The sequence below is a fragment of the Dromiciops gliroides genome, chromosome 6 (assembly GCF_019393635.1).
Source record: "Dromiciops gliroides isolate mDroGli1 chromosome 6, mDroGli1.pri, whole genome shotgun sequence".
NCBI classification, from domain to species: domain Eukaryota; kingdom Metazoa; phylum Chordata; class Mammalia; order Microbiotheria; family Microbiotheriidae; genus Dromiciops; species Dromiciops gliroides.
Genome location: NC_057866.1, coordinates 3,202,168 through 3,317,703, shown reverse-complemented (window position 1 = coordinate 3,317,703; position 115,536 = coordinate 3,202,168). Strand labels below are relative to the sequence as shown.

At 53.0% G+C, this 115,536-nt stretch overlaps 2 protein-coding genes across 2 annotated transcripts; one reads left to right on the top strand and one right to left on the bottom strand.

Moving 5' to 3' along the window:
• The first annotated feature begins 25,106 nt into the window (after window positions 1-25,106).
• Window positions 25,107-27,060, top strand: PHLDA2 (pleckstrin homology like domain family A member 2). The gene is made up of 2 exons (XM_043971872.1): window positions 25,107-25,750; window positions 26,649-27,060. The coding sequence occupies exon 1, from the start codon at window positions 25,284-25,286 to the stop codon at window positions 25,707-25,709; it is 426 nt and encodes a 141-aa protein (XP_043827807.1). The 5' UTR covers window positions 25,107-25,283; the 3' UTR covers window positions 25,710-25,750; window positions 26,649-27,060.
• A 3,640-nt stretch (window positions 27,061-30,700) lies between these two features.
• Window positions 30,701-105,171, bottom strand: SLC22A18 (solute carrier family 22 member 18). The gene is made up of 10 exons (XM_043969648.1): window positions 104,874-105,171; window positions 102,057-102,154; window positions 101,051-101,196; window positions 88,451-88,583; window positions 59,874-59,989; window positions 57,179-57,292; window positions 54,383-54,483; window positions 40,442-40,543; window positions 38,793-38,913; window positions 30,701-30,946 (listed from the first exon to the last, which is right to left on the bottom strand). The coding sequence occupies exons 1-10, from the start codon at window positions 105,039-105,041 to the stop codon at window positions 30,759-30,761; spliced, it is 1,287 nt and encodes a 428-aa protein (XP_043825583.1). The 5' UTR covers window positions 105,042-105,171; the 3' UTR covers window positions 30,701-30,758.
• Window positions 105,172-115,536: the final 10,365 nt, after the last annotated feature.

The window sequence follows — 115,536 nt, the reverse complement described above, 5'->3', positions numbered from 1 at the left end:
TCTGGGTCCCCTCTGCTGGCAGAGTTTGCAGGATCAGGGCGGGGGGGCTTCAAGATTCTTTTTTTTTTTTCTATATATACTTTTTTTTTTTTAGTGAGGCAGTTGGGGTTAAGTGACTTGCCTAGGGTCACACAGCTAGTGAGTGTTAAGTGTCTGAGGTCGGATTTGAACTCAGGTCCTCCTGACTCCAGGGCTGGTGCTCTATCCACTGCGCCATGTAGCTGCCCGGGCTTCAAGATTCTTGTCTCCTGGGACAGGCTTCTGGAGCAGGAGACAGAGGGGCCTTCTCTGGGCTGATGGCAAAGACAGGGCGTCCTCGTCCCCGAGAAAGGGGTGACGTAGTGGGAGCAGCCCCAGTGTTGTCAGAGGGCCTGAGGCTGTCCTGCCTCTGTTCTCCATCACCCCCACCCCCAGCCTTTACCTTCTTAGACCTTTCTCCTTAGTCTGGCCCTACCCCGAGGTTTAGCGGTCTAAATGTGGGGTGACGGTGGTGGTCCTGGCTGTCCTGGGAGAACTTGGCCAGAATCAGAGCCGGGAACCCCCTGTACACTTGAACACAGAGACGCGTGAACCCAATGGGCAGATGTTTATTTTTTTTAATAAGTTCTTGATATTTTCTGTTTCTTACATCACCACGGTATCCCAGGGACCCCTCTCCCTCCCTCCCAGAGAGCCATCCCAGGGACAAATCTGATTTTTCAGAAAGGAAAGAGGCCCGACCTGGGCCAGGGATGACCCCTGTGGCCTCCCCTCCGGCGAGGGCCGGGCTGGGGCTCCTCTGCATTCACTTGGCTCAGGAGCCTCGCCTCTCTTGGCCCTGCACCAGTCTGTTCTCACGTGTCTTACAGCACAGTCATGCCCCAATCCCATTCGTGGACCACTGTCCCCCACTCGATGGGCATCGAGTCCTTCACTATCACCAAAAAATGCTGTTGTCACCCTTTTGGGGCCTGGGGATGCCCAGGATGGAGTCTGATTCGGTGCCCTATTTCTCATTGTTGGGGGAGCTGGGGAATGGCCAGCCACACAGGAAGCAATGTGTTGGTGTGTTCGTCTTCCCACAACCCCACCAACACTGGCTGTTGGCATTTTTGCCATAACCTCAGGGTTGTGTCGATTTGCATTTCTTATCAGTGATTTGGGGCATGGGTCCCTGTGGTTGTTGATGCTTGGGAAAGTGTTCCTAGCCTTCAGCCCCTGGGGTCATCGGGCGGGGCCCCTGTCTCATGCACTCTGCCCCATAGCTGACGGGGATTCCCTTCTCACTTCTTTATAGTCTAAGCTTCCGTATGAAAAGCTCCGACCCAGTCACAGTGGATGACACAGACTGGGCCACGACCAAGTTCTTGCCCTTTTCCCAGAACTTTTTACCCAATAGACTTTGTCTCAGTAATTGGGTTTTCCACTTTATCAGACATTGGGCTATAGCAACAGACATCATACCCTGCTGTGTGCCGGAAGCACTGACACGTGGAAGCCAGCATTTGCATCTGTGTGTTCTGTAAGACCCAAGATCCTGAGGCAGCCAGGGAAGTGAGGAGGGCTGGGCACCTGCAGAGGGTGCAGAGATGGGAATGTGGGGGCAGGGGAGCTAGCTTTGTTGTATGATGTTGGGAGATCATTGGCGCTCACCACTGCCTCCAAGATCAGCCCGTTTATTCACATTCTGCATCGTTGTAGACAATGTTTGTTGAATGAGTGAGTGAGTGAATGAGTGAGCCTGGCTCCTTATGCCTTCCTCCAAGGAAAATCTGAAAACCCTGCCCCCTACATGCTCCTGGGCGTCTGGAGCTGGGATGGCTGGAGAGCACAGGAGATGCTTTGGATTCTCTAATTACCCTTGGGGAGGCATCGAGTGCCACGCCAACCTCAGGCAGAGTCCTTTTCACTGACCAGGAAACCACAGAGGCAGGAATGCAGAATGTCAGAATGGGAAGAAACCCACCAAGACAGACTCGTGTCCTCATTTTGTAGAGGAGAAAGATTGAGGCCTTTCCCCAGGCTGTGTGGGCTGGTCCTCCCTGGCAGGCACGCCCCCAGCTTCATGCGGGCATCTCATGGCATCTGAGACTTTGCTGAGCACCCGGCAGGCTTATATGGGGGAACCGGCAGAAGCCAAAGCCCACTTTTTATACGTGGGGAAACAGAGGCCGGGGTAGGGGCGGAGACCACTGGTGAGCCTGGTCTGTGGCCCCTCGGCATCTTCCCCATCCTCCCAGGAGGAGGAGGAGAACACCGAGGGCCGGGGTCAGCCACCCCACCCAGCCGGGAGGTGGCATGGGGTCCAGCTCGCACCAGCTCCGAGCCCTTTCTGCCCCATTGCAGGGCCTTCTCTGTAGCCGTGAGGGCTAGATTTGGCTCCGAATGGCAGGATCGGCCCTTCTTTGGTAGGACCTGCAGGGCCTTACATTTGTGTGGTGAGTGGAGTTGAGGGCCCTGCACCCCCCACCCACTCAGACCCAAGTCAGCTGGGGAGCAGCTGGACTTCTCCCAGCCAGAGCCATGGGTGATGGGGAGCATCGGGGCCTCCTCAGGGGTCAAGGCTCTGTGAGAGGCGTTCAAAGATACAAAGCAACCTTGAAGGTCGAGTCTCCCCTCTCCCTTTTATAAGGAGGTAAGCTGGGGTGAAGAGGTTCCCCAGGGAGTGAGGAGATGAGGTTCTGAGACTGGAACCCGTGCTCCAGGCCGAGCCCCACCAGATTTCTGGCACCGGGCCTTTGCCTGACTGTTCCCTGTTCTGGGCTGCCGGGCTGGCCGCTGCCTCTGCCCACTCCCCTTTTCCGATGCCTCCTTCCTCTCCGGGCCTGGCCGGCGGCACAGACCGGCCAGGACTGTTGACTGGCAACTAGCAGCCCTTTGCCGACTGCTCCTCTGGAGGCTTCGCACGGGATTCCGAGACTGACATTTTCTCATCCCTCCAGAGGACCCAGGCTCTGACTGGGCCAGGCAGGTCTGGGAAGCTTTCGGGCCTGTGTGGGGGACAGGACAAAGCAGAAGTGAGGGGGCCAGGCTTCTCCCCCCTCCCCAAACAGTTCTCAGGGCTGCTGATTGCACCTGCATCTCTTCAATCTACTCCCTTGCCTCAAGTCTCTCCCCTCTACAGTCGGCCTCCACTCAGCTGCCGTCGGCTCTGACCCTGCCGCTCTCCCAGGGGTGGAGACTAAAGGCCTCCCAGCCCCCTTGCCAGGCTTCCCTGCTGCTCCCCAAACTGCCCCTTTGCTTCTCATGCCCGGTGGGCTCTGGGCCTCTGTCTACAGGAAACCCTCCTTGACCACCCGCAGCGGTCACACTTACCAGTGCATGTCCCTTTACCTGGCCCCCTGAGAGGCGCTGAGGAAGAGGAGTGGGCGTGAAAGAGGAGAGACGTGGGTTCGGCCATCTCCCAAAAACTTTGTGGCTGTGTGACTGTGAGCAAATTGCTTCTTGTGGAGCCTCAGTTTCCTCATCTGTAAAAGCGGGCTGGGGCAGACCTTGATTGAGTCTACCTCCAAACGGGAGCCCCTCCCTCATTCCTCAGCATGGAGGGCAGGGAGAGAAACTGCTCTTGGTGTCTCTGGGGGCAGAGAGGAGGCAGATGGAGAGGGAGGCCGACCCTCCCTGGAGGACACCCGGGTACAGGGGACCCCACCGTTGGGTTCCCGGTCCAGATAACAGGGCCCAGAGAGGGTGGGAAATGGACCCCAATCACTCCCCCCCCCCAGGCATCCATCGGTCAGAGCAAGGCATGCTGGTCCCTTCCAGGTTAATGGGCCAGGGGTTGGAAAAGCCTCTGACTCAGGTGGAAACTTCCCCTCCTGTGCTGCCCCCCCCCCCCCCCCCCGTCAGGGCCCATCTCAGGTGCAGCAGGGCCCTGGGTTCCCAAGGACTCACCGGCCCGAGGCTATGGGCAGTGCCCAACCGGCCATGTCTAAACCAGCACACCTGCAGGGCGATGGATGCACAGGCTGCCCTCCGTGGGGACGGAGAGGGAGGGGACTCAACGGGCCGGGACAGCCCGGGCTCGTGGAGGCCTGGGTTAGCCGGGCCTCGGCCAAGACGGCCGAAGTCGGCAGGGTCTGGGATTTGTCTGGGCGCGCAGGTGGGCGGGTGTCTGGGAAGCAGACCCCCATCAGAGCTGCGTCCTCAGAGACGGCTCAAGCCCTTGTGGGAGCCGGTGAGAGGACAGAACCTTGGCGAGCACTGACAGTTGGTACCGTTGGGCTGTGCACAAGCCAGCGGAAGGGACTCAGATGGAAGGGGGGGGGAGGGGGCGGCAGCACCAAATGCAGCCGCTGCGGGGCGGGGAGCGTGTGACCTGAGGAACTGCAGCGGGCAGTGCCTGTGGACTGGAGAGGGCAGGACCCAGACTGCAGAAGATTGAGGTGTGAGGGAGAAGAGAGGAAGCAGAGGCAGCAAGAGCAAATGGAGAGGGGGCAGCTAGGTGGCACAGTAGATAGAGCACTGGCCCTGGATTCAGGAGGACCTGAGTTCAAATCCGGCCTCAGATACTTGACACTTACTAGCTGTGTGACCCTGAGCAAGTCACTTAACCCTCATGGCCCCACCAAAAAACCAAAAAGAGCAAATGGAGAGGATCTTAGGGTCATGGGATCAAGCCTGCCAGGGGCGGTGTGTGTGTGTGTGTGTGTGTGTAAGAGAGAGAGAGAGAGAGAGCTGACTTTGGAGAGCCGGTTGTTAAATGTTTGGTGCCAACATTTATACCTTGCAAATCAATGCTACAGATCTGGCCGTGGCTCAATGTTTTGTTGCTTGTCCAAACTTAAAGTGATGGAGAAAATAGTCATGATGTGATAAATTTAACAGCTGGGCATGCTGACATGGTCCCCACACAAAGAGCTGGTGGTTAAATATTTGCCAGCACTTCCTTGTATTGAGGAATTGCAGGGTCATAGTCAACCTAGACAGCACTCCCTGGCCTCTTTTAGAGAGGAGGGATGCCCCAAGAAACCATGCATCCCAGAAGAGGTTTGGGGATTCCCCAGAGCTTTCCTGGCCTGGTGCCTCAGAAGGCCTTGGGCTTCTAAAAGCCACTCTCCCCATGGAACACGCACAGACACAACTCACACCCACATTCACCCATGTCCTGTAGGGGAGAGAGCCTGAAGATCAGGGAGCCCAAGATCTCCCACTAACCCACTCCTTGACCTAGACACTTTTTTGGGCCTCAGTTTCCCCAAATGTAAAACCAGGGGGCTGGAACCTCTGTGATTTCTAAGCACACACCTCGGAGATCCCTTGGTGAAGGAAGGGAAGGACCTGAGGACCCAGATCCTTGAGGAAGAATCTGAGGCCAGAGAGGGGAAGAGGTTTGCCCTTGGGTGCACAGGCCAGGGCGCCCGGGCCGAGGGGGCTCTTTCCACCTCCGTATTACAGCCCAGGTAGGAGGGGCCTGGCTTCTGCCATCGGAGCCCAGACAAATCCCAGACCCTGCCAGGTGTTAATAGACGTTTCTGTCTCCATTCTTAGATGAGGAAACAGCAGTTCAGAGAGGCTCTAGGACTCACCTAAGATCACACAGCTGTTGTGGTCAGTGGCATTCTCAGTCTGACCCCTGCTGTCCACTCTCCTAAGTGCTTTGGGGGTGGAATCTGGATGCAGATTGAACCGTCCTGTTTCTACTTTTTGTTTGTTTCTTTCTCTTTTTTGAGGTTTTTCCCTTGTGCTCTGATTCTTCTTTCACAGCAGGACTAATGCAAGAAATAGGTTTAAAGTGATTGTACATATATAACCTCTATCAGATTGTTTTCTGCCTTGGGGAGGGGGGAGGGAGGGAGAAAACTCTGGAACTAAAAACCTTAGGAAAACAAATGTTAAAAACTATCGACACGTAACTGGAAAATAATAAAAAAATAATGAAAAAATAATGAAAAAAATTAAGTGCTTTGGGCGATAAGGACCTGGGAGAGTTTTCATCTTTGTGCCACTAGGGGGCACCACAGGGCTCAGAATCCTGGACCTGGAGTCACTTCATTGTTGTGTGATCCTGGACAAGTTTCTTAACCTCTGCCAGCCTCAATTTTCCCGACTGTAAAATGGGGTAATAATAGCACCTTACTCACAGGGCTTTTGTGAGTCAGTGCCTTGCACACAGTAGGTGTTTAATCCTTGTTTCCTGCCTTCTTTCTTCCTATGCTAGCCCCCGGCCACCATGGCCCCTTAATGCATGTCGGTTGAATGGATTTGATTTGAATTCGAGACCAAGGACTTGGCCCGCTCTGACCCTGGCTGCCTAGTCTTGAGAGCCCCTCTCCGGTGGCGGTGGCAGACTCTGACACCTCCTCCAAAGCCCGACTTGGGGCCAGGCCGGGCCAGAAACAGCTCCCCCAGATTCCTGAGTATCATCAAGGCGCTTTGGCAGTGGCTCATCATGACTTCCCACTGACGCAGGCTCCCCGCCCCTCCCTCCCTGCCCTTCTCAGACACAGCCTCTCTCTCCTGGAAGTCGTAGAGGACTGACTGACCCCTCTCCCATACTGCTCCCCCCCCCACGTTCGGATCTGGCCTCAGTTCTCACCTATGAAATGGACCCATGGCTTTTTTTGGGGGGGGTTATGTTCAGTTCTTGTTCTCCTGATCCTGGAAAAGGCCCAAGACCCTCCCTTCCCCCTTTTCCCCCTGAAAATCCCCTTCTACAACAGAAGGAGCCTCCTCCGCCTGGGAGTCCCCCCAGTGGCTGCTGCTCTGGGCCTGCCTGGGCAGCATCAGGCCCTTCTGGGGGTGGGGAGGCCTCCTTTCTGTGCTGGCCTTTGGCCTTTGCTCAGGAGGGAGCCCGGTATCCTCCGCATGCTGTGAATCACTGAGCACACACAGGTGGGTGGGTGGCGGGCAGGTGGGTGGATGTTAATTCTCCATGGCAACACAACAGAGCTGCTGCCTGGGTGGCTGGCTCCCCGGGGCCGGTGACTCCCAGCAGAGCCTCCCTTCCCAGGCTGGCAGGGCTTGTGTGAGCTGCTCCCCAAGACTGGCCAGCGACCACACTGCAGGCTGCTTTCTCTAGTCTGCGGTCAAGAAGGAGGCCTTTAGCGTGGAAGGCATGCTGGGAGCTCTGAAGGTAGAAGCTGGGGAGGAGGGAAAGAGGAGGAAAAAGAAAGGGGACACAGGGGGACGGGACCCCAGGATCCTAGCCTGAAACTGCCCGAGGTTGCAAGTGAGGAAGAAGAGGAGACAAGAGGAAGGAGGGAAGGGGTCATCCCCATGTCCTCCATCTCTACCCCCGCCCCCAGGCATCTAGCACGTCTCCTGTCACAAGGAGGCCCCTCCAGCAGCATCAGCTCTTCCCTTCCCAGGCCTTGGAGCCCCCAACCATTGGCTCCTGTCCGGGACGGTCATGGGGAGTGTGGGACAAAGCTGCTGCTCCTAAAAATGGCTCACCCAGAGCCCCTCTGTCCTGCCGGCCTCCACCCCCCCCAAGCCTGTGCCCGGTGCTGGGGTGGCAGACATTGCACAGGCAAAATGCTGGCCTCTGAGAGCCCCCACCCCCAAACACAGGCCTTCACACCCCAGGGGAGGGAGGAGGCCTCTCTTAGCCCCATCCCTCTCAGCCATCTTTGTAGGTGCATGTGGTGACTTGGGACACATCTTTCCCATTAGACTATAAGCTTGGTGAGAACAGGACCAAAGCTAGGCCTCCTAGAAGCCCTGGCTGATGTGTCCCCCCGCCCCAGCCTCTGAGCTTGACTCTGGGGTGCTCTCCCAAAGGTGACCTGGGGCCTCAGTTTCCCCCTTTGTAAAGTCCCTCTCAGTGCTGCTGTCCTGGGGGGTTTCTTCCAGGTTGCTGCCCAAGGTCCCTTTGCCTTAGCCCAGTGGGCCTGGGAGAGATGAGGTGCCATGTGGCTGGGTGGGCTCAGGGTTGAGGGTCGGCCATAGCTCTGGGGACCCCAGGAAGAGGGCAGGGCAGGGCGGGGCTGGGCGGGCCTGATTCCTGCCTCCCACACTTCCTCTGGCTAGGAAGTGGACTTTGGTCCTCAGCTCCACCCCTAGAGCACAGGGGGTGTGCTCCCCAGCCCCTGAGGGGGCTTCCTGGTGCCGCCTCAGACTCTGTTTCTAGCCTGGCCGCCCCTTTGCCCTGCCCTGCCCCCCCCAATCTGGGCAGTGCCAGCCGCCCTCTCTGCCCATGATGTGATCCCGGGCCTCCCCTTGGCTAAGGAAGCTCCGCTCTCTCCATGATCCTCTGACGAACCCCACTGCTTGGGGAAGCGCCCTGTGATCTCTGGGGGAACAAAACTCAACAAATGTTCACCCGGCGCTTGTTTTCCCTGCAAGCCCTGCAAGGGGACAAAGAGGCCAGAGTCATCCTTGCCTGAGGCGGGGGAAGGGCTGGGGAATCCAGTGATTGGGCCTTAGATTCGGAGCCGGAGGGTCCTAGAGGCCCCCAAGCCTGGCCTTGCTGTCTCCTGGAGGAAGGAATGGAGGCAGAGAAGGGGAAGGCCCAGCCTTCAGTCTCCCTGACTTGCACTCAGGCCTCCTCACCCCTGTCTCCTGGAGACCCCCATCAGCTACAGACACAGTGGATGGTGCGGACGAAGTGATGCAGGGGGCCTAGGGAGACCTCCTGGCCAGTCCCCGGACCCGGGAAGGCTTCATGGAGCAGGCGGCATTGAAGCCAGGCTTGGAAAGGTGGCTCGGAAGTCAGACGTCTGTGGGCAGAGATGGCGAGTCTGGGGAGAGTGAGAGCCCCCGGGGCCAGGTGGACGGCTGGTGTGACTACAGCGTCACGGGGCAGGGAGAAGGCTGGCAGACAAACTGGGTCTGGCGGCTGCTGATCAGAACGCCCAACTTCAACCACTGGAAACATTCGACAAGCTATTAGAAGGACAGCTGGTGGCCTTTTCGAAAGGGAGGCAGTGATCGCAAGGAGCCAGTGTGGCTCTGTCAAGAGAGATCACAGCAAACCCATTTCCTTCCCTCTCACCGAGCCCTGAGCCTGCTGGAACAGAAAAACACCGTGAGAGTTTGCCCAGATTTTAGGGAGCTGCTTGGCAGAGTGTCCGAGATGCAGAGATGGGCTAGGCTGTAGCCCAGCGTCCATGAGTGGTTCAAGGATGGAGTCCACAGACCTGGCATCAGTGGCTCTGTCTCCAATGGGGTCCCAGGGATTGAAGTGGTGCTACTTAAAGTTTTAAATTTCATTTTAAAAATCATGTCTTATTCATGTTTTTCTCTTTAGTGTCGCTGCCTGACGATCCCCCCATCCCTCCGATCAGGGCCTCCCCTGAATCCCTATTTCTTGCTGCACAGAAACATTCCCTCAGAGTGTGGGCATCCACTCTGTGGATGTTTTTTTTTTAATCACCACAAAGGTGGTCATCCCCTCATCCCCTCACACCTGAACCACTGCAATGGCTGCTGGGGGGCTGCCTGCCTCATCTGCCCCCCGCCCCAGTCCACCCTCCATTCAGCCCCCAAAGTGAGCTTCCTAAAGCAGAGGTCTGACCATGGCACCCCTACTTAGGGGGTGCCACATTTCACAGAGCACCAGGCCTGGAGTCAGGAAGACTCAGCCTCCCGAGGTCAAATGCAGCCTTCCTAGCTGGGTGACCTTGGGCAAGTCATGTCGCCCTCTGCCTCAGTTTCCTAATCTGTAAAATCAGATGGAGAGGCATTGGTGAACCTCTCCAGTATCTTTGCCAAGAAAACCCCAAAGGGGGTCGCAGAGCCAGACACAACTGAAATGGCTGATCGCCACCAAAAACTTCATGTTGGGCACTTTGCTAAGTGCTTTACAAATGTCATCTATTGGATCTCATAACAGCCCTGTGAACAACATACCCTCTTTTACAGTAGAGGAAACTGAGGCAGACACAGGTTAAGTGACTTGACCAGGGTCACACAGCTAGTAAGTGTCTGAGGCTAGGTTTGAACTCAGCTCTGACGCTCACTCAGTAAACTCCAGTGGTTCCCTACTTCAGGATCAAGTAGAAAATCCTGGCATTCAAGGCCTTTTCCAACCTGTCCTGCCTCTCCCCTCCAGTCTTCTGACCCTCTCTACCGTGTCCTCTTGTTCAGGGATATTGGCCTCCTTGCTCATCTTCCACTTCCCTCCTCTCATGGAATCCTCCCTCTTCTCAGCCTCCTGACTTCCCAGCTGAGCCCTGCCCTGCTCCTGGTCCCTAGAAGCTTGCCCTGTCCTCATTAATGCTCTGATGATTTTCTCTAGCTTTCCTGCCGGCTCCCTGTTGTCTCCCCCTTTGGACTCTGAGCTTCTTGAGGTCAGACACTGTCTCTGGCCTTTCTTTGTGTAGCTCCAGCCCCAAGGATATCCAGCACTAAGGATAGTGCCCCTCACACAATCAGTGCTTAATAAATGCTTACTGACTGAATGACTGACTGACTGCTATTGGAAATGTTTTTGTTAAGTCGTTGTGGTATGTGCTCAGCGGTGCCACTGCTGGATTGAAGAGTCAGGCACAGTTTGGTGACTTTTCTGGTATTGGTCTTGTTTGTAGGAAGTTAGGTGGCAGAGGAGAGAGAGACAGAGGGAGAGACACTGGGACAGAGGGAGAGGGAAGGAGGGAGGAAGAGGCAGAGACTGAGAGGCAGGGAGAGGGAGAGGGAGGAAGAGGCAGAGACTGAGAGACAGGGAGAGGGAGAGGGAGGGACAGAGACTGAGAGACAGGGAGAGGGAGAGGGAGGGACAGAGACTGAGAGGCAGGGAGAGGGAGAGGGAGAGGGAGGGACAGAGACCGAGAGAAAGAGGTGGGGAGACAGAGACTATATGACCCTGGCCAGTTATCACTTTACCTCCACCTGCCTCAGTTTCCTCAACTATAAAATGACGATTATGAGGATCAAGTGAGATACTATTTTTAAAGCAATTTATAAAGTCCCAGGAAGACTGGACGGGCTGATAGCTCCACCAACAATATATTAACTCCTTTTTGCCTCTTGTCAACTTGGCTGATTGGTCAAGCCTCCCCTCCCCTCCCGGTTGCTTTAATTTGCATTTCTCTACTAGTGATGCTGTGGAGCATCTCTAACGTGATTGTCCAAAGTTTGAATTCCTTATTTTAATGAGCGGATGTTTTGCATAAAGGCATACAGAGCTTACTTTTAAACATTTGCATCTATGGTAACATAAAGGGGGCCGGAGATGGCTCGCTCCCCAGATGGCAGGATCAGGAGCCAAAGTCCTCGACAGGTCACAGCTACCCTGCTATGGCTGTCGTGGTCAGCCCACCTGGGAGTCCCTTGTCTGGGTTGGGGTGGGAGGTGAAGGGCCAGGGGCTGGCAGGGACCACTTTTTTTTTTTTTTAGTGAGGCAATTGGGGTTAAGTGACTTGCCCAGGGTCACACAGCTAGTCAGTGTCAAGTGTCTGAGGCTGGATCCGAACTCAGGCACTCCTGAATCCAGGGCCAGTGCTCTATCCACTGCGCCACCTACATGCCCCAGGGACCACTTCTTACTCCTGCTGTGCCTGACATAGGCAGGGGATGAGGGAGGGGTCCAGGGAGGCCAGAGGAAGCTTCCAAGGGCACACAAATGAGAGAATAAATGCCCAGACAAGATCCAGACCACGTGAGGAGAGGCCACTGGCCTGTAGGGTCCCAAGAGCCTCCTCACAGGACTCCCTGCTTCCAGACTTTCCCTTCCTTCCCACAGAGAGAGCTCTTTCTCCCTTACTCATGAGTCTCCAGTGGCTCTCTAGTCCCCCCAGGGTCAGCCTGCCCTCCCCCTTATTTCATGCCCTCGGTGGGTATCTCCCATGGTTCCTCCATCTACTACAATCTCTGCGTCACCTGCCTTGATTTCCCTGGCAGCCAGTCTTTCTCCAACCACTTGCGGGGTAGTATATTGCAGAGGAATTCCTGGATAGAAACACATTGGACTAGATAGATGGTCACAGAGGCTCCAGGAAGTCCCACCTCCTCCTGCCAGCCCTCCCTGATTTCCCCTGGCAGGTCCTGAAGGCCGGCTGTCCAGGATGTCAGCTCAGGTTACAGCTTGACCTTCAAAGCCCTGCTGGCTTCAGGACCGGCTCTCAGAGCGCCCAGCTACGCCCGGGCCACACGGACTGTGGCTGCTGAGTCCTGTGCCACCCTCTCTCCCCGTCTTGGGCTCCTGGAAGGAGACAGATCTCTGACCGCTGCCCCCTGGGAAGGCCTCGGCCTGGTCGGGATGAAAGGCCCAATCTGTGGCCCCACGAGCCTTGGGGAGCCTCTAGAGGCAGGTGAGGGCTGGAGGTGATCACCAAGCAGGGGTCTCCAGGAGACAGAGATGGTCCCCACAGTCCATGCTCACTGCTGTCCTGTGGAGGAAGGGTGAGCCTAGGGGGTTGGGGGGGTGTATGTGGTGTGCACAGGTGTGCTTGGCATGTGCACATGTGTGAAGCGCACATGTGTACATGCATGTGCACTGTGGGGGTATGTACGTGGCATGTGCGCACATGTGTGCTCGGCATATGTATGTGCACACGTGCAATGTGTAGTGCATGCATGCACATGTATGTGCATGTGTGGGATGTGTGCTTGGCACATGCATGTGCACGTGTGTGAATGTGGTATGCACACACATGTGCTTGTCACGTGCACATGTGTGATGCATGCAGTACATGTGTGCATGTGCATGTGTGGGGTGTGGGTGGTGGGTGGAATTAAAAAGATGAAGGATTAGGCCTACATCTTGTGGCAGGGGCTCCCTTGAGTGGTGGTACCCCATCCCCCTGCTGGGTACTGGAGGATTCCCCAACCCCGGAGTGGGGAGCATGTGTGTTGGTCTCTGAGGTCCTGAGGATCTAGGATTTTCACTAGGGAGGGGCCAGGAGGTCCTGGGAGCCGTGGCAGGGCCTGAAGGCCTTAGTAGTGTCCACTCTTCTGGAGCCTTTTGTGGTGTACAGGCAGACAGGGGCCGGGGGCACCACAGGAGGTGACAGGAGGTTCCTCAGCCCATTTGAGACAGAAGGAACCTGAAGCCAGCTTAGTCTTGTCAAGGCCTCCAGGATGGGTCACTGTTGCCCAAACTCATCCAGTGCCCTCCTTTTATAGAAGAGGAACCCGAGAGCCAGAGAGGACCAGGGGTTTATTCTAGTCACATGGTAGCAAAGAGCAGAGGTCAGATTTGAACCCAGGTCCTGCCTCCAGATCCAGGGCTCCATCCTTAGTCTTCTCCCTGAGCCAGAGCAGCCACCAGCTTGGCTCCTGCTGTCGGCACCAGGCAGGGATGGGCTCTGGCTGCCAGCTGCCTGCTGGGCTGCTGCTGCCAGGCATGGAGGCCAGATGACAGGCAGAAGGAGGGACAGCATCCCTGAGCAAACAGCGGGCTATGCCCCCGACTAGGAATGAGCTGTTCTGGGAAAGTAAACTCCTGCCGGTGGGGCGCTCGGCCCCTCCCTCCAGTCTGAGGGGCCTCCCTCCCCTCTCTCTCCAGACTTGCCCCAGCACAGAGCAGAGACCTCCCCCCTTTCCCCTGCCCATCCCTAGGTTCCATAGCCTCTCTTCCTGCCACACCTGGGGACTGGGAAGATGGTTTAGAACAAGTCCCTGGGTGTTGAGTGGACAGAAGGACCTGTCTCTTCTGGAGTGAATATAAGGGGACAGACGGCCACACTGAGAGGGCCTTTGAGGTCATCCAGACTGACACAAGAGCACAGAGCTCTTGGATGGGAGGGTCAGGGCTCGGTATGCTTCCTGCTTTTGGTCCATTAGTCAACATTTAGTAAGCGCCTACTGTGTGCCAAGTGCTGAGGATGCAAAAAGAGGCAAAAGACAGTCCAAAAAGATTTGATGAGAAAGCTGGAGGCGATCCAGGAACACCGCATTGTTTTGTTTTTGTTTTTGAATTTAATTTTTAAAAATTTTTTGGTGGGGCAATGAGGGTTAAGTGACTTGCCCAGGATCACACAGCTAGTAAGTGTTAAGTGTCTGAGGCCAGATTTGAACTCAGGTCCTCCTGACTCCAGGGCCGGTGCTCTATCCACTGCACCACCTAGCTGCCCCTATTTAATTATTTTTTTTTATACCTTGTTTTACAGATGGGTAAACTGAGGAAGCTGAACAGCAGAGAGGAAAAGGACTTCCATGGGGTGGCATGGGTAGGCTGGCATCCCCCCATCACACTGCAGTGTGGTTTGGCTAACTCTCTCCAGCTGAACCCGGGGCCCCTCAGAGCAGCCCCATGCCCCTGGAAGCCCCATCAGGGACTGTTTGCAGACTGACTACATGATGGCATGACTAGCGATATTGGGTGTGAGGTGGAGTGCGATGGGGCAGAGGCCCCAGAGATAGAGCATAATGGGAAGATGCACTGCTCAGAGCTGGAAGGGGCCTCAGGGGCACAAGGTAGGAGCCTTCTCTCTTCATGTTCACAAAGGGTCATTCAGCCCTGTCTGAAGCAAAGGGGTGGGGGCAGCTCATTCCTCTTCCCAGTGATGGACACCAGGCCCCAGTCTTCCTCGCAGCCTGCCCTGCCCTCCTTGCTCCTGGTTCTGCACACTGGCAGGGCCTTGAATGAAGGGCCGATGCTCCCTCTGGGGGGAGGGGGAGGGGCCGAAGGTCTGCCCACACTGATCTCGTGGGACTGGGAGGTGTGCTTGGGGCCCATTTCCCTTCTGCAACTTCTCTCTCCAGCCTGGCCTTGTGGTGTCCCCCGGAAATCTGCCCCCACACATTTGGCTTTGGGGGTGCCCTTGGTACCCATCTTGGGAAAGCAGACCTCTTGCAGGGGCTGGATGGTTGGGGCCTGCCTCAAGTGGAGTGGGTTCTGTAAACCTTGGGGGACCACAGAGAAGTGAGCCGTTGGCATTGGGGGCGTCTGCTGGACGACCCGAGCTTCAGGGGAAGGCGTCAAGTCAGAGGGGGAAATGTGCCCCTCCATCCTGCCAATCTGAGGGGCTTCTAAAGGGCTTTTTTTTGGCGGGGGGAGAGGCAGGGCTGAGCTAACTGAGCCCAAACGCAGAGAACCAGGACCATGGTTCTGCCCCACCCGGATCTGTCCCCTCCTGGCACCTAGGAAGCCCCCAGCCTACCCTGTCCACTCCCGCCATGCTGGGAGGGAGTCTGTCCCATAGGGCTTGGTGGGGGGAGGACCAGCTCAGGGAAAACCGGTTCCCACCCACAGGGAATAATTACAGAGGAGATGCTTTGGTGAGAGGCAGGGAAGTTGGGGAGCACCCTGGCCCTCTGCCTTCTCCATTGAAACTGCCTCTTTTGGAGGTAATTAGGTCTCGGGGACTCTTCTCAGCTCTGGTGCTGGGCGTCTTCGGGTCCCGAGGGCCGCTGGAGGTGGCGGGTTGTGAGCCTTCTCTCCTGGGGCCTGTTTGGGAGAGGTCTCAGCTCTGGTCCAAGGGGTCCCCAGGAGAAGGCTTATACCCAGCGCTCCAGGAAAGGCCTGAGAGGAGCCATGGCCTCCCACCTCTTCCTTCCCCCAACACCTATTCCCTGCTGTGTGTGTATGAGCATGTGTGACTGTGTGTGTGTGAGCATGTGTGCGAGAGCATGTGTGTATGAGCGTGTGCGTATGTGTGTGAGCATGTGTGTGAGCATGTGTGAGCATATGTGTGTGTGAGCGTGTGTGTGTGTGTGTGTGTGAGAGAGAGGGGGTCCCTGGGGGCCTCTCCCCTGGAGCCCCTCCCCTGCCCTTGCCCCAGTGCAGTAGCTGCTGGGCCTGGCTATGTGCACTGACCCCATGGGCTGTGGCCAGGACCAGGAGAGATGAGCCCAGTGCTCGGGCAGTGTCTTCTTGGAAAGCGGAGGGGAGTGAAGCCGTGCAGCTCTGTGTTACGTGGGAGAAAGCCAGCCCAGAAGCAGGACAAGTCCTGAGCTAGAACGCACTGGGCCTGGACCTGGGACTGAAATTTAGGCTTGTAAGGAATTGTGATTTCTTTGGCTAAAATGAGAAACCAAAGCCAAAGATGGGGTTATAGAAACCCTGAATCACAATTAATTCCTTACAGGCTCCTTCCCCAGAGCACACTGCCTTTCCCATTAATGGTGGCCTTCTGATTGGATAGCCCCTAACGAGAGGCAGGGTCGTCCAGAGTTGCTCCTCTGTCACTCACTGATTGATTGTATGGCCTTGGGTGAGTCTCTTGACTCGGTGGTCCTCAGTTCCCTTTTCTGCACCGCCTCTTACACGAAGCCTTCCTTGATTTTTCCAAATGCTGGCAGTGCCCCCTTTCTCCCCATCCTCCCAGGGGAGGGGAAGCCCCATGTGCAGGGCCAGGCTGGCGCAGGGTCGGGGGGATGTCGTTAGAAGTCTCCTGTGGACAGGTGCTGTATTCTGTGTGGATGCTACATCCAAAGGGTTAAAATCGACACAATGGGGGGAAGGGGCTCCTCCCTCCTCTGAGTCCTTTCTCCCATGGGGGCTCACAGAGGCAGCACGTCCATCCCAGGAGAGCTCCCCAGGGAGCCGGGCCATGCCCCAATCCGTCCTGGTGCCCTGCCTGCCTCCGACACCCCCCGGGTCACAAGAATCCCCTCAAGGCCCTCCCTGATGGGTTTGGGGGTAGGAGACTCCCAGGGAGGAGCGCACTCCCTTTCAGGGCATCCTCGGCTGCTTTGCTCCTCCTTAGCTCTAGCCTAAATCTCTGCCCTCCCCCGAGACTCTGAGCCCCTCCAGTGGTGTTGGAGAGCCCTCAGGCTCCTCCAGCTCCTCCGGCCAGCCTTGGAAAGCACCAGGCCCTTCTCCATCCTGATCACTTTCCAGCTGATCCATGTCCTTCCCCGCTATGGCTCTTCTGGGCCCTGAGATGCCACCTGAGGTGCCCATCTGGCCTCCAACCGTCATCCACACACCCAGTGCCCGGCTCAGACGGGCTCACGTCCCAGATTGGGGTCAGGTTGGCCATAGTTTCAGGGTCTGCTCCCCCATTCAGGGGTCACCCCACCTCTCTGGGCTCTGGGTGTCTGCCCCATCCTGGGATCCATACTGGGCCAAGCCCCCAGGACTCCTCCTCTTGGGGCTTCAGAGGCTCTGATCCCACGGAAGCTGGACAGCAGAGGCCCCAGACATCCCTGCAAGACTTTAGTCAGGGCCGGGACCTGGGAGGATCAGCAGGGAATGAAGGTCGGGCCTGAAACCAGGCGTGGGGCTCCCTGAGGGCCTCTCACTTTCTTCAGAGGCTGGGGAGGAGCTGTCCCTCCCACTGCCTGCCGGGGAATGACAGGGCCTTAGTCACCAGCCCTTCTGATCCTTGGGCATCCCCATGCTGACCCACAGGAAGTTCTCCCCATTCCGTCAGACCAGGAGTAGTTGTGAGCTGAGGGGGAGCCAGAGCTGGGGCTTCCGGCCCCCTTCCCACTGCCCTCAGGAGTATGAGGTGGGCAAGCAGAAAGCTGGGAAAGCCCCAGGGACCAGGATGAGATCATGGAGAGTCCCAGAATCCTTGAGACAGAAGAGCCTCAAAGGCTGTGGGGACCCACCTGTACATGCCCAGAGATCTCTACACAGCCCCCACAAGTGACTGTCCGGGCTCCCTGTTGGGGGTGATGGGAGCCCCTTCCATCTTGGGCACCACTTCCACTGCTACCCCTCTTGTAGCCCTCTCCCCCATTTCTCTTTGTTCTGCCCTTTGGGGCCAATCCCTCTTCCAAGCCCTTTGGACACTTGAAGACATGACAATCCCCTACACGCCTCCCCCCCCCCCATTCTTCTGGAGCAATCTCTTCTTAAGGCCAGCCCAGGGTTATATTGAGACAGACAGGTTCTCAGAGAGGAGATAAGGGGGCCTGGAGTTGTCAGGAAGGCTGCTGGGGTGAGGGCTGGGGTGTGGAGAGCAGGAAGAGGGTGGGAGTAAGCCCAAGTTGGGGGGCCTGCCCTCTGAGGCAGAAGCAGCACCCCACTCCCACTCCCACCCCTGGGCCCCAGGAGATTCGTCCAGCCCGGGAGTCACTTTCCCTGCGGGGGCGGGGGGAGAATGACAGAAGATCAGCCCTGTTGGGTAAGAGGCTCTAAAGCTTGGGGTTTAAGGAAATGACTCAAAAGGATGAGTTAGAAGATGGGCATCTGCCTGACTCAGGCCAGCGCAGTTGTTCGGCCTGCTGCCTGCAAACAGCTGGAGGCTCGGCGCCCTGTAGACCAAACATCTGGAGGCTCGGCGCCCTGGGGATGGAAGGGAAGGATGACATGGCAGGGAAGGGGAGGTGGGTAGTGACTCAAAAAGGATGCTCGGGGGATAAATATTAGTAAACCCTGGCCCAAGATGGGCGGCAGCAGCACGCCATGACCGAACCCTGCAGCCCAGCCTGGCAGAATGAGGCCAGCAGGCTCCCCCCCCCCCCCCCCGCTGAAGCACAGAGACTTCTGGGCCCAAGGAAGCCCCAAGAGCTTGGAGAAGGGGCCCTGAGGTGAGCCCAGGCCCTCGGACTAGCTTGTTGTCAGGGGTCTGCTAGCTGAGGCCTCCCTCCTGTGAGAAGCACAGGTGCTAGGGGAGCCAGGCCCTGCTTGTCCTCAGGGAGCTCCCAGGCTCTTGGCCTGGGCAGTCTCTGGACTGTGTCCTGGAACTGTGGGGTCATGAGATCTGGAGCCCAGAGTGAGAGGAGGCGTCAGCGCCTGATCCCCACCTACTCCAACCCCCTCCTTTGGTAGTTGAGGAAATGGAGGCAAATGGAGGGAAGGGCTTCTCCAGGTAGGATTAGAACTCCATGCTTCAACTTCAAAGATGGAGATGGGAGGGCCCAATCCATCAGCCAATCCACAGCCTTGTAGGAAGCACCTTTCTGGGCCGGGTGCTGTCCTAGGTACTGGTGACATAGACGGTCCGCTGGTCCAGATTCCAGGCCTCTCCTGCCGCCCCAGGCCCTCCCTGGGCCCAAGGGAGGACAGAAGCCCTTCCCCCCTCTACCCCAAGAACTGAATTCCTTCCCCAGGATCTTACTGGGATGGCTTCCCTGAGCAGAGAGCTCCATCAGCTTGAACCTCTGTGGTCCTCTCTGAGAGACGCCTCGCCCCATCCTTATCAGACCTGACCCTCTGTCTCCCAGCTCTCAGCATTTCTCATTTCTTGTCTCTCATCTCCTCTGTTCCCTAAGGAGGGAGGGGGAAAGCAGGGAGGCAGCTGGGGGAAAGGCCTGGGGCTGAGGCTGGAGGACCTGGTTAAAATCAGAGACCCAGAGGCTTGAGCCGGCAGGACCCCTTGGAGAAGGCAGATGAGGCCAAGCAGTTTTCAAAGGAGTCAAGTGAGGGCCCCAGAGAGCTTAAAGGGGTGGTTAGGAAGCACTAGAGGCAGCTCTTCAGGCCAGATCTGTTCTTATCTCTGTATCAGGCTACACATGTAACCAACACACACACACCGAATATGTGTCCATAGGCGCAACACACACAAGCCCCAGACACATAGGCACACACCAGCATTGGAACATGCATTCATCTGCACACACACACACACACACACACACGTGTAACACACTCTGCTGCCACCACGTGGGGTCTTCACAGAAAGATCCATCCACGGGAAGTGGTCAAGCCTACATGGGGCACTGAGACCAGAGGAAGGCCTAGGGAGGGAAGCCCGAGGGGCAGTGCCCTCTCATCCAGCCCTTGCCCAAATCCGTAGTCAGAGTGGGAAGAAAATGGCTTCCCAGAAAGCCCAGAGCTCATTTCTGTAGAGCCCCATTGTTGGGGCATGGGCGGGGGAGCTGCTTTTTGTGGCCAGGGTCTGGCTTGCCCACCCTGGGGCAAGGGCTGGGAAGACCACCTGTGCCCCCCTCATTCTGGGAGGCACCTATGGCCTGGTCCTGAGGCACGAAGCCCTCTCTACCCATACCTGTCTGAGGGCAGGGAAGTGTCCCGCCTCCCTTCCTTCCCCCTAACCAGAGATTATCCTTCCATTTAGAAGTTATACCTCCATTCAGGGCTGACCAAGGGCTATCCTGGCTCGGGGCAGTGAGCTTTTCCACCGCAATGGAGACAGCCAGGTAGAATTCTCAGCCACAGACATCCTGGGCCCTGCCTGGTCCAGATACCAAACTCCTGTTCCCCTCTGTTGATGACCAGACACAGCCGACCTTTGGCTTGGGCATTTTGGAAGCTGTGCAGGAATAACCTTATTCTCTCCACTATGAAGCAGCCAGGAGGGGCTCGCACTGGCTCCCTGGTGCCTGTCTCTCTTTCCCCACGCACACCCAAACTGCTGAGTAATGGACAATGCACAGACTAAGTCTTCTTATCTTCCCGGATAGAGACCCCTCGAGAGCTTGCTGTGTGTGTAAGTTTGTTCTGAGACCTTGTTTGAACAGTCCTGTGAGAGCAACAGAAGATTCTAGGGAGCTCAAGGCCACACTTGCAATTCCTTTGCTTGCTTTTCTGGGTTGATTCCTTAGAGCCGGTCTGACCTATGGGCTTCCCAGCCTGGCAGGGCCTGCTTGAGCAGTCGCAGCAGCTATAGGCCAGGCAGAGTCTGGAAAGAATGTGATGAGGAGAAGCTTACTTTCGACATTGTCGCCAGAGGGCCAGGAGGAGACACTGTTGGTGACGTCCGCATCCCTGACTGAGTCCCCGTCCGGCATCCCAGGGAGGTTGAGTCCCCGTCCGCATCCCTGACTGAGTCCCCGTCCGGCATCCCAGGGAGGCTGAATCCCCGTCCGGCATCCCAGGGAGGCTGAGTCCCCGTCCGGCATCCCAGGGAGGCTGAGTCCCCGTCCGGCATCCCAGGGAGGCTGAGTCCCCGTCCGGCATCCCAGGGAGGCTGAGTCCCCGTCCGGCATCCCAGGGAGGGTCTCAGGGGTGGGAGATGAGCTATCCCCTGGCCCAGGAAATGGCTGAGCTCTCTGCTAATGGAGGGAGGCTCTAGCAGCACACACACAGACCTCCATTGTTCATTCGGCCGCCTCTCATCTGCGGAAGAGACCAGGAGGTGGGAAGGGTTTGGTTTCAGAGGCTTTGGGACTGGTGCTATCTTTGAAAATGGGCATGAGGAGGAAAATGACGACTCCATGAAGTCAAGTGAGGAGGCACCGTGAGAGCTGTGTCAGGGCAGTCAGAGGGCCACAAGTGGGGACTGAGGGAGGGGGCTTCCCAATCCAGACAGCCGAGGCCTGGGAAAGGGCCTGGGGCTCTCACCCTGCCTAGCTTCCTGGCCCTGGGCTGAGTGACGTCCCCTCCTCATCCTCGGTTCCCTTATCTGTGAAATGGCTTGTAGTCCCTGTTGTGGAGGGGCTGTATGGAGGGTCAGACTTTATCAAGAACACTGTTCCCAGGACAGGGTCTGCTCTCGCTGCTCTCCCTCAAAGCACTAGCCAAGCTAGCTCTCAGTCTCTCATCTTCCTTTGTGGGCCTCAGTTTCCTCCTCTGTAAATTTAAAAGTGGAAGAAAAATGGGGATAGACAAGATCATCTCTGTTCCAAGGCTTCTTCGGGCTCCCTCCTTCCATGGTCTAAAGGACCTTTTTTCTTTTTTTTGGTGGGTAATGGGGATTAAGTGACTTGCCCAGGGTCACACAGCTAGTAAGTGTCAAGTGTCTGAGGCCGGATTTGAACTCAGGTCCTCCTGAATCCAGGGCCAGTGCTTTATCCACTGCACCACCTAGCTGCCCTAAGGGACCTTTGAACTCTGACCTTCAGGGCCACAGCCATCAGCATTGTTTTTCTCTTGCTGGGGAAATCCTAGCATTCCCCTGTCCCCACTGCTTTGTGGACCCAAGGGCTGAGAAGGTCCCAATGCTCTCATCTCAAAGGTAGGGACACCCCAGTGGGTGACAGGGAGGGATGGAATGCTTCTGAAGGGGGCTGTGGGGCTGGGGGTAGAGGAGGGCAGCCCTGAGCCAACTCTGGCTAGCTCCTATTCACCAAATATCCCTCAGGTTATTTCCCAGTTGATTAAACGTTCTTTTATTTTTTTGTTTGTTTATTTGTTTTGGTGAGGCAATTGGGGTTAAGTGACTTGCCCAGGGTCACACAGCTAGTAAGGGTCAAGTGTCTGAGGCTGGATTTGAACTCAGGTCCTCCTGAATCCAGGGCCAGTGCTCTATCCACTGCACCACCTAGCTGCCCCTAATGTTCTTTTAAAAAAGGAAACAGGGAGGGGGATTGAATAATGGGCAACAAGGGGGCCAGCTCTGCTTTGAGTTTTCCAGCAGAGCCAGTATTTGGCTGCTCTGCCCAGGCCCTGGTCATCCCAGCAGCCTGGGAGAATTCAAGGTCAGATCAGATTTCAGATCTGCTCTAAGGTCCTCCCAGGAACCCTAGGGTCCCCTGAGGTGGGTGGCATTTTCCATCACTATCATCCTTCCTCCTTCAGCCTGATCATTCATCTATCCATCCATCCATCCATCCATCCATCTATCTGTTCATTCATTCCTTCAATGGTTCATTCATTCTTTGAGCAAGGCTTGAGCACTCACCCCGGCCAGGCCTTCTGCCCCTCCCAGTAGTATTTTCTTGGCACCTGGCTGGGAGTTAGGGAGAGATAGGGAAGAGCACCCACTGACTTTGAAGTCAAGATTCCTGAGCCCGAATAGTGGCTTGGATCTGACTAACTCTGTGATCATAGGCAATTTCTCACCCTTTCACCGAGTCCGAAATGGAAATAATAACCCTTTGAGTAAGTACTTCGAGTACTGTCTCCTGGGGCTGCTTTGGGGAAAAGCCCTTCGGAAATGGAAGGTGTCATTAGTGGTGTCCGCCTCCTCCCCCCTCTTCCTCCCTCCCTCCTACTGGACTTGGTGAGTCCCTGGAGGGCAGAGTCAGCCATGGTCTCTTTGGATTCAAAGTGTCCCGCATGGGCCCAAGTTCCAAGACTCTTATTAAATCAGCCTGTCTTTTCTCCAGGGCAAATAACTCCGGGGAGGGTGACTGAGGGGAACACCTCATGTCACCAAGACCAAGTAACCACAGCTGCAAATAATATCCTGGATAGACACGGAAAGCTGGAATGTCAGAGCCCGAGAGGCACATGGTACCTAGAACCTCAGAGACAGGAGGGAACACAAGCTAGGTCATGTCAGAACTTAGAACACAGGATGTCAGAACTAGGAAGAACCTTAGACTGTAGCACGTGGGATATCAGAGCTGGGAGGGACCTCAAACTTTAGACTATGTAATGTTAGTACCAGGAAGGGCCTTAGAACATAGAATCCAGAATTGCAGAGCTGAGAGAGACCTTAGAACATGGAATATCACAACTAGAGAGAACCTTTGAATGTCAAACATTAGAATTGGGATGGACTATGGAACCTGAAATGTTATAGCTGGGAGGGAAATTATAACCTAGGACATGGGATGGCAGAGCTGGGAGAGGAGCTGGCACCTAGAACATAGGATGGCAGAGCTGGGAGAGGAGTTGGTACCCAGAAATTGGATCTATGTGCCTCACCTGTGAAATGGGGATGATAATAGCACCTTCCAGGGTTTGGGAGAAGATCAAATGAGTGAATATTTAGAAAGTGCTCAGCTCAGTTGCCTGATAGATGTTCTTGCCTTTCTTTCTCTCCCCCCACTGGCTAATCAATGATTAGACCTCCGAGGTGAGACTCAAATCCAGGGCTTTCTGGGTCTGCTACCTCCTGCTGTCTTGCCAAACGCCCCCCAATGTCGGACTCCAAGCCTTCCTCTCGGTCCCCAACAATACTAAAAGGCGGAACCTACTGGAGCTTGACTGATGACAGGGCTTTAGGGGGCCAAAGGCCCTCCTTTAGCCTTTGTCCCTTTGGGGCACAGGATGGTGCTGGGCACACAGGCCTCAGGCCTAAACTTACTGCTTCTGGGCCAACAGAGTCCAGGCAGGTGTCTCATCCCAGCGTCCCCCATTAGCGGCCCTTGAGCCAGATCTCCTAGTGCTCCACAATCACACAGCTCCGGGGGCTCTGGCCTTCGAACAAGCCGCGGGCTCATAGACGGATGGGATCCGGAGGAGGCAAGCGAGGCTAAGGGCTGTGAGATGACGTCTAGCAGCCACAGAGGCAGAATTGGAACCCAGATCCTCTGGCTCCGATTCCGTTCTGCTCTTCCAGGCTACCCCCCCCCCCACCCCCCACCCCGAGACTCCCGAGTGCTCTTCCTTACGGCCGGGCCTGGGAGAGCAACCGGAGAGGGGCGGGGGCGGGGGCGAGCAGGCCTTAGGAAGACGGGACCTGGGCGGGCGGCGGGGCAGACTTGCCTGGGAAGGGGGAGGCAGGAAACCCCAGAAAGCGCCCCGAGTAAGCGTCTGTTGGCGGGGCCGGATTTCTGGGTACAAGCTGAGTTAGGAAACCGGAGAGGGTGGCTGGGATGATCCTCCCGCTGCCCGGGAACCCCGAGGTCAGCCCGGCACTCGGTTGGGTGGGGCGGAAGTTCTTTCTTCCCAGGGAAAGTATGGTTGGGCCTGGGGCTCGGGGTTCCGGGGCTCCGGGCTCAAGAGATGGGAAGAGGGAGATGAGTCATGCCTGGGCTGGGCTGGTGAGGCAGGAGCCGCATTCCTGGGCAGCGTCCACGCCTCTGAGATTGGCAGACAGGGAGGGAGGCCGGGGAACAATCTGGGGGAAGGGAGGTCACAGGGAGGGGGTGGAGGGGGTGGAGGTGAATGAGGTTGGGTAGAGGAAGAAGGAAGGAGAAGAAAGAGAAAGAAAAAGAAAGGAAGGCAGGAAAGAAAAGAAGGCAGGCAGGCAGGAGGGAAGGCAGGAGGGAAGGAAGGAAGGAAGGAAGGAAGGAAGGAAGGAAGGAAGGAAGGAAGGAAGGAAGGAAGGAAGGAAGGAAGGAAGGAAGGAAGGAAGGAAGGAAGGAAGGAAGGAAGGAAGGAAGGAAGGAAGGAAAGAAAGAAGGAAAGAAGGAGGGAAGGAGGGAGGGAGGGAGGGAGGGAGGGGAGGAAGGAGGGAGGGAGGAGAAGAGTGGGAGAAAGGAAAGGAGGAGGGTGAAGAGGAATAGAGGGAAGGGGATGAGGCCGCCGAGAGGTAGAGAGTGAGGACAGTAGGTGCTGAGGGCGGGGGGCTGGAGACTGGTTCGCGGAGGAGGGAGGCCGAGAGGGTGGCAGATGGGGCTGGAGAGCGGCCGGGGGCAATCTGAGGCCCCGGAAAGACCAAGGGGCCGGCCTGGGGGCGGGGCGCCGGCCGGTGTCCGGGGCGCACATGGAAATCCCTGGTCGGCCTGGGCGGGCCGGGAGGCGAAGGGCGGAGCATGGGGGCGGGCTTTGGGATGGGAGGAGGCTCTCCTGAGATAAAGCCTCGGTTGGAGGCCCGAGGCCTCAGTGCCAGCGTCGTCCCAGCCGCGTCCGCACTGCGCTCGGGAGCCGCGCAGTCCGCTAGTCCGGCCGCTCCTTCTGCGGCTCCAGACCCGGGCTGGGCGCTGCGCCCTCTCTCTCCCTCTCTGTCTGTGCCGTCGCGGGCGCCTCTCAGTCCACGCTGGGGTCCGACGGGCCGGAGTCCGCTGGGTCGGGAACCATGAAGGTCCCGGGGGCCGTGCTCCGCGAAGGCGAGCTTGAGAAACGGAGCGACAGCCTCTTTCAGCTATGGAAGAAGAAACTCGTGGTGCTTAGCACCGACCGCCTGAGCCTGTTCCCCGACGGCCCGGCAGCGGCCCGCCGAGGCGCGCGCCCCAAGGAACTGCGCTTCCACTCCATCCTCAAGGTGGACTGTGTGGAGCGCACGGCTAAGCACGTCTACTTTACCATCGTCACCAGGGACCGCAAGGAGATCGACTTCCGCTGTCCGGACGAGAGCTGCTGGAACGCTTCTATCACCATGGCGCTCATCGACTTCCAGAACCAGCGCGCCATCGAGGATTTCAGGAGTCGGCAGGAGCTGGAGCGGGAGCGGGAGCGGGAGCAGGTGGGGCCTCCCGAGCGCCGGCTGGCCCGCGCGCCCTGAGCTGCCGACCCGTCGGCCCGACCTGACCGAAAGAGGCCCAGGTGAGACAGGCGGGGGAGCGCACGGACGGACACGGAGGCATCTCTGTTTTCCGCAGCCCCCCTTCCCAGCAGCGTCGCCCCCGCGAGTCCGGAGCCTGGTGTCCAAGCTGGGCCACGGGCTCTCCAACGGCTCGGACACGGGGCCGGTGAGCTAGGGAGGGAAAGCGGGTCCAGGGCAGCTGCTTTCCGAGTCTGGCCCGACTTCCCATCTCCTGACCCCTTGCTGCTCCGACTTTGGAGTCAGAGGATCAATGGGGGGGGGGGGGAGGCCAGGCCCACGCTTCCCTTAGGGAACCAGACCTAGTGGGACCATATGGTCTTCCACTCGGGGATTCGGGATCGCTCACAAGGTCAACCTCCCTCCTCCACTGGCAAGCCCTCGGGCCGGGATCCCCAAAGCTTTATCTCCGGCTTCCAGGCCTCCCCATCTACGTGGTTCGTGGGGAGAGCGAGGATTGTTCTAGAAAATGATGGGGGGCGGGTATTCCGAGGGCTGGAGGGGACCGCTGAAGACCGCACCCCTAGTGTCCTGGAGGATAGCTCGCCTGGGAGATCTCAGGGCACTTGGAGACGTTCTAGAAGGGCCTGCCCCCTCTCCTCCACCTCCCGTAGGGTTCGTGGGCCTCCCCGAGGAGGGAGCGGTCCGGCAGCCTCCCGGGGTTTCCCCAGTGGGAGCTGGTGCACGGGAGGTTAGAACCCGGCTCTGAGCTCTCCCTGGAGCTCTGGAGCGCCGACTGAGTCCTTCAGTTCCCAGGTGAACTGTAGGCTGGGAGGAGCAGTCGGGTTATCTCCCAGAGGTGCCCCGCCGATCCCTTCTAGCTTTGGACCGGAAGGAAGCTTTCTCCCCTTTCCCTCCCCAGCCTTAGCACTGACCCATTTCTTCGCTTGTCTTCCTTAGAGCCTTCTGGCTGGACTTTGATGGGGACCCCGTCTTGCACTGAAAGGAGCCCCAGGAGGGCCCGTGAAGGAAGAGGTGCAGAAGCTGAGAGCCAGATCTCCCTGCTGGCGGGGAGAGAGCGCCCCGCCCCAAGATGCACCCGGGGGGCTTTGGACTGTGCCTGTCTCCAAGCTTGAGGGGAAGTGGAAGCGAAGACTTTCCCCCAGGATGTGGGAGCCAAGGCTTCCAGGGGCCTGCCGGGCAGGCTGGCCTCCTATTTATGACTTGTGAAGACTGGCAGTCCGTGCCCCGTGGGGTGGACAGTGCTTAAGTTATTTGTAGTATCTATATTTGTATTTATTTCACTGACTAGTTGGCTTCAAACCTTCTGTCTTAATATTTTTTTTTCACAATGAGTCCTTTCCAAATAAATTACTTGAAATGTTCCTTTTTTATTATCATGCTGTGGTGTGGTGAGTTTCCTTTTGCATCCACGTTTGAGATTTCCAGGGTAGAGGCAGCAGTTCGGGGAACTCCAGGGGTGGGAACCCCAGGGGTGGGAACCCCAGGGGTGGGGAGCAAGGCTGAGGCTTGCCCCTCTGATTGACTTTCTAGGGGATTTGGGATGGGGCAGCCAGGATACCTTGGGAGAGCACCAGGACCCTTGGTGAATTCCAGGATCTGGTGTATCCACCACGTGATCTTCCGCCTCCTCTCCCCCCACCCCCCATTTCCGTCAGAAAGATTTGCCCCCAGGCTTCTGGCTCTGCTGGCAGTAAATGTCTCCTTTCAAGATTTCCTGTTCTTGGAACTGGAAGAGTCAGCACTGATGAAATCAGAGATCAAAGGCCCTTAGAACTGGAGGGCCCTTGGTCATTAGCTTCCTGCCCTTTAAAGGGCAGAAACCTGTGGCTCCCAAGGGGATGAGACTAACCCAAGGTCACACAGCTGAGTCAATGACTGATCTGGGAGGGGAAGGGTGGGACCACAGCCTGGGTCCCTTGCTTGGGCTCCTAGTTAGCTGGTGGGAGCCGAGCCCAGGGGCTGTGCCCAGGTGAGGAGGGGGAGGCAGAGCCTCTTGGGTCCTTACTGCCCTCCAAGGCATGGGTCATGTGTTTTGGGTATGGATGGAGTGGTAGTTCCAAGGTTCCAAGGTGTGAAAGGACGGTGAAGCAGTGGCAGGGGAAGGAGGGGCCCTACACCAATGACCGGAGCTCTAAGAATGGGGTGTGGGTTGGCACTGCCCTGGAAGGGATCTCCCAGCCCTGAGGGGCAGAGGAGAGGGGGGAAGGAGCTGGAAAGGGGCTGGTTCTCACACTGCCACTGGCCGTGGACCCTGGGGCTTCCCGGGGCTGCTGCAAAGCCAGAGCTCGGCAGCACAAGCCCAGGTGTCCACAGGCTTCCCCAGCCTTTCCTCAGTCATCGATTTTTTCCTTTGGTGGCTTTGATTTCTTCCCTTGGCCAGAAAAGCCCAGGGAAGAGGCCCGGTGATCACAAGGCTTGTCTGTCTCAGTTACCTGGCAGCCACATTTCTCACAAGCTCTTCATAGTGCCTCATGGCTGGAGCTTCTGACAAACCTTCCACACCCCTGCTCCCCAAAGCCTGAGCATGGAAGGGGACCCGCTTTCCTAGCATGGACGGGGCGCCTAAGGTCCCCATACCACTTCCCCCTCTCCCTCAGCCCAAGCTCCGTCTGTTTGGGAAGCGTCAGAGCCTGCTCTGCCCAGACACACCTCCTGGGGAGAACTCAGTCATTGCGCTTGGCTCCACATTCAGCCGTGCTCAAGCAGTATTGGGAGGGGGAGGCTGGAGCCGGGCCTTCCGAGGTCCAACGGCGCTGGTTGAATGAGCTCCAAGCTTCTGACTGGAGACCAGAGGGAGAGGCAAAGTCCTGCACAGACAAGCCCCTCTGCTCCTGGCTCGTTCATCCTGTCCTAGACCCCCGGACCCGGCCTTTCCCTGACAGAGGACACTGGAAGATGCCAGCCTGGCATCTCATCTGTACCCTCATTTTCCTCACCCCTTCGGTGCTCTCCAGAGGAACCTGCTGCATTGGGTCTTCAGGGACACACAGCAGGAGCTCGCGAATGAATGAGAACTCTCTTCCTGTCTCTTGCTTCGGGGCTCAGGCCTCTCCCTGGAGAGAATCATTCCAGGTTGTTTGTCCCGGTCTTTGGATTTCCCAGATCTAGCTCCGAATCTTGAATTCAGGAGGTGCTTAATCAATGCATGTTGATGGATGGCTGGATGGGTGAGTGACCTGACCAAAGGGGCTAATGGCAGAACTTCATCCCTTTGGGTTAAGGATTGCTAAGTTGCTGGTGCCCCTGGAGGGCTCCCCCAGGATACATGCTGTGGTTGGCCATTTCCACACTGGGCTGAATGAGCAGGCCTTGGGAAATGCTGTTGCCTGATGGAAGTGAGGAGGAGGTTTGGGGGTGGGGATGGGGGCAGGGCAGCATTCTGGAGCTGAAGGAAGGGGAGGAAGAGGAGCCCTGGGTGGGCACTCAGGGCCTCCTAGGCCTGGCCGCCTGAGAACAGATGCTATAGGTGCCCTCTAGTTGTTCAGTTTCCACACCCTGGGACGCACTTTGGAAGAACCATCCCTTCCCTGGGGAAACTTTTCACTCCTGGCCCCAGGCCCAATGAGGCCTTTTGTGTAGGAACCTGTGAACAGGCCTCTCCCCAGTGGGGCCCACACAACCAGGCTCAGAGCCAAAGAGGCCGAGGGAACCAGACCTCCACAATCCCCATTGTGGGCCCATGCTCCTAGACAGAGGCAGTATTGTCTCCAACCATTCCATTTCTCGGGCCTCCAAACTACAGGGGAAGAGCACTGCCTACAGTCAGAGGTTGTGGGTTCAAATCCTGGCTCTGACATTACTTGGGTGACCTTGGCCAAGTAACTTAGTCTCCGTTTCCCTGGTCTCAGTTTCCTCTGCAGTAAAACAAGAGTCGGATAGTGCCAGAGGTCTTTGGGATGGAGGTGTCTTAGGACTCATGTACATTTCAGCCATGTGCTTCTGTCCTGCCCGGGGCAGCTTGGTATCACACTGTCTACTCTGCCAGACTCGAGCCCTTATTTCTTCACATCCATAGGGAAGTGGGAATAGGTGGAGTTAGGAGAAATATCTTGGGGAAAGGAGCACAGTCAGGAGGCCCGAGTTCTAATCTGGCTCTGTCACTAAGTAGCTGTGTGACCTCCTTGCTTGAAGAAATGCCCTTTCTCAGCACAGTGCCTGGCATATAGTGGTGCTTAATAAATGCTCAGTAACTTGACCTCCCTCCTCTCTGGGACTCATTGTTCTCATCTATAAAACAGGGGATGGGGGGATTCTGTGGTTTCTTAAATGTGATTGGGGCACCTAACGCGGGGTCTCAGCTTATACCCAGAGCAGGCAGAAGGAGCCCAGAACACAGCTGTGGGCAGAACCTTCTCTGGGTAATCCTGTTCTCTTTCATGGACTCCACTCAGCCTCCTCCCTGGCCTCCTCCCTGCCATCTTCCTAATGTCCCGACTGACTGGCCTTGTCTCCTGCCTGAAGCCTTTGATGGCTACCTTGAACATGCCTAACAATGGCCCACTCCTGGCCCACGTTCTCTGCACTCTGGTCAGATTGCGCTCCTCTCATCTCCTGCCCTTTCCCACCTTCAGGCTTTGAAATGCATTCCATGCCAGCCCCCTCTATTGGTCCTCAGGGCTCAGCTCAGATGCTGCCTCCTTCTCCATGGTTCCCTGCATGTGTGTCTGCACACCAGGTCCCTCCTATGGACCAGATGCTTCTTGAGGACAAAAACAGCGGCATTTTTTACATTTGCTACCCTGTGCAGAGAGCACAGTAGGAGCTTAACCAATGTGCGGTGACTGAGGAGAAGCCCCAGAATTCTGCTGAGTGCTCTGCTCTGCCTCCTCCCGGAAGCCCCCTAATGACGACTGGCTCCCAGACCCCTCTGGTGAACAGGCCTCTCCAGGCCCCCCAGGGCTGAGCTGGGCAGGAAGGAAGTGCTCCTAGAAGCCTGCATCAGCTGACCCGAGAGCTTAAGAGCTCACTTGGAAGGGGAGGAGGAGGAGGAGGGTCCAAGGCATTTATTGTCGGTGGGGGGGCAGCAAGCTCATCTGGGGACAAAGGTCACTGCGCTTTTTCGGCTTGCTGGGGAATCTTCTTCTTGTACAGATACAGGAACAGGAGAAAGTTGACCCCGAACTGCAGGTGACCGAAGGCAGCGACTCCATACCTCTGATACAGGAGGCTGCCTATGGTGGGGCCGATGGTCCGCGTCAGCGGCTGGACAGATGCACAGATGCCTAACATGGCTCCTGGGGACCGAGGGAGAGAGAACATCGATCAGGAACAGCAGCCAGGGCGAGATGGAGATGCCTTGATCCTCCCCCTCCCACAGGGGACCACAGACTCCCCAGCTGGACAGAACCTTAGAGAACAGCTGAGCCAAACCCTTCACCTTACAGGGGAGGAAACTGAGGCACAGAGAAGAGGAAGAGTGACCTTTCCAAGGTCCCAGAGGGAGATACAAACAGGAACCCAGGACTCCCCCCAAGGACCTCCGTGGAGAGAGGCCACCCTCCCTGGAGACTGAGCAGGCAGGTGGGCTCAGGACTCAGCCATCTGCCCAGTGAGGAGAAGGGACATGGGAGAGCTTGGCTGCATCCTCCACTTCACCCTCATGTGCAAAGCTCTGTTCAAGACCCGTCTCCTCCATGAAGTCTGCCTGGATTGCCCCCATCATTTTGTACCATCCTCCTTTGCCCTTATTGGCTCGGTGCTCTTTCCTATCAGACTGAGAGCTCTCTGAGGGCCGCCCTGGGGCCCGGGCTGAGGAAGGGATAGCTGGAGGGCAGTATGGAAACCGGGCTTCTCTTTACTCAGTTGACACCTGCTGGGGCCCGTCAACTAACCGTAGCCTGCCTCAGTTTCCCCATCTGTAAAATGGAGATGATAATATCAGCAGCTTCCCAGGGTCGTTAGCAGAATTAACCAAGTTAACACACCTATGGTGAGTGTGAAATAAATACTTCTTTACTCACTGACTCCCAAATCCAAGGTGTCAGCACTAATGATGTCAGGCAGGAGAACTCAGACAAGTTAGGTGGCACAGACAGCCTCTGGACTTGACTCAGAGTCAGAGTCAGAAAGGGCCTCAGACAGATCTGGGTGACCCTGGGTCAGTCAATTCTCCTCCTCAGACTCAGTTTCCCCCTCCTTTCTAAGACAAGAATAGTCATTGAGCTCACAGGAGATGATGTGGCAAGGTGTTTGACAAGAGGGAGTGTGCTAGGAACAAAGCCGGCTCTCCTGAGGGGCCCAGCAGCCAGGATGCCAAGCCCACAGGAACTTCCTGCTGCCCCCAGCTCCTGGGCCCCAGGGAGACAGGACAGAGCAGGGAGGCAACATGATTCGGCCCTCTGAGGAACAATGATTGATTCTAGCACTTGCTGGGCCAAGAAAGCCACACGCTGTCCCCAGCAGACACTGGGCCCCCTTCCCCGCTTGGAGAGAAATTCTTGGCAGGGGGGGGGGCGGTGTATCTCAGCCCAGGGCTACCCCAGGAGCTCCTGGCCAGGCTAGAGTTAAGTGCTGGGACCTGGAGGCTGTATGATGCTCCTGGGCATCTTCCCTCCACCTTCCCGCTGCACTCCCCCCTGCCATGTCCCACCTGTCCACACCTCGGCCTCAGCTTTTCAGGTCTGTCCTCAGCTAGGATGGTCCTCAGACAACAGACATTATAAGTAAAGCTCCTGGGCCTCTCACCCTGAACTATTGTAGCACAGAGCCTCCTGCCCAGGCTCTCCCCACCCCCTCTGTCCTGGGCAGCACCCCCCAAAGGGGTCTGACCTGTCTCAGCAATCCCCAGCTCAGTGGTTTCCTGTTCCCTGAAAGACACAGCCAAGTTCCTCCTCCTCCCCCTCCTCCCCCTCCCCCCCTACTTCCCTCCTTCCCTTCCCCTCCTCCCCCCTCCCCTCCTCCCCCTCTTCCCCCTCCTCCTCCTTCTCCTCTTCCTCCTCATTGTCATAGCTGATATTTAGTGTGAATGTGGGCTTGCAAAGCAATGCAATCAGCCAACGGACATTTATTGTTTTTTTTGTTTTGTTTTGTTTTTGTTTTTGCGGGGCAATGGGGGTTAAGTGACTTGCCCAGGGTCACACAGCTAGTAAGTGTCAAGTGTCTGAGGCTGGATTTGAACTCAGATCCTCCTGAATCCAGGGCCGGTGCTTTATCCACTGTGCCACCTAGTCGCCCCCTGGACATTTATTGTTAAACGCCTATTGGATCGGGCGCTGTTTTTATCTCTTTTTTATAGTTGGGTAAACTGAGGCTCAGAGAGTGTGTGGGGTAGGACTCAAACTCAGGTCTTCCCAACTCTAAGTCTAGAGCTCTATTCACTACCACCGGCTGCTTCTCTTGTTAGTCAGACTAGAAGCTTGCTGAAGGCAGGGGTGCTGTCCTTTCTCCTGTGGGTATCCCCAGCCCCAAGCATAGCAGCATGTACACAGGAGTGGCCTAATTTCTGCAGTCGGTCGTCAGCCCCCTCCTGGAAGTCCATCCTGCTTGGAAGGACTGGGCAGAGGCTGCATTCCCTTGTCAAAGCCTTGGAGAGCCGAGGCCAGGGAGGCTGTGGGCTGGGCTGGGCCCACTGGGGGCAGCAGGATGCAGACTCTGTCTGGGATACAGAGGGGGGCTGCCTGCTGGCCGGGAATCAGCCCCAAGCAATGGCTCTGGGTCTGTTGCCCCATCTCTGAATCCCGCTTCCATGGACAGCCGTGGGCCGTGGCCCTCAGCTCTAGCTCAAGGATTAGGTGTGGGTCTGCTCTGGGCCTCCTGGGCACAGGGCCCTGGGGCACCCGTGGGGCCTGCAGCCCTTGCCCAGTAAGAAAACAGACTGTCTAACTGTGTGACCCTGGGCAAGTCACTTAACCCCCATTGCCCCGCAAAAATTAAACAAACAAACAAAAAAAGAAAACAGACTGTGTTTAGCCAGCACCTCCCACCGAGCCTTTCTTCCCCTCCCCCAAGGGCCAGCCAGACCAGGCCAGGCTTTAGGATGCTTTGGGATAGCAGCCAGTGGTCAAACATTAGCACCTGTTTGTGTCCTCTGAGGATCAGTGTTTTTTTGGGGGGTCTCCCTTCCTCCCCCAAAGATGGAAAGCCAGTGGAGGAAGGGAGAGACTTGGAATTATAGGAACTGGGTTCGAATTCTGGATCTTCCCTTTACTGTCTGTGTGACTTTGGGTCAGTGTCTTTCCTTCTCTGCACAATAAATTCCTTACCTGCAAAATGGGAGGGTAGGACTAGGTGAGCCCTGGGGTCTCTTGTAGCCCATATCAGGGTGTGATGACCATCTCATTTCAACAAGGGCTAGGAGCCAAGCCCTCCCTCTGGGGGTGGGGGCTGGGTAAGCAGGGGGAAGGGAATGGAGGCAGCCACAGACAACTTGGATGGATGAATGGCCCAGCGAGCTCAGGAGGCGCTAGCCTGTCCTCTCTACTGGACCTTTTCTTTCTTTCTTTTTTTTTTTGGAGGAAACAATACCTCTGGGGCACTTTATTTTATTTTTCTTGTTGTTGTTGTTGTTTTTCGAGGCAATGAAGGTTAAGTGACTTGCCCAGGGTCACATAGCTTGTCAAGTGTCTGAGGCCAGATTTGAACTCAGGTCCTCCTGAATCCAGGACCAGTGCACTATCCACTGTGCCCCCTAGCTGCCACTGGACCCATTCATTTCAATGAATGATTATGGAGGCTGCCTGTCCTCAGCTCTGGGGATACAAGATGAAAAAATGGCCCAGCTCCTGGGCTTATATTGGGGGGGGAGGACACAGAGTGTGCCCGCTGCAGAGAGTGATGGGCATGAGGAGGGGGCTAGTTTTATCTCTGCATTAGTGCCCCCTAGCAGAGGACCCTGTATACAGGAGGTGCTTAATACATGCTTATGGTATTAGCTAGCAGTGGAGATCAGAGAGTATTTGAGGAAGGAGAAATCAGGGCTGACTTCCCAGAAGAGACAACTGAAGGCAGCCTCAAAGGATGCGGAGGCTTTTGTCAGGCAGAGATGATGAGGAAGGAGGCCTTCCTCCTGGCCTGGGACCAGATTTCAGAGGCCCAATGCCTGCGGTCCAGTCCGGGGACCTGAGAGAGTGCCAGGTCACCCTGTGCCCCAGAGACCATGTGGAGAAAGGGGATGTGGGGGAAAGCGTTAGTCTGGGCTGAGCTGATTGTGGAACCTGGGGGCGGGCGGGCAGCAGGAAGGCTCCTTGGCTTAGAAGGAGACCAGAGCCCACCAGTGACTTTTACCTGGGCTCACTTCTTTCTCTCTGAGCCTGTTTTCTCCCACCTGTCAAATGAGGGGGCTCCCTTCTGGCTCAAACTGGCTGTGATTCTGAGGCACCTGGCTTCACTGACTTCTGGTCAAGGCAGGGGATCCCTCCATGCCCCCAATCCCACACACTGTCGGTATGGGGGTGGGGGGAGGGTTTGTGGGGCTGCTTGGGAGAGCTGGGGGAGAAGCCTGGCCCTGGGCAGGGCCCGCTTACTGTAGCCTAGGCCGTGGGCAGAAGCGGCGCCCTGCCCTGGCTTCCAGTGAGCCACCCAGGATCAGAAATGAGTGGCAGGTATTTTAATAGCCGCCTTTCTCCCGGGAAGACGCCCACGCTCTTGCAGACAGCTGCTGCTCCCCGAGAGCAATTAGTTGGAGCCATCTGCATGTCTGCGAGTTCCCAAGGCCCAGCTCTGGGAACTGATGAGCTAGTTCTTCTGCAAGAAAGGGCAGAGAGGCCAGCTTGGGAGCTCAGCCTGAACCTCCCGGGACCTCGGCTCCCCTGACTTCTCGCCACCTGCTTCCCCCAGGTGTTCACCCGGACAAGGGGGTCGCCCCTCTCCCCCAGTGCCCCAAAGCACCCATGGACAGTCCAGCCTGAGGCTCAAGCTCTGTTGAGGCCTCATCTCCCGATCGTCCGACCCAGCTAGCCTGGCCACCCTCTGCCCACCGGGCTCCTTCTCACCTCCACGCCATGGCTCAGACTGTTCTTCCCACCTCACATGCCCTCCCTTCTCAGAGGCCTGATGGGAAGCCTCCTCTGCCCTGCCCTGCCCACACTCATCTTCCTCCTGTCTCATTGCTCATTCCAGCCCTGGGGGGGATGATACCTCCCTGCCTCCTGGGGATAAGCCCTGTTTTCTCAGAGACTGAGCTGCCCAGAGGCTGCTGGGGCCAAGTCTGCTCCCCACAGTGGCTGAGCACTGAGCTTGGCACCCAGGGTAAAGTGAAGTGTCCTGTGTCTGGGCCTGAGGCAGCATCTGCAGACATGGCAGAGGGCTCACCCCTGGCCCTCCAACTGCTGCCCTGGCCCACCCCCACCTGTCTTCTCAGCCCCCAGATGAGATTGCCCTGAGCCTATCTCCCGTGCCCCATCTTAGAAAGCTCAAAGGCCAGCTAGGAGGAAAATCACCTTGTTTTTCATATGAGGTTGCTGAGGCTCTGGGACTGACCCAAGGTCACACAGCCTGCAAATGGAGAGGCTGGCCTCTGGGCTCAGTCCCCTTAACAGGCTGCTCAGACCCAGGAGGGCAGAGGGGAGGCCAGGAAGCTCTTGAGCTGGGCCCAGCTCTCTGACAGCTCAGTTGGTGCCTGCTGCCCCAGAACCATTTCCTGGGGGCAGGAGCCTGGGCAGCTGTCTCTGCGGCCTGGAGTTCTGGGGAGGTCGGGAGGAGCACAGACGGCTCTTTGTTGGGCCGCCACCCCAGCAGGGAGGGAGAACTTCAGACACCCCCCCACGAGCCCAGCACTGGGAGCTCCAAGCCCGTCCCCATCTGTTCAGCCTGGCTGCTCCCTGGGCCCTTCTCGGTCACGCCCCACTGCCCTAGGCCTGGCAAGCCTTTGCCCCGCATGGGCTGTGTAGACAGGCGCTCGATGTCACTGCCTGACACCCACCATGTGCCCAGTGAGGCAGAGACGGGAAGAGCCCCGGAGCATGCAGGATCCCACAGAGCCCTCTCTGGTCTACACTGCATCTGAGTGGGAATCCCTAACAAGCAGGAGGTCAGTTTTGGCCTCCAGTGATGGGAGCTCCCCACCTCCCCAGGCAGCCCTGGGCTCTGGGGGACAGAGCCTGAGCTTGTCTCTCCAGCTTCCATCCTCTGACAGAATGTAAGCTACTCCGGAGCAGGGACTGTCTCAGGCAGGTGTGTGGGAATAGCACAGGTGACCAATGTGTCCTCCCCATGGGCTCCGGAGCCTTGAAGGCCACAGTCAGTCACATCTGCCCCAAGTCACATCACTCCCAGTTCCTTTAGCCTCCTCAGCTGCCCTGCCCCAGGGGGCTTACAGTCCAGGGTGGGAGAGGGTGGCTTGGGCTCCAATAGCTTGCTCGGGCCTGGAAGGGGGGACCGTGATGGCAGCCTTGGTGGATACAGACAGACACTGGCAGTCATGCTCTCCCTGCTTTCACCACAGCCTGCAGAGAGAGGCAGGGTAGGGCAAGGCTGCTGGGGATCCTGGGCCCAGGTTTCCTGAATCTACAGGCTGGCCCGGCCCAGCCCTGCTTCCTCTAAAAACTCAGGCCTCTGGCAGCAGAGGACAGAAGCAGGTCTGCCCTTAGCTCACAGCATTCACTTGTGGGCTGGGACAGGGGCAGAGGAGCCCTGGAAGGGAAGATCACCCCCCTTCCCCATTTCCACCTGCTGGATAACCGGCTCCACTCTCTGATCCACTGCCAGAAAGCCCACAGGCCCGGTCAGGTCACTCCCTAGCTCTAAAGTCTTCAGTGGCTCCCCGCGGCCTCCCAAAGGAAGTTCACAGCTCAGAACCATCTTGCCCTATGTCATATCACCCACTTCTGTGGCCAGCCAAACTGGACAACTGCCTTCCTCCTGAATACTCCCCATCCTCACCCACCTCCAGGTCTTTGCTCGGGCTGTATCCAGCACCTGGCATGCCCTTCCTTACCCTTTTTGCCTATTGAACTCCCACCAATCCTTTAATGCCTAGGTCAGGTGCCACCTTCCCTGGGAATGCTTGTGTGGAATGATCTTGGTCTTGGCTCCTTCCTGATGTGTGGCTCATTCTGTGTTCTGTACCTGGTATTCCAAGTCTGAGCTTTCCTCCCTCTATGGGGTCATGAGCTTCCTAGGTCAGAGACGGGACACGTCTGATCTCAGCTCTGCATCAGGCTCACTGGCCAGAATGGGTCTGTGTATGCCACAGGCACTTCATTAATGCTTGTTGACCAAATGGGTGCATGAAGATGGTGAGAGCTGGAAAGAGACAGACTCTGAGCTGCCCCTCCCTGAGAAGTGAACATTCCAGGATTCTCCCTAGCTGTGAGATGGGCTGGGATGGAGCCTCCCATGCTGAGCTGCCCCTTGGGAAGGGCTCCAGGCAAGGCTAACAGCTTTTGTTTCATTTGCCAGAAGGGGAAGCTGAGACAGAGAGGCCCAGTGAGCAAGAGGCCTGTGAAGGCCCAGAGTGGCTCTAATCACTGTGCCACCTGGCCTCTCAGGGGATGAGGATGGAAAGTTTTAGAAGGACTGTTCTTCCCTCTCCCTTCCCATGGCCTCCACCCTCATCCTGGCCCTCACCATCTATTGCCTAGACTATTACAAACGCTGCCTAATTATTCTCCCTGTCTCTAGCACCAGATTGATCCCAAGGCACCATTTTGACTCCACTACTCACCTGCTCTAGAATTCTCTGTAGCTCCCCATTGCTTGGAGAAAGGCTCAGCTCCTGGAAGCTGCTATTCAAGCCCCCCACCCCACCAAGCTAGCCCTCAGCCACCTTATCTCTTCTCTCCAAGGCCAGCCTCCTCCCTAAGCAGGCTGGCTTTCCCGTTAGGATGCTCCCCTCCCTGAGGCTGCCTGGCTGGCTGCCTTTCTCCAGGGAGAGAATGTGGTATCTCTTCTTGTCAGCCCAACCTCGCCTCACCTTTTTTTCATGGGGAAGATTACCTGGGCGGGGATGGTAGATGGTGGGAAAGGGGGGAAGGGGAGAATGTAGGACACCAGAAAAACTGGGCTCTCCCAGGGGTGGCCGTGGGACCCGGCCGGTTCCCAGAGCACTCTGGAGGCTGGCAGAGCTGTGCCAGCCTCTTCCCACACACCTGTGCTGGGAACTCGGACTGTGCCCATGGGGGCTGTCGACCTGCTGCCTCTTACCTGTGTCTGAGGAGGGCACTGACTTGGTGAGGAGGTTGTCCGTGACAATATTCATGGTGCAGAGGCTGAACACCAGGCCGGGAACGATGAGGCAAAAGTGGAAGACGTTGGTCATCAGGGCCTGTGTCAGGGTAGGAGAGTCTCTCAGAGGCCAGCAGGAGCCTCCCAGGTTGGGTGAGGGGCTCCTGAGAGTGCCCTGCTCTGCCTTACAACTAAACCAAGTCTGTGGTGGTGAGAGCTGGGTTTTAGTGTGTGCTTGTGTGTGTGTATGACTGTGAGTGTGTATGAGTGAATGTGCATGATAGTGTGAGCGTGTGAGAGTGTATAACAGTGTGAGTGCGTATGAGAGACTGAGTGTGTGACAGTGTGAGTTGTGTATGGAACAGTTTGAGTGTGTATGAGAGAGTGTGACAGTGAGTGTGTGAGTATGTGTATGTGTGTGTAACAGTGTGTGTATGAGAGTGAGTGTGTAACTGTATGTGTGACAGTATGTGTGAATATGTGTGACAGTGTGAGTGTGTGTGACAGTGTGTGTATATGCAAGTCTGTGTGTAGAGTGTATGCTTGAGCAGACTCAGTGGGGGACACTTTGGGAGGTTGAACAGCTGCATAGGCATGAAAGAATGGACTCGTTGACCTAAGAGAATGGGCCTATTTAAGGATGGGTTAGGGAGGGAGGGAGATGCTTTGCAGGTCCCCCAGGGAGGTTCCTGAGCCTAAGAAGAAGAATGGAGGGGACCCTGGGCTGGGGAGGGCGATGGACAGTCACCAGAACTACTTCCTCCTTGTCCCTGGCAGGCCGGGCCAGATGGGAGCATCCCACCAGCCGAGGTCTGAATCCCTCCTAGTTTTCACTCCATCTTGGCTCTCCCAACCTTCACTGCGTCTGGGCAGGGACTGTGGAGACCCAGCCTGGCCTGGCCCCTGCCAGGCCCCCTGTCTCCATGTTCCCGGGGAAGCCATGGCCCTGGCCCTGGCCTCTGTCAGACCCAGCTGGGCAGAAGCCATTGCTGGGAGTGATCCCTCCATCATTCCCCGTGGAGGTCATAATGAGTAAGACGTTAACTCCCCGATGTGGCATCCTGCTTCTGGTTTTGGTGGCGACCATGGCGGGGCAGCACTGTGGTTGGGCCCAGAGAAGTGAGCTTCAAGCCCAAGGTCTGCTGCTCATTCTCTTCATGAGTTTGCCCATCTGTAAAATGAGGGGTTAAACTGGCTGATCTTCAGGTTTCCTTTCAGGGTTGACATCTGGCTCCTGAGTCAAAGCTGGATGTCAGCTCCACTCACCAGGGCCTTCAACCTTCCTGGGCCTCCTCTATTCCTGCCTCTGTGTGGGGTGGGAGGGGGTTGGACCAGGCACCCATTGGGCCCCTTCCAGCTCTAAAATCTACAAGGTTTTCTGGGTTGTATGTTCTCACAAATGCAAATTTGTGCGTTCATGACTAGTGAGAACACGGCAAGTGAATGAGTGAGTGAGGAAACAGGCAGTAAGTGAGTGAACAGGTGAACGAGCATGGGAGGGAATGAGTGACATAATGAGCGAATGAGCAGATGACTGACTGAGTGAGGGACTGAGTGACAGGTAAGGACCACAGGGTGGGGACGAATGAGCAGATGTGGGAGGGAACTAGTGAAGGACAAAGTCTCACCATAGCCAGGCCCACGAAACAGAAGACAAGGATGCTGGCCTGGAGCAAGGTGTCCTCAGAGTACTGCTCAGTCAGCTGCCCAATGGCCAGGCCTTGGACCACCTGGGGAAAGTATATTTGGATCAGCCATGGACATCGGGGTTTTTTAGTCAACCAAATACTGGGAGCTAGGCATCTACCTAGATGCCAGGGACACTCCCAGGGCATGTGAGGCCACCCTTGGGGCACAAAGGGCCCAATTTTCAGGGACTGCCTCTTCCTTAGTCCCCTCCCCAGCTCAGGGACTGTGTGAGAAGGGCCTTTGAGGCTTGCAGGCCCAGGAGCAGCTGCGGGATGGGATCCACATGGGCTCAGGTACAGATGGTTTTCTTGCAAGCCTTTGTCCCCTTCTGAGCTACCTGCCTGCCTGGAGGTTCACTTCAGGCTGGAACCATAGAGTGGGGAGAATTAGGGAGGGATTTCAAGGTCATTGGTCTGGGCATCAGGGAACTTTTCTGCCCTTAGAGCCTTGGAGGGACCCAGAGCCCTCCCCCTCAAAGAACTAGGCTTCCCAGCTCTGCAGGCAGAGACTGAATGTCCTTCTGGGCAGAAATTGGAGGGAGGCAGGGTCATGTGAAAACAGGCAGTCATTCGTGAGAAGGTCTACAGAGTGGCACCTCCTTTGATCCTCACAAAAATCCTGTGGGGCAGTTGCTCTTATTGTCTTCATTTTATGGATGAGGAAACTGAGGCACAGTGGTTAAGTGACTTGCCCAGTCACCTGGCTGGCAAGTGTCCAAGCTCAGGTCTAACCTCTGCTCCAATCCCGATGTGCCATATAGTCACCCTCTTCCATTTTGGAGACAATACAGTCAGATGGAGACAGTCCAGGGTGGTAAAAACAGTACTGGACCTGTAGTCAGGAAGACCTGGGTTCAAATCCTGCCTCCTACACTTGCCAGTTGGGTAAGAAGTCATGTCACAACCTGAGCCCCTCCCAGGGCTGTCTCAAGGACCACATCAGAGTAAAACCAAGCACTGGGTTCAAAATGCCCCATAAAAAGACTTCCATAACATTGTACACAGTAACAGCAACATTGTGCTATGATCAACTGGGATAGACTTAGCTCTTCTCAGCAATACAATGATCCAAGACAATTCCAAAAGACTCATGATGGAAAATATTCTCCACATCCAGAAAAAAGAACTGTGGAATCTGAATTCACATTGAACCAGACTGTTTCTACTTTTTCTGGTTGTTTTTGTTTGTTTGTTTTTCTTTTTTGAGGTTTTTCCCTTTTGTTCTGGTTCTTCATTCACAGCATGACTAATGCAGAAATATGTTTAATGTAATTGTACATATATAACCTGTATCAGATTGCTTGCTGTCTTGGGGAGGGGGGAGGGAAGGGAGGGAGAAAAATTTGGAACTCTAATTTTTTTTTTTTTCGTAAAAGTATTTTTATTATTTTCCATCTACATGTAGAGATAGTTTTCAACATTTGTTTTTATAAAATTTCTAGTTTCAATTTTCCCCCCTCCCCGAGACAGAAAGCAGTCTGATATAGGTTATACATGTACAATCACATTAAACATATTTCTGCATTAGTCATGCTGTGTAAGAAGAATCAGAGCACAAAGGAGAAACCTCAAAAAAGAAAAACAACAAAACCCAGAAATAGTATGGGAACTCTAAAATTTTATAGAAACAAATGTAACTGGGAAATAATAAAATACTATTAAGGTTGAAAAAAAAAGACTTCCATGAATTGACACAAAGTGAAGTGAGAAGAACCAGGAGAACATTATGCACAGTAACAGCAACATTGTAATCATGACCCGCTGGGATAGACTTAGCTCTTCTCAGCAATACAATGATCCAAGACAATACTGAAGGACTCATGATAAAAAGTACTATCGACCTCCAGAGAAAGAACTGATAGAAACCGAATGCTGAATGAAGCAGACTTTTTTTTTTAAACTTTATTTTTCTTGTTTTTTGGGTTTTTTTGCCCATGTTTTCTTTCACAATGTGATTTACGTGGAAATATCTTTATAAGCTTTATCAAATTGTCTTCTCATCAAGAGGGAGCGGGAGGGGGAGATTTTGGAACTCAAAATTTTACAAAACAAATGGTAAAAATGGTTTTTAGATGTAATTGGAAAAACTATTTGAAAACAATTTTCAAAAGTAAAATGTTCCATACAGTTTAGTTACTATTATAAATGGATAGGAACTCAGGTGGTTACCTGCTTGTTTAAGATTTGACCTCTATAAGAAGTAGGCACATTTTCTTTCTTTCTTTTTTTTTTGGTGAGGCAATTGGGGTTGAGTGACTTGCCCAGGGTCACACAGCTAGTAAGTGTTAAGTGTCTGAGGCCAGATTTGAACTCAGGTCCTTCTGAATCCAGGACTGGTGCTCTATCCACTGCACCACCTAGCCGCCCCAGCACATTTTCAAAGAGGAGCCAGGAGCCGGCAAATAAGTGAACTCCTTGGAAATGGCCAGTGGCATTTCAGGCGGCTAGGAGGAGAAGCAGGGAAGACACCATTGTGTAAATCACCCCAGCGGATCTCTGGGCATTCCACAAAGGAGGGCCATGGCAGCTTTTGTTTTCCTGGCTGGGGATGGAGAGGTCTCCCCTGGCTGGGGAGTTGGTGACTCAGCAGCTTCTGCCATAAAACTGGGGCTGGGGCCCAGCGGGCCAAGGAGGGACCTGCCTTTCATGTGTGTTGCAAGGTCTGCATTTGAGTGGGAACTCTTTCTCATGTCTGTTTCTAGTGGGGTGAGTAACGGTTTCAGATTTCCTTGGCTTGAGCAGAGCCCACACCTGGGACTCGCCAAACTACAGACAAGAGGGCTTCACCTTTCCCTGACCTGACTAGGGCCGGGTTTGCATCTGGGCCCTGCCAGTCTCTCATGGTGTGACCCTGGCCTCATTGCTCCCCATTGGATGTCCCAGATGCACAGTGAGACCCTGCCCAGCTCTGCCATTCTGTGTCTGTGGGTCTCTGCTGTCTCCTGAGCCCAGGGAGGGCCACCCAGGCCCATGCTAAGGCACCCGACTCTCTCTACTCCACACTCCCAGGTGGGGCCCGAGGGCAGCTTTAACTGAAGATGCCAAAGGATTCGTAGAACATTGATAAACCTAGGAAGTATGGCTCTGGCCCCAGCTAGCCATATGACCTTGGGCAAGTCTTTTCCCTTCCTCTAAGGTATCAGTATCCTCCTATATAAAATGAGAAATTTAGAAGAAGCGTGTGGTAAAGAAGGCGCTTGACCTTGACATGAGACCTGAATTTGAACCTGAGCTCTGCTGCTAACTCTCCATGTGACTGACTATAGTCAAGTCCCTGGGTATCCCCAGGCCTCAGTTTCCTCTTCTATAGAATGGGGATAAGGTGACTTACAAGGTCTTTCTTTTGGAGTCATGAGGAAAATATTCTCTAAACCCTTGTGCATTTGCTACATAAATCTTCTGCTGGATCCTCATTCAGGTAATTTTCTCTCACTACACATGTTCCTTGGGGTTCTGCCCCTTCTCCCTCTATACTCTTTCACTTAGTAATCTCATCAACTCCCATGGATTTAATTACCATCTATCTCTGTGCCGATGTTTCTTTCCTGCCCCAAAGTCTGCTGACCTCCAATCTCGGATCTCTAGCTGCCTTTTATACATCTCAAACTAAGTGTCCAGTAGACATCTTAAATTGGACTTGCCCAAAATGAAGCTCATCCTTCCCCCTAAAACCTCCCCTCCATATTCAGCCTACTGCCAAAGCCTGTCCATTTTAATTGCAGCATTTCTAGTGGATTTCACTTTTGTAGCATCTCTGCTCCATTTCACCTCTGCAGCATTTCTGGTCAATTTCACCTCTGCAGCATCTGTGGTCAATTTCACCTCTGTACTCTCTCCCCAAAGCCCTTCTTCTCTCCTCTGACACTTCTCCTACCCTGGTGCAGACCCTCATCACCTCATACCTGAACTATCGTAATAGCTGCTGGTGGGTATGCCTGCCTCAGGTTCCTCCCCACTCTACTCCATCTTCCACTCAGCTGCACTTTCCTAAGGTGCAGGTCTGACCATGCCATTCCCCTCACCTCAATAAACTCCAGTGATTCCTTATCGCCTCCAGGAGCAAAAGAAAAACACTCTGTTTGGCTTTTAACCCCTTCACGACCTGTCTAGCCTCACAGATTTCCAGTCTTCTTATACCTTACATGTCTCCACCCAGTAGTCTGTGGTCCAGTTACATTGGCCTCCTGGCTGTTCATGGCACAAGACTCTCTGTCTCTAGACTTGGAGCATTTTCACTGACTGTCTCTATTGAAGGCACTAGCATCCTCCCAGCCTCCCAGGAGGCTCACAGCTTCAGGACCATCTTTGACTCCTCTATCACTCATCACCCTCCTGCCCAATCTGATCAGTTGCCAGAATCTTGTGTTTATAACCTCTCTAACATCTCCTGTGTCCAAAACCACAGGCCACCATCCCAGGTCAGACCCTTGGCACAACATCTTCTTTGGATTCCCTTCTGGCTTCTCACTTCTCCTCTCCAATCAAGCCTCCCCTTAGCCGGAACACAAGTCTGACCAGGTTGTCCCTCTACTCAAAAGCCAGCTCCTCAGCTTGGTATATGAAGTACTGGGAAGTCTTGACTCTCATTTCCTGTTTGAGAATTATACTGTTTCACTCACTCTGTTTTCAGACAAACTGGTTTCTCACATTAGAGGTGGCATCTCCCATCTCTGCGCCTTTGTATAGGATGTCCCCCAGGCCTGGAATGCCCTCACTCCTCACCTCTGTCTCTGAGAATCTTTCACTTCCTTCCAGGCTCAGTTCAGTTGCTACCTGCCCCAACCCCCCCTCCCCACCCTACCCTGACCTCCCAAGCCTTTCCAGATCTTTGTGGGTGTAATTGCTCCCTCTGTCCTTAAATGTCCTTGTGTTTGCTCTCTAAGTGTTGGGAGGGCCCTGAGAGCCATTTTGTCTTTGGGCTCAGGGCATCTAGCATGGAGTAGGTGCCTAATACATCCTTGTTAAAATGAATTGGTTGGGTTGGGGCCTGGGTATCAGGGGAATCCCCCAAGAGTCTAGAGAGAGCCTCAAAAATGGCAAAGCTGCTGGAGTTGGCCCTATTTTCCAGGTCAGAGCTGCTTCCTCCCAGGGGGCTCAGGTTTCCAACTGCAGGCACTGGCCCCAGCTTGGGGCCCAGCCTGTGGGGAGGATGTAACCTGAGATATGAGAGTTAAGGCTGGCTAAACACAGGCCCAGACTCAGCAGCAGCAGAAGCCGCAGGGAGAGGAAGGAAATCTTGTATGAGGGACACAGGGACAGCACCCTGGCTGTCTACACAGGCCACAGTCACAGAGGGAAGCTGGTGGACTCTCTGTGATGCCAGTTCTAGCTCTTCAGTGCCTCCACTTATCACCTCTCACCTGGACTATCCCAGCAGCTTCCTCACTGGCGTCCCCCCTCCAATCTGTCCTCCACACTACTTCAAAGGTACAGACTTGACCACATCACTCCCCTGCTCAAGAGCTCCAGGGCCTGGTTCCCCATTGTCTTCAGGATCTAGTACAAGCTCACTCCCTCCTGGGATCTCTAAGGCTGCTGTGTCTGACCTCTCCTGGAACTTACCAGCTGAGCCAAAGTCCTTTGGCATCTGTGCTATGCCCTGAGCACACTCGCCTCTGGGCCGGGGCCTGGAACTCCTCACTCTGTACACCCTTTCCCCAGTCACAGGGGTGTCCTGTGACTTGAGCATCACTCCTAGGAGGATGCCTCTGATTCTTCCTTCTCTCCTGTTAAGAGGCTTAAGGAAGTCCCCTCAAATGAACTTAGTCTTTTATTTGTGCGGTCTCCGATCTTCCAGAAACACTCATCCAGCTGTTGGCCAACAATTCAGAATTGGCTGCAGGCGCTCTAAGCGGGAGACCTTGGCTCCGGTGACACAGGGAAGGCTCCAGGGTGTTGGGTGGGCCTTCTGGGGGGGGGGATTCATAGTGGCCTCGGCTGAGGGGGTGAGACTTGCACTGGCGGAGGGCCTGCCTCTGTGAGGGAGAGCCCAGCACCATCCGAGGACTGGAGGGTGGTCAGAGGGGTCTTGCCATCCTTGGGGGGCTTTCCCTCATGAGCCTCTGAGGGTTCTGTAGGGGCTGGTGGTGGCATCTCTGGTTCCCTTGAATTGTTTCACATGGTGAAGCTGAGAGAGGCTGGGACTCTGAGACTCTAAGCCCTTATCACAAGTTGGCCAATGCTCCCCAGCCTAGACACACTGGTGCATCCTTCCTGCCCTGTCTTCCCAGCACCTGAAGCTTCCTCCTCTGGCTCCTCTTCTCCCTCTGAGTTCCCTTCAAGGTTAAACTCAAATCATCCCCTCCCCACTCTCCTAACACGTCTCCCTCCCTACCCCTCACCCATGCCTCCCAGCAGCCACTTCTCCTTTCTCTGGGGCCTGTCTTGGGCCTCACTCCCAGGGCACTTGGCCTCCATTGTCTTCCACAGGGAGTTTCCAAATCCCCTTTGTTCAATTTAACACCCCAAACTTATCAAGTGTCTTTTCGGGCCAGGCCTTGTGTTTGGGGGCTGGGGATGCCCCCCAGGTAAGAGGCTGACCCTGCTCCCTGGCAGCCCACAGCTTCCCAGAAACTCTAACCTGGGAGGAGCTGGGCGGAGGACCCTACTCCCTGCTTGGTCCAGCCTCTGCCTGGAGCCCTTCCTGGAGGGGCAGCTCACACCTCCTGCAGACATCCCCTTCCACCCTGGGACAGCTGCCTTTGTTAAGAGCCACTTCCTTCTATCTCCCTCTCTCTGAATCTTCCCCACAGGACTCCCTGCCCTTGGAGGAGGGGGGCAAGCCATCCTTATACTTGAACACAGTCATCAAGTTCCCCAGTCTTTTGTCCAGGCAAACATCCCCAAACTCTTCTGCCTTTCTATAGACCCTTTCCAGTTCATTAATATCTTTCCTCATCTGTGGGGCCCTAAAATGAACACGGAGACTTGGGTTCAAATCCAGCCTCAGAAACTTACTGTGTGATACTGGGAAAGCCACTTAACCTTTGTCTGCTTCAGTTTCCTCAGCTGTAGAATGGGATGATTTTAGTACCTACAGCTGAGGGCTGTTGAGAGGACCCAGTGAAATCATATCTGTAAAGCATAATGTAGTAGGCATACAATTGGTTCTTAATAAATGCAGGGTTCTTTTCTTCCTTCCTTTTGTGTGCCTTGTCTACCCTATCTTGTCCTTAGCCATTGATTATAGCCAGGTAGGAAGCAGTAAGTTAGCTGTACGCTGTCTTTGGCAGGGTGTGAGATGGTGCACGAAGAAGCCAGAGGCAAAAATTAGCGGAAATGCCCAGATGCCCAGAGGAACTTCAGACCCTTGAGATATCTGTACCCAGCTCTGCCTCATAGAAATAATGCCTGCCCCAGGGAGCTTATGTTCTCCTGGGACTGACTTTCTCTTATAGGAGGATCAATAGAGGAAACTGGGCATTGGGGGCTGGGAGTGAGAAGGCTTGGGAGCACACCCAGTCTGTCTTGCTCATCTAAAGGGATGTCACTTGGAAGAAGGATCCGCTTTGGTCTAGGCACTTGGCTGCAGAGGGCAGAAGCAGGAGCCTGGGCAAGGGGGAGGGGTTTCTAAAGATGAAGATTTATGCTTGATGAAAGGAAAAAAGCTTCCTTCCACCCCTCCCCGCCCCAACAAGGGAAGGGGCTGCCTTGAGAGATGGCTTGGGGGGAAGTCTCCAGCCAAAGCAAACTGCTGGACAGTTACTTGCTGGGCTCGGTGGACAGGGGACTTCTGCTTAGGTCTGGGTGGCTTCTGATGCCTCTTCCAGACTACAGGAGCTTTGGCCCACGTAGGATGTGGGCTCCTATTAAGTGTGAAGGGACTAGTCCAAGGTCACACATCAAGCCAAGATGAGAAGCCAGGTGTCTTAACTCTTGGGTCAGGGTCCTTTCATCACTTCCCTCTTAGCAAATTCACTTTGGGAATTACAGAACTCTGGGAAGTGCAGAGCATTAGACAGATGAGAGCTACTAGAGAAGACATTTACATAGTAATTTACATTCATTATCTCATTTGAGCCTCATAATAGCCCTGGGAGGGAGGTGCTATAAGTATCCCCATTTTACAGAAGAGGAAACTGAGCCCAAGAAGGGTTAAGTGACTTGGCCCAGGTCTCATGGCTAGCATGTGTCTGGGATGGATTTGAACCTGGGTTCTTCCTGACTCCACAAGTGCCCAGCTCACTAGGCCATGTAGGTTTTCTATTAAGGTCACTATATTTGGAAAGGACTGTCAAGGGCCATCCAGTGAAATTCACAAGACACTACCCTTCCTTTCTAAGGTCTTGGATCTCTCTATGTCTCCTGGCTCTGCCTATAAATAGGGTCCAATTTTTCCAGTCCCATCTGAAGAACTCCCATGACCTACTGTCTCCACAAGCTAGCTCTCAACCTGTTTCTCCAGAACACTTGGAGGAAGAAAGAAAGGAAAGGAAAGCTCAGGAAAGAGACCAGAAGCTTTACATGAGGGCATGATATAGTAACGAGGCCAATGATCAGACATCTGGGGAGCTTTCTCTTCGCAAAAAGGTGGAACTAGTTTCTGGGGTGAAAATAATAGAGACTTGGAGGAAAGTGACTATTTCTCCTGGGCATCTGTGATGGAATCAGAAAGGAGAAGGGGCAGGCTGGGAGGGTGACCCTCAACTTTGGGGGAATAGACTTCAAAGGTTTTCCAATGGATTAGGATGGAAGATGCTAAAGGAACAGGAGACACAATATGCTCTCAAAACAGACACTCTAAAGTTCAAAGAAACAATTCCCCAGAGGAGGAAAAAGAGAGGGTGTTTAAAGAGACTGATATAGTTACACAGGGAGCTCACCAAACCACTGAGATCATAATAAGATGCTTCTGGAAAAGAGGAACAAAGGCAGGTAAAAAAGTCTGGACGCAGCAACATGGCACGGTCCTGTATAAACACCATCCTTGTGACAAGGAGGATCCTAGTGGGAATAAGACTGATGCTCAGGGTGGATGAAAAAAAGAAAACTGGTGACAGAGAGAAGGCAGAGCTGCTCAGGTGTTACTCTCCTGTGTGCTCAGTCAGGGAGAATGACCTTGGGATTAGAAACAGAAGAACAAAAATGACTCTGAGGGAGTTGACCCCCAAGAGAAACGAGGAGAGAATAAGAAAGCCCCAGCTATGCTGGGGGAGCTAATTCCCTGTCCCAGGTGCTGAAAGGAGTGGTGCATGTGATGGCCAAGTGCTGGCAGGGATGTCTGGAGGACAAGGGAGGCAGCACAGGACTGAAGAGGGACCAATGTTCCAGTGAGAGGCCACTGAGCTTAATTCCAGGAAATCTGATTTGAAGAGCTCCAAAGCCTCCAAAGTCATTGTGGTTTTCCTTCCCACTTCCTTTTCTGTCAGGATTGTTCACATGGTACATGGTCGGGATGATGCTCTAAAGACACTGGCTTTCAGCATAGTATTTGTTTTTGTTTTTTGTTTTGTTTTGTTTTTGCAGGGCAATAAGGGTTAAGTGACTTGCCCAGGGTCACACAGCTAGTTAAGTGTCAAGTGTCTGAGGCTAGATTTGAACTCAGGTCCTCCTGAATCCAAGGCCAGTGTTTTATCCACTGCGCCACCTAGCTGCCTTCAGCATAGTATTTGATAAAGTCCCTCAGACCATTTCAGTGGGAAGATGTAGCTGGATGCTGGGGCAGGGAGGTATATTTGGACCTCCTAGAGTACCTAGAGCAGCCAGAGGCTTCCTAAAATGCAAATTCTAGCCTCTCTCAGGAATTGGACTCCATGATCCCTTGCCAGCTGTATCTAAGCCACAGAGAATCACAGAATCTTAGCATTTCAGGCTTTGAAGGAGACTTGGTAGCATCTAATGCAGCCCTTAAGTGACCAAGAATATTTTTAACAATTTCTCTCCAAAAGGGTTCTCCAGACTCAGTTTGGAGACTTCCAGTGACAGGGAGCTCACTACCTCCTCGGACCATCTTATTTTGGGGTGCCTCTACATGGTTTTTTTGTTCGTTCGTTTGTTTGTTTGGTTTTTTTTGCAGGGCAATGAGGGTTAAGTGACTTGCCCAGGGTCACACAGCTAGTAAATGTCAAGTGTTTGGGGCAGGATTTGAACTCAGGTCCTCCTGAATCCAGGGCTGGTGCTTTATCCACTGCTTCACCTAGCTGCCTCTGATGCCTTTTGTTTTTTGTTTTGTTTTGTTTTTTGGTGAGGCAATTGGGGTTGTTTTAAAAAATTCATAGTCATTTGACCATTCCCCCTTCTTGATGGAATCCTCCTTTGTGGCAAAGACAACCAGACAGACAACAATGGTGACTACACCTGATAGAATAGTCCTTCCTCAGAGTCTCTGCCTCTCTGCCCAGCTTCTTTCTTTCCTTCCCAGAGGTCACCTTCCTTTTAGTGACCTCTTCTGAGGTCTCTTATTCTCCTAGGATTCCTTCCTTTGCTCTGCATCTGTTCATACAAGTCTTCCTACGTTTCTCTCATCCTTCCAGTCTGGATATCTTGCTGCACGATGATACTTCATTACATTCATGGGCATGCCATAGGTTTTCCACCCATTCCCCAGGGAGCGAGCACCCCGTTTACAGTGGTGACCACAAGAGGTGGCCGTGGATATTTTAGCCAATGTTAGAGCCCTGTTTCTGTCTTTGATTTCCTTGGAGTGGTATGCGAACAGAGCTATGGCAGGGTCGGAGCGCATGGACGGTCTGATAGTTCAAATTGTTGGGACTTTTTTTCTTGACTTTAATCCTGAATGAGCTTCTCTGCATGTTCCACTCATTGTCCATGGGGCCAAGGAGAATAAAGCCCTCCTTGTGGGGTAGGACTGCCCTTCATACATATTCATGGCCCCCACCTTTATCTCTCCTGAACACCCCCAGTTCCCTCAGCCAGGCCTACCTGGCTTGGCCTCAGCCTTTCACCATCCTGCATGCCCTTCTCTGAAAAGCCGCCCTCTGACTTCTGTCCTTCCTAACACGGTGCTGCTGAAGCGCATGTACCCCACGAGTGGCGACTGGCTCTTGTCACCTGTGACCCCTTTTTCCCTACTCTGATCCAGCCAAGTGAGCCTGAGCTATTCCCTTCCCCCAACTCAGCCAGCCTTCTCTGCTTCAGGAAACTCCCCATGGGGGAGTTGAGGCATGACCTGGACAGGGATGGGGCGGGGAATGCAGTCTGAGGGAAGGGGCCCCCCCAAAAAGATCCAGGAAAACTACAGAAGGGAGCACTCACTTGGGACTGAGGAAATAAGGGCAGACTTCCCAAGGAGGCAGTGTTACAGCAGACAGACCTCTGGGCTGGGAGGCCCTGGTTTGTTAGCTGTGTGACCTTGGGCAAATCACTTCACCTCTTGTCTCCCTGGTGTGATTCCTTTGGCTCCATTTTATCAAAATGATGTTTCTGGTGGCCTGGGTCCCACTTCAGGCACATGCAGGGCTGGGCCTGGCAGCTCTCGATGGGCCATATTCCACATTCTGGGGTGCCAGGGTCTAGCTGGGGCAGACAGTCCAGACCTCCTTGAGTCTTGGTGTCTACTTCTGCCTCTCTCTGCTCCCAGGCACTTCCCTCAGTCTTTGGCCCAGGAAGTGACCAGTGACTGGTGGCTGGAAGCTGGCCCTGATGTCTCAGGCTCAGGCCCTTTGGCCAGACTGAACCAGAGAAACTACACCAGGGTGGCGATGCAAGAGCTAGCCCATGGGGCAGTGCCACCTGTGGGCAGTGCCCCCCATGGGGCAATGTGGGGTAATGACAGGATCCCCACACTTGGAGTCAGAGGACCTCTCTGGACCTCAAATGAAAGGCATGGGTCTAATAATCTCTAAGTTTTCTCTCTAATTCAGACTCCTCTGCTTTCCCAGCCTGCCTGGAGCTCTAGAACCAAGAGAGGAGCCAGTGATTCTGGCCAGGCCTTAGGTCTACTCCAAATCTCTCTGTAGGGAGGGCTGGGGAAGGGCAGGGAGAGATGTCTGGAAAAGTCCCTGTTGACATACCCCACCGCAGACACCGCAGATCAGTCTGTTGGCTGGGCAGGCTTGAGACACACCTATACAAATGTCATCCCACCTCTGACCTAATACAGTAACCCCCTTGTCACCTCCTTTTCAGGGCTGGGATCTCTTCAGGGACAGGGAGCTCACTACCTCACCTTGTAGGAGGTGATCTATTTCTGACTGGCTTTGGGGACCATATGAAGAAGCCTGTGCTCCCTCTGCCTCCTGGCCCTGAAAGCCACTGCTTGTTAAATGATCAGTCTCCTCCATAAAACCTTATCGAGTGTAAACAGTGGCTGGGTGGCCCCTCCCCCTCCTGTTTCCGAAGGCAAACAAGCCTGGAGACATCTGTGTGTTGAACACCTGGCCCCCAGGAAGGTGCTCACTGCTCAGGAGCAGCTGTCCTGGCCATTTTTCCCAACAGCATTTGGTGTGGGCTGGGCTTCCGGCTGCCTTTGGTCTCTGCAGGAATGGGTGGGCATCTGCTAGGTGTGCCAGGGCACGTGGGGAGCTCCCTTACTGGGATTCAGGTGGGCAGGGAAGGTCACAGCTCTGGTTGGGTGCAGCAGGGTGCCATCCCCAACCCTTCTTGCAAGCCAGCCCACCCAGGCTGTGGCCAGGAGAGCTGAGTGTGAAAGCTGGCTGTACGATGTACTGACCCTGGACTCTACTTCCTACTCTATAAAATGGGGACATCCCCCTGCTAGACTGGGGGCAGTGATGATGGGAGAAGGCAGCTCTGCTCTGCTCTGGACACATTGCCAATAGGCTGGATGCTTGAAGACCTTGAACGATGGGAATGGAGATCCTGACAGCTACAAACAGGGGTTGGCAGGAGCATCTGCAGGGGAAAGGGCTGCTCTGGGGCCCCAAGGCCCCCAGTCCAACTTCTGGTCCTCAGTCTTCACATCTGTACATTTTTATTGGGGAAGGGTGGGACAGAGGCATATGAGAGGGTCTCTCAGCTCGAGATCACTGCCCAGGCACCTCTGCAGTCAGATAATAGCAGCCAGAGCCACAGGTCAGCTGCAGCCAGAGGCCAGAGCTAGACTGGGAGCACCTCAGTAAGCCTGGACTCAGGTGCCTATGTGGGCCACAGGAGGACAGAGGCCAAGTTCACTGACTGGGGATCAAGGATTTGGCTGCAGGCATCAGGAACTAGCCTTGTCATCCTTCCTGGTCATTAATGCCAAGTCACTTCTCAGATGTGGGTGTTTGCTCTGCCTGGCTCCTTAGGGACTACGTTCCTGAGGGTCTCCTCACCCTAGCCCCTGGCACTGGAGAGGCCGCCTCCCCCCCAAGCCCCTGGCACTAGAGAGGCCCCCTCACCCCCCAGCCCTTGTCACTAGAGAGGCCCCCTCCCTCCCCAGCCCCTGGCGCTGGAGTGGGCTTGTTGGTGGGTGGAGAAGAGCCACATCTGGTCTTAAAGTGTGCTCCCGCATACCCACTGCATGTAGCTCCCTGAAGGGAAAGCTCCGCGACAGAAAATTGATTTGGTTGGCACAAGGGTGTGCCCAGCCTGGCTTCTCTTCCCCAAGAAAGCCCAGTGTGCTCTCAGTGAGGCAGCTGGCTGGGCCCTGCTGCCACTTCCACTGACAATCTGCCCTTTCGGGTCCCTTCCTCCACTGACCACTAGGAGTGGGGGGGGAGGTGTCCAAAAGGGGCTCCGTCATAAGGATGCTGCTTTGCTTCCCATCTGCCATCATCTAGCTGTGCGCCTTTGGGCAAAGGGCCTACCCACTCTGATCCCCAGCTCTGACATCCCATGTTCTAGGGACTCACATGTGAGCTCAGGCGTCAGACACAGTGCTGTGGCCTCCCTCTCCTTTCCTGCCCTCCTGCTCCCCTGCTGGTGTCAGAGGAGGGACCATGGCTGGCCCTGGTGCCCACAGGGCCCTGCGACACTCACCATCTGGAAAACCCCGAAGTAGGACATGAGGTAGCCAGCTTGTGCAGCCTCCAGCTTGAAGAAGTTCATGGAGATGATGGAGAACATGATCAAAAAGAGCCCTGGTGGGGAGGGGAGAGGCCAGTGAGGAGCTGAGCTGGGAGGGAGGCTGGAGAGAGGAGGGACAAGGGTGGGGGAGGGAACCAGGACCAGGGACAGCAGGAGCCTCCGGACCTCCCCACCACAAGAGAGTCTCTCTCTCTCCTCACAGCCTCTCTAGGCAATGCAAGCATTATTTTCACCCCCTTTTCCAGAGGAAGAAACTGAGGCCCAGAAGGGAAAGGAGCTGCCCAAGACCCCACAGTAGCAGAAGCTGACAGAAGCCAGAGTGGCTTTCTCGCGGGAGCCTGACAGAGGCTTCTCTGTCCAGGCCCTCTTCCCCACCACAGCCCCACAGATCCTGGAAGACTTTCGGGAGCAATCTCAATTAATTTTCATCTGACCCAAAACGGAGGCCCTTTGTCTTCCTGGCTGCCTCCTCTGAACTTACTGTCAGGGCTTTTCTCACCAGCTTGTTAGAACTGTTTGCAGAGTAAGGGTAAATAAGTGGCAAGTGAGTGACTGAGGGTCTCAGCCATGAGGAAGTTTTGATCCTTGGTTCTCTGCCCAATGTTTTACTGCTCAGAAATATCTCTGGTGAATGTTCTGGCCCTGGCTGACCCTGCAGAATGAGCCATGAGGCCTTGGGCACCAGAGAGGTGGCAGGTGGCAGGTGGCTGTGTCCCATGCATGTGTTCACACACACACATGCCACACAAACACACCCTAGTCACACACATGAGCACAAGCACGCATACACCATATTCACATATGTAAGCGCACACATATACACCATACTCACACATGTGAGCACACAAGTGCACACCATAGCCACACACATGAGCACATACCACACTCACACATACTCACACACACATGCACACCATACTCATACACATCTACACACCATAGCCACACACATGAGCACACACTACACTCACGCACATGAGCACATACATATACACCATACTCACACACACAAGCACACACATGCACACCATACCCATAAACATGCACACACCATAGCCACACACATGAGCACATACCACACTCACACATGTGAGCACACATACATACCACACTCACACACGTGAGCACACACATGCACACCATACCCATACACATGCACACACCATTCTCACACACAAGCAACAACATGAGGCCGAGAGCAGCTAAATGACCTGTGCGAGGTCCCTTGGCTGGCAAATGGCAGAGTGGAGGTTCAGGCCCTCTCCCCAAGCACATGCGTCATGCCCAGGGGCTCCAGGTGAAAGCCCTCTCTCTCTAGCTTCCTTGTGGGCCTGGGGAGACAGCTGGACAATGGCTAAGGGGGTCTAGAGCCTCTGCCTCATGGGGGCCACTCTTCAGGCTGGGGGACCCGGGCTAGGAGGGGGGCTGCAGGACCCCTGCTCTCTGGGGCACTTAGGACAGGAGATGAGCATCAGCCTGGAGAAGTGAGCCAGGGGCATGGGGGGGGGGAGGGGGAGAAGTAGGCCAGGCTAGGCCAGGGAACATCTGAGCTCCACCCTTCCCTCTAGCCACAATGGCACCTCTGGTCTAGACTGGGGGGGCAGCAGGTGGGGCACCAGCACAGAGGCCCCATTGTCTGCACAGTAGCTGCTTCTCAGGGTTTCCAGTTGCTTCTGGCTTTAACGGATTTCTCCTGCTGGAGGGAGGTGGGTGAGGGAGATGGCCTAAGCAGATAGGGATTGTATTCTGGCTGCCTGGCAGGGCTTTGCCCAGGTGGGCAATGGGGATGGGCACCTGAGCCCAGGCAGTCTGTCCTTCAGGGAAGGCCAGGGATAGGGAAACCCTGCTCTGGGGACCTCTAGGGTACCTGGCTCCTGCCTGGCCTCCCCTCCACACACCCCACCCTGCCTGCTGCCTGACTCTGGGTCCACAGTGGACCCAGGGGGACTGGGCACAAGGCTAGGGGAGGGGGGCCAGTTCAGCCCCTTCCCTGCAGACCAGCAGCTCCCTTGGTCTATGGTGTCTCATGTTCCTGCAAAGAAGCCTGGGAATGATACGCTTGTACCTCCTCTGACTCTTAGTCTCCTGAGCTGTAGCCCAGTGAGTTGTTGGCAGGGTATGTAGGAGCTACTGTGCTTAAGGGTCTAGACCTCAGCCAGCAAAACCCATCTATCTGCTGCTCAGGGCTTACAAACCACTCCTGAGCACAGTGCTGGCATAAAGGGCAAGGGAGTCAGCACAGCTATTGTGCAGATGAAGAAAACAAGGCCCGGGGAAGTGACTGCTCCAAGGTCACACACAGCTGGGAAGTCTCAGTGGCAGGTCCTTGGACTGCAATCCAGGGCCTTGTTCAGCTCCTGACATGTGACTGGAGGGAGCCTCTCTTCCCCTCCACCGGCCACCCCCATATCGTCACCTTGGATAGCCTGGGCTGTCTGCAGAAGGCAGAGTTGTGCTCCTTGGGAAGGGATCCTATGGGCTCAGGAGCCCCTGAGGAGGGCACGAGAGGGCTTGGGGTGGGTCAGTTTTGTCTGGGCAGGGGAATGGTTTGGGGCCCAGACAGACTGGGCGAGGAGACAGATTGGGGAAGGAGAAGGCTGCACTGTGAGAGGTGGCAGGGGTCAAGTGTCCAGATGGCTCAGACCCGACATGGCCTTCTGCCGGGGCTCTCCTCTCCCCTTGTCTTGTGTCCCCCGACACCCTGGGGAGTGTTCTTGTGGAAGTTTGGCCACTGGCTCCGAAACTTACCTGAAGGAAAACCGGAAAGGATCTTGATGAAGAAAACAGGCCGGACCCCCGGCAGGCTCAGGAGGCGAGCAATCTCCTTCAAATCAAACACACTGGCTGCTTGGGGGGGTTTGCCTGGGGAGACAAGGAAGGCTGGTGAGCCAGGAGCTGGTGGGGCCCAGGCAGCCCAGGCTTTGGGGGTTCCCACTGCTGGGACCTCCAGTGATTCCCAAAGTCCTTCTTGTGTGGGCGAGGCATTCCCTCTGCTGATCTCAGCCCCTTTTCCACCTGGGCCTTGGGCTTCCAAGGCTGCTGGTCATTCATCCGGGCCTGAGCGGCCAGCCTGTGGATACGGCCTGCCTAGGCCTCTGCTAACAGACTTCACATAGGGGCCTCTCCCATGAGGCCTTGGCCCCTGGACCACCTTTGTCCTATGCAGAGGCATGAGTCCAGCCATCTAGCAGAGGGGATGGAGGGAGAGCCTCTGTTATTATTTATTTTTTTGGTGAGGCAATTGGGGTTAAGTGACTTGCCCAGGGTCACACAGCTAGTAAGTGTTAAGTGTCTGAGGCTGGATTTGAACTCAGGTCCTCCTGACTCCAGGGCTGGTGCTCTATCCCCTGCGCCACCTAGCTGCCCCTTGAGAGCTCCTGTTATTAACCACATTTTGCAGGGGAGGAAACAGGCCAAGAGAGGGGGAGTCTCCTATCTATCTGCCTGAGGCTGTGCAGGAAGTGGAACCCAGGCCCTCCCAAGGGCCAATGCACTACTGTCATCTGGACAGGCCTTGTGACAAGACAGCCTGGACACAACGGGGAGGCTGGCCCCCTGCCCACCTAGCCATGGGAAGTTAGGACTCTGCAATATTTCTAAAGCATGTTTTACTCTCAAGCCCGCTGAATGAGAGAAGGGTGTGCTACAGTGGAAAGAGGAATGCCCAGCTCTCTTCCACTAACTGCCTGGATGGTGCTTGGGCAGGTGGCTTCTGAGCCACCCGGTCCTCAGTCTCTTCTCCTATAAAAGGAACATAGGGGACTGGAAGGGATTTTCAAGGATCTTTCCATCTCTAAGATCATAGGACTTTAGTAGGTCCTTTTAGGTCCTACTTTAATGAATAGTTGAGGCTCTGTTTTCTCATCTATAAAATGGGCAGAATAATAGCACCCCTATCCCAGAGTTGTTATGAGATAATATTGGTAAAGAGTTTCACAAACTTTACTAAGAACAGTATGTAATTAGCATATCAAATTCACTTCCTTTCAGATAAACAAAGGTATTTTAGGCACAGCAGAAAAAGCAGCTACACCTGGGGCCAGAGGACCTGAGTTTGAACTCTGGTGGAGAGCCCCTAACCAGGGAAGGGATCGGCCCCTGATAGCATCTTGTAACAATAGTCCTGCTAGCTAAATTCAATTATTTCTCTCTGCTGAAGGAATACACGGGACCCCAGCATCTTCTAAATTTTGGTACTCTGGGGCAAAGCTCTGATCACCTCACCTTAGGTACAACTCTGGTACAAAGCTATGCCCAGCCCAGAGTTTGTCAGAGGGCTGGTCTAGAGACCATTCATGAGCTCATGAAGGAGGTTATGTCAGCCTAATTCCCATGGGCTCATTCCAGGGGCCGGGGGTGGGGGGTGGGGAGGGCTGTTCTATGAATGGAGGGGAATGTTCCTGCCTGGCCGGTCAGGCAGTGACGTAGAGGGAAGCCAGCCAGGCCTGGGGAATGACACACACACACTGACGATATCTGTGTGCTTACAGACAACAGTTCCGGAGAGGGACCTATGCTGTCAACCCATGAACATGTCTGGGAGCTCTCAGAACCCAGTGGGGCCCCCCAGTGGCCCCCTCGTTACTGTGAATGCCCCCCCCCCTTTGAGAGCCAGCTGCCCGGGATTCCCAGAACTGGCAGTCCCCTGGTTTGTGCAACTGGACATGCTGTTGGGTGTGGAGTCTGATCAAAGGCATGTTTCAGGGCCGCCCACCCGTTCTCTCAAGTGGGCAGAGCTTCCCCTTCCTGCCTTGCCCACGCATGGCTGCTTAGAGCCCTCCTTTTACAGAAGGTATAAAGGGTCCTGGGGACCCCAAGGGCCTCTTGCTGAAGAGGGAAAGGACACCCACAGAGGCATCAGGGATCTGCCTGAGCCACACAGAGCAGTGAGGGGCACAGGTCACTGACTTCAAAGCCAGCCCCTTCCCCAGACTAGCCTGCTTCCTTCAGCCACAGGGGGCTCGTGGGCAACTTCTGGCCTCCAAACCCCAAAGCCACGCTGCTCATGACCAGCCCCAGAGGACGTGTGCTTGGTGCCCACCCCCCAACAGAAGGCCAGTGGGGATCCCGTCTAGCCTCGCTTTCTCCCGTGGACTTTTTGAAGGTGCATTTGGGCTTTGCCCTGACCCAGGTGCCAAGCCAAGGAGGCCAGAGCGGGCCCGAGGGGTGCTCAGCCTCTCTTTGGAGGATTTCCCCCTGCCTTGGTCTCCTTGCAGTTTGGCAGGGATTGTGCCTAACTCACTCTCCATAGCCTCTGGCCTGGTGCTGTGCCAGCCTCTGGCCATCCATCGATGTCCCTCTCTCCCTTCCCTGATAGATCTGTCACCCACAGTTAGCCTGAGGCCCCAAAGCCAGGGGTATCAGAATGGAGGCTTCACTTTGTTCCTAGGGAAACTGAGGCTGAGGCTCACCCTCCTTCAGCCCCCCACCCCCACCTGCTCACCTGCTGGGGCTGTTCTGACTTCAGAGGTGGTCTTGGTGTTTGTGGGGATGCAGGTGAGGCTGATCACGGCGCAGACGACATTTGCCAAGAAGGAGACATAGGCAGGGAAATAGACCCTGGGAAGGGACAGAGATCGTGTGTCATGAGCTGGGACTTGATGGAGATGGGGCTTGCTCATCTTCTTTCCCCCCATCATCTGCCGGCAGTGCCCGGAGCCCGAAGACCTGGGCTTGAATCTGCCCTTTACTGTCCATGTGAGGGTCCTTCCAATTTAGGGAGCACCCGCTGATGTCACTGTCCCCTCTGCTGTGAGAGGTTAGGCTCCAGACAAGCACAGACTCCCTGAGGGCAGGAGGCAGTCCATTTCATCCTCCATATCCCTTGGTTCTTTAACAAGCACTTGCTGATCGTTTAAAGGCAAAAAATGAAACCACCTCTGCCCTCAAGGGGTTTCTGTTCACCTGGGAGAGCAGGGAGGGGAGGGTTTCAAGTTCACACACCAGCAAGCACAAAGTGCATCTGAGATGGCCGGGAGTGTAATGACTGGAGAAACCAGGGAAGGCTTCTGGGAGTGGGGGCGCGCGGGGGAAGGGAACACGCATTTACAGAGCACCTACTATGTGCCAGGCACTGTGCTGAGAGCTTTACAGATACTCTGACAACCCTTCGAAGGAGGTGCCCCTGAGAAAGAGGTGTTATTCTCATTTTATTTGAGGAAACTGAGGCAAAAAGAGGTTAAGTGACTTGCTCGGGTTCATTCGGCTGGTATGTTTCTGAGGCTGGATTTGAACTCAGGTCTGTGTGACTCCAGGCTAAGCTCTCTCACCCACCCCAGCCCCCTGGTGAGGCTGTGGCCAGGATGCCACCTGGTTGGCACCCCTCCTAGGCACAGGGGGTGTCTTGTAGGTGAACAACCAAGCCCAAGGTCACTGGGCTCCTCCTTGGTGTCTGAATCAGGATTTGAACCCAGGTTTCCTGACTCCAGAGGCTCTCCCAGGCTGCACTGGGGCCCCAGGACCCTCCAGGACAGGCTCAGAGATGAGTCATTCAGTGGGGGAAACACTGAGGGCAGGGCAGGCTGATGTTTTCTTCATCCTGGTCTGCAAACATTCATGGCTGACCATCAGTGCTGGAGGTCCCAGGCAACCATATGTGAGGAAATGCCCCAGGCTGCTGTATGACCTTGGCAGAGTCCCTTCCCTCCCTGGACCTTGTTCCCTCATCTGTGAAATGCAGATTCAGACCTAGAAGCTTACAAACTCTAAATGCATGGTCCTGGGAAAATGCTTGGGGGGGGGGCGTTTATAAACACGGCCCCTGTGTAACCAAGACAGGTATGAGACAGAAGGGAGAAGAGGATAGTGAAGGGCTTCAATCCAGCACAGGAAAAGGGACATCCCTCCTCCTCTGCCTCCCCCATCCCTCCTCCTCCCCATCCCTCTACCCCTCCTCCATCTCTCCCCATGCCTCCTCCTCCCCCCCTCCCTCCTCCTCCCCATCCCTCTACCCCTCCTCCATCTCTCCCCATGCCTCCTCCTCCCCCTCCCTCCTCCTCCTCTTCTATCCCTCCTCCTCTGTCTCTCTCCATCTGTCCTCCTCTGTCTCTCTCCATCTGTCCTCCTCTGCCTCCCCCATCCCTCCTCCTCCCCATCCCTCTACCCCTCCTCCATCTTTCCCCATGCCTCCTCCTCCCCCCTCCCTCCTCCTCCTCATCCCTCTACCCCTCCCCCATGCCTCCTCCTCTGCCTCCCCTCCCCCCACCCTATCAGGACTGGCCAGCTTAGCGCTTCCTTCTGGCTGATTCACTGCTCCCTGAGTGGCCTTGCTGAGGAAGCAGAATCTTTGGGGCATGACTCACTCCTCATTGGGAAGCCTGGCCAATAAAGGGCCCATTGAGCCTGCTCAGATTCCGAGGATACTCCCCTGTGGGCCTTCAGCCCAGGACATGGGGGGATGGGACCCCTGCCCTGTAAATGTGTTGGTAAAGGCTTTTAGAATTGGCCCAGCCCAGGCCAGGCACTGAGCAGAGAGCACTCCACAAAGGTGGAGTCACTGGGGGCCAAGTCAGGATTTGAACTCAGGGCTTCTCTCTTCCCCCCTAACCTCCCAGAGACCTGGGCTTCAGGAAAAGCCTTTCAAAGGAACTTCCTAGCCACAACCAGAGCTTCTCTGAGCGCTAAGACACATAAGAAAACTGAGGCCCAGGATGGGGAGAGGAGCCCTTCCAGCAGGACTGCACCTGTGGGGATGGGGAATGCTGGGCAATGGAGGGAGGGTCTGAGGAAGGGAGAGAGATGTTGGGACAGCGCTTTTTTTATTTGTCCAGTCTCCGCAGAGAGATCTCTTAAAACTTGTCTCTGTCCAGAGACTGACCAGATGGGTCTGAGGCTCGGTGAGGACCAGACCCTTCCAGGCAGGTCCAGGCTTGGGTGGGCAAAGACCCATGAGCTGCTGCAGCCCCATGGGGGCCCCTCGTCTCATGCCCAAGGCGGCCAGCCCCTCAGCCTGCTGGGAGAAAGTGGAGGAGGTGAGTCCTTCCGCTCCCAAGATGGAAAAGCTTTTTCTTCATTAAAACTGCCCCAAAGTGCAATGGGCCGTGGTGACCTCGCCATCCCTACCTCCTCATCCATAAAGTGGGGATGATGATACAGCCACCTCTCAGGTCTGGGTGGGGGCAGAATGGAGTAAAATTTGCAAAGTCCTTGGGAAACCCGCAGGGCTCCTTGCTTGTCATTGTCTGTTATGTTATCAGTTGTCTGGGGGGTGGGGGGGGTGGGGGGCAGGGCTGCATTGGAAGAATCCTGCTTCTGATACTTGTTATATGCTGGGTGACCCTGGACTAGTCGCTTTGACTGCTCTGAGCCTCAGTTTCCTTTTCTGTAAAATGGAGATCACAACCCCTGTAAGAGTTGTCTCTCAAACAAGGCAAGGGCTGGAGAATGATTTGTGCACCTTATAGACACTTTTGTTGTGGAAGGTCTGGCCCAGATGGGTCTGAGGTCGATTCCAGCTCAGAGAGACCAAGACTCTCCAGAGAAGTGTCCCTTGGTTGGGCTAGAAGCTCTTTGCAGGGGGCAGGAGGGGGTCTCTATCTCTCTGTCTCCTCTCTCTGTCTTTGTCTCTTTCTCTGTCTCTGTCTCTCTATCCCCTCCCTGTCTGTCTCTATCTCTCTATCCCTCTCTCTCTTTCTATCTCTCTGTTTCTCTGTCTCTCTCTATCCCTCTCTGTCTGTTTCTCTGTCTCTCTCTGTCTCTGTCTCTCCTCTCTCTGTCTCTCTTTGTCTCTCTATCCCTCTCTGTCTGTCTCTCTGTCTCTATCTCTCTATCCCTCTCTTTCTATCTCTCTCTATCCCTCTCTGTCTCTGTCTGTCTGTCTCTCTGTCTCTGTCTGTCTGTCTCTGTTTCTCTCTCTCTCTCTGTTTTTCTCTCTCTTTCTCTGTTTCTCTCTCTCTCTGTTTCTCTCTCTCTTTCTCTGTTTCTCTCTCTCTCTCTTTCTCTCTCTCTCTCTTGCGCACCAGTCCAGTCCAGCCTGGTTTATCCCAGTCCAGCCTGCCCTGGGGGTGGGGGAGACCTCACCCAGCCCACCTGAGGAATGGGCCCGCATAAGATGCCGTTCTCATTTAGTCCCCTGGGTCTTCAGGGTAAAGTCATCAATCATTGCTTCATCTAGTCTGCTGAGTAGGTGGACAGACAGACAGTCCCAGAGAAATTCAGGGGCGGGGTTGGGGGGGGTGGGATGGGGGAGCTGAGAAAAGAGCTTTTGTTCATCCTCTCTCCTGGCCTGTGTCAGGCTGAGCCACTCTGGTGCAGGCCTGACTTGGGCTCTCCATCAGCTGTCCCAATTAAAGCCTTGTTAGGGGGAAGGGGCAGAGAGGGAAAAACCTCATGTCATGGGAGTGTGTGTGTGTGGGGTGCCAAGTTTCAAAGGGAACTCCTCAGCAAAATGCGCTCAAGGGTCACCCTCTGTTTCTGAAGCTCCCTGCCTAGGCAGGGCCTGGACAGACCCCAGCCCAGTGATGCAGGTGGGGTGGGGGTCAGGATGGCCCCTTGTCCCCTTGCTAGTGTTGGGAAGCGCTCACAGAGCCCGAGGCCTGAGGCCTGAGACCAGGACTGGGTGTTTGGAAAGTCAGAGGATTCCCAGAAGTCAGAGCTGGGGAGGGAGCGGGATGGAGGGAAGGACCTTAGAACCTGATGGGAATGACGGCCCAGATCGGGCGTAGAGGGAGGGAGCTCTGTCTCCAGCACCTGGCCCAGGGCTGGCATATTATACAGTCGTCACTTAATAAATGGTTGTCGATTGATTAGGAGGGACCTCAGAACCTAGAATGTTGAGGCTCAAAGTGACCTCAGAACCTAGAACATGAACTGTGAGAGCAGGGAGGGACCTGGGAGACCATCGAGTTCGATCCCCTCCCCCATTTTGCAGACGGGGAGACTGATGCCCAGGGCAGGGAGGTTACCCAGGTTGTCCATGTTTGCCCTGTCCTTAGGGAGTGGGTGAGTGGGGCAGGTGAGCCCAGCTTTGGCCTCTGCTTGGCCGTGGCGGGGGGCGCAGAAGGAAGGGAGCCTGCTCTTACTCACGACAAGTTCGGGGCTCAGCTCCCCCCTCGGTTGGGGCATCTAAGCCTGCCGGTCAGTTGGTGCCCATGTAGACGGTCTTGTGTTCTGAGACGGGAGGGGCACAGAGTTCATGTGGCCCAGGGTCCTGAGGGGAAAACTGGGTCTGGGCGTGAGGCTGCACCTTGAAGGGGGGCCCAGGGAGTCGTTTGCCCATGCGGGCCTTCCAGGATCCAAGGCCCAGCTTCCCCAGGCCTTCAGGACAGAGCCTGACGGGGTGCTGTTAGGCAGTGCTGGGGGGCAGGGCTGGGCCCGGGGGTCCCCCTCCATCTCCACGCATGAATGGAATGCTTGGGGCTGCTGGACTCTTGGAATGTTCTTGCCAGCTGCAGCATGGGGGCAGGGTGGGGGGGGCTGTACCCAAGGGAGGGGCCGGAAGCAGCAGATCCATCCCAGATGGGGCTGGGGGCAGCTGCTCTGCATTCCTGGAGACCCTTCGTCATTAGAGGCCCCAGCTCCGGAAGTCCTGGTATTTTAGGCTCCCAGGGCCTGGCAGGGGAGAGGGCTTGACCCCTGAGGCTCCCCATTCATCCTCCCACGTCTGGCAGAAATCCCTTTGACAGGTGCTCAGCTAGAGCAATCTTTGGATACTTTCAGTGACGGGGAGCTCCTTCCCTCTCCCCCCAAAGCAGCCTGTGCTCTTAGTTGTGGTCTAAATGTTAGGGCTGGAAGGAAACTGAGATCGTTAGTCTAAAGACAGGGATGGAAACTGGGGCCCAGAGAGAGGAAGGTGTCTGCAGGGGTCTCAGAGCTGGGGATCCATCCCTAGCTTCCTTCCAAGAGGCCAGGCTGAGAGAAACCTCTCTTCCTTCCCTCCGGCTCTGTGTCCCCTCCCCCTGTGGGGTCTGGCCTTCCCCATTAGGATGTGAGACCCTCAGTGTCTCCCTGTCACCGGCTGTGGGGCCTCCTGCCTGTAAACACGCCTGGGCCTGCCCCCTCCTCAAACCCTATCCTGACCCTCCCACCCCTGCTCACCCCCTCCCAGCTTCTGCCCTTTTCGGGGAGGCTTCTTTAAAAGGCCCCCTGTTAACCCCTTACTGTCTGGCTCCCACCAAGACTGTCCTCTCAGAAGTCACCAATGACCCAGTGGATTTTTCTTGGGCCTTGTTCTGCAGCCCCTGACACTGTGGGCCTCTCTCTCCTCCTGGATCCTCTCCTCTCTCCAGGCTCTGGGGACACCCTCATCCACGTGCCTTTCTCCTGGTTCTCCTCCTCCCTCTCTGCCCGTTCCTCCTCAGCCTCCTTGGCTCCCAGCCTCAGCTTCTGCCCTGGGCTCCCTTCTCCCTCCCGACCTAATCTGGATTTCACAACCAGCTCCATGCTGGCGACTCATTCTCAAGTCCACCTTCCGTGCCCCCCAGGCTCCCAAGGTGCTTTTCAGCAGACATGCTTGAGAGCGTGACATGTCCCAAACAGCCGCTATCTTCCCCTTGCTGAACGCCCTGGTCTCTTCCCCTCCCTATCCAATCATTTGTCAAGCCCTGTCGGTTCCCCTTCCTCATGTCGCTGCATTGTGCTCCCTTCTCTATGGTGCTGCCACCAACAGCCTCACGACGGGACTATTAGAATGCACCCCAATCTCAAAAGGTTTTAGAAAGAAACGCGGTCGGTCCTGGGTAGGAGGGAGGGGGAGGAGGTGACAGAGTTCAGCCAAGGACCAGCCTCAGGGAGGCAGCGGGAGCTCTCCAGGGAAGGGCAGTTTGAGATTTCTGTGAGCAGGTAAGTCAGAGGAACTCCAAAGATGGGCTTAGCCCTGGGGAGGGTCTAAGCACTGGGCGTCCGGGAGCCTCCTGGAGGCCGGCTGACCTCTACAGCAGCTGTGGAGCACACAGAGCTGGTGCAAACCATATTAATAAAGGATAACTGATAAGAATCCTCTTCACACCTGCCGGGGGCTCTGCCTGCCTCGGGCGCTCCCATCCAGCTCATCCTCCACTCAGCCACCCAAGTGATTTTCCTAAGGCCCAGGTCTGACCGCGTCGCTGCTCAATAAACTCTGGTGGTTCTGATAAGATACAAACGTTCTCTGGGCCCCTCCTCCCTGCCCCAGCGACACCATCTCCTTCAAAGGCAGATGACTCCAGCTTGACAATCAATGATCCCTGGGGTTTTCACTCCTTAAGGAGGCATTTTCCCCAAGTGAATGAATCATTCAATTAAAAATTACCCCAAGAGACAGCCTGCCCTGGCTCGGTTGGGCCAGGATACAGGGAGCTGTCCTCTGGCCCAGCCTGTCAGCCAGGGAGGCTCTGGACAGGGAAAAGCCGGGTAGGAACCTGCATGTGGCCACCATTACTGGTGACCCTCCTCTTATGTGTCTCAGAAGAGATACTGGGGGCATAGCCTCTGTTCTTTGCCCTTTGCCCTGGGGAGCAGATGCCAGGCTGCTCAGGCAAACAGTGCCTCAAGATGGCCAGGAGAGCTGCTTGGGGGCTGACCAGCTATTGGAATGGTGGACAGGCTGGTGTGAAGGAAAGAATGCTGACTGTAGAGCCTTGGGTTCAAGCCCTGGTTCTGTCTCTACAAGTTATGCTTCCTTGGGCAAATCATTTCCCCCACCTGTGCCTTGGTTTTCCGCTCTATAAGATGGGAGCAATGATATTGGCCCTCTTTCCTCCCGGAGCTCTTGGGGCGTACTGTGGCGATGTGAGTTATGATTGGCATGAGACCTGCACAGGGTCAGGAGGAAGATGGAGACAAGGAGAGAAAAGGAGCTGGCCTATCATGGGGACCACCCACTCAGAGTGAAAAGAGAGGGTCACAGCTGAAAACGACCTTGGAAATCATCACACTAACTCCTTCAGCTCATAGATGGGGAAACTGAGGCATAGAGAGGGGCTGCCCTGGGCTGGAAGTCGGGGTCTGTCTGGACAAGTCCCATCCCTCTCCTGGACCTCACTTGGCTGTGGTGCTGAGTCCTGAGTGCAAGGCTCACGATGCCCAATCAGGTTGGAAGGTCCTGGGCCTGAAGCTTCTTGTCCTCTCTCCCACAGCCATTTGGCTTCCAAACTAAATCAGGTCAGGAAGATGAGGTAGGGTGAGATGACTAAAGTCTGTGTGTGTGTGTGCGTGTGTGTCTGTGTGCACATACATGTACATGTGTGTGTTATATTCAGGGGAGTCCCTGCCCTTGACTCAGGCCTGGGGTCAGAAAGACCCCAGGGCCTTCCCTCTCCTTTGTAGGTCCCCAGGATCACAGAGATCTCCCTCCCTATGGAGAGAGCCCCAAACTGTAGGAGCAGCCTAACTCCCTGGCCTTTACTCAACCCCAAGGGCAGGGCATGCCTCCAGCCTGGCAGCCAAACCAGGGGCCTGGGCAACTGAGGCCCCGCTGTCCATGCTAACCAGGGCCAGGTGGAGGTAGAGTTTGACTCCAGCTGCCTGGGCTATGCACACAGTAGGTACTTAGCAGAGTCTGTCCAGTCTTCTTGGGGTAGGAACAACCAAGGCCCTGGGGCTCCCAGGAATGGGCTTCCTCTCCTGGGTGGCCCACACAGCTGCCCTTGTCTGCTGGCTGAGCCCGGGGCCCCAGGGCTTTAATCCCTGCAGTGGGAGGGGGACTCAGAGGGGGATGGCTGGGGCCAGATGCTCCAGACAGGTGCAGGCCATTGGTCTGCCCAACCAAGGAGAAGCCACAGCCCCCACGCACAGCCCCTAGCTCCAGTGACTGAGGATAGCCTCCTCAAGTGACAGCTGGACCTCCCCCAGGTCCCAGCTGCTGTCTGGTGCCCCAGTCTCCCCACCCCCCACCACGGGCAAGGGGCTCAACCATGGACTGCCTACATGACCCTGGGCAAGTCACAGCTCTTCTCTGGGCCTCAGTTTCCTTCTCTGTAAAATGAGGGAATTCATGACCAGCTTTAGCTCTGTGATCTAGGGGGCAGGGAAGCAGAACAGTGGCGGAACACATGAACCGCAGGCTCTGTGAAAGACCAGACTGACCCAGACACCCAAAGGCCCACTGTGGTCCTCGAGGTGGCCGGGAAGGCAGGTTCTCGGCCCTGCTCTGCTGTGATGTGACAGGAAGAGCACTGGGTCCGTGTCATCTTGGGCCACTCCCTCCCCTCTCGAGGTTGCTGGTCTCTAGGGTGCAGAGCTCAGGCAGCTGGGGAGACTGGGAATTCCTGCCCCTGTGGCCCTCCCCCCCATTCCCAGATGCCCTACAACCTCTGTCTATCCTGACTCCCATGACAATTGTGTTTGTGTCTTATCTGAGGGCCAGTGGGGTGGGGTGGGTGATGTGCGCTGCCCCTTGGCTGCCATGTATATACTGTCTGAGACCAGACCAGAGAGGGGGGGCAGGGAGGGGCACAGCAGGGGGGAGGGGGGGACTGGCCTCCCAGGTGCTGCATCAGGAATGAACAGAAGGCCCCCTGCAGAGGGGGCAGAGGATGGTGCTGAGGCCCTGAGCCCCTGGCACCCCCTCCCCTTTCTCCCATCCCATCTGCGAGGCAGAGCAGCAGGATAGCAGAACCAACCCCTCCCCTCCTGGAATCCTCCTTGATCCTTTGTCAGCCGGAAGTCCCTGCCTCTGCCCCAGCTGCTGATAAGGCTGTGGGGGGCAGGGCGGGAGTGGGGGAGAGGACAGGGCCCTGGAAGGTTCCAGAGCTCAGCCCCTCAGAAAGAGCTCACAGTGAAGCCACTAGTGTCCCCTTCAGGGTCCTCAGAAGCTGGTCTCATATCAGGGAACAAAGTCTGGGAGGGGAGAGCTCAGCTCTAGCAGGGGCCAGCCCAGGTCTCCAACCCTCCAACCCTAGCCCTGAGAGCAGGAAGGGCCCTTGGACCTCCTCGGTTCACAGAGAGGGAAACTGAGGCCCAGAGACTGGGATCAGAGTGCTCAAGTGCAGCTCCCGATTCCCAGCTCAGGGCTCTTCCCAACCCCCTTCCCCCAAGGGGAATGTCCCTGTTTGAGGACTCTGGAACTTTCTCACAGTGACATCACCTTGCATCATCCGCTTCACCCAGAAAGCAAGTCCCATTTGCAGGGGGTTGTGGGTGGGGGACTTGCCTGCTCTTTGGGCCTTCCGGCTGCATTGATTCTGGGGAAGTCAAAGTCCCAGGGCAGGACTGGAGGAACAAAGCCAAGAATGTGGCTGGGTGTTCCAGAGTGGCCCGGGGAGAGGGGAGTGCTGGGGCTCCCCTGGAGTCACAGGAATCTGGGGGAGAAGAGGTGTCCTGTTGATGAAGGGAGCGCTGAGCTTGCTGGGGCTCTGCTGCTCTTGGGCATCTGGGAAGGCCCTCTTGACAGGGGGCATGGGGGAGGTCACCAAATGCTGGAGAGCCCCCGGCCCAGAGGCGCCCCTTGGGATGAACTTTGTCAGCCCTAGCAGCTCCTGGGACCACCTAATGGGCTGGAGGGGAGTGCCGATCTGCCCTGGTGGAGGGAGAGCCTATAGCAACCAAATCCTGTAGTCAAGAAATAGAGTTGTAACCAGGGTGGGGCCTCTGGCATGTTGTCTCAGGGTGCTGAAATTGAAAGGCCTCAGAGAGCCCTCGAGCTTCAAATGAAGCCTGGAAACAATGATGTTTGTCGTCTAGCTAGCAAGAAGAACTGGCCGTTCTCAGTGGCTGCACCCCACGGGAGCCCTCAGCAGCCCAGACCACCCAATCCCTGCTGGCAACTCACTTGCCCCAACACCCACATTGCTGCTGCTGACCCTGTGTGTGCTTTTCTCAAGGCCCTGGGTTTGAATCTCTGGAACTCCCTCCTTCCGTGACCTTGGGCAGGTTCCTTCCCTGTTCTGGCCTTCAGAGGTCTTTCCTACAAAATAAAGGGCTGGGATGAAAAGCCATGGCCCCCTGAGAGGGCCCAGATCCTCAGTCTCCTCCTCTGCCACAGGGCTCTCCAGGACCGGGCTCTGTGATGGGGGCTGGAGGTTGAGAAGGGCACAAGAGAAGGCCCCTTTCTTCAGGGCTCCTGCCTGGGGACACTTGCGTCACCAGCTGTGACGTGTTACAACAGAAGACAACAACAGCTCTGTCTTCCCCGCTCGCTAGAAATCTCCAGAGGCCGGGCCTGGCTGCTCGCTGACACTTGGGGTCTATTTTGGGAGGGGGAGGAGGTGGCAGAGTTAGCTTCTGAATTTTCCTCCCCATCATACTCAGTCACAGGCCTGTGTCCCAGAAGGGGCTGAAAGGAAATGGGGGCAGGGAACATGTCACCAAGGCTGCAGAGGCGGCCCCCAGCCCTGCAACCTCCCCGGCTCTCCAGGCCGCTCCTTAGGCCTCCAGGTTGGAGCAGAGGGTCCTGGAGGGAGACTGGACACAGGGGGCATTGGGAATTCAGTTTAGGTCAATGAACAGGTGCCTGTACCTGGACCGAAGCTACTGAGACAAAACTCAAACAATCCCTGTCCTCTGCGAGCTTTGTCCTATCACGACTCCAACAGGCGCACACACAGAAATAAGTATGAGATTTGAGGAGGTAGAGACCCCGGACACAGGGGAACCAGGGAACGCTTCCTGTAAGAAGCACCCCCCGAGCTGAGCTTGGTAGGAAGCTAAGACTTCTAATAACTGTGGGCACAATTCCAGATCTCTCCCCAAAATGGTTGGAACCGTTCACAACTCCACCAACGATGAATTAGCGTCCACTCTGTCACTTTCCCCTTGGTTTTAGCCAATCTGATAGTTGATTGGTTGGTCTATTTCTAAAGATGATTAGGGAAAAAGGAAAAGAACCTCTGCGTTCTAAAATGTTTATAGCGGCTCTTTGTGGTGGCAAAGAACTGGGAACCAGCTGAATGAGTGTGGCCTGTGATGGTGATGGAACACGGCTGCGCTATAAGAAATGAGGAGGAGGCTCTCAGAAAAGCCTGGGAGACTTCAGTGAGCAGAACCAGGAGAACCCCGTACAAGGAACAGCATATTTCTTGAGAACGACTTTGAGAGACTAAGTTCTTTTGACCTTCATAAACACACACATCAACTATACGAACAGGGAAAGAATTGAGAAGTGCCGGTATGTACAGAACAGTTTTACATTCATGTACCCATGTGTGGTGGCGGCCCATTTCACAGATCAGGTAGTGTCTGACAGAGGCAGCAGGATCTGAGGCCAGATCTCTCCAGCCTGGGCTGTCTTTCTACATCCCCCACTGCCCCGGCTCTACTGCACCAGGTGCGCTCAGAGGGAGGACCGCAGTCCCCTCTGGCCCAGCCAGGCCATGCAGACTGGGGAGCTGGGATCTCTGAGCAATTCTCCTGGGGGGAGGGGAGGGAGAATGCCAGCCTTCTGGGAGAACGGGGGTGTGTGTGACCAGTTTCCCTTTTGCTATCTGTTCTCCCAGTGAGATTGCCCCCTCCACGCCCAAGCCTTGGAGATAGGCAGCATGTCACTGATAGACCAGAGGCAGCTTGTTAGCGATAGACCCGGGAGGGTTGGTGGGGTCCCTCAAAGCCTGGCCGCCACCTGAGTCATCAGGTGCCCTGCCGAGCCCCGAGCCTTTGACCGGGCAGTAAATATTTAGGCTGTGGGCTGGTCACCATGGGGCCATAGGGAGGGGCTGGCAGCAAGGGCCTCATCTGCAGACATTCTCGCCACCTCCTCTCACTCCAGGCAGGCTCAGCTGTTCCTGGGCCCCTTCAGAGGGGCCCGGTGGGGAAGGGATGGGCCTGTAGTCCCTTGGCCAGCAAGAGCTGAGCTGGGACTTAGTTCTCCTCTCTGTAAAATGGGGAAATCCGGGTATGGTGAACCTGGGTCCCCTAGGGCTGTGGACCCCGAGACTTCCCTCCCCATCCCTGCCTGCTTCCAGCCCAGCTCAGTGCACTTCCTGAGAGGCCCAGGCCTGCCAAGGTCATGCAGACAGGAATTTGAACCCAGATTCTTTCTGCTGCTGCTTCCTGTTTCCAGTCTCCTGCATCGAGTGTCCAGAAGGAAAAATAATGCCCAGTCCCCATTTCAAAGTCAACAGGCCCATGAAGACCAGCCTCACCCACATGGGGTGGCCATGGCCAGCACCATGGGCAAGGTTGGTTCAGGTGGCTTAAGGCCGGGACAGAAGGAGGCCCAAGATGGGGTTCTAACATTTGAATGCACTGCGTTGTTAGGTAGTAAGTTCCCCATCATTGGAGGTATCCAAATGAAGCCTCATTGTAACAGGGGATTTAATAGCCTCTGAAGACACTTTCAGTCCTAAGGTCAGTGAATCATCCTGCCTTGCCTCAACTAAACAAGGCTGGGTGGGGCTGGTTGGGGCTGCAGGTAGCATCAGCAATGCTACTTGTCAGAGGGAGGTATGAGAAGACTTTCTTGGAATCTGGGCCTTATCTCCTGGCCTGTCCAGAGCCAGGGGCAGGGATGCCACGGCAGGGATGCCACGGCAGGGATGCCACGGCAGGGATGCCACGGCAGGGATGCCAGGGGGAAGCTGTGTGGACAGCAGCTTCTAGCTCTCCAGAGTCTGGGCCCCGGGGGTTGGCAGGAAAGGTTCCCTGACCCAGGGATTGGAGAAACTGGGTTATTTATGGTCCCAAAGCAGTGCATTTGTCTTTGGGACCAGTCTAGGCCTCAGTTTACCCATCTGTAGATGGTGGGTCGCACCAGGTGGCCTCTCAAGTCCATTCCAGTCCAGATGATGGGTTCTAGGTTTCTCCAGGTCACATGACCACTGGGGAAGTTTGACAACTTTCCCTGGGCCAGCCCTCAAACTCAGCCATCCCTGGTCCCTCCTGGCCAGGTGAGAGCACCCCTTCTCTGGGGCCTCAGTTTACCTACCTATAAAAAGGGAATGCGTGGTGGGCCACCCGGGCTGTTGAGCAGCCAAGTTAATTAACCCTCATAAAGCGGTTTTAGCTCCGGGGTTGAAAGGAAGCCGGGGGATGTAATTTACCATTCCCTGGGGCAGGGAGAGACAGAACAAAGTCTCTCCAAGGGAGCCGCCCACCTGGAAAGAGGAAGGAAAGAGGGGTCTCCTGGGGAGGCTTGTCCTGAGGGCACTTCCTCTAGACACCCCAGGTCCCCCGCCCCAGGCTAACCTCATCCTCTCTGCCACCAAATGCGCCCCCACCCCAGCAGCTTCTCAGTCACGTCTGGGCCTGCCCAGGAGGTAGCCTGGCGACACAAGGAACTGGGTCAGCCTTCCAATGATCCCGTGGGGGCTCTGCAATGACCCTCTTCCAGCCTGGCCGGGCTCTGACCCTTCTAGCCACATTAGGTGAGGAGTTGAGAGGCAGTGTGGGGCAGGTGGCCTGGAGCCTGGAAGGTCTGGGTTCAAATCTCACCTCAAACACTTACTGACCCTGCTGGGCGAGTCCCCTCAGCTGTGAGAAGGAGGGAGTGTGGCCTGAAGGTCTTCAGACTACACATGAGCCTAAAAGTGACCGGGTCTGGCCGCTCCTTGTAGGCCTTTGGAGCTCTCTGGTGCTTGGCAGTGCCCTCACCCCCCTGCCCGCCAGCCCTAAGCGGGGGCCCCCACCCAGGAGGGCCTGCCTGGCCCCTTCACAGCCTTCACAGAGAGCAGGAGCCAACTGGAGACCCTCTTAGGGGCAGGTGGGTCAGGGAGAGGAGCTGGGCAGGGGCCCTGAGGCAGACAGGGAAGATCCAAGACAAGATTGTGAGAGCAAAAGTCCAGCAGATGGGGGGGCAGGCCCCCATGAGAGCTGGGAGCAAAGGGGAGCGAGCCACCAGCAGTGCCCCCACCCAGTGGACTCCAACAAGCATTTGTTAAGTGCCTCCTGTTATGGGAGAGACATTTCCTCTCTGCGTTCATGTGGTGGGTCACTGCTGCCTAATATCCATTATCACAAGGCAGGGACGATGGAGGGGAAAGCCTGGACTGATTTATGCTCCAACAGAGGTTCAGGCCACCAAGAAAACCCGAACAACTGAGGAGTCTGACGAGGCCTCTCCTAGGAAAAATGACACCAGAGACACAATTCTTTTACTTGTTGGGATCTGGTACATTCCCCTTAGGCAGTGAAGTGGATAGAGTCAGGAAGACCTGAGTTCAAATATGACCTCAGACACTTGCTAGCTGTGTGACCCTGGGTAAGTCACCTAACCTTGTTTGCCTTAATCAGCAGAAGGAAATGGCAAACCACTCCACTATCCTTGGAGACAGCGTGCGGACAAGCTACAGATGGGCAAAACTAGAGTGAACCAACTTGAAGGAAGAGGGATAATCTGAGGAAGCCGGGGAGGCTGGGAGCAGACAGGAGGAGGGAGCATTCCAGGCAGGCGGCACCATCACAGGAAGTGCCTGGAGTCTGGAGATCGGAGGGTCTTTCGAGGAGCGGCTGGATAGAGGACGTGCTGGAGGCGAGAGGCCAGGGAAGGTGACCAATGGGAAGGCTCTGGCCACAGTCCAGGGGAGAGGGGCTGAGACTAAACAAAGGGGACAGCTATGGGGGTGAAACTGAGCCTGGACTACAGTAAGTGTTTAATAAATGCTCGGTAAGAGGCTGACAAGAGTGCGGCAGAGTGCACAGCCAACTCACAGACCTGAAAGGGGTCTCTGGCCAGGGTGCCCGCAGGTCTTGGGCTGAGGCAGAGCGGAAGGCCAGGCAGGGATTCTCCAAGGGCTCCATGCCGGGGATGCTGGGAGGACCTGCCTGGGGCCTGGCCTGGGTCTCTGCACCCTCCCAACACCAGGGGTTCTTCCCAAATCCCCAAGACTCCGATTTGCCTTGGGGCGGGGGAGAAGGCCCAGCCTCTGACCAGCTTCTGAGGCGGGGAGGGGGCCGAATCTCCCCCTCAGCCAGCCCCCACATGCAAACAGGCCCCGGGCAGGGATAGGCAAATGAGCCCCCTGGTTCTATAGCCTAGCACACAGATGAGGCGGGGCCAAAAGGCTGTGGCTTAGAGCTGGGTACGAGGAGGGAGGGGCGGTGTGGGGGGCCTGGGAGCAGTTTGGGGACAAGGACAGAAGAAGGAAATGCAAACCACTCCACTCTCCTTGGCTCCCCAGAGGCAAAGGGACCAGACTCAGGCCCGCACTCTGTCCCTTTCATTTCAAAGGGAGACAGCAGAAAGAGGGAAGGCTTCTAGTTCTAACTCCTCCACTCACTACCTGTTTCATGTCGGGCTTCTCTGAACCTCAGTTTCCCAATCCTTAAAATGGGACTAAGCCATCTCCAAGGTTTCTCAAATCTCGCAGAGTCTGGAATTCTCAGAGAATCCTTTGTCTGGTCTGCTTTCTCCTCACTTGGGCCCAAGATATCCCCTCTTTGAGGGAATTTCCGCTGCTGGACTGAGCTGATGCACGGCAGGAATGCAGACAGACAGTGGCCCAGTGAGCAAACCCATGAATCCAGTCATCTGTCCAGAGCCAGGGCCTCTAGGCCTGGGGAGATGGGTCGGGGAGCCATGGAGGGCAAGAATTGTCTGGTCCGGTGGCCTCCCCAGGACAGTTCAGCTGGGGGCGTTAACAGCCTTTGGCTCCCACCCCTCCCTGCCACTCCCTGATCCCAGCACCTGCCTGAGTGCAGGCCTCCCCAGGGGCACCCTCTTACAAAGCCCCCCAACTTCCCGTTCTCTGCATGGGTCCAGATAGAGCAGAAGCAACTGCCAGGAGCACACCTCGGGACAGAAGGTGCTTGAGCTCATTCACACTATTGAGTGAATGACGTCCAGTCTTAAAGTTGGCAGCATGAAGAAGGTTTATTTGGAGGAGGGGAGGACGGCGTTCAGGCACCTACCTAAAACCTTCACTTTGGGTGGGCAGACACCTTCCCTTCTGTGCTCTGCTATGTTCTTCAGAACAGTGCTGGGAGGGAAGTAAAGTAGGGTTACCCTGTCCCTTTTATAAATGGGGAAACTGAGGCACAGAGGGAGAAGCACTTGTCCAAGCTGGTGAGTGTGGCCTGAACCACGCAGGCTCCCTGCTACTTCTCTTGTTCACCCCTCTCAGGGTGGGGGCTCCCACATTGCAGAGCCCCAGCTGCCCCCTCCTGCCTCCGCGCCCCCTTCCTCCCTGCATCACCCCTCTCTTTGGGGACAAGTCTGGACAAGCTCAGATGTGGGCTGGTATGGAGACAAGCTTATTCAAATCTGACCAGTTTAGGCCCCTCTGGGGGTTTGTGGGGGGGGGAGGGGGGGGAAGGGATCTGAGCCTGCAGACCTTCTTCAGGGGCCTGAGAACAGGGGTTGGAGCCCCCTTGGGGGCTGAGCTCTGGAACAGGCCTGAGGTCAGAGGCTCTGCTTAGTCACCTGGGGCAAGAACCAGGCCTCCTGGCGTTTGTGCCCCCACCTCTGCCTGGCCCCAGGCCGGGGTTGGAGGGTTCAGAAGGATTCTCCAGCTCTTTCTGGAAGGAGGCAGCCTGGAGTGGGGGCATCTGCTGGGCTTGGAATGAGGACACCTGGGTCTGGAGACGTTCTCATTTCTCTAAGCCTCAGTTTCCCCAGCTGTAAGAAGGGATCACAGAACTTATCATGTGCCACCCAGGGGGACCCCCTGCAACCTAGAGGACACTGTCACCCTTCCTGGTTTGAGAGCTCTGGGCCTGAGTGGTCAGCCCCCCACACTCTGCTCCTTACCCTACTTGGACATTCACCCTGAGTCTTAGGGATGGAGGTTGGGCGGGGGCGCTGGGGGTGGGGACAGAGCTTCTGCCTCCTCCCTTCCCCCTCCCTTCTGTGCCTGGAACTAGACTTTGGGCCAAGTCTGCAGTCCTCCCCCCTACAGCCAGGGTGGGGCTCTGGGAAGGCCTGACCGCCAGGCCGGAAGCCCAGCGCCTCAAGGCCTCAAGCTGTGGTTGGCCTTTCCAGCCAGGCTGGAAAGGCAGGTCCTGCCAGCCTCTGCAGACACCGGGCCTTGCCAGGTTCCCAGACTCCTCCTGGCCAGGTGTGCCCGAGCACCAGAACTGCCTGTTCTGGCTTGGGAACCAGGAGCCCAAGCTCCTGTCTCAGCATGGCCACAGGCTGGCTGTGGGATCCGGGCCAGGCCTACGCACTTCCCTGGGCCTCAGGGGTTCTGGGTCTAAAATGAGTCAAGGAGACCCTGCCCTCAGAAACCACTGATGGTGAGAGAAGGAAACTCTAGGAAGAGACTTTCCAGAAACACCATTCACCGTGCCCTGCTCCTACTGCCGTGTGGATGCTGCGCCCAGTTCTGAGTGCCTCAACTCAGAGGGGATATGGATTAGCCAGGAGGCGCCATGGTGCATAGAGACCTGAGTTCAAATTCAGTCTAAGATGCTTACTAGCCACATCATCCCGGAAGTCCCTTTGACTTCTGCCTGCCTCAGTTTCCTCAACTGTAAAATGAGGGCACTAACAGCCCCCAGGGTTTGTTGTGAGGGTCCAGTGAGAGACCGTTTGAAGAGCGCTTTGCAAACCTTCCTGTGCTCTGCAATCCCAGCTAAGATGGGGGGCCGGGGACAGCCAGGAGAGGAAGGGCCTCGAGAGTGTGCCCTTGCCTGGTGGGAGGCCAGGGACTCTCTTTAAACACCTTGAGGCCTGTCATAGTCAGGAGCACTGGCCCTGTCCTGCTTGGCCCAAAGACCCGAAGTCAAGTTTGACGGGAGCCCTCCCGACATGGAAGGGGCTGCCTTGGGGAGTGGGGGTCCTGGCCTGGGAAGTCTCCAGACAAAGGCTGGTTGGCCGCCAAAGGGTGTATCACAGCCGGGGCCTGAGCTGGGGTGGGGCCTCTGAACTCCCTTCTATGACCTAGAGTCTGGTGTCTTTGCTAGGTACAATCAGTCATTCAGTCATTCAAGCAGCATTTACGGAGCACCTGAGGCAGCAGCCCCTAGGTGTCATCTCGCCCAGGCCCCCATTAGACAGACAGGGAAACTGAGGCTGCCAGCAGTGGATTCCTGCCCTCCTAAATGACCAGCAGATTTGATGATGCCAGCCAGCCCAGTCATCGCCCCCAGGCCCTGCTCCAGGCCATGAGAGGAGAGGAGGGAGGGATGGGGGGCCTGGAGGCATCAGACCCAGAGGTGGGAAAGGGAGGGAGTCAGGTAAAGGGGCCTCTTCCCCATTCACGGTGACTCAGCACTTCCCATCCCCCGCTGCCAGCCGGCTCTGGGCATGAATGAAAAGGCACCTGAAATGTTATGAATGAAGCCGGCCTTTATTGTGGGCTTCCTTATCAGCCTTTCCTGCGGGGGAGGAGCAGCAACCCGGGCTGGGCCCCTCTTGTCGCTGGCACCACCTGGGCCGGCCAAAGTTCACTTCCTCTCCACAAGGTCCAGAAAGTCCAGCAGGGTTGGGCTGGGCCAGTAAGCCCAAGGCAGGGACATCTGCAAGGATGCCAGCCGGGAGACCCAGCCTGGGCTTGGTGCTCCCTCAGGTGCATGAAACACCCAGCTCTGCCAGCTCAGTGGGTTTTAGGGTTGGCAGAGTTCTCCTCTCAACACCCCTGTGAGGGAGGTGAGCTAAAGACTGTGGTCTCCATTTTATGGAGTGAGAAACTGAGGCCCAGAGCTAGCAAATGTCAGAGGAAGGTCCTCCTGTTCTCCCCGCCCCCTCAATCTGGTGCAGGGTTCTAATGACTTGAGATTACGCTTTCAGAGGCAGAGGATGGTCATTCAGGGCATGTGGCAAAGCCCCCTTCTCTAGAACCCTTCTGCCCTGCTTGCCTTCAGGGGCTGCCAGATGAGTTGAGACAAGGGCAGGGGTGGCCACAGCGGGCAAGGATATGGACAAATAGCTGCCGTTCCCAGGGTCCCAAGAGGCAGGGCAGCCCTAGCCCCCAGCTCTAGGGCGCAGTGTTGTGCTACCGCCTCCTCCCCCTCCCATCCCCTTCCTCCTCACAGCCCTGAAGTAAGAGTGTCTCTGTGTGTGTCTGTGTCTGTGAGTGTGTGGTGGGTTGGGTGGGCAGTCAGGCCGAGGGGAGACCGGATTTCCTAGGGGCTGAGAAGTGGCTTTGAAAATGACATCCAAGGAAACTTGGCCTCCATCAAAGAGGAGAAGGCCCACAGGGCTGCCCACTCCCTGACCCCGGCCTGCCCCACTTAGGCCCAAGTGTGCTTTCCAGTTCTTGACATCCCCCCTCCCTGCCCCGGGGCCCTAGAAGAGGTCAGCTCCGGAAGGGGCTTGGCCCCAACTCTCTTCCTTGAGGAAGGCCCGGCCTCTCCCGGAGCTGGGGAGCCAAGGCTTGGCCGGGGCAGGGGAGAAGGGGAGGGACACTCAAGGTCAGGAGATCCTGGGCTGTATGTGGGCTCCTCCAGCCCAAACCTTTTCATTTTTCACAGGGGGAGACTGAGGCTCAGGGAAGGGAAGGGTCTTGCTCCGGTCACACAGGAAGGAAGTAGCAGAGCCAGGGGCTGACCTTAGGCCCCCTTCCCCTGGCCCAGGCTGACCTCCATACCCTCGGCCTGGGCCTGGCTGCTAGGCCAGGGGTCCCCAGGCTCACTCACCAGCCTCTCTCGCCTTGCCTGTCAATAGCCCTGCTCTAATATAGTCCGGTCTAAGATACTTCAGCAAACCTCCACTGCACACCCGGTGTGCACAAGACCCTCTGCTCCATTCTCCAGTCTTCACTAAGCATGAGCTCCACCCAATGGGAAGCTGTTGGGGAGGGGGGTCCTGAGCCCACCCGGGCAGGATCCCCTCCCTCCCAGAAGAGGCTCCCAGGCCACAGAGGCTGGCTCAGAGAGGGAAAGCTGGGGAGCTCAGCCCCAGGGGCCCCAACGGACCCATCATTAACCTAGCAATGAACACCCACCAGGCCTTTGTGCAAGGCCTGGGAACACTCACGCTAGAGTCAGAGTGAGCTACTTCTCTCAGTTCAGTCAAAAGAAAGAACAACCTCATAAACACGATTGCCGGGGGCTCCTTGGAGCCCTCCCAAGCTGGGGGTGCAGCCCCCTCAACCCTAGCAATAATCCTGTTCTAACCACGGGGCGGGGACTGTCCCCAAGCACGCGGCCTAGGGTCCCGGGTGGGAAGATGGGGGCGCGGGGTATAGGAGGAGGCCCAGCTCAACGGTTTTCCCCTCAGCTCCCCGGACTCTGGGAGGAAGCTGGGGGGGCCAGAAGGTTGCCTTCCCAGGCTCCCCACCCCCAGTCCCCAAACCAGGAGGAAATGGTGTACCTCCGCCACACTGGGCTGGATCAGGGAGCCAGGCGGGATGCGAGGGTCGAGGGGGCACTTGGCTCAGCTGGGAAAAATGCCGAGTGGGCAGGACACTGCCTTCCCTCTGACATCAGCCTCTCTGGCCTGACGGAGCAGGGTGGGGGCAGGGGGCACAGAGGAGTGGCTACACTGAGCATGTGTGAGAAGCCCAAGTTCCTGGCTGAGCCGGCCAGAGGAGGCCCCACAGGGAAGGTTGGGGTTGGCACTCGGGGGCCATCGCGTCCTGCCTGGCCTATGGGCCAGACCCAGAGCCTGCCTTGGTTCCTGTCCTCCCTGCCTGCCAATTCCTACTTCCCTGTCCTTCGTGGCCACCCCCTACAGGAAGCCCTCCAGGCTCTCCTTCCAGACACATACTCTAAGCCAGGCTAGTGCTGATGCAGACGTGGCCTCTGGTGGTACCTGGAGGCTGAGGCCTCATAGCATTTGGAGCTGGATGGGCGGGCAGGAGGGAGGGAGCTTCGCAGTCAGAGAACCCTGCTTTTGAATCCTGAGTTCAATGGCTTTCACATAGTAGGTGCTTTGCATACACAGAATTAAGCTGAAACCCTAGCTCTGGCCCTTCTGAGCTTGGAGACGCTGAGCTGGATCTCAGCTTCTTCCTCCAGACAAGAAAAGCTGGGACTTGAGATCTCCAAGATCCTTCTAGCCCTAAGGGCCGCCCACCCTCCTGTGGTCTTCTGACACCTGGCATGGTCTAATGCACACCCCTCATTGAGAGGGTAAGGAATGTGTCCTGGTCAATTCACTGATGAGGGAGAACCAGGTGCTTCTGTCTGGGCCCAGAGCAGAGGCAACAGACTGAGAAACCTTGGTTTGGGGCAGGGGGGGGGGAGGGGGCGGGGATCTGGGGCTTGGGGCCCACCTGGCTCAGACTGTCCTAGTCCAAAGGACCCCCAGAGGCCGCTGGTCCAACAAGACTCCCTTCAGCAATGCCTCCATAAGATACCGCTTGTTTAGATACCTCTGCTCATGGGGAGCTCACTGCTTATGGGGGCAACCCTTTCCCTTGCTGAGCATTAGAAAATGCATTTTCTTGCTGAGCTGAAGTCTTCCTCATTGAGAAGGATAGAGACCCCAGCCTATCAGAGCTGAAGGAGCCTGAGGGCTTGTAGGGCACACCCTCTCGTTTTGTGAATGGGGAAGCTGAGGCTCAAAGAAGGAATGACTTGCTGAGGTCACCCTGGAAGGTGGCATCAGAGCCACATCAGTGGGTTTCCAACTCCAGAGCCAGGGCTGCCATTGCCCCAATTGGAGAGATTTCAAGGCTCAAGGTTGAACAAACAGGGCAGCCCGGGCAGCTTCATGTTCCCAGGTTGGTACTTGCCTTCTCCTCCCCCCTGCCCCAAACTCCAACAACCAAAACACAGCCCAGCTGCACAGAGTGCCAGCAGTTCTGAACTTGAGCCCCCGCCTGCCAGAGGAAGAGGCAGGAAGGGGAGAGTCTCTGCCTCCACTTGGGTTATTAATAGCACTGAGCCAGTGATTGAGGATGGGGCTGGGACCTAGGTCCTGGCAACTGACAGGCCAGTGCTGTCCTCTAGTGGCAAGAGGTCTGTGGTTTCCCTAGGATTTATCTGTCACAGATCTTTTATCCCAGATCACTCATCCATCCATCCATCCATCCATCCTTCCATCCATCCATTCTTCCACCCCTCCATCCATCCCTCCATCCCTCCACCCCTCCACTCATCCATCCATTGTTTATCTAGCTGTCCAACCACTCCGAAGAGCAATCCAGAGCTCTACCCCAAAGACTATAAAACTGCGCATACCCTTTTACCCAGAAATATCCCTGCTAGGTCTATATCCCAAAGAGATTTTTTAAAAAGAAGGAAAGGACCTATCCATACAAAAATATTTATAGCAGCTTTTTGTGATGGCAAAGAATTAGAAATTGAAGGGATACCCATCAATTGGGGAATGGCTGAACAAGTTGTGGCATATGCATGTAATGGAATACTATTGTGCTGTAAGAAATGATGAGCACTGGGGCAGCTGGGTGGCGCAGTGGATAGAACCCCAGCCCTGGATTCAGAAGGACCAGAGTTCAAATCCGGCCTCAGACACTTGACACTTACTAGCTGTGTGACCCTGGGCAAGTAACATAACCCCAATTGCCTCACCAAAAAAAAAAAAAAAAAAGAAAAAAGAAAAAGAAAAGAAAAAAAAAAAGAAATGATGAGCAAGCAGATTTCAGAAATACCTGGAAAGACTTACATGAACTTATGCAAAGTGACGCGAGCAGAACCAAGAGAATGTTGTACACAATAACGCCACTATTGTGTGATGATCAACTGTGAATAACTTAGTTATTCTCAGTAATACAATAATCCAAGACAATTATGTCCATCATTCATCTATCTATACATCCATCATTTGTTTATCCGTTCATCTCTTATCTATCATTTATCCAGCCATTCATCCATAGTTCATCTAAACATCCCTTTATCACCCATCCATTATTTGACTATCCATTTACCCGTGTTAACCCACTAATCCATCCACCCATCTATATATTGTTCATCATGTTGTTGTTTAGTCAATGCAGTCAGAGAAGACCCCATTTGGAATTTTCTTGGCAAAGATAACTGGGGTGTTTTGCCATTTCCTTCTCCAGTTCATTTTACTTATGAGGAACCGAGGTAAACAGTGTGAAGTGACTTGCCCAGGGTCACACAGGTAGTCCGAGACTGGATTTGAACTAAGGAAGATGAGTCTTTCTGACTCCAGGCTCAGAATTCTATCCCTTGTTCTACCTAGCTGTCCTAGGCTGACCATCTAATCCTTCATTTATCCATCCAATCTATCTATCCATTTATCATTTGTCTATCAATTGGCCATCCATTTATGCATCCATTGTTCATCTACTTATCCATACATTTATTCCCCTATACCTACCCATTTATCCATCTTTCAATCAATTCATCTATCCATCATCCATCTCTCCGTTATTATGTCTATCTATCTATCTACCCACCCACCTATCCATTCATCCATCCACATTACAATAAAAGCTCCAGCTCACCCAGCATTGCAAGACTCGCAAAGCTTTCTAGTCAGTATCTCCTTTGAATCCCTCAGTGTTACTAGGTGCAAGGCAGTTCCGAAGGTGGAGTTGTAGGGAACAATGGACACAATGACTTGTCCAAGGGCCATCTCTACTTGAATTCTACCCAGCAAGATGAAAAGAAAAATTGTTTATTAGTCTGCAATGAGAAGGAGGAGGAGGACGAAGATGAGGAAAGGAGGAGGAGGAGAATAGCCCACAAATTCCAATGTTACAATTACAGACCCCAAACTCTTTTTGGGAATTCAACCCCAAACTGCAGGAACCAGATCCTGATCACAGATAAAACTGCTGCTCACAATCTCCAGCTATCCCATCACTGATTCATGAAAATCTTAGAACCACGACTTGAATAGATATTACCATACCTAAGACTCATAAAGACCTGGGAATGAAAGGCTTTCAAAATGTAAGAATTTAGGAGAATAAATGAGAACCATGAAGGAACAGGGTGAGGGACCTGTCATTCCTATAGTCTTGACTGCTTTTAGAGTTGTTTCAAAAATTATTTCAGGGAACCTGCGGAAGACCACCTTAGGTCCCACTGCATTTATTCAATTACAAGAAGTCATCATTCATCCAGTAAATACAAAAGAAGACTAGCAGGGAGCAACTTGTCCCAGAACCATTTTAGAGCTCCCTGGATTCCACCCAAACAGAGGTGATGAACGGGACTGTGATGTTGCTGCTGCTGCTGCTGCCGATGACAACAGTAATAATAGTAAAATGCCTTTATTGAAGACCACAAAGCTGTAGGCTCCGATCTGTGTTCATGGTGTATTCATGTATTACAAATATATAGAAGAGTTCCATCTATGACAAGAAAGCTGGAGTGCTAGAAGTCTACACGGAAAACTGTTTTCTACTTTAAACATGCCACCAATAAATGCCATTAGCAAGTAACAGGCATTAAGAGACTTCTATATGTGTGTGTGGGACAGCTAGGTGGTACAGTGGATAAAGCACCGGCCCTGGATTCAGGAGGACCTGAGTTCAAATCTGGCCTCGGACACTTGACACATACTAGCTGTGTGACCCTGGGCAAGTCACTTAGCCCTCATTGCCCCGCAAAAACAAAAGGAAGAAAGAAAAAAAAAAGACATGGTGGGGTTAGATCAAGAAGGGCTTTACATGTCAGCCAGAGCACTGTATCTGACCCTAGGGGCAATAGGGACTGTATTGAGCTGCAGGTGGGGAGGGTTGTGTGTGGCCTGGGTAGGAAAATTAAGACCTTGATTTTAGGAAAATCAAGAACAAGAAAATGCCACGTTTTATTTCAGGGGTCCAGAACATTTCTCAAGAAGAATGTTCCAACCATTAGGGTTCTGCTGAGCCCTAAACTCATGGCCATTTCTCCAGAAGAGATGTGAGTGGGGCTCGCCATATATCCACACCACTGGACTTACCCAATGTAAGTGCCATTGGTTTACCTTCAAGTGGAGTCTAGGACTAATATCCAAGAGCAGAACCCAAAGGTTCTAGATGAGCAATATCCACACAAATCCCACCACATGTCGAGAGAGAAACAATGAACAACAACTGAGTAATGAGGATTTATTTACAGACATGGGAAGGTTGATCACAGAGATATGGTCTAGGCTATCCCTGCCAAAAATTATAGAAAGGTCGTATCCCTAAGGAGTCTGAACCTAGTGACCAATGAAGATATTGAAGGGAAACCACAGACACTGGGCAACAAAGCACTGCAGGATGCAAACATTTAGCACCTACTGAATACCTAGAAAGACTCAATCAGTTTGACAAAGAGAATTTGATGTAAGATTTGTCTGAGCTCCATGGAAAAGGAAGGAATAGATGGGCAGCAATGGTGACACCAGTGATAATGGTCACGTCCTAGATCACATTTTCAGGCTTACAAAGCATGTCCCCCAACAGCCCTGGAAAGGGGATGTCGAGAAGATCTGTATCTCCATAGGACAGATAAGAAAACTGATGATCAGAAAGGGGGAATGTTTTGCCCACTGTCACACAGTTGACAAGTGTCCATGCCAGGACCAGTCCCCTTCCCAATACAACCCTGGACATTCCCATTAAACTGATATTCCTAACATATGACTGTACCCACATCTCAGAAGTCTTTTCACCCAGAGCCCTCACTTTATAGAGGAGGAAGCCTAGACCTCCAGGGGTTAAGTGACTTGCCCACGGGCACACAGGAGCAGAGACAGGACCCTTAATACACATGACTGAATTTGGTCTTCAAAAAATTGTGGCAGGCAGAAAGTACAAGTTGTATTCTTTCCATCTTACAAAGAAGGAAACTGAGGCTCACCCATAATCTTACAGTGAGGATTTGATAGATCTGGGAACTGGTCAGTTAGGTGGCGCCCTAGTGCACAGAGCACAGGGCCTGAAGGGGCAGCCAGGACCCTCCACACTTTGCATAAGCCTGTCCTAAGCATTATCCCAAGCCATCAAGAAACTTGTGAAATAGGTCTGGGCTAAGCAACGTGAGGAAGGCTCTAGTGCCATCTAGTGGATAGCCTGTGGAACATCTCCTCTGCCATTTTTGTTCATAGGAGACTCCATCTGGCCTTTGAGATCTGGAGGATGCCCATTTATAACTTGTGGCTGAAAAATTCAACCTTGAATTAGGTGACTGGCCTCCTCCCCTGAGTGGGACTGAGCCTGGGTCAGCTTAGGAGGACTGGCCAGAGCTTGAGTTCCTCTCACCAAGCCTTCCAGAGGCTGGGGACAGTGGAGATGCCACCACCACCACCACACTTATGTGCTCACACTTTATAAAACACTTGCACACTCACACACACACTGTTTCATCTGAGTCTCACAAAAGACTTGAGAACTACGGATAACCACCCTGCAGGTGTTGTCCTCATTTTAAATTTGAGGAAACTGAGGCATAGAGAGGGGAGGTAATTTTACTCATGTCCTTACAGCTCTATTACACAATGTCTCTCTCACACTTTACCATTTACAAAAGCTTTTCCTCAAACACCCCTCTGAGGTTTGGGGTATAACATTATACTGACTTTACAGGTGAGGAAACTGAGGCACAGGTGGGCCTCAAATCCAGGCTCTTTCCCTGAGCTGCCTTTCCAGGAGTCTGCAGGAACACTCCTGGGGAGAGAATATTCTAGAGGGCATCGAGATTCAGTTCTGGACCTGAGACAAAGCCCCTCACTATCTGTCACTAGCCTAACTTTCCAGGCTCAATGCCTTTCACTCTCACTCAGTGTAGTCTAAGTTCTAGCCAGCCCAGTCTATTCACTGCTTCTGAACTTGGCATTCTGTTTCCTGTCTGAGCCTTTGCATAGGCTGAGCCACCTGCTTGGAATGCCCTCCCTTCTGATCTCCTAGAATCCCTGGTTCCTTCCCAGCTCAGCTCAGATGCGGCCTCCTGAAGGAAACTTTTCCTGATGCTGCAATTGCTGGTACTCTCTGCCTCCTCCTCTGCTTATCAAGGATATTGTGGTAAGTGCTTGTGCTGCGGCCTCCTGGCAGAATGCAAGCTCTGGGAGGGGGGCAGGAACAGTCTCCCTTTGCTCCCAATCCCCAGCACAGAGTGAGTGAGCAGAAGTATAGGGGCTCACTTTTTGGTCAGGACTTGGGGTGGGGAACTGCAGTGAGAACACTTGCTTTGCCAATACAAAGCCTTAGAGTCTTGGAGAGTCTTGCCTCTGTGTCCCCAGCACCAAGGACAGCGCCTGGCTCAGAGTAAGCCTTGATAAACACTTGCTCATTGATTTAGGGAGCTGTGAGATGACTCGCTTAGTCCAGTTGCACCTGAATCTAGGTCTTTCTGGAGTAGAGGATGTCCCTGACACACGCTTGTTGGGTTGGAGGAGACACTAAAATCACCAAAGAGGGAAATCCCGTGACATTTTTTGGAAATGAGGAAACACTTTGAGGAAAGTAAATCTATACAGTACTTGTTCTAAAGGGCTTTTTGTGACCTCCTGTCTGGGTCACAAACCTCCCTCTGATGGGCAGAGAGCGTCATTACAGGCTCAGCCAATATCCTCCTATGGTCCCTCGGACATTCATCCATCCTTCCACAAATGCCCTCTCACAGGGAACAGCACTTTGAACCCTGAATAGGAGTCTGGCTCCGGATCTTATAGATGGGTAAACTGAGGCCTAGAGAAGAGAGAGAGGCCGTCCAAGGTCACCCAGGGGGTAAAGTCTCTAAGGCCCACCAATTACTTCCATGAGTCCAGAGCTTTCTCGTTTACAAAAACTCCACTCTATTGTGAGTAGGCAGGGACAGGTAAACTGAGGCCCAGAGAGGTAAAAGGTTGAAAGGCTAGCATGAGGCAGACCTGGGAAGAGAAGCTTGAGCCTTCGAATTCCTCCCCAGGCTCTATCCACTTCCATGATGCTGTCTTCCCCCCAACTCCCCATCCAGAAAATAGCTAAGCATCTCCTCTGGTGAGGCCCAGGAGCTCCACAGAGCCCCCCATTGAGTCTCTGGGGCCACACCATGGCCCCATTATTCTCAAGTCCATCTACCAAAGTCAATGACCATCAACGACCTTCACATAAGGGTCTTAGGTTTGCCAAGAACTTCCACCCATCATCTCACTCACTAAACCTAATGGCCTTGTCAGACGGGTACTACAGGGATCACCCTGGCTTACAGATGGGGAAACTGAGGCACAAAGAACCGTGACTGTCCCACAACCATATGACGGGGCTTCCTGACTCCAGGGCCAGCACCCTGCCTATTCTGCCGCCCCGAAAGATGCATCTGGCGATTGTTCCCTTGTGGGCCTGTGCCCCCTTGGCTAGCGGCTCATGCTTGGTTTCATTCCCCAGGAGCCCAGCAGATCCAGCCTTCTCCTGGATTTTGGTCACTCATCACAAGACATAGGCACAAGGTCTGCTCACTCACCCAAACTTGGTGTTCAGCATCCCGCCGAGCAAGGAGCCCAGAATGACTCCTATTCCAAAGCACAGGCCCAGCTTCCCCAGGGCTCCAGGGCGATCTGCTGGGGGGGTCAGGTCTGTGATGACCATCTGGGCCCCTGGGAAAAAGCGAGACCAAAGTAAGGACTGTGCCAAGGCCTGTGGGTGTCTGGGCTGCTTCTCCTGCAGGGCCAGGGTCATCCCTCCCTTCCCTTTCAGCCTACATCCTTCTGGTCCCAAGCCCTGTACCTTTTCTGGCCACTGGAACTTCTCTCAAATCGTCCTGCTCCTTTCCTTTCCCACGGACACTAGGCAAGGTCAGTCTTTCCTGGCTCTGGGCTATTCACTTAGCCTTCCTGGGCCTCAGTTCCTTATCTGTAAAGTGGGGGTAGGACTTTATGGCTCTGAAGCCCTGTCTAGCTTTAGCTCTGCATATGCCCCTCCCTTCTTTCTATGAGTCTCTGCCCTGCCATCCCATTCATACTAGTGCACATCCCTCGCTGTGTCGCTGCTGTCCCCCCAGACATCTTCAATGGCTCTCCTCTTGACTAAGTCTGTCATTCAAGGCCTTCCACAATCTGACTCTGCCCTGCTTCTTCAGCCTTATTGTCTACTCCTTGCTAACTGCAGGATCATGGGCTGGAGAGCTATGGTGCCCTGGAAGGAGCCCTGATTTTGGAGTCAGAGGAGGCAGTGTGGGCTGGTGGTTAAAGCCTTGAACTCGGAATCACGAGGGGTTCAAATCCCAGCTCAGACACTTGTAGCTGTGTGACCCTGGGCAAATCCCCTCGTTTCCTGGAGCCTTGGTGTCTTTACTGGCAGGCTGAAAATGTACCCTTCCTATTCTAAATCTGTGAGTCTGTGGCCCGGATTGGAAGGTGGCTCTGCCCCTCACTTATTGTGTGCGACCGTGGGCCAATCTCTTCTCCTGTTTGGGCCAAAGCTTCTTCCTCTGTCAAAAGAGGGAAGTAGAAGAGGCATTCTCTTACGTCCTAAAGGCCTCTTTTCCAGAGGGGGAAACTGAGACACCCGGAAGAGAAGGGCCTTGTCTACAGGAGGTGGGCAGGAAGCTGCAGAGCCCCGGATCAAGCCCACCAGCTTCTCAGATTCAAGCCCCAGGGTTTTCCCCTTGGGATCCTGCACTCTGCAGTCTGTGCCTGCCGGCACACTGGGCTCATTCCTGGGTCTGTGACTTTGCTCACATTGTTCCTATTGCCTGGAGTGCCTGCCCCTCCTCTATGCTCATAGAGGGACCAGTCCCAGCGCTCCCTGCCCCTCCCTTCCTTGGGCTCCTAGTGGGCTGGACACACAGTGTCAGAGTCTGTCTTTGGATTTGCTCTGTATCCCTGTCACTTAGCAGTGTCTGGCACAGAGTAGGAACTTCATCAAAGCTTGTTCACTGGCTGAGTGATTGTTTCAGGGGTCAGTTCAATCTTTTTTTAGAAAAAAATTATTTTTTCCAATTTCGTGTAAAGACAATTTTTAACATTAAATTTTAAGATTTTGCATTTCAAATTTTCTCCCTCTCTCCCTCTCCTCCATCCTCCCTGAGACAGTAAGCAATTTGATATCAGTTATACATGTATTTCCACATCAGTCATATTGTGAAAGAAAGACCAAAACGAAAGAATGATAAAAACAAAGGAAGTAAAAAAAGGTCTACTTCCATCCATATTCAGACCATATCAATTCTTTCTCTGGATGTGGATAGCATTTTTCATCATGAGGCTTTTTGAATTGTCTTGGATTGCTGTGAATAGCTAAGTCATTCACAGCTGTTCATTGAACAATATTGCTGTTTCCATATACAATGTTCTGGTTCTGCTCAATTCACTTTGCATCAGTTCATGCAAGTCTTTCCAGGTTTTTCTGAAATCAGCCTGGTCATCTTTTCTCATGGTATGACAGCATTCCATTACAATTATATACCACAATGAATGTAATGGAATACTATTGTGCTGTAAGAAACAATGAGCAGGAGGATTTCAGAGAAACCTGGAACGACTTACATGTACAGATGCTGAGTGAGATGAGCAGAATCAGGAGAACATTGTACACAGAAACAGCAACATTGTGTGATGATCAACTGTGATAGACTTGGCTCTTCTCAGCAATGCAGTGATCCAAAACAGTTTCAAAGGACTCATGATAGAAAATCCAGAAAAAAGAACTGTGGATTCTGAATGCAGATTGAACCATACTGTTTCTACTTCTTGGCTGTTTTTCCCCTCTTTTATGAGGTTTTCCCTTGTGTTCTGATTCTTCTTTCACAATATGACTAATGCAGAAATATGCTTAATGTGATTGTACATATAGAACATATATCAGATTGCTTTCTGTTTTGGGGGAGGGAAGAGGGAAGGGAGTGGGGGGGGAGAACAATCTGGAACCAAAAATCCTATGAAAACAAATGTTGAAAACTATCTTTACTTGTAACTGGAAAATAATAATATACTTTTATGATTAAATAAATAAATAAATAATTATATATCACAACTTTTTTAGCCATTTCCTAAATGATGGGAATCCCCCTCAATTTCCAATTCTTTGTCACCAAGAAAAAAGCAGCTATAAATTTTTTTTTTACAAATGGATCCTCTTCCCCCCCACCCCATTTAAAAATCTCTTTGGGATACAGATCTAGTAGTGGTATTTTAGGGTCAGTGGTATGCACAGTTTTATGGCCCTTTGGGCATAGTTCCAAATTGCTCTCCAGAATGGTTGGATCAGTTCACAACTTCACTAACAGTGCATGTGTACCAATTCCTACATCTCTTCTAAGATAATTTTCCTTTTCTGTCATATTAGCCAATCTGTTAGATATGAGGCGGTACCTCATAGTTGTTTTAATTTTCATTTTTCTAATCAATAGTGATTTAGAACATTTTTCACATGACTATAGATAGCTCTGATTTCTTCATCTGAAAATTTCCTGTTTGTGTTTTTTGACCATTTGTCAATTGGAGAATGACTTTCATTCTTATAAATTTGATTCAGTTCTCTATATATTTGAGAATGAGGCCTTTATCAGTGTCTCTAATAAAAATAGTTTCCCAGCTTTCTGCTTTCCTGCTAATCTTGGTTTGCATTGGTTTTGTTTGTGCAAACCCTTTTAAAATTTAATATAATCAAAATAATCCATTTTGCGTTTTGTAATATTCTGTATATTTTGTTTATTTGTAAATTCTTCCCTTATCCATAGATCTGACAGCTAAACTATTTCTTGCTCTCCTGATTTGTTTATGGTATCACCCTTTATATCTAAATCATGTACCCACTTAGATCTTATTGTGGTATATGGTAGGAGATGTTGGTTTATGCCTAATTTCTGCCATACTGTTTTCCTAGCAGTTTTTGTCAAATAGTGAGTTCTTGTCCCAAAAGCTGAGCTCTTTGGGTTTATCAAAAACAAAATTGCTATAGTCATTTATTACTGTGTCTTTTGTATCTAATCTTTCCCACTAATCCACTACTCTATTGTTTAGCCAGTACCAGATAGTTATGATGATTAATAAATTATAATTCAGTATGAGATTTGGTATGGCTAGGCCACCTTCCTTCGCATTTGTTTTCATTGAGTCCCTTGATATTCTTGACTTTTTGCTCTTCCAGATGAATTTTGTTATTATTTTTCTAGCTCTATAGAATAATTTTTGGTAGTTTAGTATGGCATTGAATAAACTAATTTAAGCAGAATTGTCACTTTTATTATATTGGCTAGCCTATCTATGAGCAATTTATATTTTTTCCCATTGTTTAGACCTGACTTTATTTATGCGAAAAGTGTTTTGTAATTTTATTAATTTAGTTTTGGGGTTTGTCTTGGCAGGCAGACTCCCAAATATTTTATATTGTTTACAGTTTTTAAAATGGAATTTCTTTTTCTATCTCTTCTTGCTGGACTTTGTTGGTAATATAGGAATGCTGTTGATTGATTTTATATCCTGAAACTTTGCTAAAGTTAGTTATTTCAACTAGTTTTTTTAGTTGATTCTTTAGGATTCTCTAAGCATACCATTATATCATGTGCAAAGTATAATAGTTTTGCTTCCTCATTGCCTATTCTAATTTCTTTCTTTTTCTTTTTCTTCTCATTGCCTTAGCTAGCATTTTCTAGTACAACATTGGATAAAAGTAGTGATAATGCCAGCTCTGGATTCAGGAAGACCTGAGTTCAAATCTGGCCTCAGGCACTTGACACTTATTGGTATGTGAAACTGGCAAGTCACTTAACCCTCATTGCCCTGTCCCCCCCCCAAAAGTAGTGATAATGGGCATCTTTGTTTCACTCCTCATCTTGCGAACACTTCTAGCTTATCAAAATCACAGATAATGCTTGCTGATGGTTCTAGATAGATACTACTTATCATTTTAAGAAAGCTCTATTTATTCCTATATGCTCTAGTGTCTTTAATAGGAATGGGTGCTGTATTTTGTCCAATGCTTTTTCTCTATCTATTGAGATAATCCTAAGATTTCTGTTAGTTTTGTAATTGATGTGGTCAATTACGCTGATGGTTTTCCTAACGTTGAACCAGCCCTGCATTCCGGGTATAAGCCCCACCTGGTCATAGTGTGCAGTCCTTGTGATATCTCGCTGTAGTCTCCTGGCTGGGGCTTTATCTAAAGTTTCTTCAATGTTCATTAGGGAACTTGGTCTCTATTTTATTTCTTGGGTTCATTCTTCCTGGTTTAGGTGTCAGCACCGTATCTGTATCATAAAAGGAATTCGGTAGGGCTCCTTCTTCACCCATTTCCCCAAATAGTCCATATAGTGTTGGAATGGATTGTTCTTGAAATGTTTTTCAGGATTTCCAACTTAGTGTTTAATTGTGGATTTTCAACTTATTCTTTCTCTAGTTTTCTTAGTTCCACACCCAATCCATTGATCTGTTCTTTCTCTATTTTACTGAGATAAACATTTTCCCCTAAGTACTGCTTTGGCTGCATCTCATCAATTTTGATGCATTGTCTCATTGTTGTCATTCTCGGAAATGAAATTATTGATTGTCTTTATGATTTGTTCTTTGATTTATTCATTCTTCAGCTTATTATTAGCTTATTGTCATTTAGCTTCAAATTAATTTTTAATTTATCTTTCCATGGTCCTTTATTGAATGATTTTTAAAATTACATTATGACCTGAAAGGGATGCATGGAATATTTTTGCCTTTCTGCATTTGATTGCAAGGTTTTTATATATGGTCAGTTTTTGTGGAGGTGCCATGTACCATTGAGGAAAAGATATATTCCTTTGTATCTCCATTCCATTTTCTACAGATGTCTATAATTATCTAACTTTTGTAAAGTTCTATTCACCTCCTTAACTTCTTTGTTGTTTATGACTTAGTTAGATTTATCTAGTTTTGAGAGGGGAAAGTTGAGGTCCCCCACTATTATAGTCACACTGTCTATCTCCTCCTGTAACTAGTTTAACTTCTTTAAAATGTCGATGCTTTACCATTTGGTGCATTTATGTTTAGTATTGAGATTATATCACTGTCTATGGTACCTTTATGGTACCTTATCTCTTTTACTTAGTTTGTTTTAATTAATTTGTTTTGTTTTGTCTGAAATTGTGATTGCTACTCCCTGATTTTTTTTACTTCAGTTGAAGCTTAACTGAGCCCCTTACCTTTACTCTGTGAGTGTCTCTTTGCTTCAAATGTGTTTCTTATAAATAAAGTATTGTAGAATTCTGATTTTTAATCTACTCTACTATCCATTTCCATTTTTATGGGTAAGTTCATCTCATTCACATTAACAGTTATGATTACTGTGTATTTCCTCATGTCCCATTCCCTTCCTGTTTATCTCCCTCCCTCCCTCTTGCTATCTCCTTTTCCCCTCTCACCTTTCATCCTGTCTCTCCTGATCAGTGTTTTGCTTCTGACCACCTGACCCAATCTGCCTTCCCTTCTATCAGTACTCCCCCCTTTTCTTATCTTCCTCCCCCTTCTTCCCTATAGGGTAAAATAGATTTCTATACCCAGCTGAGTGTGTGTGTGTGTGTGTGTGCACACGCGCACACGCGCGCGCGTATTTCCTCTTTAGGCCAATTTCAATCAGAGTAAGGTTCAAACAATGCCCCCCACTCCATTTCCCCCTTCCACTGTAATAGGCTTTTCATGCTTCTTCATGTGAGATGATTTATCCCATTCTACCTCTCCCTTCCTTCTCCCAGTGCACTCCTCTTTCTCACCCCCTCAGTTTTTTATATCATCCCATCAAAGCCAACTTATACCTATGCCCTCTGTCTATGTATATATCTTCTTCTGACTGGCGTGATACAGTTCTTAAGAATTACAAGTATCATCTTCCCACAGAAGAACGTAAACAGTTGAATCTTATTGAATCCCTCATGGTTTCTGTTTCCTTTTTATCTTTTTATACTTCTCTTGAGTCTTGTATTTAAGAACCAAAATTTCTGTTCAGCTCTGGTCTTTTCATCAGGAATACTTAAAAGTCCTCTATTTCATTAAATATTCATTTTACCCCAAAGGATTGTGCTCAGTTGTGCTGAGTAGATGATTCTTGGTTTTAACCTTAGTTCCCTTGCCTTCTGGAATATCATATTCCAAACCCTCTGATCCTCTAGTGTAGAAGCTGCTAAATCCTGTGTAATCTTGACTGTGGTTCCATGATATTTGAATTTTTTTTCTGGCTGCTTGTGGTATTTTTGCCTTGACCTGGGAATTCAGGAATTTGGCCATAATATTCCTGGGAGTTTTCATTTTGGGATCCCTCTCAGGAGGTGATTGGTGGATTCTTTCCATTTTTATTTTACTCTCTGAAACTAACATATCAAGGCAGTTTTCCTTGATAATTTCTTGAAATATGATGTGAAAGTTCTTTTTTTTTTTAAATCATGGCTTTCAGGGGCAGCTAGGTGGCATAGTAGATAGAGCACCAGCTCTGGAGTCAGGAGAATCTGAGTTCAAATCCGGCCCCAGACACTTAACACTTACTAGCTGTGTGACCCTGGGCAAGTCACTTAACCCCAATTGCCTCACCAAAAAAAAAAAGAAAGAAAGAAAGAAAGAAAGATTTCACATTGTCTTTTGTTTTTTCATACTTTGATTTTGTTTGATTGATTCTTGATGTCTCATGGTATCATTTGTTTCTACTTGCCCAGTTCTATTTTTCAAGGAATTATTTCCTTTAGTGAGCTTCTGTACCTTCTTTTCTATTTGGCCAATTCTATTTTTTAAGGGGTTGTTTTCTTCAGTCAATTTTTATACTTCCTTTTCCATTGTTTATGGTTCCTTTACCAAGCTCTTGACTGTTTTTTCATGATTCTCTTGCATTGCTCTCATTTATTTTCCCAATTTTTCTTCTACTTCTCTTATTTGATTTTTAAAAGCCTTTTTGAGCTCTTCCAAGAGAAGTTTTGGGGCCTGTGAGAATGATTCATATTTTTCTTCAAGGCCTTGCATGTAGGCATTTTGATATTTTTTTCCTTTTCTGAGTTTGTGTTTTGATCTTCCTTGTCACTGTGGTAACTTTCTATGGCCAGGTTATTTTTCGGTTTTGTTTTTTGCTCATTTCCCCAGCCTATTTTGTGACTTTTAAAGGTGAGCTCTGTTCCTGAAGTGGAGAGGGCACTGTCTCAAGCTTCTTGCACCAGGGTCAGGGGCCTGGCCACTGGCCTGTTGCTCTGGCCATTTGCACTAGCCATTTGCCTGCTGCACTGGGGCCACAGAGTCTGGCCACTAGTGTGCTGTGCTAGGGGCTTAAGGCCTCACAGCTGGCTTGATATACTGCTGGATTGCTGCACTGGTGCCACATGGCCTCAGTCAGTGACCTGTGCTGCACTACAGGGTCTCACTGCTGCCTTGCCTAGACACCACATGCATTGGACTGTGTTCCCCTTTTACCTGAATGAGACAGACTTTTTCTGCTGATCTTCTACATTGTTTTGGCCTGGAAAATTGTTCTGCCCCCATCTCTTAGCTGGTTCTGCTGCTCCAGAATTCATTTTGTAGTGTCATTTTATAGTTGTTTGGAAGTGAATTTGGGAGAGCTCAGACAAGTTCCTGCCTTATTCTGCCATCTTGGCACCACCCCAGGGGAGTAGAATCAGCCAGTTCAATCTTGCCTAGCATACTGCAAGTTCCCTAAGGCCAGGGCTTGGGGCTGCTTCTCCTGTATCCCCAGACTGGGAGCTTCCTTAGGGCAGAGACCAGGTATGGTCCCCATCCGTGTCCTCTGTAGTCTAGTCAGGACAGAGTTGGATACAATAAATATTTGTTGACTTGTTTCCTGCCATAGAATTAGAAAGTTATCCTGATCATGCCATATCTCCCTATGTCTCTCTTTGAAATCTCTTTTTGGTCCTGGCTCTAACCCCTCTACCCTCCAGTGCTCTCTCAGACCTTTACCTCTCTGTTCTGACTTCATGATTCCCCCTCCTCACTATTGACTGTATAATTAAACAATTCAACATTAGCATCACCTCCATTCAATCCCTTCATTCTTGGTTTATCTCTGCTAACACCTTAACAAACTCTAGCCCTGGATTGCCCCCACCATCTATCTCCTATTGACTTTTGTTGAACAGAGCTGGAAGAAGTTATGAATTGTGCTGACGGGGGCCACTACAAGTTCATGGCATCTTATTTGAACTGGGCCCTCAATGTAGCAAGGTGGTCCTTCTGCTCTTCCACAATTTATTCACTGTCCTGCTCTCCTCGACAACTGCTCCAAACTTTCTCTGCTTTCTTCAAGGCTCTCCACACCTCCCACTCACACCAGCTCTCTCAGGTTAGGTCTTCATTTCATACTTGACTGAGAAAATAGAAACCATTCACCACAGGCTCTCCCTCCTTGCCTTGAAATCAATCTGATTTGACATCACCCTTCCTTTTCTCCTCCTTTACTCTACTCTCTGATGAAGAGGTAGCCCTTCTCCTTGACAAAACAAATTCCTGTACATGCACCCATATTATAGAGGCAATAGACTCTCTCTCTCTCTCTCTCTCTCTCTCTCTCTCTCTCTCTCTCTCTCTCTCTCTCTCTCTCTCTCTCTCTCCCCCTCTCTCCCCCCTCCCACCCCTCCTTTCTGTGTCTGTTTCTCTCTGTGTCTCTGTCTCAGTCTTTGTCTCTGTCTCCCTCTCTGTGTCTCTCTCTCCCATCCCTCCTTTCTGTGTCTGTTTCTCTCTCTGTCTCTCTCTGTCTCAATCTTTGTCTCTCTTTCTATGTGTCAGTCTCTGTTTTCCTTTCTCTCTGTGTGTCTTTTTTCTCCCAATACATTTATAGGTTCTTTCTCTGCTGCCTATATAACACACCCTGTCTCAGATTCTTAAAACCCTCACTTGACCCTATGCTCCCTTAAGCTATTGTCAAACGACTTTCCTGCATACCCTCCTTGCCCCTACTTTGTCTCCTCTCACCCCCCAATCCTTTGAAATCTGGCCTCTGACTTTTTCATTCAACTCCAAAGTTACCAGTGATCTCTTAACTTCCAAATGTGATTCCTTCTTGCTTCTTATGTGTGCCATAGGAGGGATTGTTTTCATCTACAGACCAGATGGTCCCTTTCAGCTCTTACATTCTGTGATTCTCTAGGTTTCACCCTTCTTGATTTCTTTAATAGCATTTGTTAGACTCGTGCACGTCTGAAAGAGAGACATTAAAACTGCTTCCCACTATTCTGGCTTTACTGTCTATCTAAACAGTCATGTTAATTCAGTGACTATGGTATTTTTTGCAGAATTCAGTTTCCCTAAATATCTCTTTTTATTGAAGTCTTTTTTTGGTGTTGTCTTGTTGGAGATTATGATTGTTTACCTTGTTTTTGTTTTGTTTTGTTTTTTATCTGAAGCATAATGGATTTTGCTCCAACTCCTTATTTTAATCGGTGAATCTTCAGGTTTCAAATGTGTTTCTTATAAACAATTATTGTTAGATTCTTCTTTCTAATCCATTCTGCTCTCTCCTTTTGTTTCATGGGTGATCTAATCCCAATGACACTCATGTGATGTTAAATATATATTTCCCTTCACCAATTTTCTTATATTTTTCCTTTCTTTGATCCCCACCCATTCTTTACAGAGAAGAAAAGATTGGTGAGAGAAGAATATGTATTCTTTGCCTTATTCAATCTATTATTCTTCCCTTCCTCTCACCTAGACCATGATCACAGGTTTTTACTCTCTGTTTCATTTTAACTTTTTTTTATTACTAAGCATTTCTTTCCCTCCCTGTCCATTTAAAAAGAAAGAAAAGAAAAGAAAAATCCTTGTAACAGTCAAACAAAACAAATTCTTAAACTGTCTGTGTTAAAAAAGGTATATCCCAAAGTGTCCCAATTCCATTTAATCTCTGTCAGGAGGTGGGCACCATGTTTCATCACGGATCTTCTGGAATCATGACGGCCAATTGCACTGATTAGAGTTCCTAAGGCTCTCAAAGTGGTTTGTCTTTGCCATGTTGTTGTTATTGTAGAAATTGTTCTTCTAGTCCTGCTCCCTTCAACTGCATTGATTCATGCAAATATTTCCCACATTCTCTATTTTTTTCCTTTTCCTTTTTTTCCCCCAAGGCAATGAGGGTAAAGTGACTTGCCCAGGGTCACACAGCTAGTAAGTGTCAAGTGTCTGAGGTGGGATGAAAACTCAGGTCCTCCTGAATCCAGGACCGGTGCTTTATCCACTGTGCCACCTAGTTGCCCCCTCCCACATTCTCTAAAACTGTCCCTTTCCTGCTGACCTGGGCTGGAAGAATAGCCCATCGAGCTTTCTCCTTGGGTTTCTCCATCACATCTTGCCTGTTACTCTTCCTAGAGCTTTGTTGTTGGGAAGCCCTGAGCTGTCTTGCCTTCTCCTGCCTCACAATCTTTGACCATCTCCTTCATTTCAGCATTTGACCCTGTTGGCCACTCTCACAACACAACTCTCTCCTGTTTCTCTGTTCTTCTGCAATCTTTTTTGTTCAGTTTTTTCCTTGTCACCCAAACTCTTGGTGTCCCCCAAGCCACCCAGAGATTTCTACCTCCTCTCTACATACTCTCTCTTAGGGACCTCATCACTTCTCATGGGTTCAATAATCATTTCTATGCAGATAGTTTCCAAGTCAATTTCTCTGGCCCTGGTCTCTCACTTGAGCTTGAGTCCCATGTCAAGTTGCACATCAGACAACTGGAAATGTTGAATGTCAAGTGGTCACTGAAAACTCAACATGTCTAAAACAGACTCATTGTTTCCTCCTTGGATTGTCCCCTCTTCCAAACTTCCCTGTTCCTGTTAAAGGCACCACCAGTCTTCAAGTCACCCAACCTTCTGCTCATCTTCAACTCTTCGTTCTCCCCACCATATTCAATCAATTGTCAAGTCTTGTGAGTTTTACCTCTATACCATCTGTTCCACCCCTCTCCGCTCTTGTAGCCTTAGTTCAGGGCCCCACCCCCTCTCATCCAGACTCTTGCAACAGCCTCCTAATTGGTCTCCCTGACTCCAATCTCTTTTTGTCTCCCAGCCATCATCCTCTGCACTGAGGCCAAAGTGGTCTTCCTAAAGTATAGGTCTGACCACGTAACTCCTCTCCTCAGGAAGCTCCCATTGCTCCTTCTTTCCTTCAGGATAAAATATAAACTTCTGTTTGGCTCTTAAAGCCCCTCCCTCACCCTTGACCAGCCTGTCTTCCACACATAGGATACACACCCTCCTCACTGAGACCCTTAGTTTCTTTTCTTTTTTTTTCTTTTTTCTTTTTTTGTGGGGCAATGGGGGTTAAGTGACTTGCTCAGGGTCACACAGCTAGTAAGTGTCAAGTGTCTGAGTCCGGATTTGAACTCAAGTACTCCTGACTCCAGAGCCAGTGCTTCATCCACTGCACCCCCTACCCCCGCCCCTTAGTTTCTTTTAAAGCTCAGCTCAAACACCACCTCCAGTGTGAGGTTAAGTGTCCCCTCACCCCGGTTTCCTTCTCACTAAATGCCTTTATTTTTACTGGGTATATATTCTATATTTGGCCGTGCTCCTAGCACCACCTGCCGGCTGGTCCAGCCAACTCCCCAGAATTCTGTGGGTTCATGCTGGGGCCCTGGGAACTCAGGCTAATCTGTCTCAGGTTAAGGGCAAGGCCACAGACCCCTGGGGAATTCTGAGTCCTCACCCCCAGCAGGCAGGTGGCACTGTGGGCATGGTTGTACTTCTGGGCTTCCCTGCTGTTTCTCCCATAGACCTTGAAGGGCTTTGTACACCCAAATCCAGCACAGCCTTACTTCCATAAGGGGCTTTGGCAAATTGTGCTGACTGACTGTGTGACAGATTGGACTGTAGAGCCCAATGATCTTGTTTTCTGGAGGAAGGAAGGAAAAGCTGTGGTTTAGGGTCGTCCAGGGAGCACAGGTCAGAACAGAATTGCTGAGCCTGGGGCCCAAGCTCCCTCTAGCTGGCCAGGAAAGACAGGGAGCCCAAGGGAGGGGGCCCTTACAAAGCCTCCTTTCCAGGTCCTTCTCGGTCCCTCTCCTGCCCCCCTTCTCATGCCTCTCCCCCAGTTCCTAAGGCCAGGCCACAAGATGTAAGGAACTGACATTCTCTCCCTCTGTGTACCCATTTCCAGGACATTTGGGGAGCCCCATTACCTGGGAGCACATGCATGAACAGAGCTGGGATCCGGGACGCCACGAGGAGAGGCACATTCGTGGCAAAGGAGAGAAGCAGGTAGAGCCCCGATGCAGCCAAGAAGGAGAGAGTCAGGGCTGCCCGGGCCCCGTACTGGTCAGCAAACCTGGGAGGAGACACAGATATGAGGCTGCCCTGCTCGGCGACTGATCATAGGCCTTCTGCTTCTGTTCAGCTTGGCCCCAGGGTCAGGGGACCATGGACTGAGCGCACTAAGGAACCTTGGGGATCACTTAGTCCAACCCTGTCATATGATTAAGACCTAGAACAGTGAAGTGACCTCTACAAGGTCTCACATCGAGTGAGCATCAGACCTGGGATGTGAGTCAGACCTAGACCCTCTGCTGACCACAGGAGAGTATCTGGGAGTGGGGAGGGGGGGAACTGGACCCTGAGAAGGCAGGAGGAAGGAGAAGGAAAGAGGGAAGGAGAGATCATGGTGAAGAGAGGGAAAGAAGGGGAAAGGAGAGCTGAGGAAAGAAAGGTGATGAAGGGGGAGGAGAGAGAGGAGGGACATGGAGAAGGAAGAGCAGAGGAGAAAAGGAAGAGGAGGAGGAGGGGAGGAGGGAGAGGAGGAGAAAAGGAGAAGGAGAAGGAGGAAGGAGGAAGGGGAGGAGTGTCCTAATTACTTCGAGGTAGCTGGCTTCTTTCCACTTTGCCCTAGTCTGCTTGCCCGTGGCATAAGCCTATCCTCACCCCCAAACCTTCAGGGGAGAGAAGACGCTTAGGTTCAGAGCAGGGTGAACTCTCAGAGCTCTCCTTTGACAGGAGAACTGAGGCCCAAGGAAGGGAGAGCACTTGCCCAGCTCATCCTCCAAAGTCACCTCAGCCCTGAGATGAAGTCGGCTGAGTCTCAGTTCTGAGACTCCCCTGTCTGGTCCCTCTGCACTCTCTCTTCCTGGGCCAGACAGTGGGGGTGCCTCAGAAGGCTTGGCTCCCCTAGCTCAGGAGAAATGGTTACATTACCTGCCAAAAATGGGGCCTCCCAGGAGCTGGAGAACCCCAAAGATGGTCTGAAGGTAGCCAAAGCCCATGGAGTCCAGGCCCAGGTTCCTCGCCAGGTACTGAAATCAAGAAAACATACCATCTCTTATTGTTTGTAGGGCATCAGGGTTCTAGAACGCTTCCCCTTCTCTTATCAAGTTGTACCAGTGACCTCTGAATAAGGCTAGGAAGGAATCATTCATCCTCTTCTACAGAGTGGGAGTAACCCCAGGCAGAGAGAGAGAGAGAGAGAGAGAGAGAGAGAGAGAGAGAGAGAGAGAGAGAGAGAGGGAGAGAGAGAGAGAGAGGGAGAGAGAGAGAGAGAGAGAGAGAGAGAGAGAGAGAGAGAGAGAGAGAGAGAGAGAGAGAGAGAGAGGGAGAGGGAGAGGGAGAGGGAGAGGGAGAGGGAGAAAGAGAGAGGAAAGAAGGAGGGAGGGAGAGAGGGGGGAGGGAGGGAGGGATGGATGAAGGGAGAAAGGAAGGAGGGAGGCAGAGAGAAGAGGACTTAGGAAAGCTGAAGATGTTCTTCTGGTTTGTTCTGGAATGGAAGAGAACCGGACATGTTTGCGGGTGGCCAATGGAGGATAAGACAAGGCAGGGGCAGGCTTCCAAAGGTGACATACTAAGAGCACACACAGCCAAAGGCTTTGGCCCAGGGGAGAAGGAGGGTTGATGCCCAGACGTCTTGCTGTGTGGAGCCTCTTTGGTGTCAGGGAGGTGATGTCCTCTGCAGGGGCCGGCGGGGGGGAGTGGTATCTGAGCTTTAGGGAGAGAGGAGAAACTTTGAGGTGTCCTCAGTGGAGAATGAGAGGGGAGCTATCAGACAAGGCTCAAAGGATTTCATGGTGCTGCAGGGAGGGCCCCTTGGAGAATCCACACTTGGGGGACACCTCGGTGGCCCACTTCCAGGACTCCATTCAGTAGTATGGCAACTGGAACAAAAAGGAGGATGTTGGACTTTGGCAAGATGTTGCCAATGTTAACATGAGGCAGTGTGGGGTAGTGGGTAGAGCAACGGAGTTGAGGTCAGAAGGCCTGAGTTCAAATCCCAGTTCACATACTGTAACCTCGGGCAAGTTACTTAACATCGTTGGAACTCAGTTTCCTCAAAACAAAAGGGTTGGACTAAGTGCCCTCAAAGTCCCCTCCCACCCCCAAATCTATAATCATACAGTCTTTGAGCTGGAGGGCCACGGTTGTGGGGGAGGGAAGGCTGAAGCCTGGGAGATGGGCTGGGAGAAGGGAGGGTGGGAAGTCGAGGAGGCCACAAGGAGGATGAAGAATGAGTATGGGGGGGCAGGGCACCCCAAGGGAGTTGGGCAGGTAGACTGATATGCCCACAAGAGAGGACCATGTGGTCCAGGTGATAAAGATGGGTCACAGGAGCCTCTGAGGAGGAGGGGGGAGCAAGGACCCGCAGCTGCCTTCTCCTGACCCCAGGGGCTTGAGGAGAGACCAGCCCTGGGCCTGGCACCGTCTGGGGAGGGCCTGGCTCCCAAGGCCCAGTGGGAAGGGCAGGGCAGGCAGATTGTGGCAGGGGTGGGCCACAGTGTCGAGGTGGGATGGAGCCTGAGGGTCTGAGGGGCCTCTGGTCCTCAGTGGATGCTGACAAGCAAAGCCACGGACCTCTCTGCTCATGGAATTCACCTCCAGACCCCCAGCCCTGTCTTGGGGAAGCCTGGGGGCCACCTTCTGGGGGATCAGCCGCTGTGGACATGGGCTTCTGTGGAAGCTGAAGGAAGAGCCGGAAGTGGCTGGGGCTGTTGCCCTGAGTCTTTGGCACCAGCCTGTGGGTCAATGCCAGAAGCTGCTCTGGTTTTAAAGGCAAAGCCTGCCCATCGACTCTGCTATGGCCCCGAGCACTCTGGGACCTTCCCCTTCCCTGCACCTGGAGCCTGTCTTAGGAGCTACCTCCACCGTGGGGCTTTGTCGTTCTTTGACTCCCAACAAGTCCAAGCCCATCTCTTTCCAAAGGAGGGGCCTCTGGGACTTGTCCAGTCACTCAGCCAGGCAGTAAGAGCCTTGGGGCTCCCAGCCAAGAATGGACAGGGCTGGGTCCCTTCACCCACTGTTCTGGGGGAAAAGTCATGTTAGGCAGGCTTGGAAAGCCAAGCAGAGGAGCCCGGGCCCTCCCGCTGGTCCTCACCAGCCTCCTCAAGGTGGGGCATCAGAGCCAGGGGGCCTGGAATCAGAGGCTCTGCCCCAAGCATTCTTTTCCCTCTCGGGGCCTCAGTTCCCTCCTTTATCCATGAAAGGGTGGGACTCAGTGACTGCTGAGGGGATGCCTGGGCTGAGCCATCCATCAGACTGAGGGCATCCCTCTGTGCTGGTGGGGGGGAGGAGGGGGAGGGGGAAGAAGGAAAGGGGGAGGAGGAGGGAGAGGAGGGAAAGGTGGAGGAGCCGAGTCTTGGATCCGGATCTCCACTCTGCTGACCAGCACCCGTCTAATGCTGCCTGTGCAGGGAAGCACCTGAGCAGGGCATGGAGAGCCAGGCTAAGAGGCGCGGGAGACTACTGGGTCCAGTGCCCACATTTTACAGATAAAGAAATGGAGGCCCAGAAGGGAAGGGACTTGTCTGAGGCCATCCAGTGGCCGAGTCAAACTTGAACCCAGGGCCCCTTCCGCATTATCTGCTTGGAGCTAGCTTCCCTCTACCGCCCAACCCCAGCCCTTGGCCCGTCTCCAGCTACCACTCACTTATGTGTGGCTGCACTGAGCAAGTACAGACAGCTGCCCCGTGGGTGGGAGGGGCCTAAGGCTGGTACCCTCCCCATCCCACCCCCAGCAGGACCACTCACGGGCATAATGGATAACTGCATGAAGAGGCAGGTGAGCTCTATAGCGGTTAGCACGTAGGTGACCCGGACCACAAACCACCGGTCCACGTCTCCCGGAGAGGTTGAGGTCTCCTTCTGGGGGCCTCCCTGGGCCTTCCTCGCCCGGTGGACGTGGGCGCCTTCCTGCATGCTGGCCTGGCTGTGGTCCCAGCTGCTGGCATAGACTGCGGGGAGCAGGACCTAGGAAAAATGGGAGACAGCAGAGGGGCCAGCTCGGTGGCAGCTAGGCACCCAGGGAGCCAAAGTCCTGTTGACTGTGGGCCACCTGCCCAGAGGGTGCTGAGCTGGGCGGGGACAGAGGCTGGGGAGGAAGAGGAGGGAAAGGAAGGAGGCTGGGTCTCTTCGCTCCATGATTCGGACTCCAGAGAGAGGGAAATGAAACCACCCCAGCCCCTGCTCCGGACGCCTTCTCAGTGGCTTGAGCCCTAGCCCCGAGCAGCCTTGACGGCTGAAGGAGGTTCATCCTCGGGAATCTGGCCAAGGCAGCTCAAGGCTGGGCCCCAGATAGGGGCTTTGATCTTGATGTGGGTGAAGTATTCTAGCCTCCAAGTTGTGGTGAGGAGCCAGGGACCAGGAGCCTCCTCCAAGTGTGACAACGGAGCCTCAGTGTCCTCATCTGTAAATAGGGATAATCACAGAGGTAAGGACAACCCCTAGGGTGTGCGTGTTGGGGGGCAGTGGGATGACGGGTGTAAAGGGTTTTGCCACGCTTAAGAGCCCCGGATCAAGGTCTCTCTCAGTAGAACGTAAGCCTCATCCTTGACGCAGCTCAGTGTTTGGCACGCATTAGCACTTTATAAATGTTTGTTGACCCATTGAGTGTTGACCTACTGTGATGGACTATATTCTTCTCACCAATGCAATGGTACAGAAGAGTTCCAGGGAACTCATGATAGAAGAGGATCTCCAAATCCAAGAAAAAAAAAAAAGAAAGAAAGAACTGTGGAGTAATATAGATGCTGATTGAACCATATTATTTCTTTTGTTTTGGGTGCTGTTGGTTTTTTTTTCTTTCTATTTTGAGGTTTTGCATCACTGCTCTGATTCTTTCTCTTGTAACAGGATTAATGCAGAAATAGGATTAATGTTATTATGTGTATATATATGTGTGTGTATATATATATATATGTATATGTATAGAGATATATAGATATAACCTATATCAGATTACCTGCTGTCTAGGGGAGGGGGGAGGGAGGAGTGGGAGGGAGAAAAATCTGAAATTGTAAAGCATGTATAAACAAAAGTTGAGAACTATCTTTACATGTAACGGAAAAAATAAAATACCTTATACATAAAAAAAAAATAAAAAAAAAATGTTTGTTGACCGACTGACTGAGTGACTCAAGGATCGGGCTTTGCCACTTTTGCCGGTGAGGACAGTCGCTCGCTTTCTGTGGGCCTCAGTTTCCTGATCTGTCTTGGGCTTGGTCCTCTCAGCTCATCCCTCTTAGCTGTAACCATAATCCTGTGGGCTCAGAGGGCTCAGCAGATTCTTACCCTTTGAGGACTTTTGGTCCGGGGCCTTTGGCCAGCCCTGGGAGATGTCACTAGAGACACTGGGTGTTCTAAGTTGCAGGTTAAGGATAAAGTTTTCACTAGCTGTGTCCCCCAGGACTTTACCCCTGCTTGGTGAGGGGTTCCTGTTACTCATTACCCTGAGGAGATCGGCAGCATCACCCCCCTCCCCAACTTCAGAGACAGGATCCAGCAGATTCCTTTCCCCCAGTAACTGGACCCAGTCACTCCCAGCCTGCCACTCCTCACCATGGTTTCATGAGAATCTTTCACCTGAAGGGCTTCTATCTCCCCACAAGAGCCCTGATGGGCAGGGAGTACAGAGACCCTTATCTCCACTTTACAGATGTGGAAACTGAGGCGCAGGGTGTTGACTGAGCATTACTTTCCACTCCTCCTCTGGGGAATCCTGGCCCTGCCATCTCCTACCTGGGGGACCCCCACCCCCACCCCAGCACAAGAGGGCTAGACCTGGATGTCTCAGCTCCGACGTCCGAGGGGCCTGTGCAAAAGTTGTTCTCACTCTCTGTGCTTTGAGATTATGCAGGTTGTGGGCTTGGTGGGACAGGGAGGCCTGCAGAGGCCCAGTGTGGGGTGAATGCCAGGCAGGGGAAGGAGGGCTCTAAGATCCAGGGCTCCCTGGGTGGTTTCCGAGCATGTGTGTGTGTGTGTGTGTGTGTGTGTGTGTGTGTGTGTGTGTAAGGGTATATATGTGTAGGTATGTGTGTGTCTTTTGAAATATTTTGGGGGTGCCCATCTCTGTCCTAAGTTATAGGGAACTTAGCTGGGGTTTCTAATATATTGCTATTTATCAATTAGAAGCTATAGCACCAGTCTTTGGCATTAAACATTGATTAAATCAAATTAAATGTTAGTAAAAAGAGAGCACATGGCTCCGAAAGTTCAGAAGCCCTACATTACCTAGGATAGAGAGGAGACCCAGGGGGGACACATGGCTGCCCCCTCCAGCGTCTCAGGCTGAGAGAGAGAGAGAGAGAGAGAGAGAGAGAGAGAGAGAGAGAGAGAGAGAGAGAGAGAGAAGAGGAAGAGGGACAGAGAGAGACAGAGAGACACACAGAGACAGAGACAAAGAGAGAGAGAGAGAGAGAGAGAGAGAGAGAGAGAGAGAGAGAGCGAGCTTGACCCCCCTCTACCCAAGGATTTTAGCCTCTCTCAGGTAGAGGTGGGTCACTGCACCTTGACCCAAGCTAGTTGGCCAGTAACATTCAAGTCCATTGATTGGCATGACTTGAGGGTGGCCCATATCAAAATGAGCAGTGCCCTGTGCAAGGCTGACCCTCGGAGGGCAAAGCTTTTAGGTAGGTGTGGGTCTAATCTCTACTCAGTCCAAGCTCCAACTCTACTGACTCAGGCAAGGCTCCCTCTGGGTCCCCCAGAACCCCATTATTTTTCTCACATGTGTAAGGATATGCATGTGTAGGTGTGTGTATAAGTATGTATGTGTAGGTATGTTGTATAAGCGTATATATGTGTAGGTGTGTGTATCAGTATGTATATGTAGGTATGTTGTGTAAGGGTATGTATGTGTAGGTGTGTGTATCGATATGTATGTGTAGGTATGTTATGTAAGGGTATGTATGTGTAGGTGTGTGTATCGATATGTATGTGTAGGTATGTTATGTAAGGGTATGTATGTGTAGGTGTGTGTATAGGTATGTATATGTAGGTATATTGTGTAAGGGTATGTATGTGTAGGTATGTTGTGTAAGGGTATGTATGTGTAGGTGTGTGTATAGGTATGTATGTGTAGGTATGTTGTATAAGCGTATGTATGTGTAGGTGTATGTGTAGAAGGGTATGCATGTGTAGGTGTATGTGTACGTATGTATATGTAGGGGTGTGTATAAGGGTATGTGTGTGTGTGTGTGTATGTGTCTAAGGGTATGTATGTACGAAGGAGCTCAGGGCCCTCATTTTACAGATAAGGACACTGAGGCTGGGAAAGGGAGATGTCCCGCCCAAGCTCTCCAGCAGGAAATGTCTGAGAGGCTATTTGAGCCCTTGCCTTGTTTCCTCCCTAGTCCTTGGTGGGGCTGGTCACAGAGCCTTTTCAAGGTCCAAGGCCTGGGAGGGGCCTCCTCAGCTTACAGGAGACAATCGACCCTGCACCCCGCCTCCACTCCCCAGGCCTCTGGTAATTCTGCAGCTGGCTCGGTTAGCAACTCAGCCCAGGAAATGTGACCTGCTGGAAGAAATCCAACACCCTGGCGGGGGGCGGGGGGAGGAAGGGGGGCGGCCTGGTCTAGGGCAGACCCTGGGAGAGGCCGATGGGGGTGTGGGGACTCAAACTGATGAAACTCCTACTCTATGCCAGGCACCGTGATCTCATTGGAAACCTTTTCCCTTCTCATTTGTCCCACCAACGGCCAGGATTCCCATCCCCATTGTGCTCTCTGTCCAGTAACCCTGAGAAGGCTACATCTGTTATTACAGGTGAGGAAACTGAGGTTCAGAGAGGGGGAGGGGCTTGCTTAGCAAAAAGAGGACAGGTGAGGGACAGGTCTTACAGTCTGAGATCACAGCTTACCTGCTGATCAGAACAGGGGGGCCCTGGGGGCCCTGAGGGACCCTCCCTAGCGACCATTCATTGGTTAACCTTAGATCTCTCAGCAGAGGTCAGCAGATGAGGACAACAACGATGACGGTGGTGGTGCAACATCTCAGGGTCTTAGCTCTGAGCCAGAGAGGAACTCAGACAATCTAGTCGAAGCCATCTCATTTTACAGAGGGGGAAACTGAGGCACAATGGAGCCGAGGTCGAACAAATACCAAAGCTGGCATTTGACCTGTGCTCCTCTGCTTCCAGAGCCAGCACTTGTTGTCCTGAACCACATAAGACCAAAGGAGGCATTGCCAGCCTTCCCCCTCCCCCAAACTGGGGCCCTCATGGGCTCCTGATCCCCAGTGCCCAGAAGAACCCTCTAGGCTCCTAGGGGAGGCAGGCAGAAGCTGAAGGACCCTGGGTGAAGGGGACCAAGCCAGCTAGTGCCAGCCTGCCCGGCACAGTCTCTACACACCTGGGCCAGGATCCGGAGTCCCCAGTCAGCTGCCCCCTGGCTGGCCTGCTCAGTTGTGGCAAGAGGGGCCCCTCTAGGATGCCCCTGAGTGTTGGGGAGCCGCTCTGAGCAGGAAGTCTGAACTCCTTCCTCTGGCTGAACACGTGGGTTGGGTAACTTCCTGGATCTAGGGGGTGGGGGCAGACCTAGTGGAGCAGTTTCACCAGGTTGGGCCCCATGACTCACTGGGGCTCCCTCCTGAGCCGAGGTGAGACTCTCCCGGGAGCGACAATGAGCCCAGCATCTCCTCCTGGGGCAGGGCGTTGGCCCTGAGGTGTCCTCCTATCGGGGCCTTGGGGGGCCCGGGCCACTATCCATTCCAACAAGCAGACCCGTCAGCTGGTAGAATCACAGAAGCACCAGACCAGGGCTGGACACACTGTCCGAGCCCTGACTCCACTCGCAAGGTTAGTCCAATTCTGAGGCCTTTCTGGAGGGTTTGTTTACTCTGAGCTAGCCCAGCATCCCAAGGATGTGCCAGCTTCCCCTCGGGGAATGGCCTTGCATGCCCAGCACGGTACTCAGCACACAGTAGGTGCTTACCAAGTGCTTACTAAATTGGATCGAGATGTCTTATGAATCAGTTATCATCATTTCTTCTTGATGGCATTCTCAGGGCCAGTGTGCATTAATTCAACAGTAAACACATTCAAGGCTTATCAGATTGGAGGCCCTGGGTGCTTGGCATGCCAGGAAGAAACCTCTTGAGGTCTGGTGGTCGGTCCTGATGCAAAGTGAAGTGAGCAGCATCAGAACGTTGTATACAATAACTGCAACCTTGTACGAGGTCAACTGTGAATGACTCAGTTATTCTCAGTAATACAATGATCTTAAATGATTCTAAAGGACTCATGATGGAAAATACTACCCCCACCCCCGCCCGACCACCCCCTCCCCTGAGAAAGAACTGACAGAGTCTGAAACTGATGGAGTGTGAATGTAGATTGAAGCAGATTTTCTTACCTTTGTTTTTCTTGTTTTGTTTTTTTTTGGTTTGTGTTTTCTTTCACAACATGACTAATATGAAAATATGCTTTGCATGACTGTACATGTATAAACAATATCCCTCTCCCTCCCCATCTCCCATCTCTTTCCCTCTTTCCCCCTTTTCCCATTGACAAACTGGGCTGCTTCTGGTAGAAGGTGACTGTTGCTGCTCCCAGCTCCCATCCCTGAAACCTCCTGAATGGGCACAGGGATGGTGGTCACACTTGCAGTGATCCCATAAGCCCCTAGTCCTCTTTTCAAATTTTGAGTTTCCAAATTCTGTCCTTCTCTGCCATCTCCTCACCTGCCCCTGAGAAGGCAAGCAAAATTCTATCAGTTATACATGTGAAATCATGCAAAACATATTTCTATATTAGCTGTTTTTTCCAAAAAAGCAATAAAAATAAAGTGAGAAAATTCTACTTCAATTTGCACTGAGTTTATCAGTTCTCTCTGGAGGGGAGAGCATTTTTTCATCATGAATCCTTCAGAATTGTCTTGGAACATTACATTGCTCAGAGTAGCCAAGTCTTTCACAGTTGATTGTAGTTACCACATTGCTGTTACTGTGCTCAATGGTCTTCTAGTTCTGCTCATTTCACTTTGGAACAGTTTGCTACTTGGGCAACAATGCACCAGTGTCTCTATTTTTCTCTCATCCTGGAAAGCAAAGGTGTGAGGTGGTACTTCAGAGTTGTTTTAATCTGCATTTCTCTAATCAATAGTGATTTAAAGCATTTTTCTTTTTATAAGAAGGACCTCCAGTGAATCGGAAGTTGGATTCTTTTTTCCCCACTTAGTAGTATTTTATTTTCCCAAATTGCCTGTAAAGATAGTTTTCAACATTCATTTTTGTAAAATTTTGAGTTCCAAATGTTTCTCTCTCTCCCTCCTTTCCCTCCCTCATCCCCAAGACAGAAAGCAATCTGATATAGGTTATACATTACAATTATGTTAACATATTTCCACATTAGTCATGTTGTGAAAGAAGAAAAAGAATAAAAGGGGAAAACCATGAAAAAGAATGTGAAAATTGTCTGCTTCAATTTGCATTCCGACTCCATAGTTCTTTCTCTGGATGTGGAGAGCATTTTCCATCATGAGTCTTGGAATTGTCTTGGAATATTGTACTGCTGAGAAGAGCTAAGTCCATCACAGTTAATCATCACACAGTGTTGCTGTTACTGTGTACAATGTTATCCTAGTTGTGCTCACTTCACTCAGCATTGGTTCATGTAAATCTTTCCAGGTTTTTCTGAAATCTGCCTGCTCATCATTTCTTTTTTTAAATCATAAAATATTTTATTATTTTCCAGTTACATGTAAGATAGTTTTCAACATTTGATTTAAAAAATGTATTTATTTTAGTTTTCAACATTTGTTTGGATAAGATTTCAAATTTCAAATTTTTCTCCCTCCCTCCCCTTCCTCCCCCCTCCCCTAGACAGCAGGTAATCTGATATAGGCATATATATATATATATATATATATATATATATATATATATATATATATATATAAACATTAAACATATTTCTGCATTAGTCACGTTATATGAGAAGGATCAGAGCAAAAAGGAAAAACCTCAAAAAAGAAAAACAACAGCACCGAAAACAAAAGAAATAGTATGGTCCAATCTGCGTCCATAGTCCACAGTTCCTTTTTTTTTTTCTGGATTTGGAGAGCCTTTTCCATCATGAGTTCTTTAGAACCGTCTTGTACTATTGGATTGGTGAGAAGAATCTAGTCTATCACAGTTGATCGACACATAATGTTGATGATACTGTGTACAATGTTCTCCTAGTTCTGCTCATCTTATTCATCATCAGTTCATGCAAGTCCTTCCAGGTTTCTCTGAACTCCCGCTCATCATCAACATTTATTTTAATGAGATTTTTAGTTCCAAATTTTTCTCCTTTCCTCCCCGCCTCAAGAAAGAAAGTAATACAATATAGGTTATATATGTACAATCACATCAAACATATTTCTGCGTTAATCATGTTGCGAAAGAAGTATCAGAATAAAAGGGGAAAACAACAAAAACAAAAGTAGAAACAGTATGGTTCAATCATCCACAGTTCTTTTTTTCTGGATGTGGAGAACGTTTTCCATCATGAGTTCTTTGGAATTGTATCGAATCTTTGCACTCCTGAGAAGAGCCAAGTCTATCACAGTTGATCATCTCATAATGTTGCTGTCACTGTGTACAATGTTCTCCTGGTTCTGTTCACTTCACTCAGCATCAGTCCACTTAAGTCTTTCCAGGTTTTCCTGAATCTGCCGGCTCATCATTTCTTTTCTTTCTTTTTTTTTTTTTTAGTGAGGCAATTGGGGTTAAGTGACTTGCCCAGGGTCACACAGCTAGTAAGTGTTAAGTGTCTGAGCCCGGATTTTAACTCAGGTACTCCTGAATCCAGGGCTGGTGCTCTATCCACTGTGCCACCTAGCTGCCCCCCTGATCATCATTTCTTACAGCACAATAGTATTCTATTACATTCATATACCACAACTTGTTCAGCCATTCCCCAATTGATGGGCATCCCCTCAATTTCCAATTCTTTGCCACCACAAAGAGAGCTTCTATAAATATTTTTGTACATGTGGGTCCTTTTCCTTTTTTTTTTTTAATGATCTCTTTGGGATACAGACTAACATGGGGCTTAGGACATATCAGGAATTAAAAGACTATTAAAGTTTAGCTCGGCCAACTAGATATCGGGACAGAATTTAGGGGAGAGAGAAATTCTATTGAAGGAAAGCGGGCGTGGCTACAACCTGGGGTGGCCGAGAAAACTCCAGAAGTCAAGACTACCATTCCTAAACAATAATACCTCTCAAGGGTCAAGAATCTTTCCCTATCCCACCCCCAAAGGAAACTTTCCATTGTCAGGTGGTCTAAAAGCTTTGGCCTCCCTTCCATTCTGGGAGGAGAATGTTTCTAAGCCATCTCCTTCCCTTGAGGCAAAGTCTTTCTTTGACTTTCCTTTCTCACTTTCTCTAAGCCTAAATAAAAGACCATTTTATTTTAATTGGATGGTGTGTGAGAGTTGTAATTCTTTACAGAGGAATACCTAAGGACCCTCACCACCTATTTCCCTGTGACCTAATGGTGGTATTTCTGGATCAAAGGGTTGCCACTCCAATGAACACTACTGGCTACCCACCTCACCAGTCAGATCATCCAATAGGATTCCTGTTTGGATTTTTTGCTTTTTAGTGAGGCAATGGGGGTTAAGTGACTTGTCCAGGGTCACACAGCTAGTAAGTGTTAAGTGTCTGAGGTTTCTGTCTCTAGAGAGATGGGGAATACATACTAGTGACAATAATTTTATTAGATGGGTTCAGAACTGGCTGAAAGTCCAGGCCCAAAGGGCAGTCATTAACAGATCAAAATTATCTTGGAAGGAAGTCTCCAGGGGAGGGTCCCAGGGATTTGTGCTCGGCCCTTTGATGTTTAACATTTTTATCGGTGACTCGGAAGAAGTCCTGGAAAAGGGGCAACTAGATGGTGCAGTGGATAGAGCACCAGCCCTGGAGTCAGGAGTACCTGAGTTCAAATCCGGCCTCAGACACTTAACACTTACTAGCTGTGTGACCCTGGGCAAGTCACTTAACCCCAACTGCCTCACTAAAAAAAAAAATAGAAGTCCTGGAAGACCTGCCCATCAAATAATAAAGCAGAGTGAAAGTTGAGGGGCGAGCCAGCAAGTTGGATGATAGAGTGAACATCCAAAAAGCTCTCAGCAGGCTATAGACATTGGACTGAATGTAAGAAGATGAAATTTAATTGGGATAAATGAGAAGTCTCATGCTTGGGCAATAGTAATGACTCGTTCACTGCCCCCCACCCCAGCCTGAAGGCTAAGTATGCTATGTTTAACCCCTCCCCCAGGGCTCTCTGATACCTTTAAGGGGGCTTAGGGGCATTAATCTTTCTGCTGTCAGCTCCAGCCCCCACCAATATTAGGGGTCCCCTGCACCCCAGTTCCATTTATTCATATAACAGTCAGAATAGCTTTTACCAGAGGAATATTTACTTCAAAGGCAGGGTAAGAATAAACAAACAGACAAGTCCCCCTCAACACATAGAGGCATAATCCCTCCCTCCCCCACCCCTGTACCACCTCGGTCTCTGGGGAAGGAAGCTCAAAGCTTAGCTCAGGTCTTAAGTAGCACGCCCTCACCTGGTTCCAAGTCCAAAGTCCACCCCACTCCACTCTAGGTTGGGGTGCAGTTACCCTGTCTCCTCAGGGCTTCCCTGAGGGGCTGGCAGCAATGTCTGGCCTGGAATCCTGTTTCCAAGGCCAGCATTGCTCTAGCCCTGGTTCAGTGGGGGTTTCACTATCTGTCTTACTTTCTGTCACCAAAAAGGATAAAATAGGTTGGAACAAAACCCCAGGAGCATTTTTCTGGTACATGGGGCCTAAGAGGGGGCCAGTGGGGAAGGGGAAGATTGTCCTTTTCTACTCACCCATCTTTAGGCAAACAAAACCTGCATCCTCTAGGGGACCTAGTTTCAGTGTCCCAGTCTGGTCATTTTAAAGATGCTGCTGTGTGGTCCGCAGAACAGGCTGCTTCCACCTGTGGTAGGGGAGCACAATATCTGCCCAGAATCAGGTCCTTGGTGTCTCCCACATGCGTGCCTCTATGTTAAGCGAATACTCTCAAATCCCAGTACCTGTGGATTTAAAGAACCAGCTCCCCAAATATGGGTGGAAAACCCAGGGCTGGATCCTGGGCAGAATAGAGAGAGGCCGAACTTCTGGGAAGAGGGGGAGTGACCCTCCCTTTGACCCTTTCCTGGCCAGGGGACCGGTCAGTACTTATCCCCCAGGGTTTGGGAAGGACGCCGAACCGCTAAAGAGCTTCCCGGGGTGAAGGGGCTGGACATTAGGTCAGAGGAAACCAAGTCACAGAAACTCTATGAGGAGACTTCGGGGAAGGAAGAGAGGGAGGGAGGCCAGAGAGGTGTCCTTCAATGGCTATTGTGTTAAAGAGGGATTGGCCTGAGAGGACAGAAGGAGGGACCACAGGGCAAAGAC

Coding starts and splice junctions, on each gene's coding strand:
- SLC22A18 (XM_043969648.1), bottom strand. CDS start 105,041: ATGCAGGAAGGCGCCCACGTCCACCGGGCGAGGAAGGCCCAGGGAGGC. Junction 101,197..102,056: donor GGAGGCCCCATTTTTGGCAG/GTAATGTAACCA, acceptor GTCTCCTCCCAG/GTTTGCTGACCAGTACGGGG. Junction 57,293..59,873: donor AGTCAGAACAGCCCCAGCAG/GTGAGCAGGTGG, acceptor TTGTCTCCCCAG/GCAAACCCCCCCAAGCAGCC.
- PHLDA2 (XM_043971872.1), top strand. CDS start 25,284: ATGAAGGTCCCGGGGGCCGTGCTCCGCGAAGGCGAGCTTGAGAAACGG.